Source organism: Coptis chinensis, chromosome 8 (assembly GCF_015680905.1).
Source record: "Coptis chinensis isolate HL-2020 chromosome 8, ASM1568090v1, whole genome shotgun sequence".
NCBI classification, from domain to species: Eukaryota; Viridiplantae; Streptophyta; class Magnoliopsida; order Ranunculales; family Ranunculaceae; genus Coptis; species Coptis chinensis.
The window spans coordinates 77,443,780-77,587,958 of record NC_141463.1 but is presented as its reverse complement, the minus strand read 5'-3'; the positions used below and the strand labels follow the sequence as shown (position 1 = coordinate 77,587,958).

Genomic DNA, 144,179 nt, shown 5'->3' with positions numbered 1-144,179 from the left:
TCTTTTGTTTTTCGGCAAGTTTAACCCTTGAAGGATTAGACACTTCACTTTCATATAATTTTTTCCTATGGTCAGTCACTGCCTTAATGGCCTCCATCACATGTTGAGATTGTCGCGTTAATTCTTTGAGAGAATATTCGTTTTGACTGTCAACTATTTTTTTTTGTTTTGATTTGTCTTTTCCACAATCTGGTCTTTTTGATGAACCATGTCCTTGCATTTCAGAATCAGGTGTTCCCCAATGCTATCTTGTTCGTTTAATAGAGTTGGAGACCTGTTGTGAAAATTAGTTTGAGAGAAACCAGGTGTAGTTGGAACTGAATGGCGCGCCCATTTTTCCTAGTCTTTCAAAATAAACCATGCATCATCAAATTTGAAGGGTTTATTATCTGAAGACCTGGTGACATACAACTTCCTTGCTTGCACCATCTGTAAAAGAAAAAAAAATATTAGTTTGAGTTTAATCAATTATATTATAGCTAAATAATTTATATATATAAAAAATAACTTACAATGTCCATTTCGTTAGTTCCTGATATGTTCATATCATTGTCTTGATTCAAACATTCGGCCTCGAAATAAAGTAACTGCTTTATTTAGAAGTTGCCAACGACTTTTAACACTTCTCATAGTTCATGCCTCTGTAAAACCCCGCATCATCCTCTGATTCTCAAATTGTTCTTTAATTTTATCCCACAACATGTTGCCTGATTGATTTGTTCCGATAATTGGATCAATTGAATTATCCAACCATGTTTGGCATAATATTGTGTCTTCATCAACGCTAAAGGATGCTCCCCCGCTTGACATTGCTACTGAAAGACAATGGTAATGTGTTATTGATATACATAAATAAAGTATTATTAATGTTTGCGGGAATAAGAGAGAGAGATGAAGACAGTCTTTTTATATCTGGAAAGTTGATAAGATTGAATTATTGGATTTCATATTCTTGTGGTATGTATTGATTAGGGTCATTGGGTTGTGGGCAAGATTGGAATGAATAATGTCAAACACTATTTATTGGGTTGTGGGTAAGATTGAAATGAATCATGCATGCAATTTATTTAATGGGGTGTGTGCAAGTTACAGAATTGGCTAAGAGATTATGTCGTATACCAAGGGTATAATCTTTTTTAAGAAGTGTAAAATTATAATACATAAAAGCCGTGGATTTCAACTATCTTTATATATAACATAAACCAATTTGCTCTCTCACACAACTCAACTTCTCTGAATATTTTTAATTTTTCTTTCATAATTTATTTACTAGCAAAATGAATTATGATAGTGATAATGATTATGATTTTGATTCCCAGAGAAGACGACATATTGAAAGACACTGTAGAAACCGTTATGGTTTCACCGAATAATTTACTAACCGCGAAACACCATGCGTCAGAGGAATAAAGGTGTTAACGGTTTGGTTTAGAATCATACCTTTAGATCGGCTGTGATATCTCTGAGAATTCAAGATCTACGAAATTAGCAACCTTTTGATCTTCTGTTGTATTCTTATCCTTAGAATGGACGTTGTGTGGGCAACGATCTTCCAGCCTCTTCTTTCTCTTTTGGCATCTCTCACTCACAAAGTTAGAACCGATTTTGGATCTATCTTTCCTTGAGCAAAACCTGAGTTTTTCTTGTGTAAAAAACGGCCAGAGGAAGAGGTTTCTATTTATAGGCTACAACAGGGACCATGAGGAGAAATTAGGGTTGGGCCTCCTGATGGGCTTGGGCTTCCCATGTTCGCTCAGAACACACGGCCCAAGTCCGTCAACAAATGACTTATTTCACTAAAGGCCATTGTTGCACTACCGCTCTAATCCCAAATTACGTGTTACGTTTATGGGATCCATATTATATGCTTATTGATCTCCCCGTGTTTAAGATATCGAATGCCCGTTGATTAAGTCAAGTTACTGACAACTACATTAATCAACTTCTTAGTCCTTGAGTAGTACCACTCAACCTCATTGTCATGCCGGATTAAATCCACCTACAGGGTTTACATGACAATTCTTATGAGCTCCTCAAGGGGACATCATCAGCCCGACTTCCTGCGGGTCACGAATTCCTTCTATAATCAACAACACACCTTACATATAATGTCATTACCCAATCCATCGAGTTTGTTGATTCACAAATGAATCTCACTCATTGATGATTTAAAACAATGTACAATGCACGCAAGTGCCCGTTATTATATCTAGATTAAGAGGACAAACATCCATAATAACAAAGGTGTTTGTTCTCTTATATAGTCAGTATAAAGAGAAACAACCTCACTTGGTCATGTTCAATATACACAAAGTGTACTAGTGTAATCTTGTAGTCAAGATAGACTAATACCAGATTATACTACAACCGTACCAATGGTTTGACCAAATCCATCTAGGTTGTGAACGTTTACTTATACTTTATAAGGTACTGATGATATGATCTTCTGTGTGTCACCACACACCATATCATCTACAACATAAAGTATTAGACGCATGTATATAACTAATAACATATATAATATGCATGATATTTGCCCATATGATTCTCATTCAAAATATAAAGAATTGGAGTTAATACAAAAGTAATGCTTTTAGTATATAACCCTATCAGACACTTCATGCATGAACAAGAAGTGTTGACAACAGCTGCACTTGCAATTCAAATTAATCTTGTTACAACAGCTCATATCATTGAAAACTCCAATCAACCAACTCTCCGTATTGGGTTGGTCCCAGGACGCGCTTATAGGAACCATAATAGGGCAACGGGAAAGCTCTTTAAATGCCGATTATTTTGGCGTCAATCCTACATAGATGAAGTTTTATTTCGAAAGTGCAACATAATGAGCAATCACCTATTCTTGAGGATTAGGAGTGGTCTTAAAGAAGAAAAAACAGCCAAAGTGGGTAACACTTTTTTTCTCATCAATTTTTAAATTTGTCAATCCAAGTAATCTGTTAAATTATCGTTCAAATCAGCCGTTATCTAATATAAACAAATTCCGTAATTCAAAAATGTTTTTTTCCAAATAAGGAAAATGTTGGACACGTATACTAGAGGAGCCACCTCACCAGATCAGTGGAAGAAGGCACGTGAAAGTCACGTGTGAAGAAAGAATGTGAGTAGAAAAGTACCGTTGTTATTACCGTGTGGTCTACCATTGTCTTCCCCAACAAATAAAAGCAGCCACCTGTTTGTTTCTTGATTGTTTCTTTCTACTAATTTGTTCTGTTTGTTTTTCTCGAAATTACTTCGATTTAATTAGAAATTGAGGCTAAGATAATGTGAAGTTAATCTATCCTTATTATACATCATCTCTTTGTTTCAATTTCAAATTTTTATTTATTCAATTTCATTTGTTTTAATACAGATATTGAGTTCGAGCTCAGTCAATTCTGGCTATTCTTGTTAATGTGGAGATCCTGCACCCATCCAAGTTTCTTTCACTGACAAGAATCTAGGAAGGAGTGAGGTTTGCTGGATGCAAGAAATTTCCAAATGGGCATTGCTTATTTTTCGTATGGGTTAATGATATGAATCTAGGGCAAAAATATAAGGAGTTGTATATGAGGCATGAAGCACTGAAGCATAAGTATGAATCTTTGCTTCATGCAAAAGTGAATTAAGGGAGACCAAATCCAGATTTGTATACGAGGCATGAAGTGATGGAACATAAGTATGAAACTTTGAGTGGTGTGAACGTGGAACTTAAGAATTTGAACAAATTATTAAGAGAATTTTTTGGATGATGAGAAGAGGCTCAAGGTGGAGTTGCTTGAACAATCGAATGAAATGGAGAAGAAGTATTTAGCTAGTAGGAAAGCATGTAGAAAAGCATACATTTTTATCCTTATTGTCGTTGTGTTATATGGTTGTTGCCTAATGCTTAAATGGAGTCAGTTGATGATGTTGCTATGGGTTCCCATTTTGGTGTAATTATAAGGAATTTATGTTATGGTTGTTGCCTAATGCTTAAATGGAGTTAGTTGTTGTTGTTGCTATGGGTTACCCTTTTGGTGTAATTATAAATAACTTAATTAGAAATGTATTTTGATTTTGCTTGTCATTTTGGTTTATATGCTCATGTATATTACTACTCTAACCAAAAATGAACTGAAGTACTCTGAAACAGAAACAAAACTGAAGTCATTTTGGTTGAAACATCATTTTGGTTGTCAGAAACAAAACTAAAAACTGAACATACTAAAACAAGAATATTAAACATGGTTTCATTTCATTAAACATGAAAGAAAACAGAAAACATACTGAAAATAGAAGCAAAGGAAAACATAGAAAACATACACACATAACTAATACAACATGGTTTACATCCTACCAACATCGCTTCTTTTTCTTTTTGATCATGCAAACACCAGTAGCATGCAATGCTAGAACAATTTCCTTAACTTGTTGCCTCTGTTCTAGGTTTGGTGGTGGAACTACTACATTTGCCTGGAGCCTTGTTGATCTTCTCAAACAAGTAGATGATCCTGCTTCATTTGGTGGAGGATCTGATTTTTTGACATTTTCAAAACCTGGTGGTGGACCTTCAGTTTCTTCTCCATTGACATGTTCTTCTAAAACCTCTATAAAACACCTCTGCCCACACCTACGACATGCAACCAATTTCAACTCATCATCACACAACAAAACCTCTATAAATACCCCCCTACCAATATTTCTATTTCTCCTCATGATATCAAGAATTGCAACATCCTCATCAGCAGCCATAGTTATCTTTCCCTTCACTATTTCTACTGACCTGTAAAAAATGAAATGACATACAACTATTTTTATAGCAGTAAGAATGGTACTTGTATTCAACATTCCAACCAATTCTACCTAATGCAACAATTTACAAAGCAACACGAATTACAAGTCATTTAATGAAAATTGATTTATTGATTCAAAGTCAGAGTCTAGTCTAGTCTTACATTTCAATCCTTCATTAAATTTGTTGCAAACTTACCACACCAAATTTTTTTACAAAGTTAATACATTCCTTGCATAATTCCACCATCCAAAAAATAATCCAATCCAAATAAAACATAGCCCATAGCCCATATAGTGTCTTGGTCCATATATTCCAATCCAAAAAACTTAAACATCCAAAATCCAAACATACCAAACACAAACCATTCACTTCCATGGTTTCCTTTGAGCTGATTTTGCAAAATTTGAAGCCCTTGGCCTTGGAGGTGGCTTTTCTCTTTTTCTTTTTGGCACTGATGGAGGTGGTGGACTTGGAGTGACACCAGCTAATTTTGCAGAACTTGATGCCCTCGGCCTTGGAGGTGGTTTTTCCCTTCGCATTGATGGAGGTGATTTTGCAAAACTTGATTCCCTTGTAGGTGGTTTTCCCCTTGGCACTGATGGAGGTGATTTTGTAGAACTTGATGCCCTTGTAGGTGGTTTTTCCCTTGGCACTAATGGAGGTGATTTTGCAGAACTTGATGCCCTTGTAGGTGGTTTTTCCCTTGGCACTGATGGAGATGATTTTGCAGAACTTGATGCCCTTGTAGGTGCTTTTTCCCTTGGTACTAATGGAGGTGATTTTGCATAACTTGATGCCCTTGTAGGTGGCTTTTCCCTTGGCACTAAGGCTGAGTCAAATGGCTCCCTATCCCCTTAAAAGTAGAGCTAAAGTCAACAGATTTTACGCTTTATCATTAATTTCCTCTGTATATATACAAAATATTTTACTCTCTATCCTTATTTTACTCTCTATATATACAGAGTAAAATACAAATAGAGAGTAAAATCCTTTGTATATATACAGAGGGAATTAATGATAAAGAGTAAAATCTGTTGACTTTAGCTCTATTTTTAAGGGGATAGGGAGCCATTGGACTAAGCCTAATGGAGGTGATTTTGTAGAACTTGATGCCCTTGTAGGTGGTTTTTCCCTTAGTGTTGCCTCCCTACTTGGTACTGCCTCCCTTGGCGTTGAGTGTCTTCTTCTTGATTGCCTTGGTTGTGACTCCATTGGTGCTACTGACTCCATTGATGTTGCTACTGACTCCATTGGTGTTGTTGGTGGTGTTACTTACTCCATTGGTGTTGCTACTGACTCCATTGGTGTTGAGTGTTTTCTTCTTGATTGCCTTGGTTGTGACTCTATTGGTGGTGCTACTGACTCCATTGGTGGAATTGACTCCATTGCTTCAGCTGACTCCATTGCTTCAGTTGACTCCACAGGCACATTAACCTATAACAATACAATATATAACAAAACAAAAATAAAATACATGCATACATGGAAAACAAAACAAAAAGAAAATACAACATATATGGAAAAATAAATACTTACAAGTGTTGGACAAGTTTTCCTGTTGTGACTAACATTATGGCAGTTGGAGCACTTCATTTGCCTCCCAATTCTACAGACTCCAGTCCTCTAAGTTTCTTCATTTGGTTCATTTCTTCTACATTTCTTAGGTCTACTAGGCATCCTTCTTTGTGTAGGTGGTAGTAAGACATGCAAATCTGGTCTTGGCCACAGTTTCTCCCCATTGATAGGCACAAGGAAATGTTCATAAGCCTTTCTCATTTTCTCAACTTTATACCACTCAATGACATACTTATCTGGATTATCTTTCAACTGGTAAATAGCAGAAACTACTGCATGTGAACAAGGTATTCCCTTGAGATCCCACATTCTGGATGCACAAGTTTGATTCTTAAAATCAACTATATATGCACTAGGGCTAGCAATGGGTTGGATTTGTCCGGATATTTGAAAATCCAGAACTGTTCCACTTTTCAACAGTGTAGATCCAGAACCGTACCAGACCCAAATGAAAATTTGAAATTGAGAACCAGAACCGGACTAAATTTTTTTTCTTGATTCCGGACCCGATCCGTTCGGAACAAATAACCTTAATTTGGACCGGGTGGACCAGGTCTTTTGTAATTGGAACCAATAACCTTAAAGTACGTCCATCTTCTAGTTGCTTTCCAGCAAAGATTAATCTCTATTGATCAGGTGGAATACCTTCTTTGTCTAAATATAAGCAATGCACAGAAATAAAAAAAGCAACACATAAATAAAAGAAGAAAATTTCCATTACTCAATGAAAAAACCAATATAAGAGCTTACAATCTTGCACTCTACGCCCACTCTTGTTTATTAAAAAAACACTCTTGTTTATTGAAAAAAATAATAATAAATAACGTGCTAGGAACTGCATACATCCCTTATTAACTTGTTCCTGCTCACAAAAAAAAACTTGATGTTCCTATAATCAACAACTTCCAAACCATCCTCTAGTCCAAGCCCCACCAACCTAGTTCATCAAAGCCACCGTTTCGTTGTCGACATCCATGTGTGTTATTTGAACAGTGAAAGAAGCTACTTTATCAAGTAAAAAACCAACTTGAGAAAACTGATATCATATATAATTTGACATAGTAAACTTTTAAAATTGATACATACCTCCAGTATCCGAATTCAACCAATTTTGTGCACAAATAAGAGCTTGCAATGTATCTGGAGTCAAGCAAGAACGGTACTCGTTGAACACCCTGCCACTAGTGCTGAAAGTTGATTCAGATGGGACTAATGAAACAGGAATTCTAAGAACATCACGTGCTAGCTTAGACAAAATAGGATACTTTGGACTATTAACCTTCCACCAATTCAGTATCTTGAACTCACTATTAGCAGGAAATATGGGTTCGTCCAAATATTGCTCCAACTCAGATTTTTGTGGTGCACCATCATAACCCTCCTTATTATGGCACCATGTTTCAAACCTTTTTAGCCTGTCCTTACTAATCCCTATCATTGCTTCACTTAAAGGAAAACTTGAGTAATAGTGCTTGAGTTTGAACTGGACTCTGAAGCATACTCATTATATAAGTCAAACAAAGTACCTCGTATTTGACTAACATAAACCTCACCGTCAGCTCCATATATGAGATTATAATAAAACTGAACAAACGTTATTTTGAAGCGAGGATCCAAAACCACTAGCTGCAACAGCTAAAAGCAAACTACAAACAGACCAATACTTCTTAAATTTTTCATACATTTTCTCCGCCATCAGAATCACCAATACATCTTCATAATTTAGTCATTGAAGCAAGTTCACATGAATTTTACACACTTCAACAAAATACATATTTGCGGTGGGATAATCAGTGCATGTATATCAAATAATTCATTACTAACTTGAAAGTTGAAACAACAAAGAGATAAAACTAAAACAAAAAAAAAACATGTAAAAAAAAAAAAAATAGTTTAGTTAATAAGAATTAGTAGTTAGTGAACCATATACCTGAAAGAGTCTTTGTTGAATCATAGAACACCTTCAAACATCAAGAAATCACCCTAGCCATTTCCCAATCTTCTTTGCTTAGGTTCGTTAAAAAGTCGAACTCCCGCTGTTCCAATCAACATAATGCATCTTGATACAACAATGCACGTTTAAGAATTTTATAGGTCGAATTCCACCTGGTTGGAACATCTAGACAAATTTGTTTTGTTGTTGCTACCTTCACTTGGTCGACTGCAAATTTCCAATTGAGTTTTCTTTGTGGTGTTCCCATCACAAACTTGAAACTCTCTCTAATCTTAGAGAGTGCAGACCCAATAACAGATAAACCATCTTTGATAATAAGATTAAGAATGTGAGTGGTACAATGTACATGTAAACACTTTCCCCCGAGGACTAACAACTTATCACGATTAAGCATGGCTCTAATCTTGGTTAACATTGCATCATTATTAGATGCATTATCAACAATAATAGTGTTAACCTTTTTATCCACATTCCAATCTAGCAAGCATGCCATGACAACCCTTGATATCTAATCAGATGTGTGAGACGCTTCCATAAACACAAAACTCAAAATCTTTTTTTGCAAGTTCCAATTGTTATCTATGAAATGGTCAATCAAACAAAGATATGCATCTTGTGTTTCAGAAGTCCATAAATCAGTAGTAAAACTGACTCTACCAGAAAAATAATCAAGAAAATTGTAAAACCTTTTCTTCTCTACTCTATATATTGTCAAAATATCACTCTTGGATTGTGTTTCTTGTTACAAGTTTGAATAGTGGCTGAAGATTGTTTATGAAAATACGGAAAAATTCATGATCAACCATTGAAAATGGATACTCATGCTTTGTTATCATTCATGCTAGATCAAGTCGGCTTCAACTTTGATCAAACTTGAATGCTTCAATAGCATGAGTTCCATCATGGATATCCTTATTAGCAAAAAGCAGAGGCTGAAGCACATCTTTGTTTTTCATTCTAGGACATGACTTCAAGTGTTTTGCTAGATGACTAGTACCATTTTAATTACATGCAGTAAACTCCTTCCTACAATGCTTACAAGTAGCAATGCCCTTACCTTCCGATGATTTTTTCTTGTCAAATTCATGCCACACTTTTGACCTTAGCTTCCTTTTCACTCCAGATGGTGGAGATGAAGCTTCAACAGGGGTGGCATTCTCAACAATGGGAATAGGATTACTCATAACTTTACTCACTGCACCAAACAAGTCAAACGTAATATAAATTAGTATCTATCAATATGATCTAAAATAATAATTAAAATAATGTATCTAAAATATATGAAATCTAGCTAATAGGCTTACATTAAGAAAACGTTGGATTGTTTGCTACTTTCTTGTGATGGTAGCAGTAAAGAATGAAGTATATATAGATGATTATAGAGAATTCACCTTGGAAAGATATCATTCCCTTTTGATTTTTTTTGGAATATGCACTAAACAGTTAGGAATTCAAATCTTAATTGCATGATTTGTGGTGGATGATTTGAAATCTAAATTTGTAAGGGAAGATTTTTCAATAGATAGAAACAATCTTTTTTATTATGTTAAAAAATAATACAAAATGGACATTAAAGAAGGAAATGGGAATATACGGCAAGAATAATTTGAACCTCATTTCAATAGGATCGGGTCCAAAATGGTTCAATCAAAACTTAATCTAGAACCAATCCAATAAAAGTCCGTTTTTATTTTCAAGCCCGGAACCGATCCAAAATGCTAATTACCTATCCCAAACCCACTTTTATTGGTTTGGACCGGATCGGGTATCAGTTTTTATCCTACCCATTGCCAGCCCTAATATGCACTATGTTCATTGTGTCTCACTTCATATTTATGATTCCCATGGTGGTGTGAATGCCAGAACCTGTGATCATCTTTGCTTTTCTCCAACTTTGTCCTAACATTAGGAGATATGTGGTCATTCTACATACCTATATTGTCTCTCTGCTTCTGCAACATATTCACTATATATAGCCTGATATGCTCTAATATGGATATGATTGGTTTTGGTCTTGCTTCCAGTATACAACCATTAAAGCATTCACACATGTTATTCTCAACTGATTCACAACATAAATATATAAAGAAAAAAGCCCTTGACCACTGAACTACATTTTGATCCATCAAATAATCATAAGCACTTACATTAACTGCCTTTATATCATCCATAACAAGCTTGAACTCCTGTGGTGTTCCTGACTTTGAAGCTTGCCAAAATGATTGCTTCAGTTGACTACTCTTGTGACTCTTCTTGAAATTTTGATAAATATGTCTAGCACACCACCTATGCTTAACCAAAGGCATCAGCTCTACAACTGCAGGAATGAGACCTTTTTGTTGGTCTGTGATGATAGTCACCCCATTGCCTTGAGTTATATCCAAGTCATATGTTAGAAGTTTCAAGAACCAAGACCATGAATCTTTATTCTCACTTTCCACAATTGCCCATGCTACAGGGAACATCCTATTATTTGATCCCATCCATTCCAATTGCAGTAAACAATATACCCTTGCAGAAACCCTTCAAAAAACATCCATCAATACCCAAAACCCTTCTACACCCTTCAAGCTAACCCTATTTTATACCTTCAAAACATATATACATCCTCCGAAACCTTCCATTATCTGATTCTATTTTGATTGTGCTTCTTAGATTAGACCTCAATATATAGTTCATGAGCATAATTTTGTAACTTACTATAATGTTCTCTTAGAGATGCATCAACATCACCTAAAACCTTCTTCCTTGCTTTATAGACTTGAGTAAGAGTTACCTCCACATTGTGGGTTTCTTTGGTATGTTGAATAAACTCACTCAATTTCCAAGAAGGAGAGCTAATAATCTTCTCTTTGTATATCTTGCACCAAAATGATGAGGTTGCAACCTTAGTATCATAAGCTCTAACACAACTGTGCTCACTTCTTAAAGATTTGATCTGCATACTTTTTTCACTTTGCATAAAAGTTGCCCATAGTCTCCAAGCTAGAGCACCCTTCTGCACAATTAGCAAGAAACTTCATTCTAGAACTCTTCTCCAAATGAATAGGATATCCCCCCCCCCCTTTACAGCATAACACCTAAGCAAATGCTTTAGTTCTTCATGGTTTGTAAATCTCATCCCTAACACAGGAAGAACTAAGAAATGGTCACAGTTAGGGTTAAAAATTGGATACTATGGTTTCTTCCTAACAATTAAACCATCCTCATCACTTGACTCAAATGGACTATCATAATTAGATGAATCTTCATACTCACTATGTCATAATTTATATTCACATCAGGTTCACATACTTGAGGTTCACTCACTTCAGGTTGACTCACTTGAGGTTCAATCATTTTAGGTTCTTCAGATAACTCCCTAGTTCTAAGTTTTTTACCCATTAACTTCTTCACTCTCACCTCTATGAGTTCTTCATCATCATCATCACTCAAGTGATCTAGTGATGCAACATCAATATCACTACCACTCCCATCCTCCTCCATCTGAAACTGCCTAATAGCTGTAGCCGGCCTTATCATCAGAATCACTAACATCACTAGACCTCACAGTGTCATTATTAACAACATTAGCTTCCAATATAATATTTCCACTGTGTTCTATATACAGTTCAACCACCCCATGCCCTTCAATATCTTTTAGCATTTGATTAGTGTTTTCATCACTGTAAATTAACCTCAACCCAGATTTAAATGTTTTACCATGAACCAAATAATACATCTTAGTCACATCTGTCAATCCCAAGTCTTCCTTCACCATACTGATAAGAGCCTAAAACTGTAGTTTTAACCCCTTTAACAATATCGCTTTTGACCAATTATGTGATTAATAAGTAAGAGTTAGTACTGTTATCGTGTTCTTATGTATTTCAAGCATTGGAGTCGAATATGTGCAGAAATGCGCCCCTTTTGTGAGATAAAAGAGCAAGGGTTGGTTGCTAAGAAGTTCTATGATAAAAGGCCAAGATTTAAGGAGAAAAAGCCATTTTAAAGCCCGGTCAAAGCTGAAAAGTCAAAGTCAAAGCGGGCAGAAACAACGCATAAAAGTCAATAGAACTTCCGAAGGCCGTATCTTTGGACTCAGACCTCAGAATTGGGCCTACCTTATGTCAAAACGACCGTCTCGGAAAGAGCTTTCCAATGGTCCAAGCCTTGACCCAATCAAAGGAGCAAAAGTGGGCAAAAAGTCCATGGAAGTCAAATCCATTTGAAAAGGCCTTTGTGGACTGAAGAAATTGGGTTTTGGGCTCGATTTTCCGGCCCAAAACATGGCTCCTCAGCTAGGGGTGGGAATTTGGCCCTAACGACCCTAACCCGGCCCTGACCGACCCGACCCTAAGCCCTATAAAGCCCTCACAACTAAAGCCCTCACAGAGTTTGGCGGACCCTCTAATGCCTTCAGGGGGGCTTGGCTAAGATTCTAAAACATAGGCCGACCCCTAACCAAGCCCTAACCGGCCCTGTTTCACACTTTCACTATAAATACACATACCATAATTGTCCAACTCTTTGTTAAATATTTTCAATTAAAATAACATTGTCCTTTGTAATTTATCACTTACACCCAAGGGTACTTCCAATAACTTGTCTTATATAACAAAACTTGTCAACTTAACATCCATGAAGAACAATGAGCACTAGCCTAATAAAAAATAAGACTTTATTCCTTTGATCATCAAGTCAAAGTCCATAACTTATTATTCTCAATTTCTTTTCTCACTTATTTCTTATAAATTATATTTTTATTCACATCCAAGCCAAGTTTAAAACTAAAGATTTCCTTCCACACCATTAAAGCAAAATACAGAGTAGACATTTGTAACATAGAAACCAAAAAACAACCTTTGTCAGAAAAATGACATTTGTAATCTCAAACCTTTCTCCATCACTTGTTCAAAAGCCAATATTTTCATTTCCATATACAAAGCTTGAATCACTTTTAAATTAGAAGAAAGGTAATATTATATTTGTTTGAATCTATTATAGAAATAATTTATGATATTACAAATAGTTTAACAACTTCCATGACCCTTAACCAAAACTATTATGTTTCTTCTTTATATATATTACTTCTTCCGTTAAAATGATAATATAATTATTTGTCTATGTATTTCAATTTAAAATGTAATTTTAGTGAGGTTTTGAGTACAAGGAAGAACAAATTCGAACTCTCGATGTACTTGAGTTCATTAGATTGTGGATGTGCATTTTAAATTTTGGACTTATACAAGATTATTACTAGATTGGTTGGACTTTGAGTTTGTAGATTATTGTACATTTTGTAATATAAATGAGTTTTAAAACGATTAGTAAAAAAAAAAAAATATATAGGTCTCGCCCTAAAAGCCTTTAAAGAGGGCTTAAAGGGCTTGAGGTTTAAACTTGGACCCGGCCCGACCTGACTTTAGGGTAGACGAACCCGCCCTAATATTTGAAGGGCTTTAAATGTTTAGGGCCGGGCTAGCCCGACCCGGCCCATTGCCCACCCCTATCCTCAGCCCATGCACGAAAAAGTGGATCTAGTCTCCTCCATTTGTATGGAGAAGAGTTAACTCTTAAGATTACCTAGATCTAGATTAGAAAATTATGTTAGACTCCATTAATTAGTTCCAATAACTTGTTTTAGATCTAGTTTTTTACATTCAATTAATTAGTTTGTTTTAATTTGATAAGTAGTTATTCATAATCTTAGTTCTAAATTAGTTTTAATTCATTTTGAATTATTATTGTTATTGTTCAAATAGATTAATAGAGTTTAATACTTATTCAATAATGACTTGTTCTTTTTGTTTAATCAAGTTTAGTTTAATTTACATTATGTTTTCCTTTTATTATTTTAGTTTAATTAATCCAATGATATTAGGTTAATCCCCCCATTAGAGGGAGTGATTATGAAACCTAATGAGGAATAGATTGCTTAGTAGAATTATTTAATTGTGTATGTATTTTAACGAGTTTAGTTTATTGTATGACTTCCAAAATAAGCATATGATAAATTAAACTAGGGATTGTTGTAATTAAGTCAAGAGACTTGGTTTTAATAATCCTACATGTTAGTAATAATGACTATAGAGATGTAGGTTGTTACTAGGGATGATAAAGGTTGAGGCTATAGGTTGAATCGTTGCGTGAAAACCTAAATACGATATCTTTTCAATGAATAATTCGATTATTGCATGAAACTAGTTATTAGGTGGATTGATCACTCTTCTCTATAACTTTCTCTTCCATCGAAACCCTATTTTTATTAGTTTAATGAATTTAGATTTATTTGAATCCATCGTATAATCGTAGAATAGAAATTTCACATCACACATTATTCTCACCATTGTTCCTTGTGTTTGATTAGTTGAATTCGTTTAAGTCTAAAGAGTTAAGAGTGGAACGATTTCGTACTCTATATATTGCATGAATATATATGTGAGAGTAGGAAATAAATAATTGATACCATAAGAATTAAGTTAGAGTAATCTAGTTGAGTTTTTACGGGTTATCACTTACCAATTAGCTCGAAATATGATATTTTATCTATATCATAGCCATCATTATACCAAACTTGTTCCTTACTATAAAACAAACCCCCTTCATCAACAAACTTTCCCTGGCCCATAATGCAATTCAATAACAAATAAACATAAAATATGACAGTGCATTGTCATCACTCAGGAAAATAATGTGTGGATTGTAAATGCTAGCAAATGGAAGCCCAACTGATTCAATGGATTACTATTTTCGTATTGCGCAGTCAACAACACTCTCCTTTATTAAAATGTTTTGCAAACATGTGGTGGAGAGATTTGGTGCACAATATATGAGATCTCCAAATGAAGAAGACGTTGCCAGATTGCTCCGTGTTGTTAAGTTAAGAGGTTTTCCTGGCATGCTTGGCAGTCTAGATTGTATGCATTGGACGTGGCGAGCATGTCCAATAGAGTGGGTAGGATAGTATACTAGACGACATATATGGATCAACAACTCTTGTACTCGAGGCAATTGTTTCTTTCGACATGGGGATATGACATGCTTACTTCAGTTTACCAGGTACTAATAATGATGTTAATGTTTTGTGGCACTCTAATCTTTTTCATAAACTAACATTAGGTTTGACCCCTCCGACAAACTATTCTCTCATGGATAAGGACTATACTGTCGGTTACTACTTGGCTGACGCTATATATCCTCAGTTGTCTACACTAGTGAAGGTGAAAATAAATCCCAAATCAAGAAGAGACAAATTTTTTACGCTGATGTAAGAATCTTACAGAAAAGACGTTGAACGAGCATTTGGGGTTCTTCAATCTCGTTTTGCAATTGTAAGAGGCAAAGCTCGCTGTATGTTATGCTGTAATTTCAATCTTGTATTTTTCTTATTGTAAGTTCTACTTTAAATTAATATAATGTGTGTTTTAAGAAGTTGTTTTTATTTATTTATTATTTATGGGTAATGAATGCACTAGAGCTTGTTGGATCCAGTAACTCAAAATATCAAAATGGAATTTTAAACAACACCAACACTTATGTCGAAAACGGCAAAAATCCTAATTTTCAGCAAACTAAATTTTTTATAGGCTTTTTTCAGGATAGCACTACTTTTTCCACATATATGTAAAAGCAATGAGGCTTTTGGTGTTGTAAAGATAACATGCATACCTTACTTCTTTATGTTTTACACAAAAACTCAATCTCATTCTAAACACACTAAAACTAGGCTTGAACATAGTGCGCAGAAACTGATTTCTGACGCACAATTTTCTGCCAACCAAACTTTGTGATACCGTATCTATCTCCACATGATTCTGGATGTGTCGAGGCCAATTGGGTTGGAAATCTACCACATTGGTCTTACTTCTTTATGTTTTACACAAAAATTTAATCTCATTCTAAATATACTAAAACTAGGGTAGAACACAGTGTGCAAAAACTGATTTCTGACGCACGGTTTTCTGCCAACCAAACTTTGTGATACCTATCTATCTCCATAGGACTCTAAATGTGTCGAGGCCAATTAGGTTGGAAAGCTAGAACATGGGTCTTATTTTTTCATGGTTTAGCATGGGTTCTCAGCCAAACTATGTGAAAACGTGGCTCCAAAACTAACGCAGATCCTGATTTCTGCAGTTAGAAAATTCTGACGTCCAAAGTTGTGGAAACCACAACTCCCTCCTCACAAATCCAAATTAAGCGAGGCTTGCTACGTTAGATAAAGGATTCACTAAAATTTCATTCAGATTTAGATTCAATGAAAAATTACTAACGTTTAATTTTATACGTAATATCAAAGACAGAGGCAGAAGCATAGAATTTAAGTTTTTAGAACCAATTTAATTTCGATTCATCAATAACACCAAACAAGTAAACTTACACTCAATTTCATAATGCAACAATCACACAACATAATAAATATGATCTTAAACATGTTCAACCAATACAAAAACATATGTAAATTAAGTTACTCATAAATTCCAAGCAAATTCAAAAATACATGCGACCAATTACAATAAAATCGGACAGAGCCTCCTTTGTAATGTGGACGACAAATCATATCTCAAAACCTGTCATAACCTGTAAATCTCACATATATAACAACCCAACAACTATTACTAATACCAATAGATAATTATAAGTCTATCATCATTACAAATATGTATTGAACAATGAAATACTAATAGAAACCATAACTGGTACTTCCTCCTCCCTGGGAGCTCGAGTAACGCATGGATGGATCAGTTGATTCACCCGCAAAATGAGAGACATATACATCCTCCCTTGAGATAGATTGTCAAGTCTGAACTTGTGGGGGGATTAACTGACACTTGCATTACGCATAAGAACAACAATATCCGCCTAGCTGTTTAGAAGCTAGCAAACGTATATCACTACACAAATGAGACCAAAGCGGGGATTTGCTTATAACTTAAGATGATTGTTATGCATGTCACATCTCTGGATAAACACCATCAATGATAGTTATCACAACCAAAAAAGTTGATGGCTTGCACCGGATAAGAAAGTCACATGCAAAGCTAGAAGTATGTATTCGAGGTTGCAACACATTCCGCGACATACTTATCATTGTGCCACTTCTTAGTAATTTGGACTAGGCTTAAATACAGAAATATGCAACGTACTTAGGTCCATTTAACACTTGTATCAACATACAATTTTTTTTAACAAACGTATCAATGTACTATGCACAATTTAACAAAAATAGCAATCCGTTACGATCCGTCAGTTAAGTGATTATGTGTCCATTTTTTTTTTCAATTTTATTTTTGCATTTTCCACTCGACATACCACCTCAGCAAGGCCCGAAATTGACCCATATAACCCATTTTCATCATTTTTTTCACCCATTTACATATAGACCATATCATACTCTAAAACAATCATAATCAAACCAAACAAATTGATACTAACCAAATCAAACCAACATAATTCCCATCCATATTCTAAACCCCATGTCAACAAGATCTGAAATGGGTCAAAACCGATCCATTTCACCATCTTCTTCACCCAAGAAACTAAAACAGTACTAAAAAAAACCCCACCATACCACCACTACCAAATTGACGCTCCAACAACAACTTATTCCTTAGAGACGACCAACATATCCAAAATGGTATTGTTGCCTTGTTTATGTATTACTCTCTGGGAACCATTGCTGGTTCACACAATTTTGTTTAACAATAACTCCAGACGTGTTATCTTGGAACTAGTGTGTAGCTTGTTGTAAAATTTCTGCCATGATTTTCCTTCCCCACAATCCCTATGAAACAGAAGGGGTATTGTTCAGTATGATATGAAGTACATTTATCATGATATGGATGTGGTAGAATCCAAGATAAGTAAATCGATTTATTTTTCTTTAGAAACACCTAAGAAAAACACCATAAAAAAAAGTGAACTGAAATTCAATTCCAACTATCAAAGATAACCAAAGCTTATTTTTTGTTTTATTTCATTTTATTTGTACAAATTTGATTTTGAACCCTAATTTGAGATAAATAGAGGGAAATGGGTGAAAAAGATGATGAAAACGGGTTATATGGGTCAGTTTTGGGCCCCGCTGAGGTGGTATGCAGAGTGGAAAATGCAAAAAAAAAAAAAAAAAAAAAAAAAAAAAATGGACACATCATCACTTAACTGATGGATGCTAATAGATTGCTATTTTTGTGAAATCGGGCATAGTACATTGATATATTTGTGAAAAAGAAATCTATGTTAATACAAATGTTAATAGGACCTAAGTATGTTGCATATTTATGTTTTTAAGCCTTTGGACTATAATGAATTGGGAAATATGCAAAAGCACCATTCCTTCTTGATTCCATACTTCTAGTATAGTAGTTAAAGATAGTATGAATACATTAACAACTCAAAGCTGTAAAATAGTATAAGAAATAACGTATGGAAATGACAAATTCAATGAAGTAAATATTATGGGAGACAACAACTTGATATACCCTTCAACATTCTTAGTTGCTAACAGTGAGTCAGTGACTAACAAACAATGAGGTAAGGAAACTAGGGCAGTCTGTATGCCAACTATTGGAGATACAGAGCTTAGATCCCTGGAACAATAGGACTCTTGGATGCTGAAGCTACATACTAACCGTAGACAACTAAAAAAGTGCAAGCCATCAATGATAGTTATCACCCCATAGCTCAAGGTGTAGTTGAATCCATGCATCTTTACCAAGTACCTGAGCTGAAACTAATAATTTATATAAATCTGTCACATCTAATACCTCCCTACTTGGTTTTGTTAATACTGTCATTTCGTGAGACTCGGTTAGATGTTGATGCTAAATTATCAATACCATAATAACATGAGTGGAAACTTATTGGTTTTTAACTCCTATTCTCTCTCTCCTAGTGTTTTCAATCAATGAATTAAATATATGAAATTATCAACTCCAGAGTTTCAATGAAATTAAAACTTAAAAACAAAAATATAGAAATAGAAGAAAAAGCATACCTGCTTGCGGAAGTGGGTGTCGTATCGGCAAGAGATTGAAGAATTGGGAGAAAAAAGAAATAAAAAATACGGGAGATTTGAACAATGAGAGTTTTGGTTAATTTTCTTTTTACTATTTTTCTTATTTATTTGTTGAATTTCGCTGATTATTTGTTGAATTTCGATGATAAAAAGATAGACAGATGGGAGAAAGGGAAAAAAAGTAAAGATAAACTTCCATACGCCATAGGCAATGGCGGCTAGAGAAAATAAAAATTGTTTTGCACCCGCCCTCTCCAATGGTAGCTAGAATTGGAAAAAAAATAAACAAAAAAAATAAAATAAATAAATAATAATAAATAAATAAAAAACATCACCACCTCCAAAAACTTGTAGCACCACTTGTGCTGCCTACACCCTCGCCACCACCCCCTACCGCCGCCCCCTTAAACCCCCCGACCTCGTGACTGCACTGTTGCCACCACCACCGCCACCCTTAAAACCTAGATCTAAAAACAACCGGACCACCGTCAACATTCACCACCAACAACCACCACCTTCTTCTCGACCCACCATCTCTCCCCTTAAACCCAACCATCATCTTCCCCTAAAAAAAATCTGTCCATTATCTCATTCAACCACTGACCACCATCCTTCAACCATCGACCCTCATAAACCCGACCACCAACTTCCAAAAAGCAGAACACCCCCCCCCCCTCCGCCCACCAAAAAAAACCCACCAACCGAGGTAATCACCACACTTGTGTGATTAACAAAAAAAAAAAAAACTTGAAGGTTTGTTGTCAGTCCTAGCTGTTTTTGTAGGTTTTGATTAGTTATGTTTTTTGTTTAGTTGCTTGTGGTTGTTTATTGGATTTGATGGAGTTGAAGTTGATTCAATGTTGGGTTTGGTGATTGGGTTTGATTTGACGTAGCATTCTTGTTTGTTGTGGTTTGGTTTTGGTTTCGTATGATTTTGGATTTGTTAAAGCATAAGGTGTCATTTTTATGCTCTCTCAGAAGGAGCATGTGCATTGTCCCTTCCGTGAGTTTGACAAGTGCAAAAATGGGGCTAATGGTGGTGGCGGCGGCTTCGCAATTTCGTATATCGAAACTCATATTAAGAAACAGCACTTGAGTAGCCAGGGAGATGTAGACAAACTACGAGATAAAATCAAGGAGAACGTAGGTTTATATCTATCCGTTCTTAACTTCTTGAAAATAGTGAACAAATGGATATGTGGTCAATGTCTCAGCTTGCATGCACTAATCATACCATGTCGTCATTCAGGAGACATCACAAAACCACTGGAAAGGACTGATAATGGGGAACTGGGATGTCTTATTGTTGGTATACCTGAACCACCACCCATCCCTAAGACCATACAACTTGCACTCTCATCGCAAGGAGACACTGGTGTTACCCGAAAGCCTTTTGTTATGGTTCCCTCTCTTAATGAGACACCACGTGCTTGTCGTCTGGCCTTTTCTGGTGCATTGAAATCTACACTCTGGGATATTATGGTTGATCCTAGTTCAGTTATGCTATGGGTTCGTCTCCTCCTTCTCCCGTGTTGCACTCTACAGGTTTTTCAACCACAGAATCGTCAGGAATGTCGGTTTGGTACTATGAAAAACCTTCAGTAGAAATAGATTCTCCATGCATTGATGACATGGAATGAGCCAGGTGGACTATTTCACCTTTTGGAGTCTATAATAGAGCCGCCTTCAATCCAACCACCCAAGAAATCGGTTTCTACTCAGAATGTGTGTTAATGCTTACAAAAAATTAATGATGGACATTTTGCTGCAGCGATAAAACTATTGTCATCATCAGGGGTTGCCCCTAACTCAACGGAGACTGTACATGCATTAGAGGAGAAGCACCTGATGCGTCAACCACCTGTAAGACCTACTATTCCTTTTGTTGAGCATCTTTTATTGGTAGAGAGAGACACTTTACTGTCATGTATTAGGTCGTTTCTGAAAGGCACATCCTGTGGCCATGATGGTCTCCGTGTTCAACACTTGTTAGATGTTATGAGTGGTGTTGCAGCAAGAAATCGGTTTCTAATAGAGCCGCCTTCAATCCAACCACCCAAGAAATTGGTTTCTACTTAGAATGTGTGTTAATGCTTACAAAAAATTAATGGTGGACATTTTGCTGCAGCGATAAAACTGTTGTCATCATCAGGGGTTGCCCCTAAGTCAACGGAGACTGTACATGCATTAGAGGAGAAGCACCTGATGTGTCAACCACCTGTAAGACCTACTATTCCTTTTGTTGAGCCTCTTTTATTGGTAGAGAGACACACTTTACTGTCATGTATTAGGTCGTTTCTGAAAGGCACATCCTGTGGCCATGATGGTCTCCGTGTTCAACACTTGTTAGATGTTATGAGTGGTGTTGCAGTAGCTATATCGTCTGACCTGTTAGATGTCTTGACCCCTGTGGTGAATATTTGGTTACAAGGACGATGTCCATAACCTTTAGCGGAATTCATAGCGAGTGCTCTAGTTACTCCACTTCTTAAGTTGGATAATGGCATTCGTCCTATAGCTGTGGGCATGGTTTGGCATCAACTTGTCTCCAAGATTGCAATGAAAGGAGTGTCTAAAGATGTGGTAGGGTACTTATAGGATTTTCAGTATAGGGGTGTTTCTGGTGGAGCAGAGGCGATTTTACACACTGTTAATCGCATGGTATATGCTAACAGTGACAGTACCTCTCTTTCTATGCTGCTTGTAGATTTTCAGAATACTTTTAATATGGTTGACCTGACTACCATGTTGAGAGAGGTTTGTATTCGTTACCCGGCTATTGTCCCTTTGGTCGAGTATTTGTATTGTCAACCTGCGAGGTTATACTTGGGGGATGATTACATATGGTCTGCTACTGGGGTCCAACAAGGAGATGACCCTTTGGGTTCCCTTCTCTTTGCACTGGTGTTGCATCCTCTGATTCTATAGATCCAGTCCAGATGTCAGTTATTGCTACATGCTTGGTACTTAGATGACGGGACTCTGATTGGGGATACAGAACAAGTGGCGACAGCTTTGCTTATGATTAAGGAAGAATGGCCTTCTTACGGGTTGGTTCTTAATGTGGCTAAAATTGAGATATTTTGGCCATCACTGGATCCACGTCACTCCACTCCCGATCTCTTTCCTTTAGATTTATCCCGTCCTTAGCAGGAGGTCAGGTTGCTTGGAGGGGCAGTCAGCACTGATTCATCCTTTGTCATGGGCCTTACTTGCAAGCGTGTTGAAAAGGTTATGACTTTGATGGACCGTTTAGTTGTTTTGGAGGATCCACAGTGTAAGTTAGCACTCTTACCAGCTTGTGTTAGGCTCTCTAAGCTGGTCTTTGCGAGTCACACTTGTCCACCATCCTTGTTTAGAGAGGCAGCTAATACTTTTGATCGGTATCTCCGCAGTGTTCTTCAGGGTATTATAGTTTCTGATGGTCTTGGTTTCGATGATTTACAGTGGCGTTTAGCTACGCTTCCTTTACGTCATGGTGGGTTAGATATCTATTATGCCACTGATGTCTCTGCATTTGCTTTTGTGGCCTCCCGTTTCTAGACTGTTGAGCTTCATAACTACATTCTTAAGAGTTGTGGTACAGTGCCTATGTGTGAGATTCTTGATGACACTGCTTTGCGTCATTGTCTACCCGATCTTGACCTTAATGCTATGGCTGTGAATGCTACCGTCCCCTCAAAACCACAAAAAGTTTGGCAAAAGCTTTCTACAGTAAGATCGTTGTAGGTCTTGAGAGGGAGTTCTAGTTATCTACTCGTCAAAAGGCAGTTATTGGATGCTTGCAGTCGGAACACGCAAAGGATTTTCTATTTGCCATTATGATGGAGGGACTTGAACAACGTATGTCACTGGTGGAGTATCGTTCTATTCTCCAGTACCATCTCATGATCCCTTTGTACTCTGATGATGGGCCTATGCCTTGTAAACAAAAAAAGTAAACTAGATGCTTACGGGGACCATGCAGCACATTGTAGACATTTTCCAGGTTTCAAATACCGACATGATCATGTTAGAGATATTTTATGTGATGCATTTTGGAGGGCTGGGGTATAAGTGAAGAAGGAGACTCCATTCAAATTTCTCACGGATCCGAATGAGGGAAGGTCGACACTTCATCTTGCGGATGTATTAATCTACAGTTGGTCTGAGGGGAGGTATGTGTGTGTTGATGTAACTAGAGCCTCTTCATTGGTAGGGCTTAGGAATGGAGTCTTTGAGGTGGGAGAAACAGCTAATAGAGCAGCGGCAGGGAATATTGAGAAACACGAGGAAGCTTGTAGGGTTAATCGGCCAGCATTGTTTCATTCCGTTCAGTTTCGACACTTTTAGTTTATTGGCACAACAGTCTGTTGAGCTCCTTGAGAGATTGCAGAAAGTGATGGACTGCAACGTAATGACAACTGGTTCTAACGAGTTTATTTTTAGGAGTATAGGATTTGCCATTCAGAAAGGACTTGTGGCGCATCTTGTTGTACGCTTGTCCTAATCATTTATAAAACTCGTTATAATTATCAATAAAATTTCCACCTGAAAAAAAAAATGTTTTGCACCCGCCCTCGCCAATGGCGGCTAGAATTGAAAAAAATAATTTGTTTACTATTAAATGTTAAAACCCATTGGACACATAAACGCCATCCCACTAACCCTATCTACTGTACTATTGTGATTTGGTGTTTTCACGCACCAAACCAAACCAATGGACTTATATATACAAGTTTAAATATATAAACAAGAGTTTAATTCTATAAATACAGTAAAAGCTTAATCACAATTTACAGTGTCGAGGTCAATCCTAGATCAAATTAAAAAGTGTGAATACACACTCATTTGTACAATTATAAACAAATGGCCATCATTTTGATGACTTAGTAATTAGTATTTCGTTTTATGTTTATCATAATTTAAGACTTTCAAATTTCAATTGAAACAAATCTTAGTGCAAAAATTTTAACTGATTAATTAGTAGTATTATAAAGGTCTTTTCAATCTCCATTCGCAAATTACTAATTTTGGTTTGCAAGATTTTGATAAGGATACATGGCAGTTCTCAACATCTAAATTAAAACTATATTTTTTTTGTTTTGTTTTGTTTGATAACGTCTTCTAACAACAATATCTAAGTTATTAATCTTGTAAAAAATTCTTAAACAGTGCCCAACACTTAATATTGGATCCAAACGAAAAGATATAAATGAACAACAACTAAGACCCTTAACATGACAACATATATATTGCATACATCGACACTGAACAAAGAGAGAAATCTTTATTACAATGACTTAATGATTCTCATTACAATCATAGTATTTATACTCATCATTACATGTGATCTGTTAGTTACAAGTTTGTTAGAGTTGAAGCTTCTATTGTAACTGCTTTTGCTAAGTTGGCATTGACTGAAGTCAATAACTAATTCTAGTTTATCTTCATTGTAGTATTTACTCTAATACACCCCCTCAAGCTATTGTGATTGAGCAATGAGCTTGATTAAGAAGCACCCCCTGAATCTGAAAGTTTCTTGACTGAGAGTTGCTTCTAAAGCATTTCAAATCTTGTAAAACTTAAACATTTAGTAAATATGTCAGCGATTTGATCTTGAGTACAAATATATTGAAGCTTGAGAACTTTGTTAGTGACTTGATCTCTGATGAAGTGAAAGTCGACTTCGATATGTTTAGATCTACCATGAAATATTGGATTCATAGAAAGTGCAATGACACTTAAGTTATCACACCATAGTATTGGTGGTTGATGTAAAAAAATTTGTGGATCCTTTAGAAAAGTGCACAACCAGGCAATTTCAGCAGCTGTATATGCTAAAGATCTGTATTCTGCTTCAGTCGAACTTCTTGAAACTGTATTATATTTCCTTGAACTCCAAGCAATAGGACTAGAGCCAAAAAACAGACATAATCCACTTGTTGATCTCCTGCTGAATGGGCAACCAGCATCAGAATATGTAGTAATAGTTTGTGATCCTTTTTGTAAATGAATCCCATGAGTAAGTGTACTTTTAAGGTACCTGAGTATCCTTTTAACTGCAACTAAATGACTTGTTCTGGGTTGATGCATAAACTGACATACCTGATTCACTGCAAAACTCAAATCCGGTCTTGTCTAGGACAAATACTTAAGACCTCCCACTAAAGACCTATACTCTATTGGATCATATAGTAAGTCTCCTGATAACCCGTAAAAACAAAACTAGATTACTCTAACCTCATTCTTACGGTATCAATTATTTTATTTCCTCCTCTCATATATATATATATATATATATATATATATATATATATATATATATATATATATATATTATATATATATATATATATATATATATATATATATATATGCAATATATAGAGTACGGAATTGTTCCACTCTTAACTCTCAAGACTTAAACAAATTCAATTACACAAACACAAGGAACAATGGTGAGAGTAATAAGATGTGAAATTTCTATACTATCATTCCCAACACAATAACAATAATAACAAGTCATAATTTAATAACTAATTTAAACTCTATTAATCTATTTGAACAATAACAATAATGATTCAAAATGAATTAAAACTAATTTAGAACTAAGATTATGAATAACTACTTATCAAATTAAAACAAACTAATTAATTGAATATAAAAACTAAATCTAAACTAAGTTATTTGAACTCATTAATGGAGTCTAACCTAATTTTCTAATCTAGATCTAGGTATGCTTAAGAGTTAGGTCTTCTTCATACAAATGGAGGAGACCAAATCCACTTTTTCGTGCATGGGCTGAGGAGCCATGTTTTGGGCCGGAAAATCGAGCCCAAAACCCAATCTCTTCAGTCCACAGGACCCTTTTCAGCTGGATCTGACTTTAGCAGGCTTTTTGTCCACTTTTGCTCCTCTGATTAGGTCAAAGCTTGGACCATTGGAAAGCTCTTTCCGAGCCGGTCGTTTTGTTATAAAGGTAGCCCAATTCCGAGGCCTGGACTTAATGGGGATGAGAAACTAGATGCAACTTCATTAAACTAACATCAAAGAATAATTTTATGAGAAATCGGAAACTTGATGCAATTACATTGAACTAAACTCGAATAATTATTAACGGGAAATTGGAAATTAGATGTAACTGCATTTAACTAACCTTAAAGAATAATTAACGGAAAATAACAAAAATGGATGCAAATACATTGAACTAACCTCAAAGAATAATTAATATGAAATATGAAACTGGATGGAACTGCATTGAACTAATCTCAAATAATAATTAATGGGAAATCAGAAACTAGAGGCAAATGCATTGAATTAACCTCAAAAAATAATTAACGAAAATCAAAAACTAAATACAACTCTATTATACTAATCTCAAAGAATAATTAACAAAAAATCGAAAACTTATGCAAATGCATTGAACTAACCTCAAAGAATAATTAAAGGGAAATCAAAAACTAGATACAACTACATTGGACTAACCTCAAAGAATAATTAACGGGAAATCGAAAATTGGATGCAATTGCATTGGACTAATCTCAAAGACTAATAATTAATGGGAATTGAAAACTATATGCAACTCTTTTGAATTAACCTCAAAGAATATTTAATGAGAAATTAGAAACTTCATGCAACTGAATTAAACTAACATGAAAGAATAATTAACGGGAAATCGGAAACTGGGTGCAATTGTATTGAACTAAACTCAAAAAATAATTAACGGAAAATCAGAAACTGGATGCAAATGCATTGAACTAATCTCAAAGAATAATTAACAGCAAATCATAAACTTGATACAAATGCATTGAAACAACCTCAAAGAATAATTAACGGAAAATCGAAAACTGAATGCAAATGCATTGAACAAACATCAAAGAATAATTAACGAAAAATCAGAAACTAGATTCAAATGTATTGAACAAACCTCAAAGAATAATTAACGGAAAATCGAAAACTAGATGCAAATGCATTGAACAAACCTCAAAGAATAATTAACGGAAAATCAAAAATTGGTTGCAAATATGTTGAAACTAACCTCAAAACATAGGTTAGTTTGGGATTTCAAAATTCTCGAAATTCCGACAAATCCAAAAATCGAAATTTACAATATTTTGACCCTTGTTATATTCGGAATTTCGACAAATTTCAAAATTATCAATATTTCTCTATTCTATATTTTTTTTTTTTTTGAAAAACAAAAATATTGGGCGGAATTTCGATATTCCGTTCGGAATAATAAACACTTGTTGTACTATATGTAGTGGGAATGCCTCGACAAGTATAGTTTTGCATTTATAAAGGCTAGGTTCTTTCCTTTTATAGAGAGTGGGTTTTCACGTTGCAAAAAGTTTGGATGGGTTATCAAAATAAATATTCAAATGTCATAGCTCTGCATATAGTTGTAAATGTTGTTCAGAATAATTTAAAGGTTGATTAATAACATATGGGATGATAAGTGGTGATTGAGGTTGATTTTGTATTTGTGGAGGTGTATTTTGGACTGGTGGAGTATTTGAAGAAGCATGACTTGTATGTGAATCAGAAGAAGTTGGAGATTGAGATGAGAAATGATGGTTTGAATTTGAAGTTTCTAACAAAGGTGGAATTTCTGAAGCAGTGTGTGGGAATAATAGAGAAACAAGATTATAAGATTTTGATGGGAAAGATGGAATAGATGTATTTGTGTGAGACTTGAATGGAAAATGATTTTCATTAAAAATGACACTCCTTGATGTGTAAACTCTGCCAGTGGAAATGTCAAGGCACTTGTAACCTTTATGGTCAGCACTATATCCAGTGAACACACACTCTTTACTTCTAGGTTCAAGTTTGGTTTTGGTGTATGGTTTTAACCAAGGGAAACATGTTGATCCATATACTTTCAATAGTGAATAATCAGGAGAGACATTAAAGAGTTTTTGATAAGGTGAAATAGAGGAAACTGAAGGTGGTAATCTATTTATCAGAAAAATTGCAGTCATGAAGATTTCCACCCAGTATTTAGGAGGTACATTGCTATGAGCAATCATAGTTCTTGCTAGTTCTAGTAAATGCATGTGTTTCCTCTCAGCAATGTCGTTTTGTTGAGGAATGTGAGGGCATGAATATTGAAGTGAAATGCCATTTTCTTGAAGAAATGATTTGAAAACAACACTTTTGTATTCTCCTCCTTCATCACATCTAAACACTTTAATCTTTATGTTCAACTGATTTTCTATATTTGACTTGAAAGTTTTAAAAACTGAAAAGACTTCAGATTTCCTATGTAATGGAAAAATCCATGTGAACTTGGACCAATCATCAATAAAGGAAACATAGTAAAGAAAGCCATATAAAGATGGAATAGAATAAGGTCCCCAAACATTACTATGTATTAACTATAAAGGTCTTGTAGTACAAGTACTTGATGATGTAAAAGGTAACATAGTACTTTTTCCTTGCTTACAAGTATTACAGAAAGACACTGAACCACAATGACCACTTAACAACATTTTATTTGCAGACATGATTTTATACAATGCGGAAAGAGAAGGGTGTCCAAGCCTTTGATGCCATATGTTGGTATTTGTCTTTATTCCAAAGAAAGCAAGAGAAGGAAATAAAACTTGACCAGAAGAAACATTGAAGCAGGTAGAATCTTTTGGAACAGATTAAATGGTTGAAGAGTTGAACTTTATTGGATATAGTCCATTCTTAGTTCTCCCTTGTAAAAGAGTCTTGCCCATGACATTGTCCTTTACCACAAAATGATTTGGACAGAAAATCATAGAACAGTTATTATCTTTAATAAACTTTTGAACAGATAGCAAATTTTGAGAGATTTCTGGAACATGAAGTATATCATTCAAATGAAATTTAGATGTAGGAGTATGTAAAGTAGTGGAACCTGTATTTGTAATGTGAAGTCCTTGGCCATCACCAACTAGAACTTTATCATTTCCAGAGTAAGGATAATGAAGAGTGAGATTGTTTAAGTCTGCAGTGATATGATTTGTGGCTCCGGTATCATCAATCCACTGAGATTCAGATGAAGGAGTATAATCTGATGTGTAGTAGGAAGAAGGTGAGTTATAACATGTGTTAGGAAAGTAGTCTTGTGTATTTGAGTTTCCAGATGAACTTGAAGCTTTCTGTGCTACCATTGCTTGAAGTTTTGCTGGTGGTTGACGTCCAATATAGGAATGATTCATACGATTATAGTAGTCGATTGCTGAGTGACCAAGCTTGCCACAGATTTGACATTCAGTTATGCCATTTGGATTAACAACAGGATTACAAGTCTTCTGTGTGTTATGATTGCTTTGAAAATTTCCTACTCCTCTGTTAAAACCACCACGGCCTCTAAATCTTCCTCTTCCTCTATAATTACTTGAGCCACCTCGATGAAAGTTTGAAGAGGATTCAAAACTGCCAGCATTCCTTGTAGTAGCAAAGGCTTGAGTAGAAACTTCATGAGCAATTTTCTGTCTTTCCAGAATGTTAATTTCTTCGCGTAAGAGTAAACCATACAACTCATCAAAGCTTGCTTCTTCAGTTCTAACTCGAAGAGATGTTGCAACTGGATCATATACCTCTTAGAACATGCTGAACCGTATCACCATCAGTTACTATGATATTTGCAGCAGCTAAACCATCACTTATTGATTTGATCTTCTGTAAATAGTCATGCATAGAATTATTTCCCTTTTTGATCCCTTGTAGTTGTTCTTTAAGTTGATGAACATGAGCACGAGTTGCTAAAGCAAAACGCTTTTCAAGTACACTCCATAACTCAGCAGCAGAATCAATACCTATCACATAAGGGAGAAAAGATTCCGAGATAGTAGCATTCATCCATATCAACAAGGTTTGATCTTGTTTAACCCATTGTAAATACTCTGGATTTTCTGTTTGTTGACCTTCATCATTGATGAGAAATTGGGGTGGACATTTACATGAACCATTAACAAAGCCAACCAGATTGTTACTTTTGAGGATTGGTTTGAACAATTGTTTCCAAAGTAGAAAGTTATCTTTAGAAAGTTTAACAGGAACGAATTGAGAGATGTTGATTGAGTTCATGTTAGTTGATGATGAAGTTATTGTAACAAGTATGTAATGAGAGAATCAATTTTGAGTAATAAAGACTTGATATAAAAGAACAAGAATCAAGAACAAGATCACTGAACTGTTGTGAAAAAGAAAATTGGATTTAACCTAATTCAATTGAAAAGAACTGAGAAGAAGATGATAACTAACTCAATTGATTGTAATGATGACAACATTGATTATCTTTAAGAACTTGAAACTTCTTTAATGGCATAAGAATTGAAATTTGAGATTGGATCTCAAAATCGCCTTTCGACTTGTTTGCTCTGATACCATGAACAAAGAGAGAAATCTTTATTACAATGACTTAATGATTCTCATTACAATCATAGTATTTATACTCATCATTACATGTGATTTGTTAGTTACAAGTTTGTTAGAGTAGAAGCTTCTATTGTAACTGCTTTTGCTAAGCTGGCATTGACTGAAGTCAATAACTAATTCTAGTTTATCTTCATTGTAGTATTTACTCTAATAGACACTAAAAATTATTGTGTAAATTTATAAATTTTTTGTAGTGTGATAGTTTGCAACACATTTGATCATAGCAGGAGTTGTTTAAACAAGAGTAACTAGCTACACATTAAAGCATTAATTATGGTATTAGTAGTATTGTTACTTCAAAAAAAAAATCATGAATTTGTGCAAACACTTATAAATATGTTTGATATGATGATCAAAACTTCAATGGCGTAATCTCATATCTAAACTTCAACGACAAAATCATTGTTATAAAATTTTAAAAATGTCATCGATGATTTTAGCGAAATTGAATTAATGATTTAACAAAAAAATGAATAAGGATAAACAAAAGCACAAAACCATATATATTCCCAATAGTAACTTGACACTGTTACGTTCTCTACTGGCACGAAAAACATGAGGACCATAGGCTTTTGCCATTGGTTTAACTTTTACCTTTAAGAAATCCAAAGAAATGTGACATACCAAAATTGCAGGTTTCGACCACTCATGGGGCAACCACTGCACCCTCAAACACAAGAATAGCCAAGCAAGTGTGATACAAATGACAGAAAGTCACCAAACATATTCATTGGAACCAGTGTTGAATTAGAACTTGCAATCTACACATTGGTTTATTATAAGAGCCGCTAGGTGACTACAATCACAATCGGTTCACATGCTTTTGTAATTCTTTGTCATCGAAATGTTGATGGGAAAATGATTACGACATTTTCGTCATGGCCAACAACTAAGTAAATAGGGAGTGTTCATAATATATTTGTTGAAATTAAATATTTAGAAACTTGTAGTGTTTTTTTTTATGATGGGATCCATTAAATTGTAGTTTTATGCTTTGTGATTCTTAATTTCAATCATATATTTAGATAAATTATGTGTTTTTGCATTGATGTTATATCATTTTGTAGGACTCCAATCCCTCAACCAACAATAATTATCCTTTTGTAGGACTTCAATCCCTCTAAACGTAATCTAGATGGGCTACTTAGTTTGTACAAAAGGAACTATGTAGCTAAACTATTATTAACAACAATAGCTATTGTTTATCTAGAAGTTTTTGCCTAGCACGCCTCTTAAAAATCCTTACTACATCATTAAAATTTGTGACATCTTGCTCGACGTGCATGGAAATAGGGGTTGTTAAAGATATTTTTTTATTTTATTTTTTTCTCCTTTGGTTGATGACGAAATATTAAGTTACAAGTTCTCTTCAATCAAGGTCAATAGTTTTTAGAGTGCTTCAGTGAGAACGTTATATATATATATATATACCCGTGCCCCTACGGCACGGTTTGTTATGAGATGCTTATTATTAAGTTGTTTGTGCAGTGACATTAATTTTGGTACACAATTATTTTCTTATGTGTGTCCTATGTGGTAATTTGTAGACATTTTATTTTAAATTGGAACTACACGTTTAATGACATACTTCCCTGCTTTGTGGATGCTAGTATGTGGTAACTAATGCAAAAACCCAATTTGAAGTCATGAATTGAACGCCAATTTTATCTACTGTACTATTGTTAAATGTATAGTTGTTCACATTTAATCTTTTTTTTTTACGAACAATATAAAGACAATAAGATTAATGTCAATAATTATAGTGTAACATTAAGCCATAAATTGTCGACAACACATTTTATTAATGTTTTACTAATCTTCTGAATTTCAAAGAGCACTTAATCGATGCTCTCTATGCATTGTGAATTGTTAGAAGACTCAAATTGGTTTGGTTTGCCAAAACCACACTGGCATTTTGGTTATGTTGAGAAATGTTCTTCGTTGTTTTTTCCAATCGCGACAGTCGACTTTAGGTGAGTTTTGTAAATGTGGTTGTATATTGTTAAGACTGCTATGTTGAGAAATGTTCTTCGTTGGTGACGATCGATTTTAGGTGAGTTTTGTAAATGTGGTTGTATATTGTTAAGAAGGCTTTTGTTGGCCCGAGGTGTGAAGGTGCGTATGGGTTTATAAATCGAGAGTTTGTCTTCATTGAAAGTAAGAACTTTATTGCTTGCCACATTGAGTGTTTTGGAAAGGTTATCCATTTTGTGAGAACTTTATTACCTACCCTATTGGGTGCTTTGGAAAGATTATTCATTATGCAAATAAACATTTATATGCCGATTAGAGAAAATAACACATTTAAATGATATAAACAAACTATCACTAAGGATGCAACAAAAAAAAAAAATGTGAATGTGAATGAATTTATGGATATAGCGTTTTCGACAGAATAATTTCCCTTCTTTTAAACTACAACAAGCTTGATCCTAACCAAAGTTTTTTTCATAAAAAAAAAAAATCGAATGTGAATGTGAATGAATTTATGGATATAACGTTTTTGATAACCAATCACTGTATATAATAATTGAATTGAGGATGGATGGATGGTTGTATGATTTATTTTATTATTATTATTATTATATTTTTTTATATTTTTTTTTATTTTTATTTTTTTTTGACATTGTAATTCATTAGAAGTATTATGTCTCATGCATTACAGTGTAAGAAATGAAAGATATTAAAATATGAGTACTATGTACCTTTCTAATAGACTAACCAAGGAAATTCGGAGGAATGTTCTTAAGTTATGAATTCATTAAAACTGAAATTGAAATGATGAAAAAAACATATTGCTACAATATCTTAGAAAATAAATATTGCAACTCATATATTAGTTGAGTAATTTTGATGCAAAAGAAAAGTTGTGAGTCCGCCAACTTGTATTTACGCATTCCATATGAGATAGTTGACTAAGTCTTTATGAGTGCATATACATGACTCTTTACGGTCTGTCCTGAAGAAAAGCCAAACGTTTTTACATATAATGAATTACACTGACAGATGAAGAAAGCTAAAATTGATGTTATAAATTTAATTCCGTCCCACCACTGAGGAAGTACCATTTATAACTTCATTAATTCGAGATCTATTATAGTATGAAATTTAGACATTGAAAACAGGCTTATGGGGGAATGCGATGCCTAAGCTTTTGGCATGTGCCACTTTCACCCAACCGGATCAACTTGTACCGGAAAGTTTTCTTGCGGCGTGTGGTGTGCTAGGTGAATAAAGGTGTTTAGTATGAAAAAATGTTCCACAACTCGATTTGAAATTGATCCCCGGTTTTCATTGCAAGTGCAAATTGGCGTCATCAATTGAATCAAAGTACCTCCCTAAATTCCTTATTCCACTACTACCAACCTGCAATCTTCAACATTAACCTAAAAAAGAAGAGAAAAGTTAAAAATACTATAACAAAACAATCTACCAATCAAATTAAGATAATTCCATAATGAGGAGAAAGTTCATTGACGATATAACACAACCATACACCATGAACACACATACACAATATGTTTAGTCAATGCAATATATTTGGGATAATTAAGAGTGACGCAGGTATCCTACCGAAGATCGTCCATTCAACAAAGCATATCAATCCAAAGATTGCAATATGCTTAGACACATTTATAAGGAAGTTATATGTCATTAGATATATAGTTATTTACAATAGTATTGTTCCCAATAATGCGGTAAAAATGGAAACTTAATAACAACACAAAAAGTAGATATATAAAAGGTATACAATTCCAAATTCTTGTAAAACTTGAGTACAAAATATAATCAAATGCTTAGTATAAAAGTGGCTTTTACAGACAATGGGTAGACTTCGGCTCCACGTAAAAATCAATTTAAACCATCAACGCGTCGTTGGCTTCCTAAAATTTCCTTGACTATAAAGTCATTCGCCCATGTCGCTTTGAACCGAAAATATCAGGTAAACCACAACTTTAGTTTCCACCTTTTTTTAAGTGTATCATCAACATAAAGAAAAACAAAAAATATAGAAATTTGGGAAGTTACATACAAAGGAACATTACATAGAGAGAGATTTTTTTTTTGGGAATAAGATAAATATGATACTAAAGGAAACACATGGAAAGAAAAGAAAACAATATAGACAAAGAAAATGAGAGGGAAGAGGATGCGTGGGAGGAACTCTCATGTTAAGTAATGGAAACCCTTATTCGAGGTAAAGTCACGATTGGCGGAGCCGTGTTTTGACATGTAAGGAACCGGGAGGAAAAATCCAATTGAAAGCACAAAGAAAATTATAGTAATCAGGAAAACCTTGCAATATATGGTTCATTCAATGCAAAGAGAATTATGATAGTTCAATCTCAAAAGCAACGATCTTGTAGCGGTATCAATCTCAAAAGGAAACGTTAGAACTTGACTAAAAGCTCCATGCCGAAGTAATGCATTACAACATTTGCATTTTTTTTTCTTATGTATCTCTAAAGTCCGATATAAAAGTGAGATGTTTGTAAGGACCGTAGTAGGGTTCCAGCCACGACCCGATCCCCGACTTCAAGGGAATTTGCCAAGAAGAGGCGGAGTCAAGTAGTCGTAACCCTTGAATGTTTCTCCAAGCCGAGGCCGGTTTTAGGCAATTCAAAACTGCTTGCAATTTCCTTATAAATCCACTCAATGAAAGCCCTACTCCACCCCTCAGTATATAGTATCCACCTTCATCCGGGGAATGTATTTTTATTGACACAATGTTTCTTGAGACACTTATTTTATAATATGTATGTTGCTTACGAATAATCATTTGAAAGACCAATAATTGTGACATTCATAAATCAATTAGGTTAGCAAGTTACCACCAAGCAGGGGAAAGGTATTCCATGCTAGCTATAGTTTGAGGCTAATGATGAAGCAAAATGTGACCAAGCAATTTATAACCAAGATGAAACCAAGACCATAGCAACTACACATCAAGTACACGACAATAGATCAAATCTTCAATTATGATTTCAAAAAACCCATTTGTGAAAATTCAAAGAATTGGCATTCAGTTATGAGTTAAGATTACTTAAGACTTTGTCCAAAGTTAGAATTTTCCTCTTAAGTTTCAACCAATAGGCAGTTGTTTGTAAGCCCAAACTACATCTTTCTCTCACAACCGAAGAACAATGAATCTTGTTAGCTCTGAGGATAAAAGTCTATTTCCTATACCACCCCCCTATATTACATTACATGAGGTTGTTGGGCTTATAGCATGACCATCACATAATCATGTCTATCATTTATCTATACCATCACTTAACATTATCATACATACATTTAAATGAAGTAAGAAACAATCATCATAAACGAAAAGTAACTACACAAAATACGAAACCAATGCAAAGCAATGCAAATTTAAGCAAGAATGAGAAGGCATCTCTTTTAGGTCCCCAAGATCTTATAGCGAGTGTGAGAGCTTTTCAAAGCTCTAGTGTTAACAAAACTCTAGGGTACAAGATTTACAATCACACACATCCTTGGTTTTCATAAGCCTACACCACCACTTTAGACCTAGGCTCTAAAAAATTAATTAACTAAACCCCATATGTTTTCGGAATGTTCACATTATGGGGAAGCCCTATTAGTGCACATTCATGAACTATAACTTTTTTTTAATGTCGATGTACACAGATTTGAGTTTTACAAATATTGAAGAAGATTGAAATAGTTTACCAGCTTGGAGTTAAATGGGCACTAATGGAAAATGGTAAACCTGAAAAAAAAAAAAAAAGAGAAAGGGCAAAGGCGAATTATTAAGTTGAACAAATATATAATTGAAATTGATCGATGCATGCTTTGTAGACCTTTCACACATTACCCAATGGATACCATTGTTATAGAAACAAACTTGTACAAATTTTGTCTATAAAGATCTTTGACAAAGATGTAAGAAAGCATAGCATTGAACCAAACAACCCCATGTACTTTGACTTTCTTCTTCAATGGTCTTTTCATTTACAAAGTCAATCGTTTGGGAGAGGAAAAATGGTTGATTTAGATGGAAGCTTAAGGTTTTATGATAAATGTTTAAGAGATAAAAGGAGATCGAGGACAAAATCCGATGGATAAATATAAATCAAATACTAAAGAGAAATAGAAAGTAAAGGGGTTTTCCCCTTTGAAGTGCCAAACTTTCAAGCATATAGTTAGAGAGTGGCTTTGTACTAATGGGAAGTGTCAACGTATCGAAATCAAAATTACATGCACCACGAGAAAGAATATAATGCTGAAAATCTTCAAAAGTACCTCCGCTCCAAGGTGACCCGTGCAAAGTTCTGGAATTTACAAACACTGAAATCAAAGCGAAAAATTAAGAAAAAGAAACGAAAAGTTTAGGAAACCAATTGTTGATAAATTGGCTAGCAAAGGGCCGATGATAATGTAATAATTCTTTAGCTATGCCATATTAGTAGACACTGTGGTCTTGGAGCCATTATTATTTTTCTCTTAACATTTAGTAAAAAGATTAATAAGGATGATTGGGATTTATACAAATTTAACCCAGAAACAATTGAAATTGTAAAGGCACAATTTGGTCATGCGCCATAGTAAGCTCAAATTATAGAATTCAATTACACTTTATGGCAGCAAAAAGTTCATGCGCCAACATCATGATGAAGAGGTGATAAAAAGTTAGGAATGAGCACCAATAGAGAAGGAAGTAAACAACAACTTACGAGAACCCGCTAATCGGAACAACAACTTTTTTAGCATTAGAGAGAAATTGGTTGCATTTTTCTTCTCTTTAGGTGTTTTAACGTCCCAATAAATAGTCCATTATTCTTGAGACTTTGAGAGAGGAAGGTTGCGAGAATTATGGAGTGAGAAACTGAAGTGTTGTCTTTGCCCAAGCCTAAGCCCAAAACACTTTTTTTGTTATCAGAAATTATAATAGTTATAAATGACAATTAAGATTAGCGGAAAAAATATATATATATGACAATTATAAGTGAAACCCCTCAAGTCATTCAAGAAATTTAATTCATTCAAAATGATCACACCGCAAGACATCGCCCCGATCTAACTTAGATCCCCAAAAATCCCCACCAATGCATGCATGCATTGAATTTACAACATTTAATTCATTAAATAAATCTTTTTAAATGCCTTTGAGAATTAGAAACGGTTTCAAACGTTCTAAGTCATACACGCGTGCCTCTCTTCAGGATCCCCATGCACATCAAACTCAGATCCCAAGGCGATCCGGCCTCTCTTTGTCCGCCATTGTGTTTTATTATAATAGATATATATATATATATATATATATATATATATATATATATATATATATATATATATATATATATATATATATATATATATATATATATTTTTTTTTTTTTTTTCCTTCTTTTGCATATACAGTTCCCTTATATCAAGGCAGGCCCTTGTGTTTCAAAGGGCCCAATGCAAAGTCTGAAAAATTGGGATTTTGTATGGGTTTCTAACATTATAGTTGGCTTTTAAGAGCTTCACGGGGCCTTTATTTTTTTTTATTGGGGGCCTATGCAAAGCCTTATACAACATAGGCCTAGGGCCCGCCCTACCTTATATGAACATTGTATGTAGATTACATCAATCTAGTGTCCTGCATTCAATCATTTACGTGTTTGTAAAGGTAAGATTTGGTCAGGCCTTATAATTATCAGATAATTGGGGAAGAAGGAGGTTTGATATGGATTTGATTGAGTTCTTTCCGGACGAACTGCTTACGTATCTAGCTCTCTCGGGGGAGCCAGAATCAAGTCAGACGTAGTTCACGATTTGGGATGAATGATTTGGTGTTATCTCTTCTGGAGAGCCTAGGGGGAAGATGGAGAGTAGAGAAGAAGCATAGAATTATCCTTTTTAGATAATGTCTCCTCTTGATTTTATAGCCCATCCACTTAATGTGGTCTTGAATGAGCTTTAATGCAGATGTACTAAAGTGCATGGTTGTTCTTACATAATTGTTGTAATTTATGCCTTTCCATCTTTGAGCGTTACAAGACCTGGTTGTGTCTTGGTATAAGCGATTTGGTTGCGATCATGGTATGAGCGACCTGGCAGGTCTTGATATAGTGACGAGTTGTGTTGGACACGTGTGTAATATACGTTGGTTGTGTATATTAGTCCCTCACACAACCCCCTCTCATTAGGTCGTTCGTAGGACGATCTGATGAGAGATTAACTCCACACGTGGGAAGCACACCGGTTATGTAATGATTGAAGATGAGAATGATGCTGCTTTGACAAGTACTAGATTAATCCTAGAAGTGTAGGCCCTCAATTAGTGAGAAGATTGTAACTCAAAAAAGCATTTGGAGCTTAAGTGAGCATTCTGCTCTAGTACGTTTTGAAGTTCGTGTGAGCATGCTTATAACACCCCGTGTTTTTATTCTTTTATTTTTCCTAATAATAATAATAGTGAATAATAGATAAAATAATATAGGATAACTATCAGCTTAGGGATAAAAGTCTCGTAAGTAATAGATAAGTGTTGTCCTTGTTTTTCGGTGAGTTTTCTCACAGTAGAGTTTTTGAGGAAAAAACACAGCGAGAGTTTTAGAAAAAAAAAAAAAAAAAAAAAAAAAAAAAAGGTTTTGAGTTTTGAAGAGAAAGATCGTCTTTTTATCGCATTTACCAACGCGTCGGTCTTTCTTCGGTATTGCTTTCGGGAAGTTGTTCGGTTTTAAAAACTGTGAGTAGTCTGAAGATGTTTATTTTGTTTAATTATGTGTTTCTGCTAAACATATTCAATAATACTGTTTTACATATTCGAGATATTGTAAACTCTGTAATGGTGCCGACGGATACAAAATTTTGAAATACTTCTGTAAATAAAACTATGAAGAATTTTAGCTTTTAGCTGTCGAAGCCTTGACACCTTGACACCGGTTGTTAATGTCGTCGCCAGCAGATCCAAATCGTCCCATATATTTTGGTTGTGTTTGAATGATGGGTTTTTGTTTAATTGTGTGGTGATGTTAACTGTTTAGTTTGAATTTTGATTGATGATGGGGGTTGTGTTGGTTTTACTTGGTTGTTGGTCGAGGGATGGTGAGGAATATATAGGCTGTTATGGTGTGGTTAAAGCTTGAATGTCCATTAATGGCGTAAAAACGCGATTTTTGGAGGAGTGATAGAATTTACATGGGATGGTATCGGCATACTGGGTTTTTAGGGAGGAGTCAAACTGCTGGGATGAGGGGGCGGTATAGAGGACTTGGTGGTGGCCGGAATTCGCGGAGGAAAGCTGCTGATCGTGAGGAAGAAGAAGAGATCATGTTCCTCTTAGGTGGGCTTGGGCTGTTTTGTTTGGGTTGTTTTTGTTTGGGCCGGAATTAACTTAAAAGGTTTGAGTTGGGCCTGATATGTGTTGGGCATGGGCTTGAGGTTATGCTTAAAGGGTTGGTACGGTTATAAGTGATGAGTCTAATCAAATTTAATTTGTTTGGGCCGGTCTGTTCCTTTTATTTGAGCCGGTTTCTCATTTAAGTTGATTTGAGCCGGTTTCTATTTTTGTTAGTGGCTGGGTCATTATTGTTTTAAGTGGATCTGTTTCTTTTAGATATTTCTAATTGGGTCCGACCCATGACCTTAACCATGCCATGAGCCCATGAGCCATGCACTTTGACTTTAGCCATGAACCATGGCTATGACCATGAACCAATTGAACATGGAAATGACAGGTTGACTTTGACTGTTGACCAGAGTTGACTTTGACCAGTTGAGCCAATTTGATTTTTTCCTAAAATTATGATTCGGTCTATTAGGATAAGTCTAGGACTATTAGCATGTTTGACTTAGGCTAAGACCTTTCTAAAATACTTTGTACGCGTGTATTTCTTGCTTTGTGATTTTTGGTCTTTTACGATACACAACGTTATGACACTTATACATCCATGAAATTAATAACGCGTAAACCAAAAATACTTGAATCAAGATATTCCTTCGTTCTCTGAAATAATGTATGCAATAAAGTTCAATAATGCGTAAACAAAATTTACCGCACTCTTTTAGAACTTTCCACGCCTCAAGTTTTGGAATTGAGTTTTATGACCGTTGATGTCATATGTTAGGTGGGCATTTATTAAATGTGCCATAAATGGCCCGTTAAGCGTTATCGTGGGTATTCATTGAATGTGCCATGAATGACCAGATTCTTTGGACTGCCCTAGAGAGGAACTAAGGTATTCGCCTTGCGGATTAGTTGTATTCTTTGATTATGCGAGTGTTTGGGTTTACTTTTGAATACCTAATATAATATCTACATATGTTATATAGAAGTTCTAACTTCTTTTACAGGAGGGTAGGACTTAATAATATTTTGTGCAGGAACGCGGTCCTACCCTTATACAGCAGTGGATATCGGTAAGTTTTAATTCAATGATTTAGATATTAAAACGAGTTATTAGAATGAGTTAATATAATAGAAGTTTTGCTTGGGAAGAAACTATGCCGGTTGAAATGACGGAACTACTTGTCTTCCAAGCTGAGAATGATTAAGTTATGGAAAAATATAACGTGATTGTTTGGATAATTAAAGTATGATAATGGTTTTATGTGGTTAGTCTACTCATACGGCAAATTCCATTTTCTTTGACCCATGTTTTGCTTTGTTGCAGCGTGGGTGTGTTCTTGGGAACATAGGTGGAAAGCGATTATGGAACCATGGCGTTTGATTTGGATTTGATCCGGGCGAATCCGTTAGTTCTTTTATTAGGTCCATTATTTTTGGAAGTATGTAATAACGTAGTTTCATATTCATCATGGAATGAGAATACGATGTTGATGACCTATTATTCTTAGAATGTTATATTGATGATTTTTGGATGGAAGATAGACTTTCATAAAATAATAAAGAGAATTTTTGAAGATTATTTTTGTTGTTAAGATTTTTATGATGTGGGTTTTAGGTTTTGACATGTGTTATATCCACCCCGTCATAGCCTGGGTTTTTAGACAATTGAACCGAGTGATGTTTCATATATTTATATTTCAAATATTCATTTTTTTTAATTGTTTAGAAATTCGGGTTGTGACAATGCTACTCTAGTGAGCGTAGGTCTAGGGATCCATAGTGCTCGAGTCAGTGTTCTGCTTGGGTGAGCATAGGTCAAGGGACCATTTAGTGCTTATGTAAGTGTTCTGCTCGAGTGAGCGTAAGTCGAGAGACCTTTTAGTGCTTAAGTAAGCGGTTTGCTCGAGTGAGCATAGGTTGAGGGACCTTTTATCGCTTATGTAAGCGTTCTGCTCCAGTAGGTCAAGGGACCTTTTAGTGCTTATGTAAGCGTTCTGCTCGAGTGAGCGTAGGTTGAGGGACCTTTTATCGCTTATATAAGCGTTCTGCTTTAGTAGGTTAAGGGACCTTTTAGCGCTTATGTAAGCGTTTTGCTCCAGTAGGTCAAGGGACCTTTTAGCCCTTATGTAAGTGTTCTGCTCCAATAGGTCAAGGGACCTTTTAGTGCTTATGTAAGTGTTCTGCTCTAGTAGGTCAAGGGATCTTGTAGCACTTATGTAAGCGGTCTGCTCTAGTAGGTCAAGGGACCTTTTAGCACTTATGTAAGCATTTTTGCTCCAGTAGGTCAAGGGACATTTTAGCGCTTATGTAAGCGTTCTACTCCAGTAGGTCAAGAGACCTTTTAGCACTTATGTAAGCATCTGCTCCAGTAGGTCAAGGGACCTTTTAGTGCTTATGGAAGCGTTCTGCACTGAATTGATCCTAGAAGTGTAGATCATCAATTAGCGAGAGTTGATGGGCTATGTAGCCTCTGAGCTCGAGTGAGTGTATAGTCATTCAGAACGTTTGAGCTTTGGATAGCGTTTGAGTTCGTTTGAATGTTTTGCTCTTAGAAGCGTTCTACTCTTAGTTGACCCTAGAAATATAGGTCTCTAACTAGCGAGAAGTATTAAAGCTAAGTAACCTGTGGGCTATGTAGCCCTGAGCTCGAGTGAGCATTTAAATATGGAGAACGTTTAAGCTATGGATAACGTTTTAGTTCGAGTGAGTGTTATACCCAGGTGGGCGTCGTGACCCAAGTGAGTCTGCCTGCTCTAGTGGGCGGGTGGCTCTAGTGAGCGTCTTGATTTGGAGATCACAGTTAATAGCTAGCCTTGAATTGGCATGACTATAGCTAGCCCCAGTTTTAGAGTTTGATTGACCTGTAAAAAATATGAGCTAATACCATAGATGCGGTAGTAATTCTGGAGATGCATAGAGTATAATAACTTAATTGAACCTATTTAGATGGTACTGACTAGCCCCAGTTTGGAGATGGTTGTGACTAGCCCCCAGTTTGGAGCTTGATTGACCTGCACTAGATCGAATTGATATCCAAAAGGAATTGGAACAAAAGAAATGGTAATTTGGAGATAAATTGAGCATTGAGCTCAAATCGTAGCTGGATTGTACTTGCGCATATGGCTGTTGGGAGCCGCAATTCAGAGTGTAGCTAGCCCCTAGTTTGTGATGTAAAATGACTTGACAAGGAGTGAGCTGTAGAAAATGAGATTAGTTGTATTGAAACTTAATACGGTAAATGTGTTGCACGTAAATTGTTCTGAAAACTTCAAGCTCAAAAAAGACTCAAATTCGGATGAGTGGTAAGCCTTGTCAGAAATCATAATATGATCAACGCTAACTGACGAAGATGTCAGCTTTGGACGACCTGCAAGGTGGTATTTAGGAGGTACGCTGCTGATTTTGGCATGCATGTCAATGATATGGTCACTCTCTTTTTATGATACCTGTTCGCCAACTTGTACTGGATATCAAGAATTGGAAATACAGAGTATAGTGTAACGCTCATGGGTTGTTAGTAATTAATGGAAATGATTTTATATTTATTTGAGCTAAATAAATACAAAGTATAGTGTAACGTTAATATTCATGTCAAAAGAAGACTAATGAACAATGAAACGGTTGAAAAATGACTTTTCTGTCGATTTCAAGATTTGTCATATTAGATGGATCGCCAGCTATGAGTGGCTTAGTAGAATGTCATGCACAATGACTGTTTTGTAGCAAGGCAACCTTTTGGGTTCTTGAACCACCAATCGGCTTAAATGTGAACCAGCAGCAGTCTTTACTGGCATACGGTCCAAGTTTTGAGGTCGCATGGTGTGGAATGTGAGCAGAACTAATCAATTTTCAAACACATAGACCAGCTCGCATGTTTTTAATTATGTTCCAGTTAACAAATTATCTAATGACCGTTCTTAATTATGTTCTAGTGAACAAATTATCTAATGACGATCTCAAAAAGTGAAAACATCTTGATTAACCGACTCCTCGATTTCAACCAGATCGAATTACTTGTCGTTTACAAAATTAACTATTCTCAAAAATTAATTGTAGAGAAGTTTTGAAAGGGGTACTTATCTTATTGGTTAGCAGTGACCTGGTCGCCATTCATTGATTTGACAGATTATTTTCCTCCAATTGCCGCTTTTGACTGATTGACGTTGCAATCTTATAAGCTCCGATAGATTTCCACTTCGATTACACGCTTCGTGAGCTTGGAAATTGAAATCTTTAGAAAGATTGAGAGTAGAGTAGATGATTTTCCAAGAAATTTGATCCACAGACGGCGCCAATGTAATTAAATGTAAGATTTGGTCAGACCTTACAATTATTGGATAATTGGAGAAGAAGGAGGTTTGATATGGATTGACTGAGTTCGTTCCGGACGAACTGCCTACGTATTTAGCTCTCTCAGAGGGAGCTAGAGTCAAGTCAGACGTAGTTCACAATTTGGGATGAATGATTTGGTGTTATCTCTTCTGGAGAACCTAAGGGGAAGATGGAGAGTGGAGAAGAAGCATAGAATTCTCCTTTTTAGATCATGTCTCCTCTTGATTTTATAGCCCGTCCACTTAATGTGGTATTGAATGAGCTTTAATGCAGATATAATAAAATGCATGGTTGTTACATAATTATTGTAACGTCTAGCTTTCCATCTCTGAGCGTTACGATATCTGGTTGTGGTCTTGGTATAAGCGACCTGGTTGCGGTCATGGTATGAACAACCTGACATATCTTGGTATGAGCCACCTGACAGGTCTTGATATAGTGATGAATTGTACTAGATACGTGTATAATATACGTTGGTTGTGTATATTAGTCCCTCACAGTGTTCATTTGTAAATGATTAATTATTAGATTCACTTGTTATTGCATTAGATCAATCAAATTCCGTTGCTCGAAATGTTGACCCAACACTTGTTCTACCACATTTTTGGGATCATAGGTATAGTTATCTTAATCGCCGTCTTAAAGCACTGAAAGTGATTTCGATCATTATATATTATTTTTATTAATTTATTTTGACTGGAAATATGTCAAATTTGTTGTATCGTATCAAAATTGTAAAACTTATTACCAATTACATACCCTAGAACTTATCATGTATATAAACATTTCTACACACTCTCAATTGTACACATAGCAATTCGAACCCATAGCCTACTTTCATACGTGTACAATTTCAAAATTAAAACAACCGGACAAGACTCAAGAGTATACCGGGTCAAATTTGTTGGGTATAACTCGTCAGTTATTGAGACGGATTCATAATCAGGCCCAGCCCAGACCATTGACAGCCCTAATTGGTATTCCTCGAGATCAACATTTACCCGCGACTATGTCTAACAAAAGCCAATCTTGAACCGTACGATCTAGGTTTAACCCTAACACATACATTCTCACGACATATAAATACTCAACTCCACTTCCATTCTCTTCCTCACGCTTTAGTTTTATTTCAGCCTCCCTCTCAAGTAAAAAAAAAAACCTTGTAAACTTACACAGAGGCTAAGGAGACAGCAAACTGTCCGCCTTGACAAGCAACACTGCTTATCTTGGCCCTCATTTTTGTTATCACATCTTAAAATACTAATTTTTTTTTTTTCAAATGGCACCAAAACAAACAAAAGCGGAGAAAAAGATTGCTTATGATCACAAACTATGTGAACTTCTAGATGAGTTCAATCAGATCTTGGTTGTTGCTGCAGATAATGTTGGGTCGAATCAATTGCAGAATATTCGTAGAGGTTTGAGAGGTGATTCTGTTGTTCTTATGGGGAAGAATACTATGATGAAAAGAACTGTTCGACTTCATTCTGAGAAAACTGGGAATAAGGCTTTTCTTAATCTTATTCCTCTTCTTGTGGTACGTTGTTTTGTTTTGTTTTGATTATTTATTTTGAGTGGTCAGTGATTAATTTTGTTTTTGTGAAGGGTAATGTTGGGTTAATCTTTACTAAGGGTGATTTGAAGGAAGTTAGTGAAGAGGTTGCTAAGTATAAGGTATGCTTTTGTTTTTTTAATATTTGTTATATGTTTATGTCTTGTTGTTGCATAATGTGTGTAGTAGAATGAGTAGTTTTTAGTTATATGAAGAAATAAGGAAATTTTATACAATTGTTGTAATAATTTGATGTTGGATTATATTGTTTGTGGTTTGTGGGCATGTGTGTTTTATATGTTGATTGAAATTTACTATTCGTGGTAGATTTGCAACATGCCAGTTTAATTGAAGATTTAATAGTAAAGCATGTGTTGTGATGGTTCTGTTGTTTTAAACGTAGGGTAGAATTGTTTTTTGCTTCCACTTTTGTTCTCTTTTTATTTTTGATAATGGCCTTCACTTTCAAAATGGTATGTATATTTTCAATTTTTGTTGTTTGTTTGACCATTTACTTGTACAATACTCATTGCTCACTGAGCCAAGTAAGCAATGGACATGGCATGAGACTCAATTGATGTTTTGCAGTCTTTGTAGGTTGTTATGTCGGGAATGTTGATAAAAAATGCATTTACAATTTTGAGTTTTGAAACACGGTGATATTTTGATAAGTATTTACAAATTTTGATCACTTTAAATAATAATTGTGTTAGAAACACCTATGAAGTATTTAGCCTATATGATATGTTTAGTTTTGATTCTATTGGAAAGTGATTGCTAATTTGCTGGGAAATAAATAAAGACAACTCTTTTATTTCAAAGAATGATGTTATACAGTCATTTTATTACCCATTTTAATTGTGAGCTTGTATGATTATGTAACACGATCTTTGAAATCTGATTTGAAGTTCTGCACGAGAACTTCCCCACTTGTTTGTCCTGGCACTTTTAAGTATGTGGGCATTTGACCTGAAGAAAAAAAGCAGTGTTCCATTTTCTCTTAGAATGGGTCTCTCGTAAACTTCAGGGAGATTTACTTCATTATTTTTGGGTGAACCTCTGTAAATATTAATACTAGCAGAAGGTTCAGTAAATGATGAAACATTTTTCAATCATTTATTTTGTGTATTTCATTATCTAAAATTAATATTTTTTTAGACACTAGACAGCATAAAATTCATTTTTCATTTCAGATTTTAGTTATTAACAAAGATAATACGGATATAGTTGCTCGTCTAACTTTGTTTTGATCAGAAGAAATTGTAGCCGTTTTGTGCAAGTATTTTTGTGCTTATACGTGCTTGTGTATAAAATTCTTTTTAGTTTTTCTTGTGCACCAAACGGTTGTAAGGAAAATTGGTAATTGAAGCTCTTTTTTCCTCATTCGGTCCTTGGGAATTTCCTAGTTTTTTTTTATGGTTTGGCTGAAAGTTTTGTATAATATAAATTGATCGTTCTTAATTTCTTCACAGGTTGGAGCTCCTGCTCGTGTTGGTCTTGTTGCTCCAATTGATGTTGTTGTGCCTCCTGGGAACACAGGGCTGGACCCATCCCAAACTTCCTTCTTCCAGGTTTAATATCCTTTGTCATTTTGACCATCATTTGTCAAAACATTTGCCTTTTTTGACCCTTTGTGTGTGTAGGTGCTCAACATCCCTACAAAAATTAACAAGGGTACAGTTGAAATCATAACCCCTGTAGAGCTCATCAAGAAGCACGACAAGGTTGGTTCTTCTGAAGCTGCCTTGCTCGCTAAGTTGGGAATCAGGCCCTTCTCATATGGTCTTGTTGTCCTCACTGTGTACGACAACGGCTCAGTGTTTAACCCTGAAGTACTTGATCTCACCGAGGATGACTTGATGGGGAGGTTTGCTGCTGGTGTTTCCATGGTCACTTCACTCGCATTGGCCATCTCATTCCCAACACTTGCTGCTGCACCTCACATGTTCATCAATGCATACAAGAATGTTCTTGCCATTGCAGTTGCTACAGATTACTCTTACCCACATGCTGACAAAGTGAAAGAGATCCTCAAGGTACTATTGTTGTACATTATTGCCGACTTTTAATTCAGTATACCCTTTTACTTTTAGTTTATTGTGCATTTTTTTGGATTCTGATGGTTTTGTTGTACACCATTGTTCATATGTGATTTCCAAAAATTTCAGGACCCAAGCAAGTATGTAGTTGCTGCTGCTACAGTTGCCGCTGCAGATTCTGGTTCTGCACCTGCTGCAGCAAAGGAGGAAGAGAAGGAAGAACCAAAAGAAGAGTCTGATGAGGACATGGGATTTAGTTTGTTTGATTAATCTATTTTAGTGGTGCCGGTTTGTAGTAATAGGTTGCAGAGGGATAGTAACATTATCTTAGTGGCGTAGCAATCTTTAATAATGTGGATTCTGTGTTAATTTTTATTTTATGTTTGACTGCAGTAAGCTTGGATATATTTTAATTTCGATTTTATTAAGTTTTCTACTCCGTTTACTTTGTCGTTTCCAAGTAGTTTTGGCCAACTGGTTGATTGGGGAACTTTGCTAGAAGTCACTCAATAGTAATGGGTTGCCTCTTTATTGGGTAAATTTTTTTCAGCTTTACTACCTCTGCATTGGTGATACTTTCCAGTCAAAGGTTTTGATCAGCTATGTTCTGTGGCAAATTTGCTAATATAGTCAAGCTGGTATACATATTTGTACATTCAATTACCAAAATCTCATTTTGATTTATGTTGATTAAATTATACTGTGCATTTTGGTACTCCAACTCACTATGAGGGGGTGATAGTTGGTGACATGTAGCTAAGTCACAATGAGGGTAGCACTTGCTACTGAGATTTTCACTGAGTTGTTAGTTTTGAACGGAATACTGATATATTCATAGAGTTGTGAGTTTCGGACTTGAATGCTTTATTTTGTCTCGTGTGTGTTTTTAAAATTTTATCGGTTTTTTTTTCGGAAGGAATGTTTCATTCTGTCTCACATTTTTTTTTTTTTTTCTTAATTTTAGACCGATGTTTCATTCCGTTCGGTGTGTTTTTTTATTTTTATATTCAAGTGAAATCATGCATCCCATTCGGTATTTAAAGTCACTTTTGCATTAGGCATCTTCATTTTGTTTTTCACCAAAACGGTAGCAAAGAAGAGAAATTGAGCTTATGTGGAGGTGAAAAACACTTACTTGTATTGGGAATGCTCTTAGTAAAGAGGTGATAAATTCCTTCGAATTAGCACAATTTTATTTATGGACTAGTTGTTCGGCCTGGGTTTGAGTCTCTCCGTTTTTGCAGAGAGAAACTCTCTAGGACAAATCAGAGAAGAAAGTAATTCGTAAGGACATTTTTTTTTTAATCACTCACAAGGACGGGGTAGATGAAAATTCAAGTATACTTTGACGTGAAATTAAAAACGGTTTGGGTATATGAAATGTCAAGTATACTCCTGGCACGAAATAATAAATGGCCCGGAAATCGAAATGACCTGGTGTATATAATATGAACAATCAGTGTTCATACCTCAACATAATATATGATCGGTAAAAACACTTATTGGAGTATGAACAATCATTGTTTATACATCAACATGAGCTATGAACAATTGTTCATACCTATTTGGGGTATATCTCAACATAATGTATGATCAATAAGAACATAAGAACACTTATTGTAGTATGAACAATCATTTTTCATACATATTTGGGGTATGAACAGTCAATGTTCATACCTCAACATAATATATGATCAATAAGAACATAAGAACACTTATTGGAGTGAAGTTCATATGAACTGTCACACCCCGAATTTCGACAGAATTCGGAAAAACAATATTTGTTCCCGACTCTTCGATTTTCGAGGTGTGATGCACTCTTAACTCCCAAAAACCCATAATCAGTTTAAATATGTAGATAATTAAAAACCCATAAAAACTTAAGATAAACAAAAGTCCTCTTCATTACAAAAATTCACAAAACTTTACTACCTAACTTCGAAAATTCATCCCCCAACATAGGTCCGACCGCCATTAACGTCGCCTTGGAGCTTTCAAACCACGCTCAAACTCCCTCCTACCACCACCATTCATCAATCCACCAACCCACAATACAAAATAGCATTCAAAAATACAAAAAAATATAATAGCAACACCACTACAGTATCACAGTATTACCATTCAAACATTTACAGGACAAAGGAGGTTTGGGGATCGCACCTCCATTAATAACCACCTAAGAGTTTTGACTGTCCTATAATCTAACAAGTTTTAAACACTAACAAGAAGAATAATTGCTGAAGAGAAAAGAGCACAAAATGAACGAAACATGGTACTACAGTAAAGTTATCTCTTTGTATATACGAGAAAATGAAACTAAACTACTCACCTTAATCAAAAGCTCCACGAATCCCTTCTAGTCCGAATCGTCGCGCTCCAACGCTCTAGTAATCAAGTTTTTATCTCCGCTTCTATTTTATTTTTATTTAAAAACCCTATTATTTGGAAAAATATGAATATATACCTGTGTTTGAAACCTAAGCCCAACACAGACTTGGGCTCAGAAATCAGGCCCATGTATCCCAAATCCAATCCAACAAATTTTAAATTAATAAATAAATAAATTAATAAATAAATAAATACGTATTTTAAATACGGGCGTTACAGCTATACACATCTCAAAAGAATCTCGTCCCCGAGATTCGGAAGTAAAGTTATACGAACAAATAACGTTGGTTATTAACTTATAACCTACACAAGAATGTACTGAGATTAAACTTAAGCATGATAACGTTGATATTAATTATTTTTAAATAATTCCATAATATATGTCCTCATGCCACTACAAAATCTATTATAGTTTAACTGTTTAACTGTCTATATTAAAACAAATTATTACTGTCAATTAAACACAAGACAAATATATTGTTTCTCATTAGCATGCATTTTCTTGACACGTAGTCACGTAGCAACCTCTACGAAAAATAATATTCTACTTAAACTAATCAATTATAGAGTAAGTTTATCCCTGCATAAAATATTATGGAGTCTTTTCTATCATGCACCAAAGAAAAATCAGTGCTCTAATACACTTAAAATAAAAATCACTCATGTTATTGATACTACAATAAAACTTTATATTTACTTTAGTCATGCTATCAGAAACCCTTTTATTTTATTATTTTATTGTATCTACAAATATTATTTATTTACATTGTTAAACAAACTATTAAGGAACTTTAACTCAACTTCATACAACTATGATTCATCAACACGAGAGGAAGATAAACACTCAAATCTATAATACTCTCATTTTAGCAAAACAAAAATGAATCATATAAAACTATAGAAATCGGAAATATTAAATTTAAAACAACTATCGAATCCTAATTCAGGAATGCAAATATATCAAATATAACACGTATTCAAAAATAATATTTTTCATATCCATCCATCAAAATCATATAGACTTAAACAAAACAATTAAGAATAAATACTCGACGCTCATTGCTATTATTATTATTACTAATTATTTTAAAAGGTGAAAATATTAAAAAATTAATTTCCATATACAATGACAATTAAAATAAGACTTGCTACCGTATAACACGGATTTTTAAAATTCTTTAGGATAATATAAACTCACTTCTAATATATCAGCAACAACAATTTATATTGGCATGAACAAAGTTCAATATATTAATTAAGAACAATTAATCCAATTATAGTTTATGACTACCAATTATCACGACTAGTTTAATTAATCATTAATAACGTAGCATTAAGAAAACAACCTACACATATATGTCTTATTGGTGAAACAATATTATCATCACATACGCACGATAATAGTTCATCTGTATATAATAATATAAAAAACGTGTATACGCAAGTATACACATCTCAAAAGGAATACACGTATATTTTATTTTATTTTTTCTTTCTATTTATAACTAATCACATCTAACAAATTAATCGCTTATACTTTAAAACATTATTCATCCATTAAAGTGTACGAGTGAGGTGAGATAGTTCATCCAACACAGAGGCAATTAGTTTCTTACTTAGTACGTCACCAAGTCATCAGTTAATGTAGCACATTCAATATAGATTAAAATATCTCATTGTTTCTTGAATAGTAACATAACCCTCAAATACAAAGTTCACAGTCATGTTATCGTACTTATCTATACTCCATGTGAAAATGATCACCAACAACAAAACAACATTATAGCAGCACACATCATTTTGATCAAATCCGTTAATAATTAACATACGACAATTGTAACTACTCTTCATATGATAAGAAAAATAAAAATCATTTCATATCCACTCCACAAGTAACTAATATAAATATAGACATTACACATATAAACAAATCAAGAAAAATATTGACTCGCTTTATTTATGTATATATATTTTTTTCTTTGTAAAAATAAAACAACTAGCGGAAATAGTTTTGAAAATAATATTTTTTAAACACTACCCATAAACCACGATCCGAGAATCACTTAGACTCAACTAAGTCTAAGCTAACCTGGATCTGATACCAAACTGTCACACCCCAAATTTCGACAGAATTCGGAAAAATAATATTTGTTCCCGACTATTCGATTTTCGAGGTGTGATGCATAATACGAAATATCGCGATATATATCAAGATTTCATAGATAGATAAATAAATGTTGCGATATTAATTTGGGTAAATACCAGTGCAAATATCGACGAAATTTGTTGATATATCGGGATATTTCGATGATATGTTTTGTTATCGATATTGTCGGAGATAATTGGTGGCTTTCGGTGCTGGTGATTGCAAACCGACGAAGAAAATTAAAAAAGGCTACTCCTACCTCTCCCACACGAGCTAATCTACCCTCTCCCACGCGAGCTTGCCAACCCACGAATTTTGATGGATATAAAAGCTCCTTCTTCTCCATTCTCCCCTCCTTCAAACTCAAACTAAAACTCTGTTGGCTTTGCTTGGATTTCTAGTGTGCTACTTCTTTCTCTTAAGAGTTTAATCCATGTAACTAAATACTTTGGTAATTCTCCACATCAATTTTGTTATAGTTTTAATCTCATACCTACCTTTGAGTTATTAATTCTAACTAACTCATTTCATTTTTGGAATTTGTATTGCAGGTGAAACTGTAAAGCTGCATTGATCTCAGTTGGACTAAATTGTCATTTCGGGCACTTTCCATAATTATGTGAGCAATTTATGGTGTTTGTGTTTAGGATTATTGCCTTGATCAGCTTGTTAACCATGTTTGTGAAAATGAAAGGTTTTGGTTTAGGAAGAAAAGTAGTTCTAAGTATCAGTCTGTTTGTCTGTCAATCATTCTTCCAATTTGAGAAGTGGAGTAGGCAGCTCCATGCATCAGGGTCAGGACAATCTAGTGTGTTAGTGTGTACAACACTAAAATTTATGTTCTAACAAACACTAGTTAATAAGTTTGAAGTGTCTGTTGTTGCTGAGGCATTGATGTTCAGAGTTCAGACTTGTTCTGGGCTGCGTATTGGTTTTCATGCCAAAGCTAGTAACAGAGCGCACTGTGGAGGGAATGAAAGTTTTAGGGCAAAACTTGCATTGCAGTACAAGTCTTATTTATGCGTCCATTGAAAAATTCTTGATGTCTGGGAATTTCCAATAGATATGAAGATCTAGTTATGGAGAATCAATTAATCAAAGATAAACTTGTTACTTAGTTATAGAAAGGTAGATTACAGCAAAATTCATCACAGTAATCATTCCCAAACAGAAGTTCGGTCTATTTCAGATGTCCATTGTTACGACTATCGTTGCTCTATGACAGAAAAGTCTTCAGGCAAAATGAATCGCTGCGGTTAAACCTAATAATCTATGCAAAGGAAACTAACGGATTACATTATATAAGACTCAGACATGATGTGCATCAAGAAAAGGAATTTCTATATGTATTGGCACTCATTCCATTGAACTTTGAACCGGGTAGCAGACAATCAAGACGCATCTGTATTTTACTTCCTCTCTTCTTTGGTTTTTGAGGTGGTTTGGTTCCAGTCAAGCGTAAGAAATCCTTTTCTATCTCTTCCTTAGTGAGTGAGATCAAAACCTTTCCTTTTTCCTTCATCTCTATATCAGTCTTCCTGGAATGCGGGTTTGGCCTATCATACTTGGAGTTACTATTCGTATCATTAGCAACATGAGCAGCAGTACTACTCCTTCTTGGCCTTAAATTCCATGGCTTCAACTTCAAATCATGTTTCACTAAAGATTGTTGTTCCACGTGGTTATCAGTAGTAGTAGAGCTGTGGTTCTTGATCACCAGTTTTTCATGACCCTTATTCTTTTCAACGGGAATATGAATCCTCATTTTTGCCCCAGTTTCTTCTTGGATACTTAATCCTGCGATATTTTTATCCGTAGTACTACTAGTAGATTGATTCTTCAACAAAGAACCACTATTGTTGAGTTCATCAAATTCAGATCGGGGGTCGATGAGTTTGTGACATGAAATCTCGTCGATAAGGTACTTACTTGGTTTTAGTTGTTGCAACCTAAAGTCGTCTCGTTGATGATTGGGTATTGTTGCAATAGCTGCCGTTGAAGATTGTTTTTTTAAATGTACCATTTTTTAAGGCGGACAAAAGTCAGAAAACCACTGAAAGTTTGAGTCTTGGTTACAGTTTTATAACAAACGAACCCTTTTTGGAAACTTGTTAATAAGCCCTACTCGAATTCGAAGACAATTACTTGCGTAAGTGTAGTTGTACGAATTTTAATTGGTTTAAAACTCTATATCTAAGTGACTGCCCCTGGTGTCGTTTGACTTTTGTACTTGGAAAGTTGAGGCGTATTTCTTCATGACATATATTGACTGTTATATTTTTCTTTTCGAGGGAAGATATATTTTATGTATTTCCTTTTTCAAATTAGTTCCATGATTTCCAGTAAAACCCTTAATGCAGTAGGATCTTGCATCTCTTAAGGGTACTTGGTTTTCTGTGATTGATTGAGTGTGTTGGATGAATCTTGACTCTTGAGTCCAAAAGTCTTGAGTCTTAAAATTAATATCCGATTTTTCGAATACGAATGCGAATCGGAGTTGAATTTTTGGATACCCGTCTACACCCTTATGTATAACAATGATATAAGTGGAAATGATGTATATGTTGTTTTCATTTTAATTTTTGTATATAATTTATAGTATTCTTTTGATTCGAGGATTGGTTACTTGACTTAACTGGCGTTGGTCGAGATGGTTAAGTAGTTGGTTCTACGAATCAATATATATTTGAGTAGTTGGGTACTTGCGTTTACGAGGTATGAGGTTTTAATATATGTTATGAAAGTATATTATATGATTTTCAGGTTATGACAGGTTTTAAATTTATGAAATGTTGAAAATACAAAGGAAACTCTGCCGATTTTTTTTTAGAATGTGATATTAAGTGGTGGTTTTATATTTGAGTTATGTATATCATAAAATATTTTGTCTTCTTGAAGTCATCTAGAAGAGGATTGTACCCATCTTTGGTCCTTGTAGGGTAGAGCAAACTCTTCCATGAACTCTTCCTTGTCTTTTGTACAAGTATGTTCTCAGTGGTTGCTTGTTTTCTATTTTGTAAAAGATAAGCAATGACTAAAAACTTAGTTGTTGTGCTCTAGGTATGTCGTGTTGTCTCGATTGGTTTGTTCTTCTCCCACTTTTGGTTGTTTAAGCACTAGGTATGCGTTTTTTTTTTTTTCCAAAGAAATATAAATTTTTCTAGTATTTTGAGTAAGAAAGTCGAGCATTTATTAGTAAGAATAATTCAAATAACCTGTTCATTGTTGGTGCATTAGTGAAGTTTGATTTGCAGTAGTGGAGTTTGATTTGTAGTAGTGGAGTTGGCTTCTGATTTTCTTGAGGTAAAACTTCTACCCATTTTGTATACTAGTTTTATTTGTTGCTTGTTATTTTTTGCAACAACTGAAATTGTGGGTGTTTGTATGCATATAAGGGATATGTTTTGGTTGTGTGCCATGGTAAAGTCATTTGGTTTGTATATTAGGTAGTGTTAGGATTTATTCTTGGTTTAATTATCAAGTGTGCAGGTTATATGTTTTTTATATTTTATTTGCGCATGACTTTAAATTAATCTGAATGGCTAATGTAATTTAACTTGGTATTCAGATTCTATGGATGAACTGATAGTTATAGAATTTATGTTTGTCTTTTTGTTGTCTTTTTTTTATTTTATTTTATTTTTTTCTTCGTATTCTACTATATGAGTATTTTAGGCATAATATAGGTGGTCAAAAAGTTGAATAAACAAAGGAAACTTTGTCAAAATATTTTTAGCTCTTTTGTTTTATAAACAAGCAAGTTAGTGTTAAAAATATAATGCAATGGTAAAATTGTCTAAATGATTTATACCGTTATTTCTAAGTACAGGGAAGATATGATTAGCATTGGTAGAGGCATGGATATTAGAATTAGATGTAGGAAAAGCGCCCGACACAGTTAAGGCAACATTGGAATATCAATAAAAGTACACAGTTAGCATTGGAATATTCTTGATATCACTCAAATTACAGTTTGGTTCCAGAACACGGTGCACCTACGGGTGATCTGAGAGTTCCTACTTGTTTAAAGATTGGTTAATTCTAATCACAAGCCCGGATGCCGGTTTCGAACTTGACTGTAATTGTTTGATATTATTAATATTTGGATGCTTGACTATTAGAATTAAATGTAGAAAAACGCCGCACACCAGTTAAGGCAACATTGGAATTTGAGTTATAGGACCACATACTTGATCCATGTATTTTTAAATAGGAATCATCAAATTTAATTATGTTTTGGTTTGATGTATATATTAAATTATTCTCGTTTGTGATAAATGAGGATAGAAATGCCAAAGGGATTTGATATCGGGTGGGACCACGCTATCCGTATCTCTGGAAATAAAAACGGGACACAGTGCAAATAATGTGATAAGATTTTAGCTGGAGGTGGCATTACAAGGCTGAAAGTACATCTTGGCGGAGGGAACAAAAATGTTGAGAAATGTTTGAAGTGTGGAAAGGAAATTCGAGACATGTTTCGACAAATAATTGAGTCCGGAATTGAGAAGAGAAATGGAAAAAAGATAGCTGAAGAACATTATAAAGCTGCCATGCATGCACACCCTCTTGGAGAAGACTCAGACGAGGATGACAACGAGTTCGAGATGGCACGACAACAATCTAGGGATGAGTACCAGAGGTTCTGCAAGAGGGGCTCGTGGGATAAGAGGGCTCCAACCAGAGAGAACACTAATGTTGCAAGCACAAGCTCTCGCAAAGGCAAAGGTCTTATGTCTCTCTTCTCCCGTTCGAAGAGTAGTAGGCATCCCGAGCTTATTGATGTCGATTCGCCGAGAAGGCCTGATGTTAATCAACCATATGTCCACCAGATGACGCCAGCTGGTAAGTCAAAAGTGGGGTGTTTAGAATTGTGGCTAGATTTGTACTTTGGGGAAACTTGTCTCCAAATGCAGTGGCCAACAACCCGTATTACAAGCCGATGTTCGATGAGGCATGTTGCGCCTGTCTTGGAGTGACCCCTCCTTTAGCCTATCAACTACTAAATTCAGAGTTGCAGAGGCTTAAGGCAGAGTGCAAATTGTATATTGACCATATGAAAATAAAATGGTCTATATATGGTGTCACTGTTATGTGTGATTCCTGGACTGGTCCAACGCGACAGTGCTTGATGAACTTCATGGTGTATTATGATGGGCTCATGACTTTTGATTCGTCCGTTGATCTATCGAAACACAAGAAAAATCACTGCCACTTACTGAAACACATGAGACGTGTTGTTGACAAGGTTAGCAAGGAGAATGTTGTTTAGATTGTAACGGACAACGGGGCGAATTTTAAGAAAGCTGGAGAGATGCTTGCAAGAGAAAATGGTATACTTACAAATAAGTTTTATTCTCCCATTTTAGATTCCTTTTGCAAATAAGTTTTTTGTATGAACTGCCTACTAAACTACTTCATGTACAATAGGGTATAACCTTTTCTGGACCCCATGCGCGGCTCATTCTATAGACCTTATCTTGAAAGAATTTTCTCGAGCCCCGTCGACGAAAGCAATCCTTGATCGGTGAAGGATATCCGTCTTTCATTTATAACCACTCTCGAAGTTGTTTCCCTTATAAAGGAAGTGTGTGGTGGAGACTTAGTCCGAAATTTGGTCCAACTAGATTTGCCAGTAATTACATGGCATTGAAAAGTTTGCTAAAGAAAAAGAACAAGCTCCGGTCAATGTTTATTTCCGAAGGATATCTTGAAATCAAGAATGATAATCCTACGGTCCAGATGATGATGGTCGAGGATATTATAAATGACCGAGAATTTTGGCAGAATGTGAAGGGGATTGTAGCTGTATTAGAACCCATTGTGGTTTTATTGCGGAAGGTGGATAGGGATGATAAACCGACCATGCCATTTTTACACAGATGGGTAGAAATAACAATTGAGCAAGTTTGGAGGAAGATTCGCTCGCCTGAATGGATTGTTGGAATCATTAAGAGGAGGTGGAACAACCAATTGGGGCACCCATTACACAAAGCTGGTAATATTTTTGTTAACTCGAGGTTTATTTAATTGTACCATAACTGTTGTAAGCTAATATGCTACAAATTTGCTTGTAGCACACTACCTTAATACTGCCGTAATTTACGGCCCTGATAGTGAAAATATTGCATACAATGGGGAGTTCCTCTCAGCAATGCAGACAGTCATTAACCAATTGATCCCAAACCTATCAGATCAATTGGCTTGCTTAAATGAATGCAAAGCTTATCGAGAGGCTTCTGGGGTATTCTTTGCGGCAATTCTTGTATATGGAAGAACCAAAGTCATGCCGGGTTAGTTTCATTGTTAACCCACTACGAACTTGTAACTGACCTATTTTAGTTTTAGTCCATACAAAATTATATAATTTGGTCTACATTGTTTGTCATTGACGTAGCTGATTGGTGGATGAATGTTGAAGACGGTTATGTCGACCACTTGAAAACGTTAGCTATACGGATCCTCTCACGAGCTACCTTATCATCTGGATGTGAGAGGAATTGGAGCACATTTGGATTCATACACTCGGCAAAACGTTGTAACTCGAAAACCGAGTCACTGGAGGATCGAGTCTTTGTCCACTACAACCTTCGACTGAAAAGCAAGCATGTCCAACTAAAGAACCAATTCGAAGAAGAGAAGAAGATCTTGGACCTCACATCATTGTACCCAGTCGATAATGACTCAGACTGTCCTATTTTTTATTGGATCGATGACAGAGAGAGAACCCCTGAGGCATTATTAGATGAAAGCGGTCATCCTAATTCATACATTGCAGAGCAATCTGGTGTGCCAATAGATGGAAATTGGGAACCTGTTCCGAATCCCAATCATGAGGATAACTTTGAAGCATCTCAATCTCCTAATGACACTCAACTTGATGGTGAAACATATTATGATCATGATGCATGGAGAATGCCTAGTGATGGGGAGCACGATAATGCTTACAATGTTGTTGATGACGATAACGATAGCGATGATGATGATCATCATCATGCTCAAGTTCGTGCCAGTGGTCCTAGTCGAGGAGGTGGTGGTGGTCGTGGAGATGGTAGTGGTCCGAGTCGAGTCGGTGGTGGTGGTCCTCCTGGTTTTGATGATGATCATGCTCAGGTTCGTGCCAGTGGTCCAAGTCGAGGAGGTGGTGGTGGTCGTGGAGATGGTAGTGGTCCGAGTCGAGTAGGTGGTGGTGGTCCCCCTAGTTTTAATGATGATCATGCTCAAGCTCGTGCTAGTGGTCAAAGTCGAAGAGGTGGTGGTGGTCGTGGAGATGGCAGTGGTCCGAGTCGAGTAGGTGGTGGTGGTCCTCCAGGTTTTGATGGTAATGATGGGGTTCGATCCACAACAACCTAGAGTTTCCATTGGTGGTGGTGTTGGGTCACAACGGGTGACAACACAAAGGTCACGCAGCAGTCAGGGTGGGTCCTCAATGCAGCGATCAAGGGGGTGGATCCTCAGGGGGGGGTCCTCACGCCCACCAAGTGGTGGTAGGTGGATGCGACCGTTGTTGGGTCTCAACAAGCAATTGGTGGTTCCTCACAGGTCGCGTGATAATGAGGAGTATACTTTATTGAAGAGGATGGGTTTGACCATGCAACTCAAGACTCGACCATGGTGTTTCCACCAACGAGGATCTCGTCAAAGAAAAGGTCGACAAAGGAGAGCAGATCCTACACGAGCACGGACTCCAAAGAATTGTTTTATGGGCAAGGGTCGCTTCATCGGGGTCGAGATGTCGTGGACTCGTTGGCGGGCCAATTTGGAGGATTGTTTTTTACGATCGGCCTTATGGATATTCTTCTACTTGGTTCAAATATGGTTGAATATTCTACAGACTCTTCATATGCGAATCCTCCAGAAGAATATTCACGTTCTCAATATTATGGGAATTGGAATGATCCTCAAGCATACTCTATTGCTTCCACCTATGCTACTTCTTTGGAACAATATGCGTCCGCTCAGTCTTATGGAGATTGGAATGCTCCATCTCGCGAGTAGTATTACTTGAATCTACATTTGTGCTACCCTTGAACAATATGCACCTCCTCATCATTCTTATGGAGGACGGAATGAAAGGGACCAAAGTATGGAAGATGTTCAGCCATTCTCGGACCATAGTGTGGACATGCCTCCACCTGCATGGGGAACTGTATGGGAACCTCCGAGTCTACCCGTTGTTGAGGAAACTGGGTATCCGATTATTGGTTACCTCCAATTGTGTGGCAAGAACTTGGATCAGTCAGCGTATGACTTGTACGTGGAAAACTTTAAGAATTGGTTCTGCCAAACCCTCACTTGGAACCAGTATTGTAATGATTTTCTTTTTGAATCGGCATTACATAGTGTCAAAGGCATACAAGAAGGTCGCAAATCATTCTGGCAGTAGTCTTCTTTGTAATGGTTTGGAGTGTCAGCCTCTGTTGGTTTGGAATAAAGTTAAAGTGTTTTTGTATTGGCTGTCAGTTTTTTATCATGTTTAATGGTTTGGAGTGTCAGCCTCTCTGTTGGTTTTGAATAAAGTTTGAGTCATAGTACAAAATATCACTCTGTTTTGTGAGTTCTTTATGTCTATGGATTAGTTGTAATTGTTATGTTTTTGGTGAGCCACTTAGATCTTGAAGAAAAATGTAGAGCTCCATGTAGTTTCGGAATGTCGTAGTAATTGTTCTGGTAAGGAGAAAACAATAATCTTCCTATGGGGTTTTATTTGTTTTAATTAAGCCGAGTGTCTAGTAACAAAAAGAAGCTATATTGATAAGCTTTGTCTTTGATGGACACTAGTACTTAGGATTGGCAGCAGAGAAGCTAGAATGGGGAGATAACAATCATATAAAACAAATTTCAGATCAGTATCCAGGGGGATTTGATCTGGTTCTTGGAGCTGATATTTATATCCTTCAATTTCATATGTTTTATTCTTAATGTAGTGTTGGGCTTGCTTATTTCTTACTTACAATTGCATCTTTTTGAATTTCTTGACGCACTGTACGCTTTCAACAACATAGCATCTCTCCACTTTTTGATACTATGAACCAACTTTTCTGCCTCAGAGAAGTAACCTGCTGCAAGTTCATACTAGCTTATGTTTCTCGAGCTAAGAGGTGAGTGAAGATGCTTACTCGTTGTGTAATTATGACTCTGTTCACAACCTGTAACCAAAGGTCTTATAATTTGTAGTTATCCTCGATTTTAGTATCTTTGCAGTGCATTGTTGCTCTTGATTGATGCCCCTGTTACTTGCTTATCCCTTAAGGATTCTATTAGCTTATCAACCTTATTTTAACTTCTAAGAGTAGCTATCTTGAAATCTATATGTTTGTTTATTAAAATCTATAGCTTGTCTTGAAAGAATTACCTTTCTAGCTCACATATGTTATTCACTTATTTGACTTGCTTTCTTCAATTCTTAATCTAGCTAGTTTATCATTTCATATGCGTTTGGAATTGTGGAAATCAGCATAAGTAGAAAGTCGTAACAATTTTGAAATTTTATTCCTCTACTTTGAGCCCTGAGGTGAAATTTGAACCAAGCTGTTCCTTCCTCTAGTTAGCTTGAATTTGTCGATATTTGATTCGAGGGTTGGTTACTTGACTTAACTGGCACTAGTCGAGATGGTTAAGTAGCCGGTTCTACGAATCAGTATATCTTTTAGTAGTTGGGTGTAGTTTTATTGGATTTCCAAGTTATGACAGGATTTAAGTTTATGAAATGTTGAAAATATAGAGGAAATTCTGCCGAAATTTTTGTAGGATTTTTTTGATTCGAGGATTGGTTACTTGACTTAACTGGCACTAGTCGAGATGGTTAAGTAGCGGTTCCGCTTGAATCGATATTTCTTTTAGTAGTTGGGTGTAGTTTTATTGGATTTGAAGGTTATGACGAGATTTTAAATTTATGAAATGTCGAAAATACAGAGGAAACTCTGCTCAAAATTTTTGTAGGATTTTTTTCCGTCCGTGTAGTTTAGGTTTTGCTTAGTTGGTCTATATCACGCCCCGAAGTTTTGTAATAATTAAAGATGCCACGTGTCTTTGGTATTTGATGGATTGTTTTATTGTTATCTTCGTTCTCTTATCTCTTATCTCTCTGGAAATGCTAGGGCTAGTTGTTTTTGTGTGCGCGCATCTGTGCTGAAGATTCATATGTGAAGGAATCATCATAAGAAAAGATGATGAAATTAGTCTCAACAGAAAAGATGATGAAATCGGTCTCAAAGAAAACGTCTCTGAAAGCAATGAGAGTTATATTGATAAAAGCATGGGAATAATGATGGTCAATGGTCCGAACGAGACGATGGGTAAGGTTCTAGAGTTCTTGCAAGAGGCAAAGGATCATGATCATAGAAAAGGAGATGATCTTCTTGATTCAGTGTTGTTTGTTGGGAAGTACTTGGCGGAATCACCATTTGCACGCATGCTAAAGGCTCGATCTTCTCGAGTACCTTCTTTCCATCAAGGGTGAGGACGAACCAAGACCATTCTATTCTGTTTTATTTATGCTTCCCCTATTGTCCCAAATAACAACAACCTCCATTGAAGGATGTAAAATTCTGGCTTCAACCAAAGGGCTGCAATATGTTGTAGATTGCCTGATCAAGATGATGGATGCGGTTTATGGCAGTGATGGGGAGGATACTAGTGGGAGCATAGTTTTGGCAAGTGATGTAATTGAACATGTCATATTGACAACTGATGAAGTGGATTGGAGTTGTGTTGGTCGTCTCTTGAAGACGTTAGAGTGTTGGATAGACTCTATAGGCGAAGCATCTATGGACATCAGGGTTGTAGACCTTCACGCTCTCATCATGGATTGAAATCACAACAGAAGATCTAATAGATGCTTATATGATTGAGCATTTCGCTGCAAGTGCAACAAGTATTGTAATATGTAGAAAAAAAAATCAAGATTCATTGTTAAAGAATGAAAAGTCAATGTAATATGTAGGAATTATGAGGTGTATTTTTGAGTATTAGAGAATAATTTATATTAAAAGTATGACTGTGAGGGAATAATATATTTATATATATTATGCACGTGTCCAACACGAATCAGGAAAACTCATGGAAGATCGTTATAACATAACACCTTGTCTAGAACGAGGTGATAACCTCCAGGACTCATGATAGATCGTTACAACATAACACCTCGGCCTTAAGCCAGGTGACAACCCGCACATGCACGAAATGGCAAGATGCGCTCAACGTAGTTGTGTTAGTTAAAGTCGTAGCATCAGTCGCGCTTATAAATACTATCAGTCGCGCTTATAAATACACTGTCTAAAAGCTCATTTATTCTCATCAAGACAGGGACTTGAGCTGATAGAGGAAAGGGGGGAACAATGTTTGACTTGATTCAAGTTCATCACAAAATCTTGATATGTAGGCAGCTCGTCCCAAAGCGAGTTCAGTCAAAACTCGACCCATCACAATCTTCTCCATTATTCACACTTGTAAGGACTGATCAAATTCAACCTTTATAATGACCACATTCAAAGAAAATATATATATTTATCGATATTTGTCGATATATCGCGATATATCAACAATATTTGCAATCAGAAATACCCACACATAGTCTGTGGATATTTGTCGATATTTATCGATATATCTCGATATATCCACGATATTTACAGATGCCCAAATGTAATATATCCCCACACAGGGGAATATATCCACGATACATATCTATAAATCAGAGGTCGATATTTTGTCATATCCCGATATTTTGTACTATGGTGTGATGCACTTTCAACTCCCAAAAACCCATAATCAGTTTAAATACGCTGATAATTAAAAACCCATAATAATTTAAGATAAACAAAAGTCCTCTTCATTACAAAAATTTACAAAACTTTACTACCTAACTTTGAAAATTCATCCCCTAACATAGGTCCGACCGCCATTAACGTCGCCTTGAAGCTTTCAAACCACGCTCAAACTCCCCCCTACCACCATTCATCAATCCACCAACCCACAATACAAAATAGCAGTTCAAAAATACAAAAAAATTATAATAACAACACCACCACAAGATCATCCAAGATACCATTCAAACATTTACAGAGGAGGAGGAGGTTTGGAGATCACACCTCCATTAATAACCACCTAAGAGTTTTGACAGTCCTATAATCTAACAAGTTTTAAACACTAACAAGAAGAATAATTGCTGAAGAGAAAAGAGCAGAAAATGAATGAAACATGGTACTATAGTAAAGTTATCTCTTTGTATATACGAGAAAATGAAACTAAACTACTTACCTTAATCAAAAGCTCCACGAATCCCTCCTAGTCCGAATCATCGCGTTCCAACGCTCTAACAATCAATCTTTTATCTCCGCCTATATTTTTATTTTATTTTTATCTAAAAACCCTATTCTCTGGAAAAATATGAATATATACCTGAGTTTGAAACCTAAGCCCAACATAGACTCGGGCCCATAAATCAGACCCACGTATCCCAAATCCAATTCAACAAAATTTAAATAAATAAATTAATTAATTAATAAATACGTATTTTAAATACAGGCGTTACATGAACTATGAACAAATATGAATTCATATGAACAATTATTATTCATACCTATTTTGGCTATGAACAATCTATGTTCATATCTAAACATAATGTATGATTAATAAGAACACTTATTGGAATATGAACAATGTTCATACCATAAAAAATAATTGTTCATACCTATTTTGGGTATGAACAATTATTGTTCATACATCAACATGAGCTATGAACAGTCATTGTTCATATATATTAGGGTATGAACAATAACCTATTTGGGGTATAAACAATTAATGTTCATACCTAAATATAATATATGATCAATAATAACACTTATTGGAGTATGAACAATTATGGTTCATAGGGTATGAACAATGTTCATACCTAAATATAATGTATGGTCAATAAAAACACTTATTGGAATATGAACAATGATTGTTTTTATTGTTGATATTTATTTTGGGTATGAACAAATATTGTTTATACTTTAACATATGTATGATCAGTAAGAACACCTATTGGAATATGAACAATCACTATTTATACCTCAACATGATCTATGAATAATCATTGTTCATACATCAATATATTGTATAAGGTACGTTTACCTATTCAGCAAAAGATATGAACACTCATTGTTTATAGTAAAATGACAGAAAGGATAAAATCGGAAAATATTTATTTCAAATCCGGATAATTTGTTCTTGAAGGTTATTTTCACGTGAAAATTGGTTTTCAGAGTTATTTTCACCCGAAATTCGTCATTGTGAGTGATTATAAAAAAACTCTGTCCTCTAGAGTTGCTTTGAATCGAAATTGGGTTTTGGGACCAATTTCTTGGTAGTTTTTGGGTTTGAAAAGTTACCATTGAATAGCACGTAATGTATGTCTCGGCCGTTACTCTGTAGACTTTTAGGGAAGTGATAAACTAAACACTAAAAGTGATAAACTAAACCCAAGTCACATCCTTTTCCAAAGTGGTTGGATGTACTATGCCGTGTTTGCTTCTGAAATTTCCCAAGAAACTTGAGCCCGAATATCATAACTTTGATCTTAAATGAAATGACAGGGTGGTTTCAACCCCAAAAAAACAAGAAAGTGATAAACTAACCCGAAGCAAATGACCATTTGTACCAAATTTCCCCAACCCAAGAAATAAAAAGTTCAAGCCCAAACCAAACCGTATCCGGGTATGGATTTAGCCCGCTAAAGTTGCACCCGTTACTAGTGTTGGATTTCATTCGATTAAAACAAGACCAGCTCTTTTTCTACCTACTGATGATTCTTTTTCTCATTTGCTAAATTTGCAACAACAGTTTCTCTGAAAGGTAATCCATCTCTCTCTCTCTCTCTCTCTCTGTTGATTCTATTCTCATGAATTATTTAATCCAATGGTTGATTCATTCTCGAAATTTATAATCTCATCGTCAATGTGATCATTATTTAGACTAATTCGTTTTCGCTATTTTCAACCATTGGATTTCATTTTGGATCCAATCTAAAACTCATCAAACTATTATTAACAAAAATCGGCAGCTGTTCCTAAGAAATGATTATTCAAATTGTTAGAAATAGTGTTGTTTGTATGTAACGTCAAAATTTGTTATTGTAGAATCTTACACACTCACAGTCTTTCTACTTTCTTTTGTTGATAGATATTGTAACCAAGGACGACATGAAATAAGAGAAAACCTTATTTCTCTGAGAAAAATATCCTTTTGTCTTTTCAGTTAGTGTTGGTCAAGGTTAGGTCATAACCTCTTTTCTATTGTGTCCATCGTCTTTGATATGGGTTTCAGAATTGTTATTTTAGTGGATTCGAGGACCTCAAAGTGTCTTCTGTTCCACACCTTATTGCCCTTGGAGGTATGGATGCTAAGAAACTAGGTGGACTTGGCAAGAGAACTTATAATGAACGATAGTATAACTTAGTGATGCTTCATCTGACCATAGTTAGCAATTTCTACACATTTGAAATGAGGAGCGAGGACATACTTTGTATTTTGTTCACTACTTGTTCCCAGTGTCTACTATAGTTCTTATTAAAGTGACCAGGTATAAACAGAAAGGCTGGTACGAGTCTGTTCCTCTCTACATGCCACTCCATCGTGATATATATAATATTGAACTGTCACATGCGGATAATGTTTCTCCTTACCCACTGACACGCCCATGAAAGTATTAGGATAAAGATAATGTCTTCAGCGTACACTCTGTTCCATTCGCCTCGGCAGGCATTTAAGTCCAGTACTATGCTTTCCACAGTCCCTTTTTTTTTCCCTTCAATAATGGTATATTATCTTAATAGTCACCATTCGTCTCACTATAGCTTTCCAATGGTATCATTTGAATTGAATTGTAAGGCTTGATATTCTACAATATTTTAAGACAAGAATGAAAGAAAAAACAAGAAAGAAGAAGTCCTCTCTCAATACGCTTGGAACACTTCTTTTACATTTCTAGATTTCTCACCAATATGCAATTGATAAGCCTAGATGGGAGGATGATTTCCATCCACATCTAATTCCAAACTAGAGATTTTGAGGTGTGACTTTGGCTCCTCTATGGCTCAATGTATCTAACCTGACTCCCATAATATATAAGTATGTTGTTATTACCATTTTATTCAAAGAGATGACACGTATACAAGCGAACGTTTTTGTTTAAATCTACTGATACGGCCAGGCTTTCTGTTCCAACTTTCTTGTCTTCTAATACATTGCGTTTTGACTTACAGATGAACGGGAGTAGAGATAGAACAAAAGGGGACAAATCTTCTGTTAGCTCTCTTCCACTTATTCTTGACATGGAAGATTTTAAGGTAGTTGAGCTACAAAGTTGTATCTCTGTTTTTTTTGGTTGGTTACTAGCTTTAACTGTCTCTTCTAATGGAGATTGAATTTTATATCATTATTGTAGGGTGAGTTTTCTTTCGATGCATTGTTCGGGAACTTGGTGAATGAGCTCTTGCCATCATTTCAAGAAGAAGAAACCGATTCCTCAGAGGCTACTGGTGGGAATGATGGTTTACCAAATGGACATAGGCGAGTTCCATCTGATGCTGCAAAAGCAAGCCAGGGACTCTCCAGTCCATTATTTCCAGAAGTAGATTCTCTCTTGTCTTTGTTCAAGGATTCATGCCGGGAGCTAATTGATCTTCGACAGCAGGTTTTCTCCAACTGAAGCTCAGGAGCTGCATTACAGACTAATGTTTATTTCTAACATCTTTTCTTTGCCTGTTTCGGACTCAAGGTTGATGGGAGACTGCATAATCTTAAGAAGGAGGTCTCCGTCCAGGATTCGAAGCACCGCAAAACGCTTTCCGAGGTTCATGATTTTCACATGCTAGTTTATTTTAATATGATATCCAAAAAAATCAAATGAATTGGAAGACTACTTTCTAAAGACCTGAAAGAACAAGTCTATGCGTCATTGAAATCACATGCAACATGTTGCCCTTAGAAAACCTAGAACATAATTTGATGTTCCTCACGAGTACCATGGAACAAATGTTAATAAGGGAGCACAGATCATTTTGTCTTCCTGTGGAATTACACGTAAATTTATGGAGTTCTTTCATAGTTTCATAACCTTTTAAGGTGTTAAGAGTGGAATACTAAAACCACCTTAATGTCTCAGATACAGATCATTAGTTGATCGTTAACTGATGTAAATTTATTGTGATCAATAAAACATACTAAATTGCTATAATAGGAAATACTACTTCAGCACCAAGAGGAATATCAAGAACTATACCCAAAACCCAGGGACACCCAAGTAGGCCCACCCAAAAAGAAAGTGAAGAATATAACTAACAAATACTGATGTTGCTCAAAACTCTTACTTGTTTTTTCCTGCTGTTTGCAGCTAGAGAAAGGTGTAGATGGCCTATTTGATAGCTTTGCCAGACTGGATTCCCGTATTTCTAGTGTTGGACAGACTGCTGCAAAAATCGGTGATCATCTGCAGGTAAAATGGGATATTCTTTTTTTGTTATCCATATAAGTCTGTCTGTGATAGAACTTTCTCTGCCTGACATGTGCAGAGTGCAGATTCTCAGAGGGAAACTGCTAGTCAAACAATAGAGCTCATTAAGGTATAGAGTTATTGTAAAGAGTTCTGTTTCCTTTCGCTGTGCTTTCTGAAATTTTGTATACATTTTTGTTCCTGTGAACAGATTAACAACGTATTGTTTACATAATTCCTGCAGTACTTGATGGAGTTTAATAGCAGCCCTGGCGACCTAATAGAGCTATCACCTCTCTTTTCAGATGACAGTCGTGTTGCTGAAGCTGCTTCAGTTGCTCAAAAATTGCGTAAGTTGGACATAACGGCAAGATCCCTTATTTGTAAAGATTCTAGTTGTTTTTGTGGAAGCGCAATATGGTTGAACCATAATTAAATGTTGTGTTTGGTATGTGAGCCTACTGGGCAGTGGGATATTACTTAGGGAATGGGGATCCAAAAAGGTTAACTTGATGAAAAATCTATCAGATCTCCTGTGTGGACCATCTGATCCCTGACGGATCCTCAAGATGAGTGCAGAAATCTGTATATTATATGTTACTGTAGAATCAGACAGAGATCTGACGATCCAGATACGAGACCTTACTGTATTTGTTAAGGTTAGGTACTTATTTTTTTAAGAACATTAACAGTTAGGTCATTCGTCGAGTAGGGTTATGAGCATTTATCAGTTAGAAAAATAAGAATAATGATTTTTAGGTGGGACAAGACTACAATCTTGTACGAGTTATTTTGTTTAAAAGCACTGGACAAATATCGCAATGTCCAAAAAGTCATCTTAGATCATCTTCTACCTGGTCCATTTTCTGAGGCGGTGCATGTTTTTGTCAAGTACTCAAGTGACACAGCCAGCTTAGCCGAATTAATCAATCCCAGCTCCAGCATATTATATAAAATTTACTAATTCCTTGTTATTTATATTCAGTTGCGTAATTTAATTAGGAAAGTTGAGTTTTCTTGGATCTCCTAATTAGTAGTTCCAATTAATCACTTCTATTATTATTGATTGGTGTGATTCTTCAGTTCTCGCTTTAGAGTTGAAATTCACGTTGTTTTGCTTCTCCATCTAGCAAAATTATTTGTTTTTGTTTTTTTTAAGCTGCAAAAACTGCTCTGCTCCACTGAGAGCAAATCTCCAAAAAGGGATATAATAGGATTTTTTTTGGCAAATTGTTAGGAAGGAGAAATGGTGCTATGGAGCAAAACAAAGAAAGTGTTTTGAAACCTTACTATGTGTCAGTGGCTTGCACTAGAGAAGAGTTTAATTGCCAGTTCCCTCTTTCCTCCATCCCGAGTGTCAAGATTGATTATGTGACACTAATTTTAGAGACCATTTGGAGTGTTTATTATTATTTTTTTATTATTTTATTATTTTTTGGGGGGCGGGGGTGTGTGCTTTAGACCCTTGTTATACAAATACAGAGACTGGTTGGAGTTGCTCTTACACTTGTATAGACCTATAGGATATGAGTTTTGCTTTAATGATAGTTCTGGAATCACACAGTAAAATGTGACAACTATTGATCTATATATTTATTTGTTATTGTTGCAAATAGGAAAAATATCATGCTGGACTTATTCTCTGATATTCACATTGATTTTTCTTTTAATTGTCTGATAAGCAATTATGTACTAATGTACCACAACATATTCTTTTAGGGGCATTTGCTGAGGAAGATATTGGAAGACATGGCATCTCTGTACCGTCGGTTGTGGGAAATGCAACTGCAAGCAGAGGTTTAGAAGTTGCAGTAGCAAATCTACAAGAATATTGCAATGGTGTGTTGATGGAAATCCTTTGCTTTAATTTTCTTCTTATGCCTTTGCTAAATGTCACCGTTGTTTCCTTTGGTTTGTTGTACCTAGAACTGGAGAATAGATTGTTAGCTCGATTTGATGCAGCGTCACAGAGGCGAGAGTTATCGACAATGGCAGAATGTGCTAAAATTTTGTCTCAGGTAATAAACAGTCATTATTAAGACTGTTTGTGGCTCTGTAATTATGTTCAGTTGGAAATCACACTTTACCAGATGGATTTCAGGATTTGCAGTAAATATCACTTGAGAAAGGAAATATGATATCTGTAGTGGGAGTATTTATTTATTTTTCCAAATCTCTGATTTCCCTAATAGTTTGTTAATGTCAATATCATGTTAAAGCTATGAAAGTTGTCGAGGGCCTTACATCCTGCCCGAACATGCTCTTGCCTATTTTCTAAGTTCCATTTATATTATATTTGTTTTAGACTTTAGACTTTAGGATTGTTGTTATTTTGAGGACAAACCTGGCAATGCCGTAAGTGGAATCATTTATGTTGCACTGTTCATTTCATTTTTAATCTGTTTTTGCACATGCAGTTCAACCGTGGTACCAGTGCGATGCAACATTATGTAAGAACTCGACCTATGTTTATGGATGTGGAGGTAATGAACACAGACACAAGGTTGGTTCTGGGTGATCAAGGTGCACAATCTACTCCTAGCAATGTTGCGCGTGGACTTTCATCATTGTACAAAGAAATAACAGGTCGGATGGAGTGTTAATGATCACAAGGCATAGGTTGGAATCTAGAATGGATAATAATCCAAATGGGTTGTTTGATTTGCAGATACTGTACGAAAAGAAGCCGCTACAATTATGGCTGTGTTCCCTTCTCCTCACGAGGTTATGTCAATATTGGTGCAGGTATCAATTTGGCTCCTCTAGGCCCTTTATGGGTTTTGTATGGATGCATCCAAAGAAACCTTGCTTCTTTAGGATGATGAAAGTTTTTGTGCGTCTTTGTAGCGAGTTTTGGAGCAGCGAGTGACAGCTCTTCTTGACAAGCTTTTGGTGAAGCCATCTCTGGTGAACTTACCACCTGTCGAACAAGGCGGCCTCCTATTAGTGAGTTAGATTCTTCTGCTCTCTGCATCTGTTTTTCTTGATTTCCTTTGGACTTCCTAATAGCTCTTAACTGCTGTTGTTGCTGGAGGTGCTTTACAGCATCTGAGAATCCTAGCAGTGGCATATGAGAAGACACAGGAACTTGCTAGAGATTTACGAGCTGTTGGATGTGGTGACTTGGATGTTGAGGGTAATGCATTAAGCTTATGTGTTAATATCCCCTCTCTTGTTAGCTCCAACAGTGCAATGCATCTGACAGTCAAATCATAAAAGCAGCTAATCTTCTAATCTATTGTGGCCATAACCAGTAAAATAATTTTTTTTTTCTATAAAAAAAGAAAAAGAAAAAAAGGAATGTAAATTGTTGTTGAAAATATTTCCACTCACAAGTATACGAGTCTGAGTATAGCATAGACTTGGAAAGTAAGGTCGAAACGAGAGACCGAAATTCAGTCTACATGGTTCTAGACTAATTTACCAATTAGACAATAAAAAGGTTGTGACTAAGTGACTCCAAATAAACTAGATATGCAAGAGATGAGATTCCACTTTAATTAATCAAGCATATTTTATGTTAGTTTAAACATATTCTTCTGAGGTTGTATTATTTAAAATAAGTTGAAATCATTCTAACTTGCTTCATTTATAGCTTTGAAAGTATAGGAGGAGGCAATTGAATTCACTTGTAGTTGGCTCGAGTAGTGAGTACTACCCTAATAAGCTAATAAGAGTGACACTAGAATCGAACTCCATGTGGATTTGTGGACTGGAGGTGTTGATGAATGATAAACATTTGTGGGTAGCATTTTGATTTTGGCAATGAAGAGGAAAGTTGATGCAGGGCAAGGTTGAGGGTTGTGGTTTAGGATGGGCAGAGTAAGACTCATAAAAAAGGCGGGGGGGAAGAGTAGTTATCACTATTAAGGGGAGAGATTTAGAATGGGTGGAGGTATCCTTTAACTGAAGTGTTGCAAGATCTATTTATGGATCGAAAGTCATTGATACTGGAATAGAACAGCATTCCTTAACATTGACTTGTATTGCATAAACAAGCTATATACGTACAATAAACAGTTTTCTGATCAAGTAAATGTTATAAATTGTTTCATTTTACTTCTTTTGGTATTAAATAAAGTATAATATTATTCATCCAAGCGGTCTCCCTAGGGCTGTCAATGGATCGGTTTGGGTCGGGTTTTGGAAAATCTGAACCCGAACCGATAAGAAAATTGGGAACCCGAAACCAAACCGAACCGATAAGATATATTGCAAACCGAACCCGAACCAAAAACTATAAAATCAATTAAATTTTAAATTAAATTAATTAATTTTAACCACACAATTAATAAACATATACAAAATTAATCATAAATATTATTAAAATGCTATTTTATCGGTTTGGGTTCATATCGGTTCGGTGGAGGGCAAACCCAAACCAAACCAATATCTTATCAGTTTGGTTTGGTTTCGGGTCGGTAGAGGGCAAACTAAATTATCAAAATCCAAACCGTTTTTTATCGGTTTGGTTCGGATCGGTTATGGGGTTATCGAAACCCATTGACAGCCCTAGTTCTCCCAAGACTTGGATGAATTAAATGGATTTGGTAATAGCTACAAGATATAGCATCAGACTGTCTTGTACAAGACATCTTTTTTGATTCTATTACCTAAACAATTCAAATATATGCGTCAATAGATACTGGGGAGAGAATTTTCACTTGTAGTAAGAGAAGTATCATACAAGCTCTTGACTTCTCTTACTATATCAGGTTACTGATAAACTATGTGATTCAGATGTTTGAAACTTTGATAAAAGGAAAAAATTCGTAGCTTTAAATGACTCATGCTGCTAATGTTTGAAATTGTGATTAAACCAAATAATGAGCATCTTTAAAAGACTGCAGTTACTGGAATTTCTGTAGTCTTGTTTATTGAATTTGCAAAAATTCTGTAGTCTTGTATATATATATATATATCTATGTCCTAATAAGAGCTATCCCTGTTAATTCAGGGTTGACGGAGTCTCTATTTCTTTCTCACAAAGACGAATATCCTGAACATGAACAGGCCTCGCTTAAGCAGCTCTATCAGGCCAAGGTTTTCAATGCGCACCTTTTTTGTTAATGTTTTCATTTCTATATATCAACTTGGACTTTGTCTGTTGAATCAATTTTTTTATATTATTGGCATCATGAAAACTTCCATTCTTTGTAGATGGAAGAACTACGTGCTGAAAACCAACAATCTGAATCAACTGGAACAATTGGGCGCTCTAAAGGAGCTTCACTGCCTTCGTCACACCAGCAGATATCTGTTACTGTAGTGACTGAATTTGTACGCTGGAATGAAGAGGCAATATCTAGATGCACTTTGTTTTCTTCTCAGGTAATATGTTTTTGAAATTGTTTATCGTGGTGTCTTTTCTATAATCCAATATCGTACACTGCCTATTATCCTATATATTGTCCATTTGACTGCACTTCAAGTCCTCAATCATGCATTTCTGACACCTTTTATAGTTAATTTCAGGTAATCCTTTTTTCTTTTAAATTGTGAATGATGTATGTAATTGTCTTATACTTTTAAGAAAAAAAGATGTTTCTTGGAAAATTTCATGATGATGCAAGAGGTTCTAGGAAAGCCAGATGACTGAGTGTCTGCCTAAATGCTCCTCTGTTATAACCATATCAAACCATGCACCCGTATTCTATTATCAAAAGATACAGAGTGTGCTATAGTGCCCTGCCAACATTCACCTGGTGATGTGACAAACTGACACACTACCTATAATGTGAGAGAGGTGATTTTTTACCTTGAAGCATTCAATGTTCCAATAGTCTTGCACGTGGTCTCATCAATCTTGGTAATTTTTACCTTCGGAATACTGAAATACAATCGAAAACGTGTTGCCTTTTGTTTTCTGAATTCAACTTTAAATCTACTTTTTACATTGCAAAAAATTGATACCATAGGAGAGGTCATGAATGTGCTTTTATAATCTGTAGAGTTTTATAATATGCTATATGTTCAACACCCAACACCATGCAACTTTGCGATTGTGCAAAACCGTGGTCATTTTTCTACCGGATCCTTTTCACTTCAGGAATTCACCAAATAAGCATATACCCAGTTTTATCAAATGGTACTGGTTCAAGAATAGTCATGGTTTGTGGATCCTTCGAGCCCAAAATCAATTTGATAAATCAAGAAGAAATTTTAATATGAGAGATCCATCGATAAGTAGTTCATAGCTCAACGGATGAATTAGTAAGATTTGTGTTTCTACAAAGCTGGATACAATCCCTCACCAAACACCAGCCAATTAGAAGGTTGTAGTTCTTATGTATTTGGTAGAGGTCCATCAAGGCTTGGGCCATACTGAATGTGGCAGAGCATGATCCTGTTATTCTAATTATTCTGGTAAGTGGATCTAGGCGTTGAATCATACCATTCGGTTCAATGCTAGTAACACGTGCAGGTTATAAGTTATAACGGAAAAAAAGAAATGGATTTTGTTTGTTTCTTTATTCTACATTTATAAGACTCTGTAGGCACCATGAATATCCTTACAGAGCTTGATGGTTGATCACCATATTGGTTTAGGACTTTATATTGTTTACGTATATAATGTTCCCTAGCTAGCCCTTCCTATTTGGCCGAAACAGGGAGCTATAGATTAATCCCAGTATATCAAATGATTTTGATCTCTAGCTCCTGTCAGCGCAGCTTCCTAATTTAGTCAGATCCTTTGTAATGTGCATCAATTTCAAAGTTTTCAAAAACTCTTCAACAATTTTATGGACTGGAAAAGGTGCTTGTCCAAGAATTATTTTGGTGTAAAGTAGGGTGTGGTTGAAATGGTGTTTAATATTTTCACCAAATTGATATTCTGGAGTATTTAGCTCCTTTGCCCTGTGTTATGGTGTAAAGTAGGGTGTGGTTGAAATGGTGTTTAATATTACTAGCTATTCTTGTTATTCTTGTTCTGAATCTCGTATCTTTCTTCTGTACTTCCCTGTAACTAATTCTTGAAATTGTATTATACAGCCTGCTACTCTTGCAAACACTGTGAAAGCAATCTTCACTTGCTTACTTGACGAAGTAAGTTATGATTAATTTTTATGTGAATGTTTTAACAGTGCTGAGGAAGTCTTTCTTGTGTACTAAATCCCTTTTCCCTAATGTTAAACAGGTTAGTCAATATATTACTGAAGGGCTCGAACGTGCCAGAGATAGTCTGAATGAAGCTGCAGCTCTGAGGGAAAGGTTTGTGCTGGGCACAATCGTTAGCAGAAGGGTCGCTGCAGCAGCCGCTTCTGCTGTAATTTCTCAACCATGTCCCTCAAGTGTTTTCTATTTGTGATTAAAGCTTCCAATCTGTCGACATTCCTTATCTTATGCATACTTGTAGAGTTAAAAATGTTTGTTTCATATCTGAGGTTGGAAACAATTGGATTGCTGATAATATTAGGCAGAAGCTGCAGCTGCTGCTGGTGAGAGTAGTTTCAGATCATTCATGGTGGCCGTACAACGTTGTGCTAGCAGCGTAGCTATAGTCCAACAAGTATGCTTCTGCATTTTGACAAATCTAATATTGTTAGACCTGAAGACCGTCACAATGATTATGATGTTCTATTGCTTATGCGGAGTCTCTTTCCCTGCAGTATTTTACAAACTCTATCTCTAGGCTGTTATTACCTGTAGATGGTGCTCATGCTGCTTCCTGTGAAGAAATGGCGACAGCTATGTCCAGTGCAGAGGGTGCTGCTTATAAGGGGCTTCAACAGTGCATTGAAACTGTGATGGCTGAGGTCTGTCCTTGTCAAATTTTCTTCTAGTAGTAGATTGAATTGCACAAAATCAGTGCTTATTTTTGTAGGGGAGGTTTTGAAATAAACATATCACTGCAGGGTAACTGTGAAAGTCTGTCGCATTCACAACTGATATAGCAATGTCCAGTTCTAGTAATTATTTGTGTCCCCCCTCAACTGATTTTATTTTCTCATCCATACACATTAGGTTCCACCCCTTATGATAGCAGGATCAGAAATGTTGGTTTCTGAAACCATTCAGTTGAATCCTATGATTTCCAGTAGTACTATCTTATCTTCCAGTTAGTATGTGTACGATTTGACGGTGTTTGGATAAGGTTTCAAATTGTGACAATGAATGGCTTACAACTGTAATGGTCTTGGTTTACTTTTTTGTGTGTGTGTGTTCGCCACTGGAAGATGAAGATGCATTCTTGTAACATGTTCTGTTTCTTTTCTTTTTGCTCGTCTTATGAAAACGCTATGCAGGTGGAGCGACTACTTTCTGCTGAACAGAAAGCAACAGATTATCGGTCACCTGATGATGGAAATGCCCCTGATCATCGGCCAACAAGCGCGTGCACAAGGTGAATCTTACATAATCACACTGAAAGTTAGGGTTTTTGTTTGATTGTGTGGGAGTTTTCACAGTTATTCTCACGTTGTAGTCAGTGTTCTAAAAAACGGTCTAGGCGGCCGTCTAGGCGGTGCCTAGCCATACTGTATTTCACTCTAATCGGTTGATAAAACGGTGGACCGTTTAATCGGGCCTAGGCGGTGGATTAATCGGCCTAGGCGGGGGTGGACGGTTTAGAAGGACTAGTTTGTTTGTTTTTGTGTTGCATGGGTACGCCTATTATTCCGGCGTGTTCCATGTCGTGCCGACGCCGACACCGACACCGACACCAATGCGACACAGATTCGCATTCGAATCTATTTTCAGTTTCAAAGAAAAAAAAAAAAGAAGATTAAGAAAGAAGGAAGAAAGCGAGAAATGGAGTAGACTGACCTGAATTCCTCGAGTGGTGGTGGATTGATGTGGTCGGCTGTGACCATCTTCTTCTATGGCCGGCGGCTGCAACCCAGATCTAAGATCTAGGGTTTGTTTCTTTTAATAAGGGATGTGGGCTTTTACTAAAGGATGTGGGCTTGGGCTATTTTGTTTCTTTTTTCCATAGATATTAGATAGGATTAAATTGGGCTTTTAATAAGCAATGTGGACTTGGGCTTTTTTGGAATGGTTATATTCAAGATCTAAATTTAGCAAAAACTGTTTTAAATGGCTAATGGGCTTTATCAAAATCTATATATAACCTGTTCTATCCAGAGAAAAAAAAAAAAAATTATATATATATTTAAATAATTAATTAATTAAATAAAACCGCCTAGCGCCTATTCCGTATAGGCGCCGCCTAGAGGCCTAGGCGCTCCCCTACTGTCCGACTACCGCCTAGCGTTTTTTAGAACATTGGTTGTAGTGGTGAATGCTCATGTAACAGGAAGCATTTGTAATATTTTTTTCTACCCTTATGAACTCCCATGAAAGAATTCACATGGGGAGGGAGAGAGAATTTGATAGGATTATTCTCTTAAATGTCATAATCAATAACGGATACCCGTCTCGTGAAAAGTATTTACTATTAAGTAAGATTTACCCAGGAACTGTCTCCCTTGCAATAAAAACACCCTTATATTGGCTAACTCCTTGGTTTTTCTTTTGATGTGACTAGAGTTGTCGCGTATCTCTCCCGTGTCCTTGAGGTTGCATTCACTGCACTGGAGGGTCTAAACAAGCAAGCTTTCCTGACTGAATTGGTATGGTAGTTCATTTCCCTGAAACTTTACTTATTTTTCTATGTAAACAATTTTCTATTGCAAACATTCAGAAGCATATGCTTGTATGTGAAAAATGCACCTACACCCTAAAGCATGTCGTTATGCGAAAAGGGATTTATTGACAATTTCTTGGTTGATTGGTCAAAAGGGGGAAACAGGAAAGGATAATTACATGCGTAAATTGGTTATATAGTGTTTTTATGTGGGTTAAATCTATGTCCATTCTGGAAGTTAAAAGGCTCTCCGTGTGGACATGGTGTATTATTGCTTTTCCAATTACAGTGTAGTACTGTAATTCTTTATATTTTCTGTTTGTTTTCCCTAAATAATATGGAAGTGAACTCATTACTTATAGGGAAACCGCATGCATAAGGGGTTGCTTACTCATTGGCAGAAGTTCACTTTTAATCCCAGGTAATGTTGGCTTTTAATATATGAGAGCTTCGTGCTCATACTATTCTTAATTATTGTTCTACCTATACAAGGTTATCCCAGTTGCTTAAAAATACGGCAATGCATTTTTAACAAATTCAATAATCGATGACCAAAACTATGTTCTGCATACCGCTCAACATATCTTAATTACAACTTAAGTTTGGGGTTGCCCCATTGTTTTTTAACAAAGTGTTCTCTTTTCTGCAGTGGTGGGCTGCGTTTGAAGCGTGACATAACAGAGTATGGGGAATTTGTCCGTAGCTTCAATGCTCCTTCAGTTGATGAAAAGTTTGAGTTGTTAGGGATGTAAGTCAAGTGTTAATTCCTCCACTCCTTATACAAATCATAGGTTCATTCAGTCTCAACGAATATTTTTCTTTGCTTTTCAGCATGGCCAACGTCTTTATAGTTGCCCCTGAGAGCCTTAACACCTTGTTCGAGGGAACTCCAAGTATCCGGAAAGATGCACAAAGGTATATTTGGCTTTATTTTTGAATGTTCAGATCCTCTTATACAAGTTCTTATGTGATAGTAACTACTCTTTGATGCGATACATATCCAGGTTCATTCAGCTTAGAGAGGACTTCAAGTCGGCAAAACTTGCTTCCAAACTCAGCTCCTTGTTGGTCTAGTTCTAGTTAATAAAGAAGTCACAATATGTTGAACTGGTAATGACAGCTGCAAGCAGAAACACTAGAGAGCTCAAATGTTTTGGGACCACCAGTCACTTGGAGGATCAACCACTAAAATTGTCATCAAGCTAATATTCATGTCAGAAGATTTAGCCAGCAACAAGACAACTAGGGAACTGCTATATGTTAAAAAAATTTCGAAGCTTTGGGACAGAAACAAGAATCGAATCAGACATTCTTTGTTGCATTCACAGTATAGATGAGCGGAATTCCACCCAGAGCGTATTGGAGCAACTTGCCTCACAAGGGAATGGTGGATAACAATGCGAATCTAGACGGTGTTTGTAATGTACTTAAACATGTTAAGAGATAACAGCCTTGTGTGGTAGGGAAACCAGTGTAGATTTAGTGAGAAGACCAGAATATTTGCATCATCAGCCATTGTAACTTTTACTCAGACCACTATTGCTTGTAGCTCTTGTTTATTATTGAATGTACGATTGCGTGTAAGTAGTAGTAATTTCAAGCATTAATCCTGGGTTCAAACTTTTGTAGGCTTTAACTAAGAATGAAACAAATGAATACGGTTGCTGTGTTCCCTTCAGTCACTGTCAGTGTCAGCAACCTCTGTGGCCCCCCTCGTTACTTGCATCAACACGAACACGTTTTTTTGCAGCACAAGTCTTTTGCTATATTCTGTCTTAGTTCAGAAATAAAGTCAAACTACCTGATTGTTCTCTGAAGTTCTAGGCTAGACTTTCCATACTCTTCAGTCTTCACTGATATCTCGAGGATTAAGCAGTAAATGAAGTGGGAGCCAGATGAGCTGTTAGTCTGTTACGCTAGTAATGGGTAGCTTAGCTTCTGTATGTAACCTTCTTGGCTATAGGATTGGCGTAGATACTCTATATCAACAGTGTGGGCACTGTTTGGTTTCTGTAATCCTTCTTGGCTGTACTATATCCATTTGTTGGCATTGCGGCAGTGCCCTCATCTTTTTCGGCGGATGTGCTACTCAAATATTTAAAAACATGTCTGTGAATCTGTGATGTAGGTGACTGTGTGTAAAGACTGGGGGCGGGCCTTGGCCCAACGGTACGGTTGGCAACCTTGCATCCATCAAAGACTCAAAGTTGCCTGCAGGCTTCAGCATTTTAGTGCACACATTTCATCATTTTCCCGGATATGTGTTGGTGTGTCTCACACTCTCACAAATGCAACATGGAGACATTGGAGAGAGTGGATGAGCGCCTCTATGACATGGTGGATGTGGTCTAGGTGTCAAATACTCAAATCACGACATTTCAGTCAGATTTTTTCTTTTGCATCGAGAAAACTATACATGCATTAGTTTGCAATGGGACTAAAAGTGTATCATATCTTTCAACTTATGAGATCTATATTACAAAGGCTTTTGTAAAAAAACATATTTAGCCGTTGGTGAACCGACGACTACAAGATAAAGTAAAGTACAACTACAAGATCAAGTAAGTACATTTTCTTTGGATTGAGACCAATCTTCGCAAAAATTCAATTCACTTGGATATTTCTAACATTGTCATGGATGCTAGTAATTAAGTTGAGCAATTTAGATTTTCATAAATTTCAAAGTTGAGAACAACTTTTAACACGGTTAGAAATGTCCAAAAGAATCGACTAGCTGTGACGATAATCTACATGCCGGGAAATCACGTAGACAAAATAGTATCCAATAATTCATCTTGTGAGGCCGAATTCTTTGTATAATCATTTTCTACAATACCTATGTCACCATATTTGCAAAATGTCACTTGCATGCCAAATAATAGTTAGCCAAATTGATGTACAATACACAATACAGGCATTTTCCTTGTTTATTGGTCTTTTAATAGAAATATTCAAAATAAATCATTTTTAGGACCTAAAATAAAATTTGTAAAAATACCAGTTAAACCGTAGGCATCCTGATTATTTTGGACATGAAAAACAACTAGAGAAGGAACAATACTTTCTAAGAGGATTGATCTTTGGAGGTAGATGAGTCAGCTTCCATCCACTATTATTAATACCACGTACACTAATAAATTTCATTGCAAAGGCTCAAATTCTCCCAAGATTTACTCTCCTTCATAATTAAAATATTTAATGGCACATACCACACTTTCCATTTATCCCATTTTTTTGTATTTTGAAAAAAAAAAATCAATAAATGTGGCTTAATAACGAATCCACTAATCTCTCCACCTCTAGCTCTTTCACATTTTGTCTGAATGAGGCAGCTCAGACGTTACTCCAGCTGTTAATCATAGCCGTCAGATTAACTTCTTAATCCAACGGTCACTAAACCATTTAACCCATAAAAACGCTGACTATATTAAGCTTTTTCTATCTCTCTTTATCTTAAACAGTGTTTATTTTCTCTTTAGTAAAGAAGAAAAAAACAAGCAAAACCACCTCAAATCAAGCTCAAAGCGACGAAACTTGCTTAAACAAAGTTGTTGCATTTTTTTTAACTTTCTTGTTTTACTCTTTCTTCAAGCAGCTTCTTTCATGGAAGGAGTAGGAGGTGGTTTTGGGTGTGAAGTTTTAGAAAGAAACCATCATTTACTCATACCAACTCCACCATTAACGGCTATAGAAAGGTTCCTAAGAAGTCCAAAAGATACTTCTCAAAAAAAGTACCAAACAAGTTGTCAAAAGAGAGAAAAACTTGTTTCTGGAAATGAGTTTTGTGAACATCCAAGTTTAAATGGTTCTATAGGTAGTACTGAAAGTGGGCTATCTTTACCAAGTCTTCAAGATTTTAGTTTTGTTGATGGTTTGTTTGTTGATGGAAATTCTTTTCATTGTACTAACAAAGTGTGGTTTGGAGAAAAAAACACTGGAAAAGTGGGGAAAAGAGTAAAAGGTGGTGGGAATAGTAGTGCGTCTGTTTTGATAAAAGGACAATGGACTGATGCAGAAGATAGGTAATAATAATATGAAAACCAAATGCTTACATATATAAGTTTCTATATCACTTCTCTCTTTGATCTCGTTAAGTAATGTGTTATATATGTGTTTTTTGGTCTTGTGATGAAAGGTTACTGGTTAAGTTGGTGAAGCAGCATGGAGAGAGAAAATGGGCTCAGATTGCTCAAAAGTTAGAAGGAAGGGCTGGGAAGCAGTGTAGAGAAAGATGGCATAATCATCTACGGCCTGATATCAAGGTTTGTTCAAATATCTTCTCCTATTTTCTCCACTTTATATATATGTGTTTCTTCTAGTAGGATTTTAGGTTGTTCTCAGTTCTATCTGTTTCTATTGCTTTATGTGTCTCTGTCAAGTACTTTAGTACTATCTACTAGATAGTTAAGTGATAAGTTTTGACTTTTGGTTTTCACATTTGAGTTTGGGATTTTGACATTCTTTTATGAACTTTCAGACCTCCCCACAGTACACCTAGGGTTTTGAATTTTTTTGACCAATAATTAAAAGCTCAGGTTTGATAAAGAGAACTTAATCACTGAAGGTATTTTTTTGTTTTTGAGTCCTTAATTTATTATGAATCTCTAAAAGAAGAAACAATCAAATTAAGAAGTAAGAAATGGAAAAGGAAACTGCCTTACTAAATTCCTAAAGTTTCCCTGGTTAGAGTCTTCAAACATCACAATCCATGCTGATTCCATTTTGGATCACATTATTTTCTAATTTTATTGTTTTTTGTAGTAATAAACCTCTTTCCAACCTCCTCACATTTCTTGTTCCTTTTCAGTTGACTATCCATTTTCATGTGATAACAGACACCCTCATCCAATTGAGCATCAAATTAGTTAGACAGAAGGGAATCTTTCAGTTTCTTATATGGAAAAACTGTCTTGGTATATTCTATGCATGTTATGTCGTTGCATTTTGCAACTCATCTTCAGTTTTCATGTTTCATGTTTTCTTGATGAATCCAGCTGATCATTATTTTCATGCTTTGTGCGCTTCATATGTTTCATATTGTCTTGTGAATTTTTGTAGAAGGATACATGGAATGAGTATGAAGAGAGGCAGTTGGTTGATGCGCATGAGAAGCTTGGCAACAGATGGGCTGAAATTGCAAAGAGAATCCCTGGAAGAACCGAAAACGCGATAAAAAACCATTGGAATGCTACTAAAAGAAGGCAAAATTCAAGGAGAAAGAACAAAAAGGGAGTGTCTCAAGATGGAAAAAATCAGCCTACCATACTTCAAGACTACATTAGAAGCAAGACCATCCAAGACATTTCCACACCATCCACCACTTCTAATCTGGCCACAGGTTCCACTAATACCACTCTCTTCAAAGATTCATCAATCCTAACCAATTTTATGGAATCAGAATCATCCGAATCATCATTTACCAATGATTCAACATCGCTCATGGCCCATTCGAACAACGAAGAGTTACTCTTGATACAAAACTTCATCGAAAATGTTTATGATCCTCAGCCATGTGATGACACTATTATGGGGTCTAACTATGAAATTTCATACAATGGTGGGAACTTTAACAATCCTCTTCCCTTCAATTTCCTTGATTCATTCCATTACCATAATGACGACTATCTCATTGATATCGACGAAAATGACTTTTCTTCTTCCACTCAAGGCTCTGAAGTGTACTCAAATGGCTTTTCTTTTTCCACTCAAGGCTCAGAAGTGTACTCAAATGACACTCAAATACAAGAATCTGCTAGCACCACCCATCTTTACTCAGACCTTTACATCTCCAACCTATTAAATGGATTCACTTCTTCACCTTCCATGGACAACAGCCACAGCCAGTACCAAAACCAAAACTTTGACTTCTCAGCTGACGAAGATTCTTACAATAATGGCAGGAAAGAAATGGATTTGATAGAGATGGTTACTTCTTCTCAGTTCTGTCAGAGAAGTAATTAACTGATGCAGTAGCTAAGTTCTGATGCTAATGCCTTTGTGAATTGAATGACAGTAAGAATCTTCCACAAGAATAAGGTTTGGTGGCTTTGTTGTTTAGCATTTCTTTTGGTGTAGAACTGACTTGAAACTGTGAAAACTGCTGAAGTTAGTTAGGTTTAAAACTTAAAAGTAGGCGTTTCATTCTTATTTTCTTCCTAAAAATTTGTGCGTTTGGACACTTGGTTTCTATTTGCTGTTTTCTGTTGAATTGTAATCATTCTATTTCTTGTTCTTTTCATCACTTCTATCTCTTGATTTTGTCATTTTCAGCTAACGACCTCTGATCTTGCCAGAAAACTAGTAACATAACCATGCCATATTGCCATGCAAGTGCATGTTGACTAAGACCACAAGTAATAAATGTTAGTACTAGGTGTGAGGAATTAAGTGCGTTCGACTTTTTGCTAATTTGGAGTTGCATTATTCTGATATATACATCATACATCCATTAGCAAATAGTTGGTTGGGATCAGTTCAATAGACTTGGATGTTTGAAAGCGCATCCGTTGATTGATAATGTGATAACACACAAAATTTGGCTAATTGCTGATTCAGGGTACGTGGCTATCTACCAAATTTAATGTTTTTAACCCCAAAGATTTGGAAAAACTCCATTTCTACGTTAGTAGTTTTCAACACTACAGGCGAGGTTTTTGGAATTCGATCACAAAATTCCGACAAGCTTAAAACCGAACATTTGACAATTTGGTGGCCGCCCTTGAGATATATACTAACTAATTTCTCGACTTATGTTTGACAAGAAATGATTTGTATGAGGGAGAACATATTAAGCATTTTAAGAAAAAAAAAATCATCTATATAACTCTTGCTAATAACCTTATATATTTATATTTACTATATAAATATATTCATCTATATAACCTTATATATTTATATTTACTAATGAACATAAATTTCGTTTGAACATTTCCAAATTGGTTAATGAATTCAGCTGTATATATATGCCACATGCGTGATGTCAATTTTCAAGAGAAGATTCTTATGAGCAAATTAAGTTAATATGACAACATCAATATCCACGTACACAAAAAATTTACTCCTTATGAAAGGTTGTCTTTGAATACTATAAAGGGCGTCTTTGAATATTATAAATCATCTACAGCTGGGGGTCTCACTAGCCCATCCAAAATCATTTTGAGTTTGCAAGGGTAAGAGATAATTGTTTGTTAAAGAAGTAAGGAGAGATGGAAGGGAAGAGTTTAAGAGCACTCCTTGTGATGTTTATAGTAATGATAGGTATGGGTGCAGGGCAAACTTATGCGGCTTCCACGAACTCCTTCGCGGCTTGCTATGGCGAGTGTTTCTTACGCAGGAGATCTGTTCTGAAGTGTTTGGTAAGGTGCATTTCTTCTCATCATCCTACGTCAGACATTCATTACTACTGCAACTTGGGTTGTGCATCTTCCAAGTGCACAAGTATCAGCACTCTACAAAACCCTCGTAAGAGATTATAAGCCATCGTCAATTTTTATTTCATATGAATTACTTGCATACAACTCACAATATGGTAATGAAATGTGGTTATATATTGTTGGATGCAGGTGAGGACGCGGTTAAAGATTGTGTCAACTCCTGCTCTGATATCTGCAAAAAGCATCAGTAATCAGTGTCTACTATATATATAGAAATAATGTGTCTTCAAATGAAGCTTAGGCCGGTAGAGTACTTTTTTTTTCACCGCTTTGTTTTCAATACCCTCCCCTGAGACATGGGTTTATTATTAGCACTTTATTAGCTTATTCTCTCCACAAATTTATGTGCGGTTACCCTCTCTGAATCCGGACTCTTTTCCTAATGTTATCATGCAAACCTACTTTATGGAATATCTAGAACGTGTACGTTCTTGAGATATCGTCTGATGGTATTCGATGAAATTTCATAATAATTCCCTACATTCTATTGTTTTAGCTTTGAACAATAGATCGATCAAATACGGGTACTGGTTTTCTTTTGGTTGATCTGGTCGGGAAATAGTTTTAGTACTTGCACACCGGTAGGCCAATTCACATTTTACTGTTTGAGGCACTTTAATTTTTGGGTTTTTTTTTTAACATGTACCTCCATTTGAAAAAAGAATTAGACTTGCCACTCATACTAACTTGCCGTCTCAGTCAATACATCTTGACCGTCATGAAATGTCTTGATAGTCAAGGCAATGAAATGTCTTGAATGCTCTTGTCGTTGTAAACTACCAAAATAACTCTTGACTTCCCAATTCAAAACTGATTTTCATATTTTAGAAAGAAAGAGACACGTGTCGATATCTCATCGTCGACATCTGGTCCTATCTAATCTAATGGTCACAAACACTTAATACATTGGACACTTGTCGACAAGAGGGGTATTGATAGCAAAAAAAGACAATTAGAAAATAAATCTTAAATTAGAAATTAGACATGCCCTCCCACTGTTATACGTGTTATTACCCCCGCAAAAAAAATTGCTATTACAATTGAATCATCTCCATTAATGTCTCCCAAGCTTAAGAAACACTAATACACATTCTTATTAGTCATTATGCATGTTTATTACTTGCAACCTTTCAAAATCTTAAACACCCACCATCATTTTACCCATATTAAAGTGTTACTTTTAATGATTTAAAACGAAATTGGTGTTTAATTAGTTGGGGAAGATGAACTCAAGGTTTAGGGCTTAATTATCAATGAGTTGGAGTGATGTGGGCCATTGGATGCTAGTAATTAGATATTGACACATGTCATGTACATTTTCTAGTTTAAATTGGGTATTGCAAAACTAATATGTCATTTTGGTAATTTTTCAACAAAAAGGGTATTCAAGACATTTCAATTGCCTTGACCAAGAGATAACGGTCAAAATGTGTTGACTGAGACAACAGGTGAGTCTTTCGGGAGGCAAGTCTAATTCTTTTTTCAAATGGGTGTGCGGATAAAAAACACTTAATTTTTTAGCTAGGTTCATGTGTTATGGATAACAGAAGCCTGTTGAAGCATATCCAAGTACCTAGTATTTGATTATTGGAATTATTTAGTTTTAGGTCCTCCCAATTGCGTTGAGTCCAAACATTTACGTTTATTAGTTTTAGGTCCTCCTTTACCGTTAAGCTTGACAACATTGACCGTGTGTGGAGGTGTGGATGGTGTCCTGAACTTGTAGATTACCGTAAGTACCCTTGCATAAATAACTCAATTATTAGGACCTAAAACTAAATAACCCAAAATTGTAAGTAACTGAGTTGACTTATTGAGTCAACTCATTATCTTTCCCATTCGAAGAAATTGAAAAACCCATAAACAACACCATTAGTGAGGTCCCCCACCATGGCAAATTCTTATTTGTTGAGCAACTAGCTAATGCCCGTGTCTTCGACACGGATTTCATAAAGTTATTGTGTCATTTTATTATAATTTGCATTAACACTTAAAATAACATGCCTAAATCAATTAAAGTTATATAGCAAGAACAACATAAATGGTGTTGCAGCAAAGCTACATCCCCATACCCCATAACTACTACTTGAGCACTACACAGAAGAGAGGCAATGAAAATCATAGAAAGATCACTAATAGCAATGCCTATCAGGCTTGTTACCCACAAAAAAGACAGATCTTGAAATTCACTTCGGCACGGATTGTACTTGAAATATCTTTATATAATTTACATCTATGTTTTAAAAAAGAGAGGAAAGGATAGCACTTAAATGGTTTTGAAGCATTAGATAAGTTCATCCAACAAATTAAAATATACAATAGATAAGGAAGTCAATCCTCGATTGTTTTTGCTTTACGTGGTCTTTATGTGGTCTTTATGTAGAAATTCAAAAGGTATGTTTCCCAAAGTTTTTTCTGTAACCGCAATAGTAAGATAAATATTCTAAGCCAAAACCTAAGTATCGCAATTACACTTCAATATATATATATATACATCCCTTTTCCTTTTGTTGCTGGGTATACTATAATTATATTAATATCAAAAGGACGTACAAAATTGTTAGGGAGGGTGGTAACAACAATCTACTCTACTCCCTGAATTATCTACAGTCCAAGGAGTCATTCTGGAGAACTATGTCGTTGTTGCATTTGCCGATACCCTGGCTTCTGCATACTGAAGTCAACATAACTTTTGCATAGTTCTTGCTGCCTTAAGCCATATGAATTCCTGCAAGGGCGCAAGGCAGTTTTCCCTTGCATTGTTTGTCTCTTAAAACTGGCCTCACACCAACCTAGCGCACTCTTCCATCTCAACTAAATTTAGTTGTTCTTCCTTGAAGGTGTATCCATCTGCATTCTCTAGCTAGAGTAAATTGCCAAGGATAACAACAAAATGTGGGAAAATCACTTCAATCAGTTCTCACTTTTGAACTCAAGATTTTATTCCAAAAGAACATGGAGCAGGTGTGAAAATAAACTGCAAAGCAAAATCTCTAAAAAAGAAGAAGTTGCAATTGCAAGTAAGAATAAGGATTGTGTGGGCAACTACCATCCTCTTTCTAGCACTTGATTCCACAGTTTATTCCCCTTTCAAGAAACAAACAGATTTTTCAGGAATTTTATTTAAAAGTTCTCTTCCATGTCTTGCTTTTAACCATTAAATAACCATTTTTGTTTTGCCACTAAACCTACTTGCCTTTTGTTTAAGTTAAAAGTGCATACACAGTTATAAAGTTAAATCAAGTATCCTCCAACATAACCAATATAGTAAAGAGGAAGTGAATGTAAGGATACCACACACTTTCAATTGTTATGATCCTAGAAGAGGGTGGAAATATAAAAGAAAACCAATTCATAAAGCATTGCTCAGTACTAATTCCCTATCCTATATTCATAAAATAAAGCATTTCCACCAAACCCAAACTCACCTAAAGTAGACTTGTCAGAACCAATTATTTCACATTCCAACAATGTTTCCTCTTCTCATCTCCCTCTAAGCATTTTGTTTGACAAAATCTACAAATCTAACTACAAAATAACCAACGTCAAACTGTTGTTTACAATGTCCTAGCAGAAGGAACTTAAAAGCTATAAAACGTGCACTAACAGAAATATTACAATTGTTAGTTAGGCATAGTTTAATACGATTTTTAATTTTTGAAAAACAAATACTATAAATCATTTCCATTACCTTAGTATCTAGCAATCAAAAGTCCTTGCTAATGATCTCATTCTTTTTCTTCAAGTTAATTGCTTCCACATTATCCTTGTAATACGAACCCTTACTTTCTAGTGGTCTTTTCCTGAGCAAAGTTTAGAAGGGTCTTGGTAATCATACATTGCCATTTCAAATTGTACCTATAAGATATTAAAAAATATTGATAAAAAGACTTAATAAAAGAAGGTGTTGCTGTTGATTAAATTATGCAAATGCTAAGCATAAATGGCTGACACAGGAGCAGCTAAGTTTTTCTATATTTAGTATGCTTCATGTGAGTTACATGACATATGAAAACCTAAGACCTGCGGAACGATTCCATGTTCTCCAAGAACGGCATGGAGGTCTACTCATACATTTGGTTGCACTGAGTTAGATCTTCTAATTTCAGTTGAGGCACTCAATCTCCAAACACTTGAATGATAGTCCATCTATCCCACAAAATGTACGTGTTGGGCAATCTGAATAAGCATTGTGCATTTATTTAGAGTGCCAATACAAAATTTCCATAATCCATGGTAGAACTCAAAGTGTAGCAGTAGCCAGTAGGCACACTCAGTTTCATGAAAGAAACACAATTAAGCATATATGAAACATACATTTTTAAGCTAAAAGTACTATGTCCATAAGTAAGCAACCAAGATTTAATAGAAAAAATGACCCTATAAAAGAAAACAAAGAAGAAATTGTAAAAATTGCATCAAACTAACAGATAAGAAAATGCCATAATATACCTGAATTATTTACTTGAAAAGAGCACTAATCGAAAAGGAAGGGTATCATGAAGGTTGTGTCAATTAGGCAAGTTATTGCCATATATATAAAAGTATGCATAAGTCGGTCACTGTGGAAACCATTAGGTGTGGCGAAGATGAATTCCATGCTATTTATAATCTATGAGTAGCGATGAAACATAATGGACGGAGCAACTAAACATCTATTATTACCTTACTGCAGACACCAAAACCCTTTGGTTTAAAGAGGTGGATATGCTCTTTTCTTAGATAAATTATGTTCTTAACTAAAAGATAGCATTGCATATAAAGCACTCAGATATCTAACCGTAGAATTGGTTTGCTGAAAATCAAAAAATAAAGTTCAGACACGCTCTTATTATCAACATTTGTTCAGATTTCTGATACCTATCTAGGGGTAGTAGGCTATGGACATAAAAAACTTAGATATTTAGCAATGATATTAATAGCATGATACTTGATTTTGAAGACTAAAGTTCAGCCATTCTACCCATCTGTTGATCTTAGTAAAAGGACATGCGTTAATGATTTCAAGAGCATTAAGCGCCTTACATGATACCAAAACAAATGGAAAAGTTTACACATCAGATGAAGTTGCACATCCAATTGAATCTCAGTTGGTCAAGAAAAACAAAAAGAAAGAGAAAAGTTTACACATCACCTGAAATGAAAATTTTCATTTGATAAGTGTTCTCTAAACAAAGACAAAGAAATTGTTAAAATAGAAACTGAATGAGAGGAGGGAAAAAGTACGTAAATATTGCTTTTCTATTTGTAGTTTGATATCTTCCAAACTATATAATTAAGAATGACAAATATTGTAACGCATGACATGGTCAGGAGGCAATATGATTAAAATGAAAGATAAGATGATACACTGACCTGCTTTTATAGTCGATAATATCCTGGGTATCTAAATCTATGTAGACCTACAACATAGTATTTAGACATGATATATGCATTATTTTGCTTAGTGGAGTAAAAAATAACATACCAATAATATAAAGGTGAAGTAAATATATACCTTGGCTAATCCGCATAACTTGTATGGCGTACAACACATCTCATTTTCATCTTATTGACTTTTGATTTTTGGGTAGGGTGTCCACTTGTGCTGTGGTAAGCCTACCTTGAATTTAAAGAGTAGTTTCAGGACCAAAACTTAGTAAATTTGAATAATAGCGAACTGTGGCTGGACATTATATAATAGCCAAGTTCATCAAGTGACTTGATTCCCTCAATCATGGCTGAAAAATGAGTTGAATGGTGAAAATAATTAATGAAGGATGTCTACGAAGGTTGATGCCATTAACTATTAACCATGATCAAGACTTCATAACTTCCCAATGTAAACAATAACAAAGACCGTATCATGAGTTCCTGACTCGACCTTTTCCTATCTATTATTGCTATCTTCAAAAGAACAAAAAAGAAAAAGCAAATAAAACACACTATGTTGGATTTAAGGGCAAACATGAGCTGCCATTATCCATATGGAACAGTTATTTAGAATTTAATAGTGTAACCAATGGCTTTGCCGATCAAATTTATCTCAAGGACCACAAAAGAAAAAATAGCATGAATGTAACAAATTGAGACAATTTAGAGATTAAATGCTAACTTCAATGGTTTGACCTAAATTCAAACCCCACATTCTATCCTAAAACAGATATAAAAAACAACTAAAAATTATAGAAAGAAGATGAGAAGGAAAAAAAAATTGTATTACCTGATGCGGAATTACAGAGGCAATACTTAATTAGTCATTATATCAATAACTTTTTTACGCATACTAATTTGGATCCTTAGAATATATATATATATATATATATATATATATATATATATATATATATATATATATATATATATATATATATACACACACACGTCACCTTTAATGGATTTCAATATATCAAATGCTAATTGATACCCAATATTTCAGATATATTCAATATAAATAGGTGAATTAATTATTATATATGTTATCATTTTTGTATATAAATCTGTTTTTTCATGCTTTTGATTGCACTTACTATAAATCTAAAGATGAAAAGAATACAACATCAATTAATTGATCACCATATTCAGATTTGATTTTCGAATTTTACTATTGTTATTTCCATGTATGAGGTCTAGCTAGAGTAATGGTCTCTAATCAAATATTCTGTTCTGAATGCATTTAGTTCATCATGAATAAAACCAATTGTTCTTTGTAAGTACCAAAAGGACAAAAGGTTCAAGTATAATCAATAACCAAACCGGGTCACCTGAAGTTGACCAGCGTGTCCCATGCAACCCTACGTTGGGAGGGCATGAACCTAATGAAAAGTCCAGCAGCTCACTTTCCTACAGAAAAAGTACTTCGCTCAATACACTTGTACTGTAGTATTAGTCTGGATCACAAATTGGTAATAGTAACAACACAACATAAATATGATGGACTTACAATTAATCTTGGCTTTCGATGTTTTATGCGTTTCTGCACCAGCAAGGTCAGTCAATCAGACTAAATAAGCATTATTTAAGAAACAACCATAGTGATTCCAATTTCTCTTTTTAGTTTCTTCCCTACAACAGGAAAAAGTCTTGCATATCCAAATTCTAAAGCACAAAAACAGATAGCTTCTGAGCAAATGTTCGACACAATTGAATGCTTCATTAATCTGTTATTTGAAGTAATAAGTATTAAGAACCAGCTTGGTCCATTGATATAAAATATCAATATTACAATGCCAATGCTCCATCCACGTGCTACTCAAGGTCTTGCACCTTGAGAAATTCACACTCCTTTCAAAATGAGATCCTAAGTGGTTCTGTTAGCCCTCTAGAGTACACTAATTGCTAGAAGAATATGAGTAAAATATCGCTATATACTAGTATATAGCGTGCCTAGATTGTCTGCTATAATCATGTTATAATCATGTTGATATTAATATAATTTCTCAAAATTACATATAAACTCATAACCCTTTAAATATTAGTAAAATAGTATATAACGTGCAACAGGGAAATCAAGATACGTGATGTGTTCGACATATTTCTCTCTCTCACGCTTTGGATAATCTACATGATGAGAAAACAGCAATACGCGGATTATCTGTACCATGCATCCTAGAAGAATGGCCATTCTTTGTACATTGCTTGCAAATCTTCGGTATATCCCTGCTCGCATGCACCCTTTAGGCCAGCACCAACACCAAGCCAAGCAGGGAGAACAAATCTTGTCTGTGTCCATGCAAATACCCATGGTATTGCACGAAGATGTCCGATTCCTGTTGAATTCTTGCTTCGTGCTGGTCTGCTTCCTATGTTGAGGAAACCAAGCTCAGCTTGTGGCGTAACCTAGTTAAAGTAGGCAAGAAAGTCTGGGTTGTCATATACAATACTCCGATAATTGTTGCAACTGAATTTGGAAATTTCTTCCATAAGGTTACACCAATTTTCTTCTCTAGGGAGGATTGGAGGCTATAACCGAGTCAGACAAAAAGATATGTTTAAACAAAGGTTACAGAATTTCTAATTGAACGTGTTCTAATGAAGAGTGTAATGTTCAGTGGAAAAACCATTTGACGATTACTATAGACTTTTATATATAGATTCAAGAGGATGAAATGACCATGAACAGAAGCGATTTTGAAAAAGGTAAGACCTGTGCTATTACTGAACGTTAGCTAGCAAAAGAATTATCTAGTAGTATCCAAGTTTTGCAACTGCATGATGGACCTACCATTCTGAACCGGTGGTTGGGACTGAATGGCAAGATACGATGGGTCCACCACCACGCCCAATACTTCCTCCCGTCCATGGAATAGTGTTACTTTGATGCCATACTCATTGCAGGTAGCCACCCTGGCGTCCTCTTGGCTTTTATACGGTTCCCATTTTGCGGTGAAGCGGTCAACATCTTTTCCGAATCTGAGTACCCAACCATTACCTGTCCACAATAACCCAAATTGGAGTTACGAAGTTTCATATGGCCTAGACAAAATTATCCCATTTATTTATGATGCATTACCTCTTGTTGTCCATTGTGGTTTTTTATGATGTGCTCCCGATAACAATCAATTGCTAACAAACTTCGATCACTGAACCAGCTCCTCTCAAGTCCTCGACGGTTTCAAATAGAGGGACCACTCTCAACCTATAAGCAACCAAAGGGGTCGTGGTACCGGATAGAGCTGGTTGGTCTCCTTTCTGAATAGAGCTACTTGCCCTGCCGAGCCAAAAGCGACTCCATGGCTCTGGGCTGAATAGAAGATTTGAGACCTTGGCTGGAACTCGATGTTCTTGTAGCTAGAAAAGGCAACGAAGTTGATCCAGAGATGTGATCTTCTCTCGCGGAGGAAGCACTCAATTCCAGAGGCCTTGCCTAAGAAGCTAACTTTGCATGCGATACCTGAGCATCGGGCTTGTTGGCATCCGTCGTCAGATTCCAACTGCCCATCATCACCCAGAAAGTTCAAATCTGTTGTAGGTTGAGGGCGTATGACCTTGTGATGTGTTGCTTGAAAGTCAGTGTTAGGGGGTGGAATTATACATTCCTGAATTTTCTGCTGAGCAACCTTGTTAGCTGTCGGACCCAGACCTTCCACAAACCTGCAGCAGGCTCTCCTTGTATCCATAGCCGCCCATCCTTCCTTTGTCAATCTGTAGAGTCTCAAGAATGTAATCACCATAAACTTTTAGGAACTAAATTTTTTTCACAGTGATAAAGAAGACTTACGCGCACAATAGATTTGGAGCAAGTGGCTTCCTTTGAAATTAATGACTCGGTTTCATTTAGGAAAGATTTAAAAGGCACAGAACTTGAACGCTGTTGTCCTTCTCTAGTTCTTGGAAAAAGTAAAGGAAAAGAATAGAGAATAGAAAATCCCATGGTCAAATTTATATAACAAATCTAACGGCATTTTAGTATATTACATTGATTACATAAAAACAAAAAAGGTATTTTTACATTTGATATAATATCAGTTGGATGGTTCAACTTGCATCCTACATACTAATTATTATGCATACTTTTTCTCTAGGAGTCTACTAAGGGCAGATGCTGATAGTCATAGAGTGACACAAAAAAAAGTACGTTGTGCCAAAATTTTAGCAGCAAGTCTTCTATATGGAATTCGTAGTCGCACAATCTCAAGTAATATAATCAAGTAGTCGAATAAAAATCAGAAAATCTAGCCAATTCGTTTTCAAAGTACTTTATTTGTTTTTTTCTTCTGCTAACCTTATTAACATTGTGCCAAACACCAAATAGTTGAACTGAATCAATGAATGCAATGGACACAGAAGCAATGGAGTTCTTATCGAATACTGGAGAATCATACCTTCGCTTTTGTTGATTGGTAATTTGAAAGAATATATATTATCTGTTTTGCACCACTTGAATTGTGAAAAGATTAGAAAAATTGAGAAATCCCTAGTTTAAATATGATAAAAGACAATTTGAGGAAGAAGAAGAAGAAACTTAAGAAGCGTTAATACCTGTGAAATTAGACCAACCCTTGAAGCTAGAGAGAAACATGAGAAGTTTGAGAGTCGCGTCGGAGGAGAGTTTAGAGAGCATGAGAGATGAGAGGGAGACTGCACTTGGGTTGAGAGCGGTGGGAACATAATGGGTTTAGAGAGGGTTGAGTTTAGATTATCTCAGGAGGAGATGAAGAGCTTTCTCTTTGTTCGGTTTCTCTTTGCCCGAAAGTGAAAACCAAAGGGTTTGCATTCCGAAGGGTTTTAACAATTAATACTTTTAACTAGTATACTGCTAAGCAGTGGGGGTGAGCGGAGTGGGAGAGGAAGATGGAAGAGTGAGAGAGACAATGAGAAAAAACAGAAGGGAAGAGATGAGGACAGACAGAAACCAACCAAGTTGGTTTTTGTCCCCATAACCCCCCCTTTCTCCCAAAATGTTCGCTCCGCTCACGGATTATTCCTAATCCACGTGGCAGAATGGCAACCCTCGATTTATACTTGCTGAAATCAAATCCCAGCCGCGAGTCAGAAAAGCGAGCTGTTTTGTTAAGTTGATGTAAACCGGCCACCTTTTTATAACTCCACTAGTCCATGTAGCTAGCTAGCTAGTATTGTTCATGGCGGCTCATTCTAGCCCTATGTCTCTTGATGATAATGCTTTGAGCAATGTTGTCCAACACGGCTGCCAAAACACCATAATCAGTGATTAAAAGTATGAAATCAACCTTAGATCGAAACCTGGCCACAATTGTAATTAATCATATCTAAATAAAAATTATAGGTGATTTAAGCATTTTTTATTAAGTTCTTAAAGTAATTGTAGCTAACTGTAGGGGATGGGATGCTCAGTGACTATTTCACAGCAGCCATTAGATTAGAAAGCTAGGACTGTGGCATATGTCAAGTTAAATTGAATTCAAGTTTTTCAGTGTATGTGTTAACGTGCAAAAAGTGTGAGGGGTATTTACGGCAATCCACAAGTTCAGGACACTGTCACACCTCTACACACGGTCAATAACGGTCAACGTAGTCAAATAACGGTAGGGGGACATAAAACCAGGGCCCAAAATATCGCCGAGATATCCGATATCTCGCCGAGATATCTCGGTAAATTGGTACACCGATATCGATTTTTCCGAGATATATCCACCGAATATTGAACTCCTTTTTTCGAGAGATATATCGAATTTCCGATATGAAAGTTTATATCGCCCGAGATAATCGATATTTAGAGATAACCAATATATATCGGTTGACTTTTTGACCAATTGTTAATAATTTAATATTGAAATTTCGAAATATCCTATATATCCAGAGATATATCGTGAGAGATCCGAGATATATCGGTGAGATATCCGATATTTTAGAAACTTTGGAATTTCACCAAAAGAACCGAGATATCCGATATATCCGATATATCTCGGTTTTTGGGTACACCGATATATTAACCGATATCGAAATTTTGGGCCTTGCATAAAACTAATAAACAAAAAAGTCTAGACTCAACACAAATACCCCATCATTAGTAGGACCTAGAGCTATATACCCAATTTTTTTTGGTTTTCATAATTGTGACGAGCAACTTTCAAAAGAAGAAGTAAATAAATGGTTCGGAACTTCGGATTCATTAGCTTTAAAACTTTTGTTGATCAAATGGATTTAGTGCAGAACTCTCATGCACAATATTTCTTTGTCCAGTGGACTTAGTGGCATTGGGCGGTACTCTCCTGGCCCCTGGCATAGACAAAGTCATGGATTTCAATGTTATCTTTTATATATATATATATATATATATATATATATATATATATATATATATATTATAGCTCTATCCTCTTCAATTGAGGAAACATTTATAGAGTGTCTACGTAATAGGAGATAAAATAGAAAACAAATATTTATATTTATCCTTAGATATATATTATAACTATACCCTCACAAAGACTCCAGTTTTTATTTTAAACTTTATTACTAAATATAAAAGCAGGTGTTTCTAAACTCAATTACTAAATATAAAAACAAGAAATTAGGCCTAACACCCAATTTTAGAGAAAATAAAGTCTAGAGGACACGATTTTTTGTGAGTAACTCACAAGGACAAATTCTACCAATTAGTAACTCACGAACCCACGATTTCAAATTTTGTAACCCTCAAAGACAAAATAAGTTGGCCCGACCATTTTACTTTTTTTAAATGTCAATTATATCCTTTCGTGAAAATAACCCTCAAGGACAAATGACCCTGATTTAAAATAAATATTTTCCAATTTTACCCTTTCTGTCATTTTACTATGAACAATGAGTGTTCATACCTTCTGCTGGTGTATGAACAATGATTGTTCATATCCAAATAGGTGAATGTACCTTATACAATATATTGATGTATGAAGATTGAATGTTCATACCAAAAAGACTATGAACATTCAATGTTCATACCCAATCAATGTTCATACCCAAAGACTATGAACATTGAATGTTCATACCCAAAAGGACCAAGGACTATGAACATCGAATGTTCATACCCAAATGATTATGAACATTGAATGTTCATATCCAAGGACTATGAACATCGAATGTTCATACCCAATCAATATTCATACCCAAGGACTGTGAACATTGAATGTTCATACTCAAAGGACTATAAACATTGAATGTTCATACCCAATCAATATTCATACCCAAAGACTGTGAACATTGAATGTTCATACCCAAAGACTGTGAACATTGAATGTTCATACCCAAAGGACTATGAATATTGAATGTTTACTATGAACATTGAATGTTCATACCCAAGGACTATGAACATCGAATGTTCATACCCGAAGGACTATAAACATTGAATATTCATACCCAATCAATGTTCATACTAAATACACCAGGTCGTTAATTATTTCGCGTCAAGGGTATACTTGACATTTCATCTACCCGATCCGTTTTTTATTTCGCGTCAAGGATATACTTGAACTTTCATCTACCCGATCTTTGAGAGTTACAAAAATAAAAATGTGTCCTTGAGAGTTACTTTTTCGGCATTTTTGTCATTGAGAGTCACTCCCTGATATAAAAAAATAGGATATAAATAAAGAAACAATCCCATCTAAAGTTTCACATACCCTCTAACTTTTTCTAAACACTACAACTGTTACAACCCTTTTTCTACTACAAGCACTAACCCCTAGTTCACAGACACTTGAACAGTTCCAATCTCTCTCTTAGCACTATTTTCTCTCTTCAGACACTATTCTCTCTCTTTTCTGATGGCTGCCTCTCTCCTTCTCTTCCCTTCACTTTCTCTTTATATCATTTCCTTTCTTCATCCGGGCCCTCCACTTGTCCATCCATCTCGCGGTCTCCTTCTCTACGCGTGTAGGGTTTCCATACTGCGACCACGTGACTTAGCCCCGATCCAGTGCGCCGCGGCATGCTACCTTTCGTTAACTCGGACGCATCCTTTCTTGGATCCTTTGGGCCCCCAATACTACCACTACAAATGCCCCCTCTCGAGTCCGCGACCATTTGGTGATCGGGGAGTCGAGAGTCCCCGATGTCACGCGTTTCCTCCGCGGTTCCCCAGATTCTTTTTCCTCGCTGGACTCACGAGTCCCATCGCCATTATAACTTGCATCCCCTCGTTTCTTGCGCGATCCCCGTTAATCCCCTGGCCGATCCCTTTTAGTGTCGCCTCGATTTCAGCCCCTCCAATTACTCTTTTGCCCCTTCTTCTTATAAAAGCCCGCTCGATTCTTTCCTTCTTCCATTCGGTCTTTCATTTTCCTCCTAACTGCTCTCCATTTTCTACTCTTCCCTTCGTTAAGCGCTCTCGGTCCCGGCCTGCTCTTTCTGTTTTCTTTTGTGGAGGGTTTTGTTCCTGTTGCTCCTCCCTTCCCTCAGGTTGGTCCCCTTTCTTCCTTAATCCATTATTTGCTATATTGCGTGTTTCTCTCTTGAGTTTGGGACTATTCGGCTTCTTCTCTCCAACCGGTCTTGTCTCGTTTAACTTCTTTCCTGACCTTGATGTCGGCTTCCAGATCCGACACCTCATCCTCCTCCTCGTCCCGTGGTGTCGCCTCCCCCCCCCACCCGACCAGATCGGGGCTCCTTCCACCGGCCGCCCTTTGCCCTTCCTCACCCCACCCGCCGCCACTAATCTAATCTCGGTTTGTCAAAGGCGGCTTACGGCATACCCGCGGACGTCATATTGGAGCATGTCCCTGCCCTAACCTACTACCCTCATCTGGTTCCATATAAGCCGGGCTGTCTAGTTGCCACGGTGGGGCAGATTGTAGCCGGCCTCCGTCTGCCCCTCACCCGTCTTGACGCCGGTATGCAACCACTTCAACATCCCTCCTTGCCAAGGCATCGGCACTTCGAGGGTTATGTATCCGCGAACCACTATAATCGGGTCGAAGTTCCCAAAATAATACCATGCGACATGATCGCTCATTTTACATAAAAAAGAGCACCAAGGATGTCGGCGTGGGATACCATTTTTACGTGTTCGACCTAGGAAGCAACATTTTATACTTCGTGTCACCTCCTCGGACAAGTTGTGGCACCATTACCCCCTTTACATCTCTGGGAACTTCCTCTCCGCGGATCTTCCTCCCGACTTGAGCCTTAATCATCTGGCCTTTCTCCCCGGTGAGTCCGCCTCTACTAATCCCTTTGGCGTAGGTCTTCTTTGCTTCCCTTTTAACTTGACCGTTTTTCTTTTTCAAGGTTGGCGTCCGGTTCGAAGTCACAAAGACTCACGACAATTTCTTTTCCACCACATTCGGGAAGATTCGCGGGACAGCCCCATGATCTGCGGTACTAGGAATTGATCCGTGCCTGCCACTCCCCTCCTCTCCGATCCCCATTTGAAGTTCATAGGAAAATCTGTTCCCCTTTTACCGCCCCCACCGCCAAAAGAGAAAGCCTCGGGATTCCCCCTCCCAAGAAGAAGAACCACACCAAAAAGCTTCCCCGCCACCGACCAAATCGCCCGTCCCCTCCGGTCATCCTCCGGCTTCCCGGCTCATTCATTCCACCCACACCCTTACCAGTCCCTGACCACTTGGGAGGACCAATACTCTTCCCCTCATTCGCTCTCCACTTCTTCTCCTCATCCCGACATGGGCACCCACAAGCGCAAGCTTTTTGACAGCGACTCGAATGAGGATGTCGCCGTTGTCGTCCCTCCCGCTGCCGCCCCGTCCTCCCCTCCTCTGGCTTCCAAGCGTCCGCGGACTTCTACATCTGAAGAAGAAGACCCATCCCGTGGACCTGCGGACCCCCTTTTGCCGAAAGTCTTTGGGCGGCGGAAGAAGGAAGTGGCCCCCCGCTTTGAGCCCATTCCTACTTTCTGCCCCACCTTCAAGGTACGGAACCAAGACTTCAACATTCGCGATTCGGCCTTGGACAACGCCGCCGTGGCCTCCTCTCTGTTCTATGGGTCTCATCTCCCCAGGGACATGGCCTATGCTGATGGGGGAACGTTTGACTCTCACCGGACCTCTTTTTTGGCGGCCGGAGAAGGTACTTTCTCTCTTTATCTTGGGTGCTTTTCCCCTTCCCCTTTGAATGCTCTAACCTCTGTTATTTCTTTTCAGATGAGCTTGGACATCTCTTACATGATCCGAGGCCTTTTTGGTGCAAGGGCCCGGATCGACCAGTTGGACGGCGACGTTGCCCGCCTGGAGCAAAAGAATGAGGCTGCGGAGATGGAGAAGCTCAGGGCCCAGGACAAAGTCGAAGGCGGGCGAGGCCGCCCACGCCTATATGGATAAGGTTAATGACCGCCTGAGTAATCAGCGGGAAACCCTCTTGGCTCAGCATACCGCCGCCCTGGCTTCCCTCTCTGAGAAGCACCAGGCTGAAATGGCGGCGCTCCATAAGCAGCACGACACCGACATGGATGAGCTCCAGGATCACTTCCGTGCCCAGGCCGACAAGAGGGTGGCCAAAAAGATTAAGGAGGAGCATGAGCGGCTTATCAAGGAAGGGCGACTTCTCCCTGAAGCCCCGACCGCGGTCCCCCCTTCAGAGGTGGCGGCGCCCCTTCCGAATCTGTTTCAGTGGTCGATGATGCCGCTGTCATAGTGGCCGGGTGATAGACGGCTGCTGCGGATGCCACCCTCGAGGAAGCCGAGTCAATGATCCGGGGAAAATGTTTAAGTGTGTCTCGCTTGAAATGTTTTTTGTGCCCTGGCCAGGCTTCTTTGATACTATTTGCAGTGTTTCTGATACTTTTCGTTTTATTTTTACTCTCTCTGGTTGAGGATAACTGATTATGGATATACCAAATATTTTGTCTCTGTAATTCCCAAGTGTCCTTGTCGGTATCTGATGTTTGCATGACTTTAGTGGTAATGATCCTCTATCATTGTCTCCACCCGTTTGCTCGGGAGCCTCGCTCCCTTTGCCCCCTGTTCAGGTCGGGACCACGCCTTTGACCTATACTCATGTCGGACCCCTTGTCCGCGGGCAGAGGAAGCCTCTTCGCTTCCCCTTGCCGGCATCTCATATTGTGTCCGGGGCGACTCCTCTCGCCCCGGCTCGCCTGAGATCTCGCACCCGTCGTGGACACTCTTTTTGCCCCGACTTAGTTTTAGACTTCTCGTCCTCGGAAGGCTCTCCCCTTCCGTTCCCTTTACTCTGAAGGCAGTAAAAAATTCACGCGACATTAACCATCTCAAAAGTGCTAAAGTTTTATATATGTACAACTAGCTCATGTGGTTTATAGCCACTCCCCATTACATTTACTCATGAAATTTCTTTAACAGCCTTACATTCCATGGTTTTTAACAGCTCTCCCTTCCAAGGTTCGCAACCTGTAGGTGCCTGACCCTCCCACCTCAATCACCACGTAAGGCCCCTCCCATGTTGGACCCAGCTTTCCCTCGCTCACCTTCTTGGTGTTGGGGGTTACCCGCCGCAGTACCAGGTCTCCCACCTTAAAGCTCCTAGGCTTCACCCTCTTGTTGTACTGCCGTTGGAGGCGGCGATGGTACTCTTCTAGTCGGATGCGCGCGGTGTCTCTTCTTTCTTCAGCTAGATTCATATCTCTGGCTAGGATGCCCCAGTTTGATCCATCCTCGATGGCTGAGGTTCTAGTAGTAGCTGCCACCAGTTCTGTTGGTATCACGGCCTCAACACCATATGCTAAAGAGAAGGGAGTCTCCTTGGTAGTGGTCCGCGGCGTCGTTCGATATGCCCATAGTACATGGTTGAGCTCGTCGGCCCAGGCCCCTTTCTTGCTTTCCAACTTTCTCTTGAGATTGTTTAGTATGGTCTTGTTGGAGGACTCCGCCTGCCCATTGCCCTCGGGGTTGTACGGGGCCGAGAACCCCTGCTTCACATGATAGGCCTGCAGAAAGCTCTTAACTCTCGATCCCGTAAACTGCGATCCATTATCTGCAACGATAGCATACGGCAACCCGAAGCGGCAAATGATATTCTCCCACAAGAATTTAATTACTTGGGCTTCCTTTACCACTTGCAGGGGCACGGCTTCAATCCACTTTGTAAAGTAGTCTGTCGCGACCAACATGAACCTCCTCTTACCTCGGGCCATTGGCAGCGGCCCCATTACGTCGAGGGCCCACATTGCAAATGGCCACGGACTCGATACACAGTGCAGCGGCTCGGCTGGGGCCCATATTAGTTGAGAGAATCTTTGACATTTCTCGCACTTCCTGGAGAACTCTACAACATCTCTTTTCATGTGCGGCCAAAAGTAACCTTGTGTTAACAACCGTGTACCATTGTCCGGCCATTGAATGACTCCGCGATCTCCTTCGCGGAAGCTCATCGAGCACCTCTTGAGGCCACTTCGCCCCAAACATTTCAATAAAGGCCCGTTAAAGTTCCTTCTATATAATTCTCCTCGAATCGGTGTGTACCTCCAGGGGCGCTGTTTCAATCTCCGCCTTTCTTTAGGGTCTTTCACCTCGACCCCCTCAAGAACTGTTTTGAACGGACCCATCCATCCATCATCACCCTCCATCGCGGATTGATCATTACCTTTAACTTTTCCTCGGTTTTCGGCCCGCTTTCAATTTCCTTATCGATTGTCCTTTCCTCCGGATCCGGAATGGCGGCGCCACGTAAAGCTAGAGCATCGGCATGGCGGTTCTCCCCACGGTTCGGATGGATGAATCGGATTTGGTTGAACTTTGAGGCCCAAGCCCGTAGGACCCCAAATACCTTGCCATTCTAGGACACCGAGCCGCGAATCCCCATTCGCTGGCATATACCACCAGATTGAGTCGAGTATACGGTGAGTTCTCTCATGCCCAACTCTACCGCCATTCTCATGCCCGCGATCACAGACTTCATACTCCGCTTCGTTATTTGATCTTTGCAAAGCCCAATTTCATCGTCCGCTCTAACCTATTGTTCTCCGGAGTGACCGATTACCACGCCTATTCATTTGCTAGCATGTTGCGATCCATCAACAAACACCCTCCAACCATTCCTCGCGATCGGGGTTCGGACAATCCAGGTTCCTCCTCTCGGGATCCAAAACCATCTCCTCCCCATGTAGGATCCTCTGCGGGGAACTCCGCCAAGAATTCGCCCTGCGCTGAGCCTTCTCCGGTAATCCGACTTGATAATGAATCTCATATGAACTAAGCATCACGCGGCCCATTTCAGCATCCTCCCCGATTTTTCAGCCCCTCGAGAGCCGCTTGAGGGGGCAGGTTAGTCACCACGACACGCATGGGCTTGAAATAGGGCTTCAGCCTTCGGGGGGAGAACACCAAGGCTGTATGCATTTCTACTTCGACCGTACCTAGTCTGCGTCTAATAAGGTCTTGCTCGGAAGTACACTGGTCTTTCTATTTTATCTACTACCCGAACGAGGATCGAAGCTGATATGCGTAACTGCGGGCCCCAAGTACAAAAATAGTTTTTCTCCCACTTCGGGCCGCGGCAACGGAGGTGTCTCCTCTAAATAACTCTTAAGCCCCCGGAATGCCTCTTCGCGACTCCGTTTTGTCCATTTGAAATCTGTGGTGTTCCTCAACATCGATCAATGGCCTACATTTGTCGGATGACTTTGAGATAAACCTGTTGAGAGCCGCGACTCTACCTGCCAACCGCCGCGACCTCCTTCATCGTCATGGGCGGCGGACATCTCCATCAGCGATCTTATCTGTTTGGGGTTTGCCTCTATTCCCCGCTGCGTCACGATGTACCCCAGAAATTTCCCTGTGGTGACTCCAAATTTGCATTTCTCTGGGTTAAGTTTCATGTTGTGGACCCGCAGTATCTGGAACGTCTCCCTCAACCCCTCCAGGTGCTCTAATTCCAACATGCTTTTTTCCACCATATCATCGATGTATATCTCAATGCCCCGTCGGATCTTGCCCTCAAACATTTTCTCTCCCAACCGCTGGAATGTAGCCCCCGCATTTTTCAACCCGAATGGCATCCTCGTATAGCAGTATGTGCCTCCTTCTACCACGAATGATGTCTTCTCCTGGTCAGGACCATACATCGCGACCTGGTTGTACCCCATGGACGCATCCATAAATGAGAATATTCTGAAGCCCGCCGTTCTGTCTACCAATTCGTCCACTCGCGGCATAGGATAACTATCTTTCGGACACTCCAGGTTCACGTTCGTGAAGTCGACACACATTTGCACCTTCCCATTTTTCTTTGGGACCGCGACTATATTGGACAGCCACTCCGTGAACTCCACCTCTCTTATGATCCCGGCATTCTTTAGCCTGACAACCTCTTCCCGGATTCCTTCCGCATATTTAGACCTCATTCCCCTCATCTTCTGTCTCACCGGCTTCGCGTCCTCCCTCATATGTAGGCGATGACATGCGAATCCCGGATCCAAGCCCGTAACATCCTCTATTCCCCATGCGAACACGTCCCTGTTCTCCACCAAACATTGCACCAACTTAGCCTTCCACTCGCTCGTCAGCCTCGATCCAATCGACGTCAACTTCCCATCTCCGCCCTCTCCCAGATCCACTACTTCTGTTTCATCTAAAGTCTTCGGAACCATCGCGGCCTTTTCCTCCCCCTCCACGGCCCCGCACTGTAATTGCTATGCCGACCTCTTCCTCGGATTCGCCGATCCACACCCCGGTTCACGGGACATCCTCTTAATTGTGTTCTGGTGGCTGTTCTTGGAGGCCACCTGATCTCCGCGGACCTCGTATGTTCCCGTAGGGGTAAGGGAAGCGTATGACCGATAATAAGTCGAGGGCACCGCTCTCATCTCATGTATCCATCTCCTCCCTAGGATCGCGTTATCTTGGGATTGGGGAGTCCACCACCATAAATCTCGAGAACACCGTCACCGGACCCGTTGTCACTGGCAGCAAAAGTTCACCCATAGGCTCCGTGACGCTCCCATTGAACCCATACAAACTGGTCCGCGGGGGCCTTAGTTGCCCCGGGTCCATCCCCATCTCCTCAAGAGCTCCCTTAAACAACAAATCCACGGCGCTGCCACAGTCAATCAGGACTCTTTTGACCACATAATTACCCATCGCTACAGTGATGACTAGCGCATCTTCATGCGGGGTATCCACGGTTCGGAGATCTGCATTGGAGAATGTAATCCCTTCTTCCCCTTTCCTTAGCTCCGTGCCGTAACTCTGCCCTCGGCGGGCCTCATTAACTTGTTAAATGCTTTCATTTGTCCCTCGACCTTATCCCGGTGGTCATTGTGACTCAGTGCTTCCCCACTGAAGATAACGTTTATGGTTCCCAATATTCTTCCCGCATTGGGCACCGGCTCCCTATTCTGTGGTTCCGCTACGAACTCCCTCATCACTCCCTTCTCAACTAATCTCTGAACCAACCATTTTAAAAGCATAGCAGTCGTTTGTTCCATGATTGTGCACCTGGTGATATTCGCAGTATGGCTTGTTAGGCATTTCGGCAGGAAATGTTCGCGGACCTTCATATCCCGGCACATTCTTTATCAACGGCAGTATCTCGCTCAACGGTCTCGTCAGGGGCACTTGTTCCACCTCGCGGTATGGCTTTCTCTCCCTCTGCTCCCTGCGTGCCATTTCTCTCCCCCTCTCCCCAGCGGTGCCGCGTCACGATACCTTTCCCCCCACCTCTGTCTTCTCCCCTCTGTCTTCTTGGCTCCCTTCCTTTTTCTACACCAGTGGCGCCTTTAGCTCCCTCTTTGAGTCTTTCTGCATAGTGTCATCGTGATTCGATATACTTTCTACACGCAGCGGATAGAGCTCGTCGCAAATGTCGCAATCATTCATTCTTTGCCGCGGACTGATGTACTGCCGTACTGGTCGCGACCCCTCTCGAACGCTTTATTACGCCGTCCTCTCATCCAGATTTTCTACTTTAAGTGTTTCCGCTTTGCGACGACATAGGTACTCTCGATTCGGGCGGACCTTTGTCCGACATTAAACAAGGCCGATGATGTCTACCACCCTCCGCCGATGTATAAAGTGATCAACAAAGGCTTGCTCCAACTCTTGGAAATTGGTTATGCTCCTTGGCGGCAACCGATAGTACCCGGTCGGAAGCCCTCCTTTAAAGATCGGGCGGGAACATCATACACCGGACCATCGTGCCGCCTCTTGCGGAGGGGCATCTCTTTACCGAAAGTGATGGATGTGATCTGCGGGTCTCCCGTTCCGTCATATCTCTCAAACCTTGGCTGATTGAAACGTTTTGGCACCTCGAAGTCCATATCGCATCTGCCGGGGGTTGCGGTTCGAGCCCCGCCACCACCGGTGGCGGGCCCCCGCCGAACTTTTCGTTTGCGGTGGTTTCGCCTCCGGTCGTTGTTAATCATTTGTTGGACTTGCTCCATCGTTAATCCCTGCCTTTGGGTTGTCCACCGTGAGAGTCGCCCCTGTTCCTCCTCCTCTTCCACCCTTTCGTTCTCCGATTCCTCCCTTGTCTCTTCCCGGACTCCTCTCCATCCTTTCTCTTTCTCTCCTCAAACCCCCTCATTTTCTTCCCTCAGCCTTTCAATCTCCTCCCCCCGATAAGTCGAACTTCTTCTTCTCCCTTCCTTCCCCTCGCTCTTCCCCTTCCTCCCGCCCGCTTCGGCATTTTGTTCTAGGACTCTTACCTTCCGAGGTCTACCGCGCCTTCTTTGGTGCCATTTCTTGGTCCCCACAGACGACGGCCAAATGTTACAACCCTTTTTCTACTACAAGCACTAACCCCTAGTTCACACACTTGAGCAGTTCAAATCTCTCTCTTAGCACTATTTTCTCTCTTCAGACACTATTCTCTCTCTTTTCTAATGGCTGCCTCTCTCCTTCTCTTCCCTTCACTTTCTCTTTATATCCTTTCCTTTCTTCATCCGGGACCTCCTCCACTGCCCCTCCATCTCATGGTCTCCTTCTCTCTGCAGCGTGTAGGGTTTCGATCTTTGCGACCGCGTGACTTAGCCCGATCGATCCGGGCATGCATGCTACCTTTCGTTAACTCGGACGCATCCTTTCTTGGATCCTTTGGGCCCCCAATACTACCACTACAACAGCTAATTATGAAAAAACAATCACATCTAGAGTTTCACAAAATCTCCAATTTTTCCTAAACAATATAGTTAATTACAAACAAAAAAATAGTAACAAAAAAACTAAATTGCTAAAAACAATAATTTCCACTGAAAACGATTTTTCTAAAACCCTTTCGATTTGATGCGCCATCCACTGTGTGATTTAGACATTTATTCATAATTAAAGATTCAAAAAATCACAATTACGACCACAATAATTATGACATATTCCAATTCCAATAATTACACCCTCACCAATCTATTTTTTGGAATACCGTAGGGACTCCAGTTTTTTCTAAATTCTATTACTACTTATAAAAAAGTATGATATAAAAAAAAAAAAACAATCCCATATAAAGTTTCATAGAGTCTCTAACTTTTCCTAAACAATATAACTAATTACGAAAAAATAATTCCATCTAGAGTTTCACAAAAACAATCCCATCTAGAGTTTCATAGAGTCTCCAACTTTTCCCAAAAAATATAGCTAATTACGAAAAAAAAATATGAGACAAAAAAACTAAATTGCTAAAACCAATAGTTTCCACCGAAAACAATTTTCTTAAAACCCTTTCGATTTTATGCGTCATCCACAATGGAATTTAAACATTTATTCATAGTTAAGGATTCCAAAAATCACAATTCTAGTCATAATAATTACGGCAGATTCCAATTTAATTTATAAATTTATAAATTTTCAACACTATATATATATATCACAATTCTAGCCACAATATATATATATATATATATATATATATATATATATATATATATATATATATATATATATATATATATATAATTCAGTGGAATAATGAGATTCAGTTAAAGTGGACGTTAGGCTTAAATAAATTATATACCAAACCAAAATAAATTACATGTGAAAAATTAAATTATACAAAAAATAACATAACAAAATATATAATAGAAAATGGAAAAAAAAAAATAACGTCAAAGCAATAATGACAAATATTTCAAAACATATATAATACTGAATGAAACTAACGTCAAAGAACAATTAATGGGGAACCGAAAACTAGATGCAAATGCATCGAACTAACCTCAAATAATATTTAACGGGAAATCGAAAACTAGATGCAAATGCAAGCATTAAACTAATCTTAAAAAGTAATTAATAAAAAATCAGAATATGGATACAACTGCATTAAACTAACCTCAAAGAATAATTAACGGGAAATCAAAACTTGGATGCAAATACATCAAACTAATATAAAAAAAAATAATTGTTGGGAAATCGGGAACTAGATGCAAATGTATTGAACTAACCTCAAAGAAAAATTAATTATAAATTGGAAACATGATGCAAATGCGTGGAACTAATCTCAAAGAATAATTAACGGAAAATCGGAAACCGGATGCAACTTCACTGAACTAATCTTAAAAAATAAACTGGATGCAAATACATTGAACTAACCTCAAGAAATAATTAACTGAAAATTGGAAATTGGATGCAAATTCATTGAACTAACCTCAAACAATAATTAATGGGAAATCGAAAACTAGATGCAAATGCAACCTTATCAAATAATAAACAAGAAATCGGAAACTGTATACAGATGCATTAAACTAATCTCACAGAATAATTAACGGAAATCAAACTGGATGCAAATGCATTGAGTTGACCTCAAAGAACAATTAATAGGGAATTGGAAATTGGATGCAAATGTATTGAACTAACTGCAAAGAATAATTAACGAGAAATCGAAAACTAGATGCAACTGCATTGAACTAACCTTAAAAAAAAACGGGAATCAAAAATTGGATTCAATTGCATTTAACTAACCTCAAAATATAAATAACGAAAAATCAGGAACTGGATGCAAATGCATTGAACTAGCCTCAAAACATAGTTGGATTATATGTTGTGAGAATGTCTTGATAAGTATAGTTTTACATTTAAAATGGCGTTTATCTTATCTCTTTCCGTATGACTGGTAACTCCTTACTATTCAAATAGCTTCAATATATATGAACTTTGCCTTATTAGGCAGCCTCACAAAACTTCAATCAAATTTATATTATTAAACAACAAAGTGAAGTTGAAGGGTTTTATCAAAGGTGAGTTTTTTTTTTTAATGGAGGGTGAGGTTTTCACGTTATAAGAAATTTGGATGAGTGATCAATATAATATTAATATATAATAGTTATGCATATTTGCAAATATTTTTTAGAATAATTAATATAATAACACCCGTTCGTAGATAATCTTTGTAGATTCCACATAGTGAGTCATGCATAATTTAAAGAATAATTAATGAGAAATCGGGAACTAGATAATCTTTGATGATCCCACATAGTAAATCAAACATAATTTATTTTTTATGTCATGTTTGCAAGGACACTACAGATGGATTAGTAGAAGTTGGTATTACACACCACATTGGATAATTAAAAGGAAATCGAAAATTGGATTCAAATACATAACTGAACTCAAAGAGTAATTAACGGAAAATCGAAAACGTTATGCAAATACAATAAACTAAACTCAAAAAGTAATTAACTAGAAATCGAAAACTGGATGCAATTGCATTAAACTAATATCAGAGAATAACTAACGGAAAATTAGAAATTGGATGCAAATCCTTAAAAAATACTTAACGGAAAATCATAAACGGTATGCAAATACATCAAACAAACCTCAAATAATAATTAATATGGGAAACCAGAAACTGTATGCAAATGCATTGAACTAAACTCAAAAAATAATTAACAGAAAATCAAAAATCAAATGCAACTGCATTGAACTAAACTCATAGAATAATTGGTGGGAAATCATAAACTAAATGCAAATATGAATTAAAATAACCTGAAAGAATAGTTAACGAGAAATCAGAAACAGGATGTAATTGCATCGAACTAACCTCAAAGCATAAATAATCAGAATCTAGATGTGGATGTATTGAACTAACCTTAAAGAATTGTTAACGGAAAATTGGAAACTAGATACAATTGCAATAAACTAATCTCAAAGACTAATTAACAAAACATTAAAAAATGGATGAAACTACACTGAACTAACCTAAATGAATAATTAACAGAAAATTATAAATTTGATGTAAATGCATTGAACTAACCTCAAAAAATAATTAACAGGAAATCAAAAACTTGATGCAAATGCATTGAATTAACCTAAAAAAATAATTAACATAAAATCGGAAATTGGATACAACTGTATTGAACTAACCTCAAAGAATAATTAATGGAAAATCACAAACTGGATGCAATTACATTAAACTAAAATTAGAGATTAACTAATGGGAAATCAGAAATTGGATGCAAATGCATTGAAATAACCTCAAAGAATAGTGAACTGGAAATCGGAAGCTGGATGTAACTGTATCGCACTGACCTCAAAACATAAATAACTAGAAATTGTAAACTATCGAACTAACCTAGAAAAACAATTAACGAGAAATCATAAACTGGATGCAGATGTATTGAACAAATCACAAAGAGTAATTAACGAAACATCAAAAAGTGGATGCAAATGTACTGAATTAACCTTAATGAATAACTAACGGGAAATTATAAAGTGGATGCAATTGCACTGAACTAACCTCAAATAATAATTAACGGGAAATCGAAAACTTGATACAACTGCATTGAACTAACCCCAAAGAATAATTAATGAGAAATTGGAAACTGAATGCAACGTACTACATTGAACTAACCTCAAAGAATAATTAATGGAAAATCAGAAACTTAATGCAAATGCATTGAACTAATAACCCTAAAACATGTTTGTATTATATGTGGGGGAATAAATGTCTCGACAAATATAGTTTTGCATTTTAAGTAGTGTTTATCATAATTTTTTTTTATTATGGTTAAGAATGTCATGCTATTCAAGTAGCTTCAATATTATCTTCGTCACATTGGGCATTCTCACAAAACTTCAATCAAACTTCTATTATTAAACCTAACAACAAAAAGAAGTCGATGAGTTTTATCAAGGTTTGGTGCTTCCTTTTTATAGAGAGTGGTGCAAGAAATTTGAATGACTGATTAATATAATTTTCATATCTCATAACTATACATAGTTGCTAATATTTTTTATAATAATTTAATATAACGACACCCGTTCGTAAGACGGGTTCGAAAGCTAGTTGTTACTTTGTAGCTACTTATTGGTTTCTTCCTGTGGTGCGCATATATTTCCCTCCACCTAAATTTGGGGAAGGACAATATGTTGCAGAGGCCGTACTGCAGTCATCAACATCCCACCAACTCCCTAGAGCTTACAAATTTTGTGCGAAATATAGTAGGAACTTCTATGAAAAGTCTCGTGAACTTGCAAAATAGGCCCTAATCATAGGATTAGGTGAAACGCCATAAATTCTCTACCAATATAAGCTATATTTTTCCGGGTGCGACTGTCACACATGACCCATCACAAATTTTATTTACGAAGTCAAATCTTATTGGTTGGGGTTAGTTGGGATTACTGACGTGGCGATAAAAAGAGAATGAGTTATTGAATGAAAAACCAAGTTCTGGTGCCCTCTCTCATGCTTCACCAATCTTCCATTTTTTTCTCTCTCCTCTCATGCTTTGATTACACCGATCTTAATTGTTGTGAATATAATACTGCAGAAATAACGTTACCCACTACAATAGATCAATCCTACACAAGGATCAATCATTCTTACTAGACAAGACATCAACACCCTCCAAGCAATATCCCAACACTCCTCAATATCAAATAACAAACATATAAAGTAAAACAATTAATGTAAAAGAAGAACAAACCACAAGACGAGATATATCGTGGTTCGGCAATTTGCCTACTTCCACACTGCGAGTTCCAAGCTTTACTAGATGTCCGGAGTAACAGATTACAAGTCTCTCAATCTACTCACAAAGAATGAACACTCAACTCACAAAGAATTGCTCTCTTATAATCTCTCTCTTTCTTGGTTTTGGAAAAGTTAGGTTTCTACAGAAAAAACCTATATTTATACTATTTTAGAAAACTTTTGAAAAAGGGCAAATTCGTGCTGAAATAGGGTGGAGCGCGGGTCGCGCCCTCGACTAGGCAAAGTTGGGCGCGGGTCACGCTGAAGAGCTTGTAAGTCACGAAAGGTATGAGCGCGGGTCGCGCCTTGCCCAAGTGTAAATGGAGCGCGGGTCGCACCCTTCACACCAGAATGAGAAAACATTTTTTTTTCTCTACAATTCTCCACCTCGGTGAGCTTTTAACACATAAAACCAAGCCGAACACATCCAGCAAGAACACATCCATCCAGAAACTCGCAGTCCATCCGCCCCTAAGGGTCATGCCCACAAAGGCCTCTATCAAGCATGTAGGATTTGGAGCAAGTCCAAACAGTGTTGGAACTTAACTCCGGTGACAACCTTAGTCAGCATATCAACAGGATTGTCATGGGTGTCTACTTTCTCAAGTGCAACATCACCATCCTCAACGACATCCCATATAAAGTGATAACGGACATCAATATGCTTGGTCCGAGCATGATGAACCTGGTTTTTCGCCAAATGAATAGCACTCTCACTATCACAATGCAAAGCAACACTGTTCTGCTCAATACCTATATCATCTAGAAGACCTCGAAGCCATAATGCCTCTTTCACTGCCTCTGCCACTGCCATATACTCTGCCTCAATAGTAGATAGACCAATCAGCACAGCAGCATAGACCTCCAACTAACCGGTGCACCATACATCATAAACACATAACCAGTAGTCCATCGTCGTCTATCTAGATCACCTGCATAATCTGAATCCACATATCCACTGACATAACAAGTGCCTCCACCATAAACTAATCCCACATCCAAGGTACCCGTCAAGTACCTTAATACCCATTTCATCGCCTCCCAATGTTGCTTCCGGGATTAGCCATATACTACGCTTACAACACTAACGATGAAAAAATGTTCCAAAAGTAAAAACACCATAGCATACATCAAACCGCCTTTTGCGTCCATTAGCATAAGGAACATGTGCCATATGTTTTTGTTCCTCCACCGAACTAGGAGAGAACTTAGCTGAAAGCCTAAAATGCTTAGCCAAAGGCGTAGAAACCGACTTTGCATTCTCCATACCAAAACGCGATAGTACTTTCTGAAGGTATTTCTTCTGAGATACAACTATCCATCGATTTTGCCTATCTCTGTCAATCTCCATGCCCAGTATCTTCTTGGCTTCACCTTAGTCTTTCATCTCAAACTCAGAGCTAAGTTGAGGTTTCAACTTGTCTATCTCCACCAAGCTTTTGGAAGCAATAAGCATATCATCCACATAAAGCAGGAGATTACCACGAAGCCTACGAAAGTAAACACAATAATCATACTTACTTCGGGTGTACTTATGTTGCATCATGAACATGTCAAAGCGCTTGTACCATTGCCTGGGCGATTGCTTTAACCCATACAGTGACCGATTCAATTTGCATACATGATCTTCTTTTCAAGAATGACAAACCGAAGGTTGTTGTCTCATATAGATCTCTTCCTCCAAGTCCCCATGCAAGCGGTTTTCACATCAAGTTGCTCTAACTCCAAGTCAAAGTAAAAAGCAACTAAACTCAATAACACAAAATGGGCGTTATGTTTGAACGGGGAAAAATACCTCATTGTAGTTGACTCCTTCAAACTTTTCGTGAAAAATCATTTGCTACAACTCTTGTCTTGTGCGTTCAAATAGATATCGGACTAAAAGACCTCTTTCTTTCTGAACACCCATTTACTGTCGATAGTCCTTTTGCCCTTTGGCAATAAAATTAGGTCCCATATGTAATTTTTATCAAGAGATTCCATCTCTGCTTGCATAGCTACCAACCAATCTCTGTAATATACATCTCTGACAGCTTCCTTGAAGCTATCGGGCTTATCATCTTCGATATTCAGTGCGTATGTCACTAAATCCACTCGACCATAATGTTTCACCGGCTTCTCGTGCCCATACTTGTGTACTTCTTTAACTTGTCTCTTTGGCCTAGGGTCAGCCACTACAAGTTGCGAATGCTCTTGCTCTTCTTCCTGTTGTTGTGTGGTAGCATGATTTGGTACCTCATCATGATCTAACCACCTCATCTCTGAATCAGACGGACAACTCAAGCTCGGTAAGATTTGAACTTCTATAGACTCACCATTTTGCCCAGCAACTTCTGGCTTACTGAACGATAACACGGAAGTCTCATCAAAGGTAACATCTCTGCTGACTAGGAACTTGTGGTCTTCTAGACACCACAATCTGTATCCATTTACCACATTTGTGAAGCCTAAGAATATAACCTTCTTAGCTCTAGGATCTAGCTTGCTTTCTCTCACATGGTAGTAAGTTGTCGATCCAAACACTCGCAAAATACTATAATCAGCTGGGTTACCTGACCACACCTGATAAGGTGTCCTGCAATCTATAGTTGGTACTAGTGACCTATTGTACATGTAACATGCCATGGACACCAGATTCCGATAATCTTTGCCTAGGCGGCATTAGACAACAAACATCTCACTCTTTCAAGCAAGGTTCTATTTCATCCTCTCGCCATTCCATTCTCATTTGTGGCGTGCCCGACTATCCAAATTAATCCGGCAATTCCTCTTCACAAGACTTACAAAACTCTTGGAAAGGTCCATAGGTATACTCGAGACTATTGTCGAATCGTAATGTCTTTACCTCCCTATATAAATGCGATTCTCAACCCTTGCCTTCCACTTCTTAAATGTCTCAAACACTTCATCTTTCGATTTCATCATATACACCCACACATAGCGAGTATGATCATCAATGAATGAGACATAATAAGCGGTTACCTCCCTTTGAAGCCACCAAAAGAGGGTCCCCAAACATCTGTATGCACATAGTCAAGGATGCTGTTGTCATATGCTTGCTTGACTTGAACTTGACTCTACACACTGCTTCCTATAGAGCGCAATGCTCACGGAACCCCATACTTGGCTTCTTCAAATTCTTCAAGAACCCCGAATATTGCCTAAACTTCGGACAAACCTTTTTTTCACTCATATGCCCTAAACGCGATATGCCATATCTTAAATGCACTCATAATCATTACTACATGCACCTGAAAACTGCTACATCGCTTTATCACCGTACTACCTATCGTCAGAGTATACAAGGTTCCATGTTTTTGACCCTTCATAACAACTAAAGAGCCATTAACAATATTTAGGACTCCACCTTCGCCCACAAACTTGTGGCCTTTGGAATCCAAGGTACCAAGAGAAATAAGACTTTTCTTTAGCTCAGGAACATGTCTCACATCGGTTAAAGTCCTCACTACACCATCATACATAGTTCCAATTCCTACCGTCTTACAAGCAATGTCATTACCCATCAAAACGGAACCACCATCAATGCTCTCATAAGAAGTAAACCACTTTCTATTCGGGTACATATGATAGGAACATCCGGAATTAAGAATCCACCTTTTGGTCATATAGTACACACAGAGACTGAACTCATCCTCTTCAGAGCCTGAAGCATAACTTGCCTCAATTTTTGCCTTACCTTTCTTCTGACCATCTCTCTTGTTCTCTTTCTTCGGGTGAGGACAATTACTTGCGTAATGTCCCTTTTCATTGCAATTGTAGCACTGTACATATTTTAAAGGCTTCTTTGACTTGGACCTAGAATTCTCATTACTTGTAGAATTTTGTTCATACGAATTTCCTCTTGCCACTAGCCCCTGACCTGCATCAATGTTATTCTCTACACGTGTTTTCTTCATCAACTCATAAGAAAGAAGTGCATTCTGAACTTCGTCAAGATCGACGACTTCTCTGTTCATAAATGTAGTCATTAGAAGCTTATAACTTTCTGGCAAGGAGAATATTAAACATGTCGCTTGATCCTCATCATCCATCTTCATACCAACATTCAAATAATCCGCTAGACGTCGACGGAACTCATTAGCGTGCTCTTTGCAGATCGTCATCGACCATCATGTACCCGATAAAGGCGCTTCTTTAAGGTACATCTTGTTCATCATGCTCTTGGTCATATACATAGAGACTCTAGTTTTGAGCCAAATACCGGCAAATGCCGGTATTTTCTCCCATCACACTATACATGACCTCATTAACAAGACATAATCGGATTGATGAACAAGCCCGAAGATCGAACTCTTCCCAATCATCATTACTCATATTCGCATTTTAGATTTAATTCCCCTTTAAAGCCTTGTGCAAACCTTGTTAGATGAGGATGTCCTTTACTTGGACTTGCCAAATCCCAAAGTTATTCTTCCCATTAAACTTTTCTACTTCAAACTTTTCGTTTGACATCTTGGGAGCCATCTTTCAAGTTACACACACAATAATTCCAAAAATAAATTCACTTCGAATTTAATTGAACACATTGTCTACACAAATTCGAAAGCACTAAACTCAAAATCCCAGTCGTAAAAACATATTTCGATACCAACAATTGTTGTGAATATAATATAATGGTCGGAAACAACGTTACCCACTACAATAGATCAATCCTACACAAGGATCAATCCTTCTTACTAGACAAGACTTCACACCCTCCAAGCAATATCCCAACACTTCTCAATATCAAATAACAAGCATATAAAGTAAAACAATTAATATAAAGAAGAACAAACTACAAGGCGAGATATATCGTAGTTCGCAATTTACCTACTTCCACTGCTGCGAGTTCCAAGCTTTACTAGATGTCCCGAGTAGCAGACATTACAAGTCTCTCAATCCACTCACAAAGAATGAACACTCAACTCACAAAAGAATTGCTCTCTTATAATCTCTCTCTTTCTTGGTTTTGGAAAAGTTAGGTTTTCTGAGAAAAAACCTATAGTTATCTTATTTCGTAAAACTTTCAAAAAAGGGCAAATTCGTCTTTGAAATAGGATTGGGTGGAGCTGGTGTCCCTCGAACTAGGCAAAGTTAGTGGGTGGGTATTTTGAAGAGCCCTGTAAGTCATGAAAGGTATGGCCTATGGTCCCATTTAAAAGAATGTAAATGGGAGCTGGGTCGTCGCTTCACACCAAAATGAGAAAACATTTTTTTTTTCTCTACATTAATTTTATTTCTCTCTCCTCTCATGTTGGAGCATTATCAACGCGTTGCTAAAAAAAATTGCTGACACATCAGTATTTTTAGCTTGGTCAAAATGACTAAAACCAGTTTATGTACCAACGCATTTTTTTCGATATTTTCAGTTTTTATTTCGGACGGCATAACTTGTCCGGTGCATTTCAATTTTTTTTATTAAAAAAAACATTCAAACCGGAATAGTTGTCTCGTTTGTCCCTAATTTTTTTACTAAAAAACAAAACAAAACATTGAAACGACAAAACTTAACCCGTTCAAAAAATGATGATAATTTTTTGGGGTATTTAGCTTTTGGGCCACATTATAAATGCATAATTTGCAGTTGGTCACCAATTGTTCGTTTATTAGCGATTGGGCCAAAATTAACGGTTGACTGCGTTGACTTTGAGTTGACCGTGACTGAACCGTTAGTCTGAAAAACTGATTTTGTGTAATGCCTAAAACACCCCTTGCACGTGTCAATGATGTGAAATTTGAAATCAAACAAAAAAATGGTAAAATTAAGATTTGATCCAAAGGCCCCAATCAATATAGCCGTTAGACGCTGTCTTCTTCCACCAGAAAACCTTTTCTCTCTTCTTCACCCCAGCCTCAAAAAGAGCTAAAACCACCTAACCCCAAAACCCCCCAACACTCATTTTTTCACTTTTACCGCTCTGGCACTCCCAACTATGGAGGTTTTCAGCTGAAACAAACTTACAACACCAACCCAACCACCACTATCTACCACGTGGCAAACGAAACAGACGACGACGATGATGATGGGCGCTATGGTGGTCAGAGGTGCCTGGTTTGGTAAGGTAGATGTGAGTGAGCAAATATCTTATAAGGAAGGAAAGCGTAGACGAGCGCTCAATGCTAGCTATAGCCTTAGTCGAGCGTGGGTGGAAAGAGTGTCGCACCTTTCCACAATAGACGTTCTTAGTTTAGCTCGAATTGCATTCAAGTGCGCTCTTACGCCACTCATTGTTCCCCTGTTACCCTTTTTTTTGCCTAGAAAGCGAGTCAGTTCAGGATGATTTGATGTAGAAGACCGTTCTCAGTTCTGACTCTCCTGGCGAAAACAGTGATAAGAGTCGAGACGACGTATAGGAGCTCACTTGCGTGCGAGGCCTATGGGGATGGGGTTTTGAAAGGCGGGTGATCGAACTCTTTTCATAGTAAGGGAGGGTAGGGTTATAAGTATGCAGCTAGGGAAGGCAACTCGTCCCTCTGATCAATGAAATGAATGGCGTTATTAATACGGGGTCCCATTGGTAAAGTGCTCTAACCACCTGGGATAAACAAAGCATAGAATCCCTCTTTATGGGCGACCCGAATCTTACACTGTCACCTTCTGATGAACTCAGTGGTTTGATGAACTCATCAACTGATTCAGCACATTCTAATAATAATAAGCTTCAATTTCCCGGTTCGTTTCTAAAACCTGCTACTAAACTTCGTGTATTAATGTTAGGGTTTAAGAACAAATCAAAATCTGAGAAAATAGAGGCAACCAAAAAATCATCTCCTTCGTTCACAGTGAAATTTAAAGTTGAAAAAGTCCCAATTGTTTCACTATTCACTAGAGACAACAGTTCAAGAAACTCCCATAACAAAATCAAGTCAGAAGAGGTTGTTTCCTCAGAACAGAAAAAAGTTGTTTCCAGTGATTCATTACAAAAGTATTTAAAGATGGTGAAGCAACTCAACTTTAGAGTTTCGAAAGAGAAGCATGGGTTATGGTGGCTGTTGATTTGAAAATAACTTTGATCTTAGCCGTTTATTTCAATCACGTGCAATACACGTGCAAGGGTAAATGTGTCAATTTAGAAAATATGGACGGATCACCGTCAATTTTGGCCCAATCGCTAATAAACGAACAATTGGTGACCAACTGCAAATTATGCATTTATAATGTGGCCCAAAAGCTAAATACCCCTATTTTTTTTTTATTACAGCCATTTTAATTTTTTTATTAAAAAAAAATACCAAAACTTCTGGGCGGCAAAACTTGACCCGTCCAATATCTTGACAACTAAAGTTGTTTTCTTGTGTGAATTTGCTAAATAAAAAAAGTATTTTGTCGAGAATTTAACAATTGTTGAGATAAAAAACAGGTGTTTAAAAAAAAACTTAAAATTGTCAAAAAAATAATCACATTAGAAATGGAATATATCAGTGCGTTGATGACATGTAGCAATTTTTTTGACAATTTCGTTCATCAACGCGCTGCTATATTCCAATTCTAATGTGACAAGTAGCAATTTTTTTGACAATTTTGTTCACCAACGCGCTGCCAAATACTTATTTTTATCTTAACAATTGTTAAATTATCGACCAAAATACTCAAAAATTTAGTAGTCACTCACACGGGACAACTTTAGCCGTCAAGATGTTGGACAAGTCAAGTTTTGTTGTCTAGAAGTTTTTGTATTTTTTTTAATAAAAAATTAAAACAACTATAATAAAAAAAAAAATCATCATCTTTTCTTGAATTTTTTAAACGGGTCAAATTTAGCCATTTCAATGTTTCAATGTTTGAATGCTATAATAAAAAACTGAAATGCACGGGACAAGTTCTACCGTCCGAAATAAAAACTGAAAATATCAAAAAAATGCGTTGGTACATAAACTGGTTTTAACAATTTTAATTCGAATATAAAATTGAAATATTAAATATTCCAAAATCATTCAAAGCTAAAATATTGATGTATTTATTTTTTTTAGTGCAAGATTGATAATGTGGAACTAGTGTTCATAAAACTGAAATTTGGATTCAATGAAACTTCAAAATTCTAAAAAAGCAAACTACCCAATATTTCAGATTTTAAAAAAACCAGAATTCCGAATATAAAATTGAAATATTGAATATTCCAAAATCATTCAAAATTTCAAATATAATAGGGTCGAAATTTAATGAATTTCGGTTTTTAAATTTATCGGGATTCCAAAATCCCCACCCCAACCAATAAAATTTGACTTAGTAAAAAAATTGTGCTGGGTCATGTGTGACAGTCGCGCCCTATTTTTCCATGCGTCAGTTGAGTTTCTTAAGAGAGACGGTAGAAAGTGGACAACAATGATGTGACTGTTAGCTCTGATGAGAGGACTGGTTTTGCCCTTCAGAAACGATGAGATGACTCACGCACAATTTTTTGGGCGCTTGTCTTCTTCCTTTGTATAATTTAGTATGGAAAACGTTTCTACTTTCTGAATGCACAAACCTCTTAAGCTAGTCGTAGGTCGTAACCATGTAAGCCAACCACTAGTCTACTACTAACATAAAAATTAAAAGCAGCAAATACAAAGAATACTTTCACTTTTCACTCGTGAATTTATCTTGGACTGATTGGCAACCCTCTGCTCCTCATCGACCTTGCATCGGTGTGGTATGATTCAGAAGAACAAAATATCTGATCTCAGCGAATAACACCTCAAGGACTTCAAAATATATAAAGAATTAAAAACACATTTTTTTTTAAATGATACAAGAAGAGAGTGACAGATCACTCGGAAAAAAAAAATATTACGTGGAATATTCATCAATCACCAAAACCACACGTTTCGGCTATCTACAGCCTTGACAGTGGTTGATACCAATGGCATGTACCCAAACTCTGCAACAAATTTGTTGACACATTCAGATCTCTTCTCAGTGTGACCACCTAAGCTACTGATTCCGGTTGAGCCGATCTCAAAAATTTTACCTGCAATGGTAAAGGGAAGACATCGCCAGCACATCAACTTCCTCTGTATATTTCAATGCTTTTGCAATCTAATAGATTTTATATAGAATGATAGTTATAAGACACGCAATTTATGGTCCTGCTCAACAAGTTCGAGGGATTAAAAAGTTACAAGTATATACATAGAATCAGTTGAAAATGGTTTCAGGAATCTAGGCTATAACCAAGGCCATTTACACTACGATAAGCTCTACAGAGTAGGTAACATCCCAAAAGCTGTGCTGAGTTATGTGAGCTACTTACATGTTTCAACTTTTATACACGAAAAATAAACCTCTATGAGTAACTGAGTAAGGGAAATTTGGATCTTTCAAGAGTATTCAGAGTACATCTGAAATCCAAAGAAACAAGATTAGTTTGGTTTTTTTATTTATCCATGCTACACTCCGGTGATCAACGTAAAGCTCAGAACCAATAAGTTTTTAGTTAATAATAAAGACTTAAATATATATGTGCAAACAAAAACAGAAACAGAGACTAAGAAGATGAGGAAGACACACAGCTGAAAAACACTCCAGGTTCTTCCCATCCAATCACGACAATCAATCAGTCAAGCAACTACGAGTTCCTATATTCTTTTACAAAACCAAATCTTAAATCTGTGTGCCATTGAGTGAAGTAGTAGGAGATATATTGAAGTAGAAGGGGTGGCACAAACTAAACAAGGACTCTCGCTCAAAGAGACCTACTTTTAAGATCTCCAGACCAAAATAACTAATCAGAATATCAGCAATTAATCCCCTAGATCGTAGCTCTAGCCTCAAGGCCAGCTCTAGCTTGGGCAACATGAGAGTTGTTGAATTATCTCAGAGGATCACGAGAAAAAACAAATCAGGGGTCAAGAAGAAGAAGAAACATGACATGGGTTAATTGGGACAGTATTGGACGATAGGCAGGATAACTTTATGTTTTTTAGTTTGGGGACAACCAACAAAACATGCAAACGCTGACACAACAAGCAAAATCAATGTAATTTCTGAAAAGGATGCATTACCTTATAAAACAAAAGCAACCAATTTCAAACAGGATTATAATTGCACCTAACTTGAGGCCACATGTAAATCTTAAGGTTCAGTGAGACGAGAAAAAGAGACCTCTAGCACTTACCTTTCACCCATATTGGGGGAGCACCTGTTGCATTTGCAACAAGGAAAGACATTGCAATATCCTCGCAGTTCCTGGCATTGGGAGAAATAAAGCTACACGTAAAAAGCGGGCACACAAACCTTTGGAAAACATACACAGATCCTTTGATGCAAACAAAAGTCAAAACCTGTTTTCTGTTATGTAATCCCGGATTGACGCTGGCATTTGGTTAGTGTACAAATCAAGATATTTCTTGTTGAAGAAGGCTGCCTTTGAAAGCACCATACTGTATGTACCCATCCACCAAACAGACCACCAGCCTCCATAAATATATTGCTGTTTCTGCTAGAAGTCATTGAAGATCAATAGTTTTAGCAAATTAATTTTTTATTTAGTTAGATAAATTCATAATATGCCGAGGAACATTTAACCATACTGCAAGTCTTTAAACATCCCATGTCAGACTAAACTAAGCATCTCAACAACAACCACACAAATGAAAAGAACTTATACACGGACAAGCAAAATGTGCTAAGAACTTGTGCAAAACCAGCAAAAGTAATAAACAGGCAGGAGAAAAATATTAAGACAGTAGACCAAAGTCATACCGGTTGATCCACCCAATGAACGCGTGGTACAAATCCGACCATAGTATCTTGGGCACTCTGCCAAACATGGAAAGCAAATTCCACTGAGGTACAAGGAAATATGACATCGTCATCAATTGAAAAGATGGCATCCGTCTTCAAATCCTTAATTTCCTTGAATCTATTATTTAAACTGTCCTCCTTATTGAAATTGAACTTCAGTTCGAGTTCTCGACCGTTTCTAGAGGTTGTCTGTACAACTTCGCGTAAAAAATTACGAAGAGATTTTGATGGAGGATTAGGCTCACTCCAGACAATACGTATAGCCTCAAGCTCAGCGCAGGACGAATAGTGCGTTATAGACTTCTTTAAAAGATCTTCTCTTTTCCATGTATTCATCAAGATAGTGTATCCTTTCCTGTATAGACAGATACATTGGAAACGCCATAAACTAGCCAATCAAGAAATCACGTTCAGTATACTATAATATAGTTAGTCTTTAGAATGTAAGAGAACTATTGGCCAGACTAAGGTTTGGGACTGTGTAGCAGCGCTTATAAATTGCTATTAAGGAGAAATTGTTAGGGAAACACATGACATGTGTGTATCCTTAACAGAAATGAGGAGCAAGCATTCTTTGAATCGACAATTTAGTGACTGCAAAAGCTAGGAACATTTTATTCTCAACGGCTGCACTTGTTATACAAACAAACAGAAAATACTTGTTGACGAATGAAGCTTCTGATTGAAAGGGATTTAATTGTCTCACTACCAAAAGCGACTGCAAATCTGGTTGGTGTTTTACTGCCACTAATTACAAAAAAGCACAATCAAATCCGTGTTGGCTTTGGACTAAATTATGGATACTGACCATAATTAGTCAATCTTTTACTTTGCACCAAGTGCAACCGATCATGTTATCAAAACAGAAATAGTAAACGTCTATTAATCAACCAATAATCCTCAAAAATCCGATTGCAATCTAGGATCCTTTACTCGAATTCAAACGCAATACCCTTAATATCACCTAAAAACAATTTGTAAATACAAAATTGATTTCATATTATGTGTGGGCAACTTCAATGAGCGAATTCAATACCATTTCCTATGCACATTAAATTAAACAAAAACATATATATTACTCACAATTAAATCAAACTAGTTATTAAAAAGCAAAGATCTAACCTTGAAACAGAAAGAGAAGTATTATAGCTTTGATATTTCCATCCCATTAAAGAAGCAGCCCGAGCAGCAAACAGAAAGAGTGTAAACAAAATACATAAAAAAAGAATCAGCTTAAGCTTAACAGATCCAGTAGTGAATATAACAAGTTGACGAAACTTTTGAAGAATCCTACGGCTATTAATCAACCCACCCCCACCACCCCCACCCCCACTTCCTCCTCTCATCCCCATAACTTGTTATTTTCAGACACTACCTCAACGATGTCGGGTCATGGTTCAAGTTTGAATGAGTTTAGTTTTGTTTAAGAGTTGAGCTCGTTTTCTTGTTTCTTGGTAGCCCAACGAGGAGAAGAGAGACTTGGTATGAGTGACAAGTTTTTACAAGGAATTGGTGAATGTTTAATGGGGTTTTAAACTGCTGGTTGTTAGTGAAGGAACATTCGTTGTCATCACTATTTGACTTTTGTTGAGATTTTTTTTTTTTTTTTTTTTGATGAAAGAGGAATGCCGGTGTGCACCCGCTTTTTCAGTTACTAGATAAGATTTGGTTTAGATACTATTCCAATTGAATCTTATTTTTCGTGTGCGACTGTCGACCTGCACAAGGTTTCTCTTTGATTATCGACACAACTTTATAATAAGACCTCCACCTAATTCTCACATCTGATTCTTCGTCGTTGAATTTAGCAAAAAATTCCCTTTTCCTACTTGCAATAAATGTACTAATCTTGGCACCTCATTATAATTAGTTATTTAATTTGCATTCATTATGATAATATATATTCTCATGCTGCTGACATATATAATTTTACTTTTGTTAGTAATTCGCCGAATTATTCATGAATCGAATTTTTAAACAGTCAAGCGTTTAATACTTCCAAATGTTTGAAAGATTCGAAATAATTTGTGTTTTTTTACCTTGAAACGTATAATACGATTTTTAGTGAATTTTTCAAAAAAAAAAAAAAAAAAAACAAACAGTTGCACTTTTGTTATTTTTTATGTACTTTATGTCCTCACTATTACTTTAAGTCCCCAAATTTGAAATGTAATTTTAATCCGAAAACAAATAAATAAATATACCTATGTGGACCATTCAATTAGCTAGTTTCAATGTTTTTGTACCTAAATTGCTTGAATATATTTGTTATGTTGTAAAGAATGACAACTATTATTAATATTTACTAACATAATTATCACAAATATTTGACTTTTGAATTTTTGCAACTAAATGTTTAAAACACGTATTAATTAAACACTGCATAATTGCCGTATTGCGAATTTTTGACTATATCGTATTTTTGAGTCACCGAATAATTCTTGAATTATTTTCCGTATCAAATTTTTGCCGTATCCCGAATTACTAACAATAAATTTCACCACCCTAAAAATTGTACATTATCTATCCTGCCCTTATTTTAATAAAGGCACACCTCATCCGTATCTTCCTCTTCCCTCTTTCTTACCCATACCGTACAAGACACTTAAATTGGAGTGGCAATGAAGAAAAATCACTCTAAATTAGCTAGCAAGAGGTCATATTGGAAAATCACAAGATCAAAAAATTCATGGAAACTTCAACTACTTCATTACCAATTCACATCGTTGTAAATCTAAATCGAAAAATTAAAACTCCCACATTAAAAAAAGGAGCAATGAATATATAACCAACTGAAGCATTCGAAATGGGATGAAATAAATACCACCATACCATCTCGTGGATTTCAGTATGAAGTTGTGGAATAAAAAACTAAGAAGAACTTATATATATTATGAAGATGTTAAAAGTTTTATCGGAGCGCATGCATGTGCAATTGATTTAAGTCTTGCTGACCAAAAAGAGAAATAATAAAGAAATTTGAATTAAGTATATATTAGTTGGGCATGGCAATGCGCTTTAAGTGTTAAGACTTTACAGACGTTGATTTGATGTAACGCAAATTACATAAATTGTATTGATTTACCTATCTTAAGCCTAATAGAATTATATCATTTACCTCACTGTTAGTACAAGGTGTTGTTTCAGTCCTAAATATCAGTATCCTCCAAGATGTCGTGCAAAACTTGTGATACTTGAAATTTCCATTGCAAAATTTTGGATATACACTTTGCAAATTTTCACCTCATTTTGGTTTATTGGGAAAGGGCACGTAGATGCCCTTATCGTGAGATGTACGTAAATGTTGCGTAAGCTTGTGGAGTAGAACATCCGATATCGTTTTCAGAACCAAAATCCTAAGTAGGTATGCCTAACATTAGTAATGGTCCCCAAGCTAAACTCCAATCGCTACAGGCTCTCTTTGATACTCAATTTTCAAAATGGAATGTCTACTTATATTTGTCCTTTCCTTCAAATACAAACATTTTGATTATAAAAAATGGTGCCCTATAAATAAACACGGCCAGTAACGAACATCAGCTGATAGAATTACTTTACCAGCATTATTTCATTTTATATGATCAATGAGTAGGTACTATTAAACAAAGTATATAAAAAGAAGATAAAACTGTAAACGTGGGCGGTATATACAAAAATATTTGAAAGAACCCTCCCTCATCCCAAAATTATTCTTCATTTCACCACTTTCTTGTAGATTGAGAATCTCCACCCACATTTAGTAATTTTCTTACGCGTGAGATCTGTATCCGCCATTCAGACAATTACACATTCACACCACTACATTTTGTCATATATTGAACAACCTGCATGGATATTATGTATGTCACACGTCATTGGACATTTGAACAAGTTATATAATGTCCTTTTTAACGATGATGATACAAGCATACAACTATACAAGTAATGTAATGTGGGAAGTGTACGATTATCGGAAAAAAAAAATGTGTACTAAGGTAATCAATTCAGAGTGGTCCAACCATTTGTTTTGGGGGCGGCGCTGAGATTGAATGAGCCCTGTGGATAAGAGGAAAAATGGGCCTTTTACAAATACGCGTTATCCAATTTGTGTTTTTGATATTTTGGAAAAGTAAAAAATCAGAATAAATCTAGTGCAGGAGAGAGAAAAAAAGTAGAGAATAAAAAATTGAGTCTGGGCCATTCATATAGGCAAAGAGTACTGGTGTATTGTTACAAAGAGTACTGTCCAAAGGCCCTAGTGTGCGCGCCCTAGACATCCTCAAAAGATAATATAAATTTGTGTTATGAAAAGTGTGGGCCTCAATTCCATATGAGGTACCTCCTCATTTGTTTCTATTCTTGTAACATATCTTGACGATGAGGTTAACTAGTTATATATAAAAAGAATCGAGATTACCTAATTATCTTTATCTTGTAAACAAAACTCTCCCTGGACAGTAGCTTTTCCATCGGATTTTTTTTCCCCAGATTTGTCCCTTGCCAAATATTGATATTACGGTTCATGCCATTTTGTTTTATCCTTGCCACATACCGATATTACGGTTCATGTCATCTTTGTTTTATTGTTATTTTGTCTTTTTTGTAGGGGTGTAAATGTAAATGAATTGATTGAGTTGTCACCATCACATCAGAATTTTTTGGACAAGTCTGACCCGGTTAAGACAGTTGACCTGGTTTGGACAATTGACCAAGTTTGACAAAAAAAATAACATTCCAAAATTTTCCAAAAACACCAATATTACAGTTCCTACCATTTTTTTGTTGTTTTTTTTTTAATAGTCCCGGTAAATTTAATACAATTAGTCAAAATTAGTGTGTTAGTTGGACCTCTTTACATCTATAACAACAAATCGGGTCGGAAATTTAGATTTTTATGTTTGATTCGAATTTGAATTTTGGATTCGGAGTTTTTTATTATCCCGATTGATTTCGGTTTCGAAAATGTAGTATAAAATAATAGCGAAAAAAAACATGCGCATCATATCGCACGTTTTATTTTATTATTATTTTTTTTATCCCGACAAATTAACATATTCAGTCTAAATTAGTGTGTTAGTGAGATCTCTTTACATCTAGAGCAACAAATCGGGTTAGGAATTTAATTTTTTATGATCGATTCAAATTTGAATTTTGGAATCAGGGTTTTTTATTAATCTGATTGATTTCGGTTTGGATAGTTAGCATAAACTAAGTACGTAAAAAAAAAAAAAACAGGCGCATCGAGCGTGCCAGAATAAATTTCACACTCATCGTTTTAGATAAGTATTATAAAATAAGAACGAAAAACAAACATGTGCATCGCGCGTGGATGCCAGAATAAATTTCACGCTCATCAAGCGTGCCCAAAATGCTAGTATATATAAAAAAAAACATTCTGTCATTTACTACGGAGTACGGACAAACATCATTAAGATCTCTTTCTCTCTCTCCATTGTTCTTCTAATTAGTTAGTGTAGTATTCTCTCTAAAACTAGTTAATTGTAACAATTTGATCATTTTCCTATTTTATTTTATTAATTTATTAGCTTATTTGATTAAATAGTGTAAATGTGTAAAACAAAATCGAATTCCTAATTTTGTGGAGATCAAACACGAATATTAAAAGAAAGAAACTATTTCGAGAGTTTAGATGCTATATTATATGAAACTTTTTACCTTCTCATTAATTTTATTCTATGTGGTAATATATGTAGGCTAGCAAAATATGCCCCCTAAATACATGGGACCCTGTGCAATCGCACCTATTGCACGCTCTCAGCGTTGCCCATGGCAACATTAGGTGGCAACATGAATTGATGAACCTTGGGTATGAAATCGGCCCATAGCTCATGGTGTGATTTAAACCAAGTGGGCATGTATTGGTTAACATAGCCATTGAATCCGAACTAAGATCGTTGAATGTATTGTTTGTAACACACAAATTATGATTTAATATATTTTTTTCTCAAAAAAGTTGCAATTGTTGGAAAAAGATGGCTATTCCTAAAATAAATACAATTACAACTAGGTGATAAAAGGATGATAAGCCACGATTCCTCTTGATAATGTAAACATTTTGTACCAAGTCTCTTTCAAACATAAGCCCCATATCTTTACCAAAAAAAATACATAAGCCCAATATCAAGTCCTTTTCCATAACACTGGCAATTTTGGAATATATTATACTATCCATAAAACAACTTGACCAAGACAAATGCAGTTTTTTTGGTGATGAGCTCTTTATATAACAATAGAGTTAATTAAGTTCGTCTTTATTAGTCGATGATAGGAGATGGAAAGTGATATTTTGTCACTTATAAAATGCAAAGACTGCTGTCAAAATATGAATCATTGGATGAACATTCACACAAATCATTAGGAAATAACTTTGATCTAATTAACTGGTTGTTGATTAGCTCCCGTTACGTAAGAATTGGTGAAAGAACATAAATTTGTTCAAAGTTTATAAATGTCTTTACTACACTAAAAATGTTAATTGGTAATCACATGAGAGTATGAAATGATATTTTTTTTTAGGTGCATTTCTTAGTTTCAAATAAAGACTTACTTCTCCGCATTTTTATGTTAGTCTTTAAATAAACTACCTAATTTTCACATTTATATGTTGAATTGTGATCCTATATAGTACCGCTCTTCAAGTGGCACCGAGAGGAGAAGTGGAGAACCAAGACGAGTGCTACTGTGATAGTGAAATTAAATAATTCTGGTAAACAATAAATATAAAATTAATTAAAATTTACTTTCAAACTTTTCTAATAAGTTCTTACGATAACTATTTCCATAATCTAACTCATATTGTTGTTGTAAAAGTTTTTATTGGGTGAACCTTACGTGTGTAGGGAATTTTGGGAGAATGATGTTGTGACTGAGTTCGAAGGATCGAACTGCCTACATATCCAGTTCTATGACAAACTAGAATCAAGTCGAACGTAGTTAATTGTTTGGATTTTATGATCGATGATGAATGAAGAAGATGGATAGTGTAGAAGAAGCATCGGATTCTCCTCCTCTGTTTTGGTCACCTTCTTGTGCTTTATAGCTCTCTTTAGTACTCCATTAATATCAATTAAATGAGATCCACTTTTGGTGCTCTATTCATTGATGATATTTAGTGCTCATGTGTAACCGAAGGTGACTTGTCTCTTGGGTTGCCTGGTTGATCATGAACTAAGTGTAACATATCGATCTTATCTGTTATGGCTCTGGGCGCTCGTTCTAGCGTGTTGGAGATAATGACTCTAGTTCGTTTAGTATGAGCTAACTGTTTTTGGTGATGGACACGTGTCTGATATTCATTGGACATGAATATTAGGTACTCACAGTTGTTATACTTGAAAACTCTACTTTAAATAGCGGAAGTCTCAACTTGAAAATATTATAGTAAAAATTACAAAAAATCTATTTAAACTCCCTTAATAACTCCATAGGGATTCCATTCCATCCAAATTATATTTTTCTTTCTAATAATAAAAAAAAAAAAAAAATAGAAATAGAAAAAAAAAAAATAACTAATAACTTACCAAATTAAATAACTAACACCCGAAATAGTAACAAATAAATAACAAAAATCTTGTCTATATTTTCACAAAAAAATTAAACAAAAAAAAAAGATGAATAAAAGTAAAAAAAGAAAACCCAACGCCTGCCCTAAAAAAAGTTGGGCACTCAAAAAATTTACCTTCGTCAGTTCCCCTCATTCTCTTTCTTGTCACAAAATTTCATTTTTTATCACTTTAGTTTATATTAATTTTGAATGGAGAAAAAAAATCCATATGATTATCTATCTATTGGCTTAAACAAATATTATATTTGGATGATTATGTCAAAAAATATGATGATTTGTTTCACAAGTGCACCCGATTCATTAATTTTTTGGACTTTGGACAAGAAGTTTCATAACACATAGCACAAGATCTTAACTTGTCCACCAACAATATGTACTTGGGCTAAAGGCCCAGCTTAAAGTCCAATGAATTGAAGCCTTTTCCAAATTTTATTTGACTTTAAAGTGATTATGGGTGTGTTTGTTAAATTTTAACTCATGGAAAGGAAAAGAAATAAAATGGGTGGTCCACTATGGAATAAAATGGAAAGGAAATAATTTTAAATGGTATATGTTTGGTAAACTATGGAAAGGAAAGTAAAAACTGGGGAAATGAATAATCATGTTTGTTTGCAAAAGCTATGGAAATGAATAATTGTATTGTTGGGTCATGGGTGTATTAGTAGTAAGTCCCTATCTATCTATTTACTTTCCTTTCCTTTCTACAAAATTTTCAGGGGTTAACTAAGGATACAAAACTTTTTCCATTTGTTTCCATATGGAAAAGCCCATTTCCTTTCCATGGGTAAACAAACGCCTTAAAAACTATGGAAAAGGTGGATCACTCTTATTTTCTTTTCCTTTCCATAGTGTTTCCATCATAACAAACACACCCTATGTTTGAATCCTAGGATCATGTTTGGGAAAGAGATGGGCTAGGCCTCACATGAGCCCAATTATTGGACTGATTTGAGTTTTCGTTTATATTGAAAGATGGAATCTGCTCTTTATGAGTGTTTACAGTTTGTTTCATTTCAATTCAAACCAACTTCAAAAGAGGGGAGTCTTGACTCTTGAATGTTGATAAAATATGGTCGTTTCTAGGGCTAGGCTTTAATTTCAAGGCAACTTGCACAATTTTGGGTTGAATCATGGGGGTCACAGCAGACCCATTATGCAGGGTCACTCACTATCTGGCTAACCTGCCAGACGAACTGGACTCTTAATTATCAATGTTACGGTAGAATTTTCTATTTTCTTCTTCTTTATACCTTTTACGATCATTATATATTTATTTGTTTTCTTATTGGAAACGTATGGTGTAGAAGAGTAGTAACCAGTAACCACTGTAATTTTAGGGTTAATTTGTCTAAACCCTTATATTTGTCATAAATTTATAATAAACCCCCTACATTTGTAAACATCACGATTTTCCCCCACGCCCCACGCTGTCTGATTTTTATCCTAGTTTTATTAGTATTCCAAAATTACCCCTCAAAAAGAGTAGTTATTATATTTTGTTTTTTTCCTATTTACACTTGAAAAAGAACTATTGTTAAATACCCGTTATACTCTTGGTTAAGGGATAATTTTGGTATTAGGTGAAATACCAACGGAACTGGAATGGAAGTCAGCTCTAAAGCATAGACGCACTTATTGTCGGACACAGCGTCGGACGTGGGGACGCGACATGGAGGCGTGTCAAGACGCGGATTTTGAAAAAAAATAAAAAAATAAATCAAAATAATAATATTATTATTATTATTTATTTTTTGTTAAGACTTATGACATGTTTTTAAAGTTTGATTAAGAAATATTAAACTTAATTTTGTGACTATTTATCTTTAATAGTTTTGAATTTATGAATATTGATACATTTAATTTAGTTTTTAATATTCAATTTATATAAAATTTTTAAATATTATTTAATTTTCGCGTCCTTTGTCACGTCCGCGTCCTATTTTTTTGAGATATAACTGAATTGCCGCCTCATTATCCGCGTCCGTACAACATAGGAAGTCAGACGGTGGGAGAGAGGGAATCGTGATGTTTACAAATGTGGGGGGTTTAAACAAATTAACCCGAAATTCTAAGACCTTTTCTTGATACAAAGTTACAAACTTATCTGTGTGTGCATCACAACTTCACAATTGAGCATTATTACTCAACTTCATTTTTGTTAGAGCAATGCACTATGATAGAGAGCCAATACCACATATACAGGTAGCCCAAGGCCAAATATTTAAACGTCAGGTTGATATATTGGACCCCCAAAATCGATATATATCAGATATATGATATATTGGTAGATAACTGGATATATATTCTTTTGTTGACCAGTCAAAATTTTGCTTTGTATGTCGATATATTAGAAAATATCATAAATATCGTTGATATATTAATAAAAATCGGTCAAAGTCAACGATTTGTATCGTATATATTGGATATAAAATGTGTCAATATATCCATCCGATATATCGTAATATATCCATATTGGATATCTCAAAAACCGAGATATATCAACAATATTTTGGAAATATCTATGATATTTTGGTCCTTGGTTTAGCCAACTGCAAACTATATATATTGTATGACAACTCAGACCAAATGCTAGATATTGCAAGTTGATCGACATGTATATGATAGTTGACTCACAATTGTGTGCAGTTGAACCCCCACCTAGTTAGACAAATTCTTTTGCTAAAGAAAAAACCAAAACACTATACTAAAATTACATTTTATCTCGACTTTTTTTTTCCTCGTCCAACTGCATACAAAACAAGTTTTTATAGACAATGTGGAGGCGGTTGAGTTTACACAAAATGGAACATTGGCGAAAATCTTCAGGCTAGAATCCTTTAGTGTAACCAGTGTGAATATGCCTTAACCTTCTAAATATTTCAAAAAAATAAGTCAAAAGTTGTCCTGTATTTGCATACTAGACATCTTGAATGCTCACCATGTGAAACATATTACCCTCATTCAAGCTTTAAATGTTGGCACCTACAAAGTAGGCTAATTAAAGAAAGACATTTTACCAAATTGTATTTTTGTGAAATGGTTTTTTCTTATGCAAAAGCCACTTCAGAATCCAGATCTCCCTAGTGAATTTACAGTGGTCTTTAGTAAGGTATCTAGCCACATTATTAAACCCCTACTGCTGTAAAGAATGCGATGTGTTCGACCTATAGTTTGAGATTTTGAAATCCTCGGAATTTCAAATTATTGAAAAACTAGAATTCCAAACATATTTTGAAATTAGTAATTTTCGATCCTATACTAAAATTCCGATTCCGTTTAAAAAAAAAAACCAAAATATCTGATAGAATTTTGAGATTGTGACTGAAATCATGAACACTGGTTCGACCATGGTGATGCGCTGGTACGGAGTATATTTTCTATCTGTATATAATGGTCTGTCACTTTTTAGTTTTGGCAAGCATAATATACATCAATTTAGGTTAAAATGTCTGAAAGTTAGTCTAAAAGTTTGGGTTTTTTAAAAATTTCAGTAAGAAAATATACCATATTCCGATACTCTGACTGGAAAGTTCCCTAAAGTCGTGTGCTCCGAAGATGTTTTAAATTTAGTTTTTTTTTTTTATCATGTCTATGCTCTTCATTCCACCATATATACTATAGGGATTATAGGGATTATATAGCTTTCTAGGGTACGTTTATCTACAATAGATGGTCAATATAATTGATTAATCTTACAATTAGATTGATCTTAACAGAGCTATTATAACCATTGTATCAAAGTAATTAAATTTCAAATCCAAAGACCAAAGGATATCAAATTATGGTTCATGCATGGTAATTAAATTTCATATCCAAAGAACAAAGGATATCAAATTATGGTTCATGCATGGGGTTAAAAGTTAACAAATACACGATTAAATGTAAACCAACAAGGTTGGTAGCAACCACCCAACAACTGCTACTATCTTCCAGTTGTCATTATCCAAGATTAAATCTCTGATGGGGATGATTTCTTGATGGTGGCCAACCATAGTCTGCCATCTATAAATAATAGACAATCAATGAGTTATCACTGGACCATTTCCATGCAAGTACCCCCATTGGGCTTTTTATTCACACAAAAGTTGGCTTTCACAGTTCCACTCACAAGTCACAAGTCACAAGTCACAAGTCACAAGTCACAAGTCACAACTCCCATTCCCCTAAAGTCTGCATACAATTCTCATGCTCAAAGCAAAGACAACAAAACAGTCTTTCTCTACTCCTATTTCCCTATATAACTATAACAAACCATACTCACACCTTCCATTCTGCTCCACACCTACCTCCCTCTCTCTCCATGGAGCCTCCACTTCCTTTTGAGCATATTTCGCAATGTAGTAGTGAAGGTCGATCGAACCAGACTGTGGCAGCCGACCTCGATGGTACGCTTCTCGTATCCAGAAGTGCTTTCCCATATTTCATGCTTGTCGCTATCGAAGCAGGCAGCATTTTAAGAGGACTACTCCTCTTGGCATCAGTACCAATTGTATATTTCTCTTACATATTCATATCGGAGTCATTGGCTATCAATATCTTTATCTTCATTACATTTGCTGGTTTGAAAATAAAAGATATCGAGATCGTTTCAAGGTCTGTTTTACCTAAGTTTTACTCCGAGGATGTGCACCCTGAGGGTTGGAGAGTGTTTAGCTCATTTGGCAAAAGATATATAGTCACTGCAAATCCTAGAATTATGGTGGAACCCTTTGTCAAGAACTTTTTGGGGGCTGATAAAGTTCTTGGGACTGAACTCCAAGTTTCGAAATCTGGAAGGGCTACTGGGTTCATTAAAAAGCCTGGTGTTCTTGTAAGTGAACACAAGAAAGTTGCTGTTGAGAGAGAATTTGGGGAGACTTTACCTGATGTCGGGTTGGGAGATAGGGAGACAGATCACGATTTCATGTCAATTTGCAAGGTTTGTTCCCAACATCTCATCTTATTAATATTTTTCCGCTTAGATAAATAGCTAACATAGATTGCAACTTAACAGGGTTAATTCATTAGGTCTTTAACGTACTACAGAAAAATTCCATGTCCCTATCATCTCATATCTTTCGTTCCATCTATTTACTTTTATTTTGTATTGAAAGTAAATCCTATATGTCTCTGTAGCTGTATCTTATACTATTTCTTTAGTACTCTGAATCAGAATTTTTTGAACGGAGTTTTTATGTAAAATTTGATATAACTCCAAAATATATATATAGGAGTTACAAGATCAAAATACACTTCATATAAACGAAAAATGCATCAACAAGAGTGTGTTTGTGCGCATAATTATATAACTGCTAATATACCCGGAACTCCACACAGGGGGGGGGAATGAATGTTTACCAAGGGGTCCAGGGGCGGCATTTGGTGGTAATATTGACTGTTCTGACTCTGTACTAATTTATATTGAATTTTGTCAGTTGAGTCTGCCAATTGTTTTAGTGCTGCACGTTGTTGTGTGTTCCATTATAAATGACATGTAGAAGTTAAAAATGATCGATACCAGTAGAAGTTAAGAACACGAATTAGGCAAAACATTCAGTTCATAACGGATGCCCTGTACTGTATGTCTGTATCTCTCTAAAGGGCAGATTCTGAAGTCTGAAATCAGAAGTCTGAACACAAAGTTTTACACAGTATTTTTTCTGTTTGAAAAGTTTCTTAATCTAGCATTTACAAGCAAAGATTAATACAATGGCATTACCATGTCAAGTATCAATCAGACTATAGAACATACTGATATTGTAACTCCAAAAACACAATGATTGTATTTGTACCTAGTCTAGTACATAAAACGAGGCTTACTTAGTGTAGATAATCGGAGTTCTTATTTCTAGGGACTTATATCTAACTTCTTTAAAGAAAACGAGGGCTTCAACAGTGAATTCATCACGCCATTAATTTTTTTTTTCCAATTTTACCCTTTTCCAAACACAAATATTACAGCTCATGCCATTTTGTTTGTTTTATTTTTTTATTTTGTCTTTTGCAGGGATAAAATGGTAGTTTCACGTTCAGAAATTAATGAAAAATAAAATAAAATCAGAAATTGTTAACGTGGCGAAGACACGTACAAAAGAGACTAGTATATATATATAGTTCCTTATCTACTGTTAGAGAGCATGTATTTTCGATTTGTCATCTCACTAAAGTGTGCCTACTGCAGGAAGCTTACATTGTACCGGGAACCAAATGCGAGCCAATTCCTAGAACCAAGCTTCTAAGGCCTGTGATTTTTCACGAAGGACGATTAGTTCAAAGACCAACCCCCTTAATTGCAATCTTGACATTCCTTTGGATGCCAATAGGTTTCATCCTTTCCTTACTCAGAGTATACCTCAATATCCCGCTTCCAGAACGTATCGTCAGATATATGTACAAGATCCTTGGTATTAAACTGATAGTCAGAGGCAATCCTCCACCTCCTCCCGAGAAAGGACAGAGTGGTGTCCTTTTCATTTGCAACCACAGAACCATCTTGGACCCTGTAGTCACTGCCGTCGCTTTAGGGAGAAAAATAAGCTGTGTCACATACAGTATTAGCAAATTCTCTGAACTGATCTCTCCAATCAAAGCTGTGGCTTTAACTAGAGAAAGGGAGAAAGATGCTATTAATATCAGAAAGTTGCTCGAGGAAGGAGATGTGGCAATCTGTCCAGAAGGAACAACATGCAGGGAACCATTTTTATTAAGGTTCAGTGCACTATTTGCCGAGCTAAGTGATAGGATCGTTCCAGTGGCAATTAATACTAAGCAGAGTGTGTTTTATGGAACATCATCTCGGGGATTTAAGTTGATGGATCCTTATTTTGTCTTCATGAATCCAAGGCCAACTTACGAGATCACATTCTTGAATCAGTTGCCAAGTGAGCTTACATGCAAAGGAGGGAAGTCACCGATTGAGGTTGCAAACTACATCCAAAGAGTACTTTCTGGGAGTCTAGGATTCGAGTGCACTAACTTCACTAGAAGGGACAAGTATGAGATGCTAGCAGGTACTGACGGACGAGTGCCATCCAATAAAGAGAAAGCCTAGATAGGGATGCTTATTCTGTATTGATTTTGTGAGGATTAAGAATGATAACAAGTAGTTATAATAGATGTACATGTACAATATTATTTGAAATTTAGCTGGTAATATACATTTTGAATGACTTTGAGATATAAGAACAGTCTGCAGCTAAAAACTTGCAAGGAGAAACAACTTCTCTAATTCGGGCAGTGCAGTAGGGTATCCTATAACCAGGCCATAATTGAGACTAAAGATGTGTTGTTTGTTTCTAAAAGAAACCTAGTAAAGAACCATACATGCCTGCTTGTATAGAAAAAGAAAAATAATAATCATAAAAATCTTTATACCCAGACTAGGAACTCACTAATAAACAGTAAAAACTAATGCACATTAATCTGAAACTTTAAGTAGATATATGCTACAGAAGACTTCTAACAGTAAAAGTTTTTCCTATAATGATTCAGCAATGAAAAGTAAATATAAATAAATCTCATTCATCTGTGCAAACACAAGTCTTAACAAATGCTTTATATATCATTCATAATGTAATTTTGTGAGAGAAGTGTACAGAAACAGGTCGTATGAAAGAAACACATGTACTAACTACGAAAGAGTAAGTAAAACGTTAATTGCATGACCGTAAAATTCTACAATAATGTTTCGCCTTGAACTAAAGTAACAACGACATTAAATAACACTACAGCAATGTTGAAGGTCCTACACCATGTCTTTCCTATACCTCAATATGCATTCAACACTTCAGAAATTTCTCCCCTGCAAATCTCTTGGATTATTGAACACCTTGGAATATCCTTTCTGCATGCTAAACTTTAAGATAACTTGATGCAACAACTAATAATCAATAAAGAAAAAAACACCTAATAATGGATCAATACAGAATTTGTTTACAAAATAGTGCATCTTCAGCATTATGTTTGTCTCTGGTAACTTGAATACTTGATAACCATAGACATTTTTCTGAATGCACTGCAAATCTCTTTCTCAGACCTACCCCACCTCCTTAAAAAGCCAAACTTAGCTTCTCTAGTTGTATTATCTATACATGCCAATGCATGAATTGCTCCACAGAACAAAAAAGTTAAAGGGTCAAACTCCTTGTTCTTAAGCTCCTTGAACCGATCAATAGTTATATAGAACCGTCATTGGTCACTTTACTAGTAACTTTAGATTGTTGGAGTTGGGCACACCATAACCCCGCTATAATGAAATGTTGGGCAATAGTTTTCATATATTAGATGCTAGGTACTAATATTTCTTGTCATATAATAGAAACACAAGTACTAACCAAGAAAGAGAAGTACCTTTATGATTTGTGAATGTAAAACTCTACCTTATGTTTCTTGCCTGAACTTCAAAAACAATGTTAAGGTCCTAAATCCTTTCTTTTCCCATCCCTTCATATGCCTTCAAAACTTCTGGAAATTCTCCTTCATACTTGGTTACAAATTTCTCCAAGAAGTCCTTCTTAAGCATTATCAATAGATTATCTAGGCGGTGGTCTTTGTCAATTAGACCATTTGACTTTAAAATCCTCTTCTGCATGCTAAACTATAAAAGATCTGGTTGTTGTCGGGCAATCAGTAACGGATCATAACCCCAATTGTTCACAAAAAAGTCCATCTTCACCATTATGTTCGCCTAAGATAAGTTTATAATTACAGGCTGTAATCTAAATGCATGATATATATCTTCCTCCGACCAACCCCACCTCTTATAAACACCACTCATAGATGACAATGAACAAATCGCTTCACAAAACATAAAAGTTAAAGGGTCAAACTCCATTTTCATAACCTCTTAAACAATCTAATTGGACACTACTAGCAGTTGTGGTGCCTTTTCGACTATTCTGGAAATGTGGGTGTTGTCGAATCCGTAATTTCGGAAAAGGCTGATAATTTACATGAATTGATGAGATAAGAGACTGTGAAGGAGTTCTGATGATAAATGTAGCTACTGGAGATAAATCTGATGTGAAGTGAGCATTGAACAAAACACAATCCCTTCTATGGATTAGGTTTTTGTTGAGAAAATTAAACATAGTTGAACAACTAAATAAAATGGCTCATTGGTGTTTAACACGTACTAAATAATCAACCCCCTAGAAAAAAAAAACACAAATATCAAAACGATCAGCTAGACGAGTTCTGCACAACGGTATATCGCTTCAAAAAACAATAAAGGGTATCTTGTATGTGTTCCTAAGAAAAGGAATTTCTCCAATTATAGCCCCTCTGGGATGACATTTTTTCATAACTTATCAACTACATTTCCTTGACCATCAAATTTTAAATTATGACATCCCTTGACTCTATCGTTAAGTTCTTTTGCAATCAACTATTTCAATTGTTGTTCCGTCAGAGTTAAAGTATTTGCTTAAACAGATAGACGCCCCCATCGTGCTCATGTGGAGAAAGATACCTTATATTGTTTCTTATTGGAGTTAGAGATCTTGATTGGGTTATTGACGCGATTAAAATCTCCGTTAATCGGTAATTGTTTTTCTCTATCCTCCTATCCTAAACCAACCTCGCTTCAAAGGTTGGTAGTCAGTCCTTGGGTCGGCGGGCAAAGTCAAAGGCCCAAAGTCTAATACAAAAATATAATTATACCGCTCTTCCATGTTTGGTTGCTTTTATTCGTGGTGCCATTGCCTTCCTTGGTTCTGGTCATGTCAAACATATCTTGGATGGCGATCGTCCCCTCGAAATTGATTATCCGAGGTAAATCTTCCATTTGAGAAAACCGGACATGTCTAGGGTAGTAGTTATCCCCGTCAATCCGATTCTTCCCATAAGTTCGGGTAATAGGGTCATTACTCTTGCGCCATTAGAGCGTGCAACTTGAGTTTTGATTCATCGGGCTTGAGAAATAACACCTTGTGAAAAAGCATCCCCTTTTTTTTTTTGTTTTGTTTTGATTGGATGTTGAGAATTGATCCTACCACTAGGAGCAACTCGATTGTTCAACGGTTCTTGCATTATCGTCTTCTTGAATTTCGAGGGTTGCGATTCCTTAGCGGCGAGAGGAATATGTTTACTATTTCTATTATTATTATTATTATTATTATTATCTTTATTATTATTATTATTCTTAGGAAAATAAAAGAAATAAAACAGGGGTGTTAGGCTTACCATCTCTTGATTGTTTCTCCAATTATGATAATGGATTCAAAATCCCCCACGACTCTATCGTTAAGTTCTTTTGCAATCAAATTATGTTTTCGAGTTAACTCCGCTCAACACGTCGTGCTCATGTGGAAAAAAGATACCTTATAATGGTAAAAACACATTAAGAAACGTAGAGGAATTTGATATTGGGGAGATAAACATGTCGAACCAAATAATAGGTAAATCTTCCATTTGAGACCGGCGGACACTAGGGCGTAGTTATCCAAAGATCTATTCTCATTACTCTTGGATCAAGTTTTAACGTAGTTCCTTATTGATGTTGAGAGAATGTTTCTTTATGAATTGGTAGAGGGGTTCGCGAGTCCTAAGAGAATATGTTTGTTTGTTTGTCAAAGGAATGTTTATCTTTTGAACATCTATCTTTATATTTTAGAATAATGAATCGAGAGCAATGGGACATATTCATAAATAGAATTAGAAAATTATTAAAGGTACCCTCCAAGATAAGCCCTCAGGGGCTTAATTGAAGCTTGAAATTTCCTTGGATCTGTGGGTTAATGAGCCACAAAGTGGGGGTCTATACAATATCATTAACAGATCCTGCAATAGCTCATATGCACTCGGAATTTTGAATATATTTAAAATTCCTTTGTTTCCTTCACAAAGCAAGACATTTTCATCCTTTTCTTCCGCTATGGTTTACATAATCATATTCCATATCTGTTTGCCTCCAGTATCAGATTAAATTACAACATATATTTTCTCATTATCATTTTTTCCTTATATTTGCTGATTAATCGCTTATCATTCAAACAAAAAAAAATAGTACAACCAACAAAGCAAGACCTAAAATCAAAAAATGGTGGACAAGGCCTTCATTCAAATCCAAATTAGATTATAAACCAAGAGTCGAAAGTCATCACTTGTGTACCAACAGTGTCAAGCTCTTATCTAGGCTTATCTATCTGCTCAAGTGCTCCTTGCAGTCCTAAACCATCTCTCTTCAACAGTTCAACAGTTCCAGAACTTCGTCCTTAAATTTGGATACAAACAACCTCAAGAAGCTCTTCTCAGATTTTTCTATCACTGTATCTAGGCTGAGGTCTTTCTTAACCAGTCTTTTTGAGATTAAAATTTGGATTATCGAACACCTTGGAATAACCTTCCCCTTCAAGCTATACATTAAAACCCTCGGTTGTTTGGCAATTACTAATGGATCATATCCCATTCGGGTGCACAACGAAGTCCATAATAGACACTATTTTCTTCTCAGAAAGCGATAGAAACTGAGGACTCTTCCTAAATGCGCTGTAAATCTGATCCTCAGATCCCCCACCTCTTATATACACCTAACTTAGTTTCTCTTAGTTGTTTCACTTACAGATGTCATTCGATTACAGAATTGCGTAACAAAACATAGGTGATAATAGAGTCAGACACGCCATGATTGCATACAAGAGTACGATGTTGGGTGCTAAAGTTTTCTGTGGAGATGGATTAAGAAGCCTTGGCGAGCGTTTCATTAGAGAAACGACGTTCTTATCTGAATGAACAATACTCTTCAAAAACTCACGTAAGGAATGATTCGTTTCTCTAAGCTACAATTCAAGGCGCAAAGGACATTGGCAAGGTCGGGGTCAGATAGACTGCTATAGACTCGAGATATTCAAGTTTGGGTTTAATTTGTCTCAGATTTCGATAATAGTAGCCTCCTTTGGGGAGAGGGAGGGGAGTACTTTTGAATAGCTTTGGAGATTTGGGTTTTGGTGAATCCATAGTGTTTCTGAAAAGGGTAAGGACAGAGTCTGGCTGGTGGAGGTTTCAAATTGAACTATCTTGGATGCAGCCATAGCTTTATCTTGTGATATTCCACATGAATAGGTTAGGAGGACTGTGAATGAGTTCTGAACAGTGGGTGTAGGGGAGTGATATTCTCTATCCAGCACGCGCCTAACATGGTGGAAATAACACATCGACCTATGGATACAGGTTGCATCCATGAGCCAGTAGAACGCTACATACAGATCGCAATATCGTGCGAACTACGTTAGGAAGTGACACAGACCCCCTATCCATAAACAATCATGACTAAAGAGTACTTGTACATATCTTGACCGTCAGCCACTGATCACGGCCGTAAGCTACTTGTACAGACTGCCACTCTACATCATTACAGCAGACCTATGAGAACAGTTCTCACGTGCTATCCTAATCTCCACCCCACGTTTAGGACACCTTTTACACGCGGAGAGCAAGGATACCTTTCAATCTCTATAAATACCTCTCCTATGAACCACGCCCGGACTGATTCTACTCTCCCCATAAACCCCCAGTAAGATCGTGGCGGTTAAGCTTCTCAAGTCGAACTTCGGTCTCATCCAATAACCCATTCTAGTCCTCTAAAGATCGCTTTTTGTAAAGGAAAACCAAATCACACCTTTACATTGGCCGTCGTGGTGGTCTCGACATTGAGTAACCAAACCATTTCCAAAGAAACCGGTAACCAAAATTTTC

At 36.5% G+C, this 144,179-nt stretch overlaps 5 protein-coding genes, 1 non-coding gene and 1 pseudogene across 10 annotated transcripts; 5 read left to right on the top strand and 2 right to left on the bottom strand.

The window, feature by feature from the left end:
* Positions 1-45,338: 45,338 nt before the first annotated feature.
* Positions 45,339-48,371, top strand: LOC147483183 (large ribosomal subunit protein uL10). Its single transcript, XM_086578300.1, has 5 exons — positions 45,339-45,872; positions 45,941-46,009; positions 47,360-47,458; positions 47,531-47,923; positions 48,056-48,371. The coding sequence occupies exons 1-5, from the start codon at positions 45,615-45,617 to the stop codon at positions 48,194-48,196; spliced, it is 960 nt and encodes a 319-aa protein (XP_086434426.1). The 5' UTR covers positions 45,339-45,614; the 3' UTR covers positions 48,197-48,371.
* On the top strand, positions 46,864-46,994 carry LOC147483184 (small nucleolar RNA snoR74). The gene has a single exon (XR_015207060.1). It is a non-coding gene; the product is annotated as a small nucleolar RNA snoR74 (small nucleolar RNA).
* A 17,783-nt stretch (positions 48,372-66,154) lies between the features above and the next one.
* SEC10 (exocyst complex component sec10) lies at positions 66,155-80,142 on the top strand. 2 transcript variants are annotated; one of them, XM_086575831.1, is made up of 25 exons: positions 66,155-66,296; positions 67,706-67,789; positions 67,888-68,136; positions 68,221-68,295; positions 68,836-68,937; positions 69,014-69,064; positions 69,179-69,284; positions 70,654-70,773; positions 70,861-70,952; positions 71,352-71,520; positions 71,603-71,679; positions 71,782-71,880; positions 71,980-72,070; positions 73,892-73,977; positions 74,095-74,265; positions 75,928-75,981; positions 76,073-76,201; positions 76,352-76,444; positions 76,545-76,691; positions 77,181-77,278; positions 78,422-78,506; positions 78,883-78,941; positions 79,170-79,268; positions 79,352-79,435; positions 79,525-80,142. In XM_086575831.1, the coding sequence occupies exons 2-25, from the start codon at positions 67,706-67,708 to the stop codon at positions 79,592-79,594; spliced, it is 2,490 nt and encodes an 829-aa protein (XP_086431957.1). In that variant the 5' UTR covers positions 66,155-66,296; the 3' UTR covers positions 79,595-80,142. The 2 variants fall into 2 exon arrangements, with proteins under 2 accessions (XP_086431957.1, XP_086431956.1); XM_086575830.1 differs by having other exon boundaries at positions 70,654-70,952.
* A 300-nt stretch (positions 80,143-80,442) lies between these two features.
* On the top strand, positions 80,443-84,592 carry LOC147483181 (transcription factor MYB64-like). Its single transcript, XM_086579507.1, has 4 exons — positions 80,443-80,548; positions 82,335-82,542; positions 82,656-82,782; positions 83,579-84,592. The coding sequence occupies exons 1-4, from the start codon at positions 80,443-80,445 to the stop codon at positions 84,479-84,481; spliced, it is 1,344 nt and encodes a 447-aa protein (XP_086435633.1). The 3' UTR covers positions 84,482-84,592.
* Positions 84,593-93,540: 8,948 nt separating this feature from the next.
* LOC147483180 (phosphoenolpyruvate carboxylase 4-like) lies at positions 93,541-94,666 on the bottom strand (annotated as a pseudogene).
* A 27,049-nt stretch (positions 94,667-121,715) lies between these two features.
* On the bottom strand, positions 121,716-125,670 carry EPC1 (Nucleotide-diphospho-sugar transferases superfamily protein). Of its 4 annotated transcripts, none has more exons than XR_015203776.1 (6): positions 125,066-125,670; positions 123,902-124,298; positions 123,481-123,635; positions 123,315-123,385; positions 122,451-122,538; positions 121,716-122,168 (listed from the first exon to the last, which is right to left on the bottom strand). XR_015203776.1 is itself a non-coding variant. In XM_086575981.1 (5 exons), exons 1-5 carry the CDS (start codon positions 125,293-125,295, stop codon positions 122,008-122,010), a joined length of 1,014 nt encoding a protein of 337 aa, XP_086432107.1. In that variant the 5' UTR covers positions 125,296-125,670; the 3' UTR covers positions 121,716-122,007. The 4 variants fall into 4 exon arrangements, 2 of the variants coding, with proteins under 2 accessions (XP_086432107.1, XP_086432106.1); XR_015203775.1 differs by having other exon boundaries at positions 123,481-123,638; positions 125,066-125,446; XM_086575981.1 differs by lacking the exon at positions 122,451-122,538.
* Positions 125,671-135,635: 9,965 nt separating this feature from the next.
* Positions 135,636-138,665, top strand: LOC147483178 (glycerol-3-phosphate 2-O-acyltransferase 6-like). The gene is made up of 2 exons (XM_086580437.1): positions 135,636-136,425; positions 137,668-138,665. Exons 1-2 carry the CDS (start codon positions 135,808-135,810, stop codon positions 138,535-138,537), a joined length of 1,488 nt encoding a protein of 495 aa, XP_086436563.1. The 5' UTR covers positions 135,636-135,807; the 3' UTR covers positions 138,538-138,665.
* The last annotated feature ends 5,514 nt before the right edge of the window (positions 138,666-144,179 follow it).

Excerpts from the sequence above, each read along its gene's own strand:
- LOC147483183 (XM_086578300.1), top strand. The coding sequence starts at position 45,615 with ATGGCACCAAAACAAACAAAAGCGGAGAAAAAGATTGCTTATGATCAC. Across the intron at positions 47,459-47,530 it reads CCCAAACTTCCTTCTTCCAG|GTGCTCAACATCCCTACAAA; the intron begins GTTTAATATCCT and ends TTGTGTGTGTAG. Across the intron at positions 47,924-48,055 it reads AAGTGAAAGAGATCCTCAAG|GACCCAAGCAAGTATGTAGT; the intron begins GTACTATTGTTG and ends CAAAAATTTCAG.
- SEC10 (XM_086575830.1), top strand. The coding sequence starts at position 67,706 with ATGAACGGGAGTAGAGATAGAACAAAAGGGGACAAATCTTCTGTTAGC. Across the intron at positions 74,266-75,927 it reads GCACTTTGTTTTCTTCTCAG|CCTGCTACTCTTGCAAACAC; the intron begins GTAATATGTTTT and ends TGTATTATACAG. Across the intron at positions 78,942-79,169 it reads AAGTTCACTTTTAATCCCAG|TGGTGGGCTGCGTTTGAAGC; the intron begins GTAATGTTGGCT and ends TCTTTTCTGCAG.
- LOC147483181 (XM_086579507.1), top strand. The coding sequence starts at position 80,443 with ATGGGTAGCTTAGCTTCTGTATGTAACCTTCTTGGCTATAGGATTGGC. Across the intron at positions 82,543-82,655 it reads TGGACTGATGCAGAAGATAG|GTTACTGGTTAAGTTGGTGA; the intron begins GTAATAATAATA and ends TTGTGATGAAAG. Across the intron at positions 82,783-83,578 it reads ATCTACGGCCTGATATCAAG|AAGGATACATGGAATGAGTA; the intron begins GTTTGTTCAAAT and ends GAATTTTTGTAG.
- EPC1 (XM_086575980.1), bottom strand. The coding sequence starts at position 125,295 with ATGGGGATGAGAGGAGGAAGTGGGGGTGGGGGTGGTGGGGGTGGGTTG. Across the intron at positions 123,386-123,480 it reads GATTACATAACAGAAAACAG|GAACTGCGAGGATATTGCAA; the intron begins GTTTTGACTTTT and ends TCCCAATGCCAG. Across the intron at positions 122,169-123,314 it reads TCCCCCAATATGGGTGAAAG|GTAAAATTTTTGAGATCGGC; the intron begins GTAAGTGCTAGA and ends TTACCATTGCAG.
- LOC147483178 (XM_086580437.1), top strand. The coding sequence starts at position 135,808 with ATGGAGCCTCCACTTCCTTTTGAGCATATTTCGCAATGTAGTAGTGAA. Across the intron at positions 136,426-137,667 it reads ATTTCATGTCAATTTGCAAG|GAAGCTTACATTGTACCGGG; the intron begins GTTTGTTCCCAA and ends TGCCTACTGCAG.